Below are 141,443 nucleotides of genomic sequence, written 5' to 3'. Positions count from 1 at the left end.
ACACTTCCAAACTCATTCTATGAGGCCACCATCACCCTGATACCAAAACCAGACAAAGATACTACAAAAAAAAAGAAAATTACAGACCAATATCACTGATGAATATAGATGCAAAAATCCTCAACGAAATACTAGCAAACAGAATCCAACAACACATTAAAAGGATCAAACACCATGATCAAGTGGGATTTATCCCAGGGATGCGAGGATTCTTCAATATACACAAATCAATCAATGCGATACACCATATTAACAAATTGAAGAATAAAAACCATTTGATCATCTCAATGGATGTAGAAAAAGCTTTTGACAAAATTCAACATCCCTTTGTGATAAAAACTCTCCAGAAAGCAGGCATAGAGGGAACCTACCTCAACATAATAAAGGCCATATATGACAAACCCACAGCAAACATCATCCTCAATGGTGAAAAACTGAAAGCATTTCATCTAAGATCAGGAACAAGAGAAGGATGTCCACTCTCACCACTATTATTCAACATAGGCTTGGAAGTCCTAGCCATGGCAATCAGAGAAGAAAAAGAAATAAAAGGAATACAATTTGGAAAAGAAGAAGTAAAATTGTCACTGTTTGCAGATGACATGATACTATACATAGAGAATCCTAAAGATGCCACCAGAAAACTGCTAGAGCTAATCAATGAATTTGGTAAAGTTGCAGGATACAAAATTAATGCACAGAAATCTCTTGCATTCCTATACACTAATGACGAAATATCTGAAAGAGAAATTAAGGAAACACTCCCATTTATCACTGCAGCAAAAAGAATAAAATACCTTGGAATAAACCTACCTAGGGAGACAAAAGGCCTGTATGCAGAAAACTGTAAGACACTGATGAAAGAAATTAAAGATGATATCAACAGATGGAGAGATATACCATGTTCTTGGATTGGAAGAATCAATATTGTGAAAATGACTATACTACCCAAAGCAGTCTACAGATTCAATGCAATCCCTATCAAATTACCAATGGCATTTTTTTATAGAACTGAACAAAAAGTCTTAAAATTTGTATGGAGACACAAAAGATCCCGAATAACCAAAGCAGTCTTGAGGGAAAAAAACAGAGCTGGAGGAATCAGACTCCCTGACTTCAGACTATACTACAAAGCTACAGTAATCAAGACAATATGGTACTGGCACTAAAACAGAAATATAGATCAATGGAACAAGATAGAAAGCACAGAGATAAACCCATGCACCTATGGTCAACTAATATATGACAAAGGAGGCAAGGGTATACAATGGAGAAAGGACAGTCTCTTCGATAAGTGGTGCTGGGAAAACTGGACAGCTACATGTAAGAAATGAAATTAGAACACTCCCTAACACCATACACAAAAATAAACTCAAAATGGATTAGAGACCTAAATGTAAGACTGGACACTATAAAACTCTTAGAGGAAGACATAGGAAGAACGCTCTTTGACATAAATCACGGCAAGATCTTTTTTGATCCACCTCCTAGAGTAACGGAAATAAAAACAAAAATAAACAAATGGGACCTAATGAAACTTAAAAGATTTTGCGCAGCAAAGGAAACCATAAGCAAGACAAAAAGACAGTCCTCAGAATGGGAAAAAATATTTGCAAACGAATCAATAGACAAAGGATTAATCTCCAAAATATATAAACAGCTCATGCAGCTCAATATTAACAAAACAACCCAATCCAAAAATGGGCAGAAAGCCTAAATAGACATTTCTCCAAAGAAGACATACAGATGGTCAAGATGCACATGAAAAGCTGCTCAACATCACTAATTATTAGAGAAATGCAAATCAAAACTACAACGAGGTTATCACCTCACACCAGTTAGAATGGGCATCATCAGAAAATCTACAAATAACAAACGCTGGAGAGGGTGTGGAGAAAAGGGAACCCTCTTGCACCATTGGTGGGAATGTAAATTGATACAGTCACTATGGAGAACAGTATGGAGGTTCCTTAAAAAACTAAAAATAGAATTACCCTATGACCCAGCAATCCCACTTCTGGGCATATACCCAGAGAAAACCATAATTCAAAAAGACACGTTGGGCTTCCCTGGTGGCACAGTGGTTGAGAGTCCGCCTGCCGATGCAGGGGACACAGGTTCGTGCCCTGGTCTGGGAAGATCCCACATGCCACGGAGCGGCTGGGCCTGTGAGCCATGGCCACTGAGCCTGTGCGTCCAGAGCCTGTGCTCTGCAACGGGAGAGGCCACAACAGTGAGAGGCCCCCGTATCGCAAAAACAAAAAAACAAAAAAACAGACACATGCACCCCAATGTTCATTGCAGCAGTATTTACAATAGCCAGGTCATGGAAGCAACCTAAATGCCCATTGACAGATGAATGGATAAAGAAGACGTGGTACATATTCACAATGGAATATTACTCAGCCATAAAAAGGAACGAAATTGGGTAGAGACGTGGATGGATCTAGAGACTGTCATACAGAGTGAAGTAAGTCAGAAAGAGAAAAACAAATATTGTATACTAACACATATATGTGGAACCTAGAAAAATGGTACAGATGAACTGGTTTGCAGGGAAGAAATTGAGACACAGATGTAGAGAACAAACATATGGACACCAAGGGGGGAAAGCGGCGGGGGGTGGGAGCGGTCGTGTGATGAATTGGGAGATTGGGATTGACATGTATACACTGATGTGTATAAAATGGATGACTAATAAGAACCTGCTATATAAAATAAAATAAAATTCAAAAATTAAAAAAGAATAGAATAGAAAAGAGTCCTACATCTGCAGAACTACCTCATGCTTGGCAGGGGTGACACTGTGGTATAGTGTAGAAATAATGCCCTTTTTAATAATTGGTGCTATTTGGTTAAAATAAAAACAAAAAAAGAAAACCACACACACACAAAATGTACATTCGTGAAAAGAAGTAGCAAACACCATGAAATGATGCGTTAGTCTTGAGCTATGTGGGTCTTTGGTTTATTTTATTATTAAATACCTGCCTTTAAAGCAGAACCATCTATACCTATTTCTGTAACTGGAGAGCACAGATGAAAACATCCAAGAAAGTGGACTCATCCTGGGAAAGACGGGAACTTCACTAAGAACAGGTACCAAATCTGAGCCCCTGGGGCATTGACATCCATGAGGTCTTACTTCAGCCACCCATTGGGGACGCACATCCTGGACCAGGTGTTGTTGCCTGAAAACACAAACCACACAACTGGGGCCACACGGAGAACCAGCAGGAGCCCGGGGCCCTCAGCCTGTGCAGGTGGCCAGGAGCCAGGGGTCCCGGCCTCTTAGGGGATCCAGACGCTGAGTGAAACTTCTGCCCACATAAGAAAACAGGAAACGGAGGCAGGTTGATGGTGGCTGGAGGGTGGGCAGCGCAGGTTAGAGGGCAGATGGGGCAAGTGGAGGAGGAAGAGGGGCAGAGGTGTAGGTCAGACCGGCGTCAAACGTAACCCGGGCCCAGTGGGGCCCCCTCACCCTCTGCCGACCCCCCTCATTGCTCACCCCTCCACCTCCCATCTCGGGCTCCTACATAAACCTCAGGACAACCCTCTTTCTCAGGAAACACAGCGCTGGTTCAATGCACTCATCTTAGACATGGTCCGTGTTCAAAACCCTCCAACTGCCCTAAGAACATCCTTTACAGTATAATTTTAAATCCAAGAGACAACAGAGGATCACATCTCGCATTTAACGTCATGTTTCTTAAGCCTCCTTTAATGAGAACCGTTTCCTTCTTCTTCCCCGTCTTCCACAGCACTGATTTTTTTTTTTCGGTACGCGGGCCTCTCACTGTTGTGGCCTCTCCCGTTGCGGAACACAGGCTCCGGACGCGCAGGCTCAGCGGCCATGGCTCACGGGCCCAGCCGCTCCGCGGCATGTGGGATCTTCCCGGACCGGGGCACGAACCCGTGTCCCCTGCATCGGCAGGCGGGCTCTCAACCACTGTGCCACCACCAGGGAAGCCCCGCACTGATATTTTTAAGCGGTCTTAGAGAATGCCGCATAATACGGACTCGTCTAATTGTCCCTCGAGATCACCCTCAGGCCTTTGGAGCAGGAACACCGTATATAGGCAACGCTGTGTCCTTGCAGTGATGTCACATCAGAGGTACACGGTGTCAATTTGTCCCATGTGTCCTGGCTGTAATTAATTAACAAGCAACCCCTATAGCGGTCCACCCCCCTCCCTCCTCCTCCCCTCCCCCTCTCCCCCCACACCAGGTGGAGGATTCATTGCTGATCTTCGGCCTGAGTTACTTACCACCATGGTGGTTGCGAAAGGTGATTTTCTAGTTTCATGTTCTTTCACATCTCTAAGTAGGCATTTTTCTGTAAAAAAAGAGCCTTCCCTTCTGCCCTGGTTCCTTTTTACAGTGAAAGCTGGATGTGGAGCTTGTTCACTTGTTAAATGTGTTGTAATCCATCCCTGTAGCCACTTAGGTTGATGATATCAGCTCAAACTGTCCCAAACTTGACCCCTTCAGGAGCCCTTCTGGACTCTTACCTGTGTTTTCTGATGTGACTAGAACTAAGTTTAAGTTATTTGAATGGATATATTATGTTTTACCCCAGAATGATAAAGGAGGAAGTTTCATTAACTTTCTTCCAAAAACCCCTAAAATAAAGTTCATAAATTTTGGCTCAGGTGTCTCTCAGCTGCTCTCCACGGACGACAGCCCTGCCACAAATGTGAGTGTGGGGACAGAGAACGGGGAGTGACAGCCACCAACCTGCTCCTGGGACTTCAGAATCTGCAACACCTTGAAGGTGTACGCGTCCTTGCTGGCCTCGTTGTACTCCTTCATGGCGAACCACAGTGCCTGCTCCACGTATACGTAGGATTCGGGGACGTCTTGGAATTTCCTCACCACCTTCGATGAACCCCAGGCCTGGACACCTCTGGACGCGAGGGCCACCATGGCCATCAGGAGCAGCAGGCCGGGGCGGAGCCTGGCCATGGTACCTCAGCCCAGGGGCGCGGCCGAGCCCCTCCTGTCCTCGCAAGGCTGGCCGGGCCCTGCTGCCTCTGCACCCGGCCCCTCCTAGCTCTGCTGCAGGCGGAGAGGGGAGAACAGCGGTTAACATCGCCTGCCTAAAAAAGAGGCTGCCTGCGAAATGTGCAATTCCGTCCATTTTCCCATCTTGGACGCTTCCTTTCTGGAAGGACACACACCTCTGTGCACTCACGTGTGGGAGGGATGCACATACGTGTACACACACACACGCCTGTCCCTGCCGGCTGGGTTGGGCCCTGTGGTAGGCACTGCACGTGCTGGGTGGTCTCTCATCATCAGAGCCCCGTGGGGCTGCGAAACCCTTTACACAGGAGGAAACGGCCACGGGGCTGCATGTCTGCTTCAGACCGGGGCTGCCCTGCCTCAGCCTCACCCCCGCGTAGGAGGGATCACGGCTTGTAAAGTGCGTTTGCTTTAGAGGAACCCCTTCTGCCGCAGAAGGTCACCAGGATTTGGCTCACGAGGCAGAGGCAGTGGTTAATGTGTCAGGTGAACACAAGGAGCAGCCCCTCGAGACAAAGCAGGGTCCGTGGGTTGCGTTCGCCACAGAGAAGTGGGGACAGAGTGTCCAAGCTGAACAGAGGACGTGACGGCCAAACCAAGAGATGCCTGGTGTCCGTCAGGCTCTAGATACAGACACCCAGCACTGAACACTCCTGGGATCCTAGCTCGGTTGCCCACTCAGGACACCGCTCTGACCCACATGCCCTCTGCCAGGAATCGCCAACCAAACCCAGGCCGCGAGAGGAGACCTTCCCGTGTGCCTCCCAGAGACGGGCCTGTGGGGAGGCTGATGCGTGAGGACACCGGGTCCCCTCCGCCCGCCGGCCTGGCCCGTGGTAACCTACCCGCTCCTGCCCGGCCTCCGCGCGATGGCAGCATTGATGTGACACATGTGGGATTGAAGCGGTTCAGACCCACTCCGTGGCCTCCAGAGCAGTTGCCCAGACACACGGCACGGTTGCCCTGGGCCGTCTCCCATCCAGCACGGCTAAACCTGGGACCCACCTGAGCACCAAGCTCCTTTCCACGATGCTGCGGCCGAGCCCTGAGCTGGCCGCCGGCCACAGGCGGTCTCTCTCCTTCCTCAGGACCCGAGCTCGGTGGCTCCTGCCTGCGGCCCGCTTGTCTCTGGCACGCTCAGTTCACAGCCATGTGCCTGCTCAGGGTGTCTGTTGGCGCCAGGGTACGTCTGCCCTCAGCTGTCCTCCCTGCCAGTGGTCACCTCTGGCCCCTTTGTGATGTAAGCCCTGCCCCACTGATGCTGCCCAGGTGACCAGCCCCTCTGTCGGGGACCCTCTGCCCTCAGACGTCCACAGGCTCACCAGGAGCCCCCAGCATCTGCCCCAAGTGCTGAGTCCCAGCTCCTGTCCCTTGGCTCCTGACTTTCTAAATTTCTGTGCTTTGGATGGGCAGCTGGAAGTGAAGTCACCTCCGGAGCTGTTTCCATCAGTGTCTTGTCATGTGGCCCCTCTTTGGTGTCTTAGAGACACCAGACAGCCAGGCTCAGGGGACCTGGGGCCAGAGGCCCTCAGGTCGGGAGGCCAGGGGTGGTGCCGAGGACACGAAGCTGAAGGCTGGCAGCAGACTCAGGCGTGATGAGCCTCTGTGGGATGAACAGAGGGCAGAACCCCCTTGGCCCGCCAGCCATTCCTCCCCATCTCCAGCCTTGTCCCGGGCAGGCTGCCCGGACGGTCGGGACTCCATCCCACTCTGCTTTTGGGGCCTGGCTCGGCCACAGAGAGGGGCTCCCAAGAACTCAGAAGTTGGGAAATCACTACTTTTCTTTCCAGGATATTAAAAATACACATCAGCCCAAGGAGGCTCCTACCTGAGATCCATAAGTGAAATCCAGACAGGGCCTATGAGACCTGAGAGTCACCGGCTGGAGGGTCAAATGTGTGAGACAGAGTCCTGGGCTGGAAATCAGGAGCCATTTCTGAGCTTGTAGAAAACACAGAAGCCAGATGGAGAAGAAGCATCAATCTGGCCACACATTTTGTACAGCACACACTCACACACGCTCTCGCCCCCCAAAGTCGACAGGTAAATGGGAACACGATATGTTATTTGGAAGATATTTGGCAAAGCGTTAAGTTCCCTTTTATGGGAAAAGCTCTTTTTTTTTAATTTTAATTTTTTTAACATCTTTATTGGAGTATAATTGCTTTACAATGGTGTGTTAGTTTCTGCTTTATAACAAAGTGAATCAGTTATACATATACATGTGTCCCCGTATCTCTTCCCTCTTGCGTCTCCCTCCCTCCCACCCTCCCTATCCCACCCCTCTATGTGGTCACAAAGCACCGAGCTGATCTCCCTGTGCTATGCGGCTGCTTTTAAAATCCGAAAGAAAAAGACAATTTCCTCACTTGTCTCGGCTCAAAGGGAGCCAAAGATATGAGCATATAATATGTCCAGAAGTGAGTCCATTTCCCCTCTTGGCCCCATGAATCGTTTGAAAACTGTGGCCTGGGCTGAGGCCTCTCTCAACAGAAGTAGAGACAGCCCACATCTCTCCCTGGGAGTAGGCTGGGGCCCACCCAGCTGGTCCGGGAAAACTTCAAGGGCGGGGCAGGGTGCTGACGCTGCGATGGCTGTGGACCCACGGGGCTGAGTCCTGGGCTGGTCCTCAGGCCTCCACTGACTGACGGAGTACGGAGGGGAGACAGCCCCTGGGCCCTCTGGGCACGACCCCACTCCCCTCCATCCCCCGCAGCCGGCTCACCCCAGCTGCTTTGGGGTCATCGGCAATGGCAGATACTGACTGTTCCAGAAGCTATTGCCCCGAATGAAGCATCTCGTTCTGCCCCTGATGGTGGGAACTGGGGTTCCAGGAGGGGCTGGCTGGTGCTTCTTACCCCGGCTGCCTTAAGGGGTGCAGCCAGAGGGCAGGTGGGACGCATGGGGCGCACTGCAGGGGCAGGGTGGTTTTTACACAACTTTACTGAAATATAATTCTCATACCATACAATTCAACCATTTAAATGTGCGATTCAATGGCTTTTAGTATCTTCACAGTTTTACATCCAAAACCACAATCAGCTTTCCCAGCAAGGCTGAACCAATACCCTCCCAATCTCCCTGCCTCCTTCCAATCCTAGGCAACCTCAAATCTGCTTTCTCTATAGATTTACCTATTCTGGACATTTCCTATAAACAGAATCATACTGTATATGTCTTGTGGTGTATGGCTTTCTCTTAGTATGTTTTCAAGGTTCACCCATGTTACAGCACGAATTGCTACTTCATTTCTTTTTATCACTGAATAACTTTCCTTCATGCATGTGTGTCCTGTGTTTCATCCATCCATTCACCAATTAGTGGACATGGGGGTTTTGACTACTTTTTGGCTATTATGACTAACGCTGCTACAAACTTTCATATTTGGGCTTTTGTGTGGACATATGCTTTTATTTCTCTTGGTACACAGGTCAGAGTGGAATTACTGGGTTGCCTGAACTCTGTATTTAACTTTTTGAGGAACTGCTAGATGGTTTCCCAAAGGGGTTGCACCGTTTTACCTTCCCATCAGCCGTGTATGAGGGTTCCATTCCTCTACATCCTTGCCAGCACTGGTTACTATCCCTCTATTTATTTATTTACATTTTGGCTGCGTTGGTCTTAGTTGCAGCATGTGGGATCTTTTGCTGCGACGGATGGATAGGATCTTCATTGCAGCACATGGACTTCTCCCTAGTTGTGGCGTGCAGGTTTTCTCTCCAGTTGCAGCACGCTGGCTCCAGAGCACGTGGACTCTGTAGTTTGCGGCAGGTGGGCTCTCTAGTTGAGGCGCTCAGGCTCAGTGCGTGGACTTAGTTGCCCTGTGGCATGTGGGATCTTAGTTCCCTGACCAGGGATTGAACCCACGTCCCCTGCCTTGGAAGGCAGATTCTTTACCACTGGACCACCAGGGAAGTCCCACACTCTCTGTTTGTGATGATTGCCAGCCTAGTGGGTATGAAGGGAGACAAGTGGTTAGACTTTGACAAATATGAGGCAGAACATTTTAATTTCCATAATATCAAAGAGCTCTTGCAAGTAATTTTTAAAAAGACAAAAATCCAATAGGAAACTTGGAGAAAAGTAATCAACACAGAAGTCACAGAAAAAGAAATATAAATGTCTTTAATACATGTGTGAAAATATGCTTAGCTTCCTTAACAACAGAAGTTCAAATGAACCCAACCATGAAGTGTCACCATTCTCCTACACTTTGGAAAAAAGTTAAAAAACAATGACAGTGTCTGGTTGATAAGGTGCCTTCATCAGCATTGGTGGAGTAAGAATCCAATGTCTGCTCAGGGTGATTTAGCAATCTCTGCTAAACATTTCAAAGTTACACGGTCCTCAACACATCCACACGCAGGAGTTTGTCCCACAGAAGTATTTGCCTACATGCACAAAAGGGCATGGGGACACAGTTTTTTCTTGGCTGGAGTAGAGTAGATATTACCTAAATTTTTCTGTCTTTGTAGACTGCCCCTATCCTGGACCTTCAGCTGGAGAGAGCAGGCTTGGGTTGGACAGAGGAAAAACGCAACTGTTTACAAAATGACATCTTCACCAACTTTGTCAGCACAGATCAGTTTCGACATCCTGGGCAGGGTTTAGGTGGAGGGGAGGGACTCCCCGTGGGTACTTGGCGTGGAAGGAGCTTCGCAACCTGTATCAGAGGCTGTGCTTGGGGAGGGAGGGGGATCACACTGACACAGGTCCCAGTCAGAAGCTTGGGGGTGCTGAGGGGTCAGCCGAGGGCCTTGGCCCCTGTTGCTCCACAGTTCTGGCCATCAGCACCTTCTCCACTTCTTCACGTGGACCATTGCGTCTTTGTCGTTCTTGTATAAACCGTGGGAAGCAAATCAAGACAAGCCTTGGACTCCTACCCGGATCGATACAGGTGAACCCTCCTCAGCAGCAATTCTGGAGCCATTCAGGCTGCAGGGCCAGATAGCGTTACTGAAATAAGTTGTTTGGTGATTTATTTCCCCTTTCTGCAGGCCTCCGTCCCTCCACTCTGAACCCCCCCCCCCCCCAGAGCTCTCCGCTGTCCACCTAAAGTCATTCCACACCTGCAGGATTGAGGGTCTGCCGGAGGCGGGGAGGCCGAGATCTCTCCCTGGGAGAGGCCCCCGTGAAAGGCTGTGCAGCTGAGGCCCCAACTCCGCCATGAGGGAGCCCTGTTACGTTCAGGCCAACACCCTCGAAAGCAAAGAGCCTGGAAGGGAAAAGGCCCCATCACCTTTCTCCACATCCACATTAGCTGGCTGCTTGCCAAGGCAGGTGCTGAGCGATGGCAGCAGAGGCTAGGACGGCGCCCAGCCCACCTGGACTCACAAGAGGCACCGCCGAGGGCCAGACACCTGGCTCCAGTCCTATGCCCGTCCTCACCCGCACTCAGCCCGGCTGCGTGACATAATTCCTGCCTGGTTCATCTCGTTCGCAGTTCTTCTTCTAGCAATGCCCTTAAGTCTTGCTCCAGGGGTGGCTGAATGGGGAAAGATCCTGCAGAAATCACCCTCATTGCATCACAAATCCCCTTTCGTCAAGAGGAAGGCCACGGTCCAGTCCCCAGCCCTTTGGAGCAATCCCCTGATCTGTGGCCTGGCTCTGGGCCGCTCTCACGGGTGAAGTTTGCTGTGACACTGAGCAAGGTGAAGCTAGGTCCACCACACAGCCGGTTCCATCTTGGCAATGGTCACAGTCCCACATTCTTGCTTTTTTCCACGGGCAAGGTGAGGGTGAGAGAGTGACGGCAGAAGGGGCCTCTCTGCGTGTGCGCAGGGGCCTGGCCTTGAGGCCTTGAGGTTCCCGGCCAGGAGGCGCAGTCAGGGTTCTGGAAGCAGAGCAAGCTGGGCACTGGGCATGTGCACACCTCGGGTTGAGCCCATCAAGTCTGACAGCTCGGGGGCCTGTCCCTGCAGTGTCCGTGGTGGGAGCCCATGTAGAGCCGGAGACCAGCTCATTGCCGTTGGCAATTCTTTTCCTGAGAAAGGCCCCCAGGTTCACGTTTCTGTCCTCACGGGGGGATGGGTAAATGCTGCCGGCACGCCTAATGTCCAGATAAGAGCTGGGGACTCGCAGACCCAAGACCTCCCCATCCTCTATTCCAAGGACCCTCTGTTCTTTGGGCAAGAGCCTTGCAGTCTCTGTTTTGGCCCTGGCCTACTTTGATGTTGCAACAATTAAACTCTGTGTCAGCCGAAGAACAAAAGTGACTGTAGAACTAATGCCTTTTAACTCTTTGGTGGGACAAGGCTGACAGTGAAAAGTGGGAGGAGGCAACAGAGACCAGGGCTCAGGTCTCTGCTGCCAACTCTCCCTAAGGCCGCTAGCCGGCCTGACCTCAGCAGAAACCTGCAAATGTGTCGGCATGCGGATAGCAGAACCGTCAGCCTCCCCCGCTGTAACGGACGTACACGCAGCTGACCCAGCACATCGCCTGGTCCTACCAAGCCAGCAGGCATTCTGTCCTCCAAGATGAAGGCTAGCAAACTGAGGGCCCAGTTACACCGTGAGGGCTTTGAACTAGAAGGTGGCATTGTTGGGACAAGAACTCCATCTTCTGTGCTGGCCTGTGGCTGTACCCCTGCCCTCGAGGTGGAGCAGCCTACGGCTCAGACATGCTGGTGTCCGGGAGGTTGTCCCACAACCGACCCTGCTCCTGGCCTCACTCCCCTGGCCAGGGGGGGCTCCGTGACTCAGCCAGGACTAGAGACTCGTTTCCTCGTGCTCAGACACGCTCATGCCCAAGAAGGGAGGCTGTTAGCTGGGACTGGTACCCAGGTAGCCAGGATCTGCCCGCAGGGACCGTAAAATGCTGTGGGGAGAGGGCCTGCCCCCTGCCAAGCCTGGCCCCGAGCTCCTCTGCAAGTGCCCTGTTGTGCTGGGCCCCTCTGTCCTCTGTTCCCCGTGGCTTCCTGGGCTCCCATCCTTCCACGGCCCAGCCTGGGTCCACACACGCAGCCAGGAGTCAGGAGGCTGCCCGTCACGGGGGGCAGCCCCACCGAGGGTGGGGACATGGTGCGTGAGTGCCCATGTGGAGTCTCTGCCGATGGGCAGGGGGCCCAGGGTGGGCCATGGGTGGGCAGAGCAGGTGGGCATAAAATGCTCGGGGCACAGTGGGCGCACAAAGGCACTGTCCGGTCCCCACCGGCATGGTCACCAGCCTGTAGAGGGGCCATCCAGGCCCTGCAAGTTGCCTCTCCTTCCAGATGATCCACACCAGTCTGCAGGAGGGGGTGGTTCCCCAGGGTGGCGGGGGGAGCTGAAGAGCCTCTGGCTGCCTAGGTGACATCCACGGCAGTGCGTTGACCTGGCCCTGCAGGCCCAGCAGTAGCCTGGTGATTGGGGCAGAGACGGGCTTCTGTGCCAGGTATGCTCAAGTGCACTTGACGGGCCGTTGACTATGGGAGGAGGGAAATGCCCTGCTCAGTTTGGCTTTGGGACGACACTTGCCGGGTGGTCCTGGCTGAGGCTGGAGACGCCAGGAGGGCAGACAGGAGGGGTTTATGGCCAGGCCGGTGCAGCGGCCTGCCTCCGTCCAGGACCTGCCAATGAATCGGGGAGCCCTCCACGGTGGACGTGAGGAGAGCTGGCAGGAGTGCCCTTCACCAAGGAAAGCAGCCTGTGGGCAAGGGACCCCCGGACCGCAGACGGCCTGTCTCACCCCCTGGGCCTCTGCTCCGTCTGCAGCCCCGCTTCTGCTTACTCTCCTCTCCCCTGGCTGAGCCCGTCGGTCTCGGGAGAGGACACAAATCTTTATCCCATGTGCCTTGGAACAGATCAGCCTTGTTATTTCATTCCCGGGGTCGGCGGGGAACAGCTACTTTGCTGGCCTGGGTCCATCCTAGAGCTCCCACGTGGCCACCCCACCATCCCCTATGCAGGGTGGACACTGGTGGCCGCTCTGAACACTTCCAGTGCCCACGTCTTGACCCTTTGTCCCTGACTCCTCTGGAGACCCTAGAAATGCACCTACTGTGTCTGCATGTACCCACCACATGGAAAGGGGAACACCACCCACTAGGTGCACGTGGGGGATGAGTCTGTGCCCCTCCCCATGGGCTCTCAGTCCAGCAGGGCCTGGGAGCCAGGCGGTCCCCACACTGGCCTGGGTCAAGGCTAGCAGACCTGGGGTGTGGTCAGTGGTGCGGCACCCAGTGGACATGGCAGAGCTGGGACAGTGCTTACATCTCTGAGACTAGGACCAGGCTGCACTCTCCCCACAGCCCACCTGGCCCTTTCCCAGGTTGGAGTCCCTGAGGTCCCTGCTGCTGCTACCCAGGTGATCCCCGGAGCACCCACCCCTGGTCCTGGCAGCTCTGGCCTCGTTTCCCACTGGCCTGCGGGGTCTCCACAGCCCGGTCCAGGATGGGGCTAAATGGATTCCTTGTTCTCGCAGAGGATGGCCATGACTGGTCACCAGCTGGAAAGGCCTTGGGTCCCCGCAAGGATGGGGGCAGGGCAGAGGGCGGGACCCCCAGACCAGTCCTGAGGTTGGGCAGCCTCCGAGGCCACGTGACCAGTCTTGTTGGGCGGCATTTCCTTGATCTCTGTGGCCTTCCAGGGCCCCTTTGCTCCTGCGTCCCAGACTGAGGCGGACAGTGTTGGGTCCAGGGTGCAGGGGGGCTTCAGCAGAATGGAGTAGAGGCTGTAGGTCTGACCTCCCACCAGGGAAGTGAGTGTGTGTGTGTGTGTGTGTGTGTGTGTGTGTGTGTGTGAGAGAGAGAGAGAGAGAGAGAGAGAGAGAGAGACCAGTAACAACATCTCAGCAGAAAGGACATGAAACCCAGTAAGGGAAAGCAAGGCCTGCCTAGCATTTTATTTCATGTGAAGAAAAAGAAAATGAAAAGAAGAGACTTGGAGAGACAGGTTAAAAAGAGGTGAAGTTAGATTAAATTTTGATATAAGTTAACACAAACTTAGAAATAGGCCTGTACGGGGTATCTCTGTCCACGTGGGAGGAACACCTGTACAGCGGGGTGGCAGTCACCCCGCCCCCAGCACGTCCGGCTAGCCCCGCACTGTGCCCTGCCCGCTTGCTGCAGACACTGGATTCCTGCGGTTCCCACTCAACTGTCCGGAAGGAAGGACCATCCCAAGAGGTTGGTCCCAAAAAGCTGTCTTTCCTAAGGCGCCTACATGTGCCTCGCGAGCCGGGGGGGATGCGCAGCTGTGGTCCGACCTGAGCACCGGGGCTGGGCAGTGGGTCTGCTGCTCTGCAGGGAGCATCCCACCAGGGTATCTGGGGGGCACTTTTGGATGGAGCCCTCCTGGCCTGAGGGGAAGAGTAGTTTTTAATCAGGATAAGTGTATTAGGTCCAAGTGATGTTAAGCCTGTTTCAGATCCGAATCCTGGGCCCTTACCTGGCAGAGGCTCCTGGGGTTGGGGGCAGAGCAGGAGTTGTGTCGGAGGAGAGCGGGGCACACATGGGTGGGCTGGGAAGAGAGACTAAGGGGGCTGACGGGGGGAAGAGACAATCAGAGGAGAGGCAAGGGCTCTGCAAGGGGAATGCCACTTGTCCCCTGTCACCCCAGGTGGCATGGTGTCTCCAACCATGAGACCTTAATTTGGAGGAACCAGAGACGAAAGAAGTGGCCTTTGAGTCTCAAGGCCTCATTCTGTCTGGGGCAGGAATGCTGAATCCCTGCCACCCACCAGGCCCTGAGGTGAAGCCCTGAACGCTGGAAACACAGTTGGTCTCCCAAATTGTACCCAACACCACGTTTAAAACAGCCTATTTAGTTTTTAAAAATCTAATTGTGGTAAATACATATAACATCTCCCATCCAAACCATTTAAGTGTATGGTTCAGTAGTGTTGAGTATATTCACAGTGCTGTGCAACTGATCTCCACAAGCTTTTCATCCTGTGAAATTAAAACTCTATCCATTAAAGAATTCCCCCTCAGACACACCTTTTTTTTTTTTTTTTGCGATACGCGGGCCTCTCACTGCTGTGGCCTCTCCCGTTGTGGAGCACAGGCTCCAGATGCGCAGGCTCAGCGGCCATGGCTCACGAGCCCAGCCGCTCTGCGGCATGTGGGATCTTCCCGGACCGGGGCACGAACCCATGTCTCCTGCATCGGCAGGCGGACTCTCAACCACTGCGCCACTAGGGAAGCCCCAGACACACCTATTTTTAATGATTGCTTTCTTTGAGGAAGTTTTATCTCCTGTTATCATCTCTGCTTGTGTACTTCCTTCTCCACATACCCCCATCTCTCCTCAGTCTCTCTCCATACACACACCTGCATACGCACACTAGTACACAACTGCACACATCTGCACACACGTGCACACACAGACACTTGTGAACACTGAAGCTTCCTTTGAAGGCCTTATTGTCCTCACCCCTCTAGATCTGTGACCACTGTTGACATTTACATAAAAAGAAACACAAATTCTCCCAATTCACAGAGCCCCCAAGGGGAAGACTGCTGCTTCTGCCAGGAGGTCTCCCAGCTGCGTCCCCCTCATCTCCCACCGGTGACCCATCCACTCGGGACCCAGGGAGAAAGGGGCCTCAGGCCAAAGGAGGCTTCCAGAAGGAACCTGTGAGTACCCACTGCGTTCAGCCCTCTGTGGGGCGGGAGTGGGGTGATTACCAGATCAAAATGAGATTCCTTCCCAGGGGTGTGGTGGGAAATGGAATCAGACCGCACCCCACCCTCTGTGCTCAGTGACAAATGTTCCTTATTCCTGGGGGCGGGCCATCATGCCTGCTAAAGGCAAGTGGCCTCCCGTGAGGCCAGGAAGGAGGACTTGGTCCTGCCCATCTTTCGTTACCACCTAACCTGAATCTAGAAAGCAGAACAGCAAGCAGGGGGACATGTATGAGGAAAGCGTGCTGGTAACAGCTCACAGGCCATTGCTGTTTCACAGACAAAGGAAAGGATGGTGGTAGGAGCTCCAGAGCCCCTGGGCATCCACACACTTCTTCTTCATCATGGTGAAATCGCTGTGCCACGGGAGTGCGCCCACCAGAAAGGTGCACATTTGGCTCTGAAAAAGACCACCACCACAGCAAAGTCAGCAGTGTGCCAAGAAGAAGAGAAAAAAAATGGCTCTGTTGCTAGGTGTCAGCTTAGGATACTGTCAGCTTAGGAATATGTGGGAAGACGGGTCGTCACCCATCAAGGAACGCCCCCAGGAATCTGCCGGCTGGAGGCTGCAGACCTTTGTAGCCACCAGCAGGTACCTGGAGGGGTATCTGTCCCCGCCCCTCCCATGGATAGACAGCAAATATTAATCATCATCATATTTTGGTGGGAGATCAGATGTAACCTTGATTTTATTTTGAATTCTCTTTAATGTTTTCTACAGTGTAGATTGTATGCAATTCTATGCCAGGTATAAACTAACGTAGGTCAGCTTAATAATCAAACAATGCCTTTTGTTCTAACAACAATGTCAGGATAAGAGCAATTTAGAGAGTTCTAGGACCTAACATATCTTTTATTCCAAAGACCCCTTCTCTCCCTTTCAAAATGTCATTGAGGGCTTCCCTGGTGGCCCAGTAGTTAAGAATCCACCTGCCAATGCAGGGGACACGGGTTTGAGACCTGGTCCGGGAAGATCCCACATGACACAGAGCAACTAAGCCCGTGCACCACAACTACTGTACCTGCGTGCCACAGCTACTGAAGCCCGTGCGCCTAGAGCCTGAGCTCCACAACAAGAGAAGCCATGCAATGAGAAGCCTGCGCACCGCAACGGAAGAGTAACCCCTGCTCGCTGCAACTAGAGAGAGCCCGTGCACAGCAATGAAGATCCAACGCAGCCAAAAATAAATAAATAAATTTTTAGAAAACCACTGAAATGACAAATGAAATATTCTATGTGTGGGTGATAGATGGATGAGTGAGGGGAGAGATGGAGAGACAGATGAACAGGTCGGTAGCAATCCTGGAAAAACAGCAAGAGGCATCTTCAATAATTGCCCAGAAACACTGGGGCATTTCAGGAGCTAAGAGGCAAACGGTGTCAGAGAGAATGGCGTTAGGTCTCCACTGAGCTCTGGACACATGCAAAGGAGTATTATGGGGGCCTCATTGCCCACAAGCCAACAAAATACCAAGTCAAAATGTTTTTATAGGCAAATTACATCAAGCCTTGAGGACCCAAAGCTCTTTTGGTCTTTAAACTGATCTAGATCACAGGAAAAAAGGAAAGCCCCCATTCTCATTACACCAGACCACAGAAATCCTGAAACCAAAATATAGCTGAGAAATAAATTATAATCTAAACTTACCTACAAAATAGCCTTAAAAAAATACCAGCAAATTAAAAGCAGCTGCACAGTAAACAGTTACTGTCCCTAGTGCAGTGCTTTTCAGCATTCCTGTGACATGAAGTGTGTGGATGTCAGTACCCGGACATTCTGATTCAGTAGGTTTGGGGTCAGGCCATGGAACGTGTGTGTGCCCGTGTGTGCGTGTGTGCACCACACGCTCCAAGCCATTCTCTAGGGAAGTTTGACTGTTTAATATATAAAAGCAAAATTCCTAAATGAAAAGTGGAACATCGATCCCTCTGTATTCTAAGAGACAAGTGCGGACACCACCCATGCCGCTGCTCCCTTCCAGCCTGGGCCCCACGGAGTGTCTCCACAAAGGGAGGAGGCAAGAAGAAGGGGCTGTCCTGCCATCAACGAGGTGGTGACTGGAGAACACCCCCCCCACATGCACAAGCACGTCCACAATTGGCCTTCAGGAATCACACCCCGCACTCAGAGAGACCCAGAAATATGCCATAAAAGAGACGGGGATGCCAGGTGTGCATGTCCACAGCAGGTTCAACAAAGCTAATCGTGCCAGAAGAATAAGGATAGTCCCCTGCCGTGTCCTTGTGCAGAAATCGTCCAGAAACCTTGCTGAAGATGCAGATTCACCCAACAAGCCTGCACACTGGTGACCTGTGTATCTGTCACCACCTTCAGTCAGTGTGGATGAGAACTAACCACGCCATTCAAAGAAAGTTATATTTATAGAAAACCAAAAAGACACGTGCTCCATATTCCAGACACGTAAGGATGACTCAATATTATTTGAATTTATTATAGTCATGGATCAAAGAAGAAAAAATTATTCAATACACTTGGTAGATACTGAAAGAATAATTGATAGAAGAAAACATTCTTAATTTAAAAACTAACTCTTGGGGCTTCCCTGATGGTTCAGTGGTTGAGAGTCCGCCTGCCGATGCGGGGGACACGGGTTCGTGCCCCGGTCTGGGAGGATCCCACATGCCGCGGAGCGGCTGGGCCCGTGAGCCATGGCTGCTGAGCCTGCGCGTCTGGAGCCTGTGCTCCGCAACGGGAGAGGCCGCAACAGTGAGAGAGGCCTGTGTACCGCAAAAACAAAAAACAAAAAGCAAAACACACACACACACACACAAAAAAAAAACTAACTCTTGGTAAAGAGAGAGTTGGAGGAGCTTCAGAAATCAATACTTGATACAATATTTAGTAATAAGGTATAAATACTGAAGAGAATCCCATTAATTCCCCCAGGAATAAGAGAGAATGCCCAGCATTACTCCTCTTCAGCATTATTCCAAACACTTGGAAAGAAAGGAACAAAGTTTTCATTATCGATAAATGTGGGCTTTAAAACGTGTGCTTTAAAACAGAGATGGGCCATGGAAACCTTACAGAGCATAAAAGAGCTTCCTGAATTAAGGAAGACAAGTTTCCTTAATTCTCTTTAATATTTTCTACAAACAGGTAAAAAGCAACAACTTTCCCTTATCCACAATGCTCCCAGTAGAAAATATAAACTTCAACCAACCATACTTGTACTACCAGGAAAAGATAAATAAAACTAACATAAAAGATAAGATGGCATCAGACACGCTCCCTGCTTGACTGTTTGTCCTTGAAGGGCCTGTATTGTGCTGGAAATGATGGAAATTGTTCATGGTGAGCTCACAGAGGCCGTTTTAGGCTCCTGTCGATGGGCCCTTGCAGTGCCTGTGCAGTGGCTGCCTGAAGCAGCGGTTCTGAGCATGGTCCCAAGGCCAGAGCAGCAGCCCCGGACCCCAGCCTGGGGAGCTCGTGAGGATTGCCAGTTCTTGGATTCCTCTCCAGACCTACTGAATCAGACTCTTCAGGGGGAAACCGCGCCATCCAGGTGTGTCAAGGCCGCCAGGTGATTCTGACATGGCTCACGTGAAGGACCACGGGGGTGAAGGAAGGAGCCCACCTTCAGGGAGCCCGGGGCCTTCACCAACCTCAGAGGAAGCCCTTGGATGAGGCCCTGGCACTCCCACCCTGAGTCAGAAATACAGGCTTGAGGCCAAAAGCCCCCAAAAGGCTCTGTCAGCCCTCTGCTGAGAGCCTGGGGCTCTTCCCTGATATTTGTGGAAATGATGGCTGAGCCTGGGAGGGTGGGGACACCACTTGGCCCGGTCACTGCTTGATCTCCCGCACCCAGAATAGCGCCAAGTGCCAAGTAAGCTTTGATGAGCGGCTGAGTGAACGGACTCCCTTTTGTGCCTTCACAAGGATGAACGACTGTGGGGCTGGCAACAGCCGGGTGGTGCATCAGGGTCCAAGAGGGCAGACTCCCAGTGAATGTGTGTTAGCGAGTTTTCCTGCACCAGGAGCCTGGAGGGATGGAGTCCTTGCAATAAGAGTGACCTTGACAGCATCCTGTCCCTAGGACAAGGGGTCCTCCACATCCTGCTGCCCTGCACCCTCTGCTCTGAAGGCCACAGGGCTGACCACTCCTGGGGCGAAACACTGGGACTGATGCCGACCTCAAGGAGAGGGTCTGTGTACCCCAAGTTCTGCCTGGGGCTCAGAGCAGCCAAGACCATCGCAGGTAGTTGGTTTGTCACCTACCTTTTCCAGTTTGAAGTTTTCCTTAACCATGCAGTTTTCATTACCGTCTGGAAGCTTTCTGCAGCTGGGCTATTTCAGCATCAATAAGGTATTCCAGACGATCTGTGACCTACGGATTAGCAATCATGCAATTTTGTTCCAAAAAGCTTTTTCTACTTTTTAAGTTTCAGCTAACCCTTAACAAATTGCTCTCACTCTCATTCTCTCTCCCTATCTCCTCCTCCCCTCTCCCCCTCTCCAAACATATCTTTAGGGGATGGCCTATAACGCCCACCACACGCTGATACCACCACCTGGAGCTGGATGCCCTAGGGAAGGCGCCGTCCAGCCTGGGGCCTTCTTGAAGGCAACACCTTCTACTTCCAGAACCTGGGCTCTCCTGGGCCCGGGATATTACCAGTTCACGTGTGCCCCATGGGAACAGGCCCCTCGACCACATAGGACCCCCTCCCTGAGTCCCTTCCCACACATAACCCCCTCAGATTCTGTCATCTGAAATCACCTGCCCTTTGGGACTTCCCCACCCAAGGCCCCTCCCACCACCCCAGGGGCCCATGTGGCCGGGGGTTTGTCTTCCTGTTCTCTAAGTGTTTAGGAAGCAGAACAGCTGTGATGGACAGGATTTGCTAACAGTTGAGTGAGGTAAAGGCTGCCCATATGTCCGTGGAAATCTGCTCCCATCTGGTTTTAAAAGATTACAGCAGGATTTAGAGATGGCCAAGCCTGCCATCCGGAAAATCCTTCTCCTACCAGCTCTGGGAGTCACAGAAGGAATAAGGGCCGTCCTTCCGCAGTGGCGTTCCAGGCTTCGCAGGTGGGGCCCCTAGACTGGCAGCATCAGCATCACCAGGGAACTTGATGGAAATGCAGGACCTCGACCTACTGAATCAGAAACTCCAGGGGTGGGCCCCGCAGTCTGTGTTGGAACAAACCTCCAGGTGATTCTGATGAACAGTGAGGTCAAAAAAAGATGACAGGGCTTCCCTGGTGGCGCAGTGGTTGAGAGTCCGCCTGTCGATGCAGGGGACGCGGGTTCGTGCCCCGGTCTGGGAAGATCCCACATGCCGTGGAGCGGCTGGGCCCGTGAACCATGGCCGCTGAGCCTGCGCGTCCGGAGCCTGTGCTCCGCAACGGGAGAGGCCACAGCACTGAGAGGCCCGTGTACTGCAAAAAAAAAAAAAAAAAAAAAGATGACAGCAGGAGATGAAAGGTGTGTCTGCAGCTTGGGTCCAGGTTCACCTGGACTCATGCTTTTCTGCCAGGCCTTCCCTCACTGCCAACTCCAGCCTTTAACGAGGTCGTATGACCTCTTAGTTTCTTTCCAAAGAACTAACAAGGGTGACCGGACTGTAGTGGGAGAAGCTGGTTAGCCAGCTAGCGGCCGACCCAGGGCTGAGACGGGGGCGTCGGGCACTAGAACGCGCACCCCTAACAGCCGTCCCCAATCCTCCTACCTCCCAGAGGTCCCGGACTCTCTGCTCATCCGGCCACAGGAAGGAAGAGGATGGCTGTGTGCTGATTCCAGGGAAACGGGAACCTGAGAACTCACATCCCTTTCTGGAGGTGGGTTAACCAGAGTGACAGATTCAAAGCCCGTATCTGATTGCACGGATCCCAAGAACTGCATGACCTAATGTTTCTCTGGCCTTTCATCCTCCTAAGGAGGCCTGAAAGTCTTGCCCACAGCCTACGAGGCCTGGCTTGGCCTGGTCACTGCCCTCCTGTGTGGCTGCTCACACTGGCTCCTTAGGGTTGCTGAAATGGGCCATGCTCCTTCTTCCCCTCCCCCACACCCCTAAACCCTCCCCACTCCCCTCCTGCAGCAGATGTTATGGGTGGGGCCCCAGGCACCGACCCACACTGTCACTTCCCAGGGCTCTCTGTTGCCAGCAGAAGCCAAGGGCTCCTGGAGCAGCTCTTAGCCTGAGAGTTTGTGGATGAGGAACCCAGCTCCTCTCCTGCAGGTGGCCCAGCTCTGCAGTGCTGCCCCCTCTCCCCAAGGCCCCAGGGACCCTGAGCCCAGATGCCCTTGGTGATCACCTGCTTAGTGGCTCCCCTGCACTGGTCCCTTCCCTGCCCCCTCTCAATCCTCTCCAGGCTGCCTGCTGCTTCCTGGATGGCCTCTCAAATAAACCACTTCACTGGAACACTAACACTAGGGTCTGCTTCTGGGGACCCCCCCAAAAACCACTGCCCACCAGCCTCCTTCCCCTGTAGCCCATCTGCCCTCGGGCTGCACTTTCATCTGTCCCTGGGGAGGTGGTGCTCAACCATGATTGTGTAGGGGACCCAGGTCCCACACAGGGATCCTCACTTAATTGGTGAGGGTGCGGCCAGTGCAGGAGGGGATGCACCAGCTGTCTAAGGAAGCCCACTGACGCCTGGCCCCGAGCACCACGCCACAGACAGCATCCCAGCTCTCAGGTCTGGCTTAGCGGTTTGTCTTCTAATTGATCCCCTGGCTCCCTAAAGGCTGTGATCACCTGTGTCCATCTCAGCCCCATCTAGAGCAGCTGGCACGGAAGGGCTGCATGCCCGTGACGCATGGGTACCAAAGGGGAGAACTGTGAAGGGGGTGTGGAAGTTACAGGACCCGGGAGCCTTAACTTCAAAGGGCGGCAGGGCTGCCCCTGACGGAGCGTGCAGCCATCAGCCTCGTGCGCTGGGAACACCGTGTCGATGGCTCACTTGTGCCGGGAGGTGGAGTCACGTGTAGACTGGCCGCTCTCCTGCCAACGGAGGCAGTGTGGAGTCCAACACCTGGGGTAAGTCTTTCTCAATAGCCTGCCTGCCGACTCTCTTTACAACTCATCCCTGTAAGCCTCCTGTGCAATTATGCCCCAACCACCCGACTGAGGCTGGAAGTCAGCGGAATTTCAATGCCGAGGGCTTCTTCTTGGACTCGGCAGGCGGGGCCGTGTGGGGCATCACCCACATGGGGATCAAGCGAGCAAGGTCTCCCAGCCTTGGGCCACCTGAGGCCCTGCGAGGAGGGGTTCTGTGGACAGAATGTCTCCACTGACACTAAAGAAATGTAGGACTGACAAAATGAAGGAGTCTGGGAGGAGGCACTATATAAGCCTATCTATTCGATATCAATTCACATTCCACGGGATGTGGATAGATTGAATGTTGCCTGGGGCCGTATTATTACAAAATATTCATGGCGCTCAACTTGTCTCCCAGCCTTAGCAAACACGGATCACAGACGTGTGATTTGCAGTTTGGGAATTAACTGAGTTCACAGGTTGGGGCCCCTCGGACAGAGGTCGCAGCACGTGGAGAAAAGACGCTGGGCGTGGCGTCCGGCGCTCGAGTGTCCAGAACCGCTGGGTCCCAGTGATGTTTACACACCCTCTCTGTCAGCCTGGCTTCAGTCTGTGCTGCTGGGAACAAATATGCAAATTGGGAGGAAGCACCCTTACCTGCAGCTGGATCTGCAGCACCTTGACCACCTGGAAGAGGATTTCTCCTTGCTCTCCTTATTGTATTCCTGCACAGCGAACCACAGACACTGCTCCACGTTGCCACTTGAGGTGCTGATGGTCAATTCCCTCAACACCTTGCCTGTGTTCTTTGATAGGAATGTGCTATCCACCAGGACCCCCAGAGTCTGGTCATGGTCCCTTCTTCCGGGGGCACAAGTGAACGTCCTCGTCCTCCCAGGGCTGGAGCTGTGGGTAGGGTGGGGTGACCGCGGATGCCACTACAGGTCCAGAGATCTTACCCTGAGAACATCAGCCCAGCTGGATGAAGACAGAACTGTCAGCGTCACCTGGTGGGGCTCCCCCTGTCTTCCAAGGAACCCTGCCCACGAGAAGCCAGTTCAGGAGTGCCCCCCCCACCCCAGTATCCTACTCTTCTGTGGCTAGCTCTGTGGCTCCAGGCAGAGCGCTTAGAGCTGGTGGGCCCGCACCTACCCTGTGAGCCTCTCCTCCCACTCCGGTCTCTGTGTCTCAGGCCTGTAAGATGTGGCTGTGAAGGGTGTGGCTGCCCTGAGGTCTCCTGCCCTGGCCCTGTTTCCAGTCTCCTCCTGTGGAGTTGGGTGCCCCAGCCCGGGGTTCTCCCACAAACCCAGCACTTTCAGCTGCATCTAAGCCCTGGTCTGGGGCCTCCTCGTTCCTGAGCCCTGGTGTGTGGTCACCTTCTGAGTCCATGCCCTGCAAGGAGGTCCCACGTTGTGATGTAATCCCACACCAGTGACCGTATCTCGGTGAGGGTACCTCTCCCCTGCTGGCCACTGGCCCGTGGTCCTGGCAGCTCACACAGCAGGCACGACCCTCCTGCTTCTGCCCTCGGGGCAGAGGGCCCACCCACACCGTGATCCTGGCTTCCTAAGTGCCTGGCCTCTGACTCCCTCCTCTGGAGCCCCAGCACTGCCCTCTGCTGACCCGTCCTCCGGGGAGCAGCGGCCACAGCCCACCCTGCGGCTCAGGCGTGCACCTTAGTGGGAGGGGGCGTGGGCACCCCTGGGCTCTTGGACGTTCCTGGAGGGACAGAGAGGTGGGCATTGGTCCCAGGATGTTAAGGTTCATGGGCTCCTGACACTGGGCTATGTATGGGAAACCGCTGCATACATCTGGCTGCTGGAACCATTGCTGGGTGGGAGCCCTTCCTCCACGTTGTACTTAAACTGTCGGGGGTTTGGCTGTCTCTCATTTTCAGCTGCTACAAACAGTGCTGGACAAGTGCTGTGGTGGACAGCACTTTTCTGACATCTTTGAAAAATTATGCAAGTAGTTCTGGATAATAAAAGACAGAGAGAGAACTGATGCAAAAACTTCACATGAATTTATATTTAGTATAAACGGCCGATTGCCGGTCACTTACTAGTACAGTTGACTCTTGAACAACGCAGGGGTGAGGGGCGCCGAGCCCCAGTGCAGTCGACAATCCACGTGTAACATTTGACTCCCCCGAAACTTAAATGCTAATAGCCTACGTTTGACCAGAAGCCTTACCAATAATCTAAACAGGTGATTGACACATGTTTTTCATATTCGATGTATCATATAATGTATTCTTGCAGTAAAGTAAGCCAGAGAAAAGAAAATGTTATTAAGAAAATCATGAAAAAGAGGAAATTCATTCACAGTCCATATATGTATTTATTGAAAACAATCCATTTATATATAAGTGGACCCGCCCAGTTCAAGTCCGTGTTGTTCTGAGGTCAACTCTAATGTATTCATGATTTTTTAATTTTGCTGCATATTAAAAGCACCAGGGAAGTTTAAGAGGTTCCCACCTTTAGTAAATATACAAATGCACTATGATATGAATAAAAGAAGCCTATGACGTTGACTTAAAAACTAAAGAATTCTCAGCAATGTTGGAAAATGCTTATTAAAAGAAGTGATGCGCAGGATGCAAAACACTAAATACTGGTGAATATCTTTATTGCCTGTCTTTCCCCACGAGAAATAAAACGGACTTTCTAAGGGTAGGGAATCCTTCCTGTCACGCATCATGACGCCCCCAGAGCCTGCAGCCAGGCTAAACACAGAGAGAACATGTCAGTATTTGTGGACTGAGTGAGAAATGCTTTTGCTTTGATGAAAAAAACATTCATTTCTGACTTTTCTTTATATTGTTTCAAGCATTACTTCAATCATTAGAAAAAAAGGAAAATAACCTTAGCAAAGGTATGATGGTGTGTAAACAAAAACAGGGTTAGAGCGAAGGGCAGTTCCTGTGCTCATGGCAGAAGATCGAAGAGGAACCGGGCCTGAGGGCTGACAATTTGTCACCTCTAGGGATTTAGCCACACATGCCCCTCTGCCCCTGGGATCAGGAGGCCTCAGGCACCATAGCACAAGGTCTGACCCAGGGGAGACCCCGCTTTGGGGGCAGATTAAGCTCCAGAGCCCACAGTGGCCTCTTCCTTGGGCCTCCACGTGCCTCCTGGGATCGGGGCACCTGGTCCCAGTGCTGTCATAGCCGAGAATGTAAAGCAGACAGGCCTTCTCCTACGCTCAGTGGTTCCCACAACCTAGTGACATAGGGGTGAGGGAGGGCCCTCGGGAGGGGAGCCCGTGCAGGCTGGCAGGCACCCGAGGCCCTACTGGGCCCCTCAGGCCGGGGTGTCATGGAGGGCAAACCCCAAGACCCAACCTGGCAGATGCAGAGCCCGCTTCGAGGGTCATCAGTGCATGGAGTCCCCTACCCCCCTGTCCTCCAAGGCTGGGCTGATGGAGTAACCCCACCAGCTGCCCCTCAGCCCTTTCCCCATGAACTACCAAGTTCAAAGCACCTGCTGGACTTTTGTCTGACTCTAGGGTGCATTTGAGGTTTTTGTGTGCTCGTCTTTTTTTTTTTCTTATGAAGCCTAGTTGCCCAAAGTCAGCTTAAACATCATCTGTCTTGGTTTGTGGCACTCCTGGCATGGGTCCACGCATAGCTGTATGATGCAGTGGACACCCGTGAATCCTTCACCCAAGCCGAGAGCTGGAATGTTCTCAGTCTCTGACGTGTACTCCTCAGCCGCCCTGTGACCCCACTCTGGATGCTGTACTTCTCATCCCTGCCTTTACTCAGAGCTTCATCATCAGTGTCCGCAACCCCGACATGTCCAGTCCTGCTGGGTTTTGTACTTTGGGAAAAGGTGAGTATCCATCATGGCACATGAAGCCCTGGGACCTGGGCTGTCCGCTCAAGGTCATGGTACCAACTGTTGCACACGGAAGCATCCCTGTGGTCCTCAAGCCCTCCCTGGTTAAGACCAGCCCATCTGCACACTTTGCCCTGATTTCCCAGCCTCCCACCGCGTTGGGCCTGGCACATGGCTGGTTTCCACCTGTGCCGTGGAGGCGGAGTTGACAGCGTCAGGATGAGGTGTGAAGATTCCTCCTACTCTCGGGTGGTCACTCAAGGTGAGGGGTGTCCTGGGGGCACCTAGCCTGAGAACACGTGGTGTGGCAGCTCCTAGCATCCGGCAACCTGGCCTAGGAACTATTAAAGGTCTAGCTATTTGGAAACACCTAGTCAGGGCCCCAGAACAGGTGGAAGAGACCTGTCCCCACTCCAGGGTGAGCCCAGCTGTGCTGATCTGAAGGGAAGCCACGCAGCCACGCCTCTGGGTCAGCCTCAGACCCATGACTTGATAATGGACTCTTGCTGTGACGCACTGTTGAGGTCAAGGGGGGTTTGTAGTGCAGCATTTCTGTGCCAAGAGCTGATCGGTGCACCAAAATTCACCACACTGAAGCGATACTTCTAGGGTTTGGATATTTTGTAGAAATATGTGGTTACTGTTGTTGATTTTGTAAAAGAACCAAATATTATGCCCCTAACACTCTCATAAGCCTTTGAACTTCACAAGCATGTGCAAACACACACACACACCATCAGCACGTTGATATTACCTAGAGAAGTTTAATTCTGGGCAGCTCTGAACATAATACTCCCCCTACCCTGCGTGCCCGTCAGGAAGGAGTAACGCTCACTGCTATGTGTCGCCGATATTCTGAGGCTGCTTCTTATGGAGCAAGAGCTAATGGACACAAAATCTTTGCATTGTGTCTTCCTTTAATTTTGGAAAATGTATCTCCATTATTTCTTCAAATATTTCTATCTTTTTCCTTTTCTCTTCCTTGGTGTTCCTAGGTTCGCAGTTCTACAGATGTTTGTACTTCAACTTCTATCCTTAAATCACCCGACATTTCTCTCCCTTACCTTCTCATCCTTTCCTGCTGCCTCTGCACGCATTCCCCAGTGCTGAGACTTGGATTAAGGAGGGGTCTCGGCATGTGTGTCCCAAAGGGCCCTGCTTCTCCAAACCAGGTAATCCCAGAAAACATTCTGGGTTTTGTGGAAATCAAGAATTTCTAAACTAGTGTCCATTTTTCTATTGTGTGCTTCTACTGTGTATATCTTCACTCCCTACTGATTTGGGATGACTAGTGACTAGGCTAAATATGGAGGGGTTCCTCCAGGACACGGTGACACAGGACAGGCCACCCCTGGTTGTGACTGACCTTAGGGAGTGGGGCGTCATCCCCAACCTGCTAACATGGGTTCGCCAATGACAACAGTGGCAGGCATGAAATTCACCAGCCCCACCAAGACCCTCACACGGCCCAGGACCCTGAGCCTCAGCTCAGTGAATGGGCCATGGTTTTAACCACATATTCCCAGACAGCGGGAGCCAGAGGCAAGATATGGGCCACAAACAAACTATCCTCACTGCGGTTCACACACCTCGAAATACTGGGCTTCCTTAGAAAGCATTTCCCAATCTTGGGCACAAGTGCCAACCACCTGGGGACTTTGTGTGTTTCTGACATCAGGTAGCAGAGATGGGGGGAGTGGGTCTCTACGAGATGAGTGAAATGAAGCCACTGGGGTTTCCAAAGTAGAAAACGACTGACTTATAATGAAACAGAGCAGATGGCAGGCCTTCCCCAGGGGAATGGGGGTTGGGCTGAAGATGCTGACCTGTGAGCAGAGCCCTCTGGCCCTCAGGGCAGGGATGTTGTTCCTGGGTCAGCGTGTGTGGCCCAGAGCAACGACCCTCAGAACTAACAGCTCTAAGGCAAGGGTGGGCAACAGGCTGGCTTTGCTGACCCTAAGACTCACCCCGTCAGTGTGTACACGCCCCTAGCAGGGCGTGACGATGTTACAGACTCTACGCACAGGCTGGACAAGGAGCCAAAGCTGACCCAGGCCGCTGTCTTTGTGACCTGCCCAGTGGAGCTGTCCTCAGTGGTCCTGGGAAATGCTGTCCCATCAGCACTGATGACCACGCCAAGGGAACCAACTGGCCAGGAAAGGATAGACTATCTACCCTGGACACACAAATCAGATCCCTGAACTGAAAAGGCATAGGGAAGACCCCTCAGCCCCTCCCTCTGAAGTTCTCCTCCAGACAGCGTCCCATGGCCTCTCTGTCCCACTTAGAGCCCCAGGTCCCCATCCCTCGGCCCCTCCAGGGCTGCCCCCCCCCCAGGACCCGGGAAGAGAGAGGTGCTCATGGGGGGATCTGTCAACTCAAGGCCTGTCCCAGGGCTAGTGATCAGTGTTGACGGCCATGGAGGCCAGGCTGGGTGCCGATGGGGGGTGCAGGGGTCAGGGAGCATGAGAGGAGGTGTGACTGGAGCTGCCATCTTCTGAGCTGACCCCAGACGCCCTGAGAAGATTTCTCGTCGGTCAGGCAGCTCCAGGGCAGACGCCCCAATGGCGATCCACAGAGGACAGAGCCTTCTGTCATCCTTGTCACCCACCTCCCACCCGTGTGCCTGGGCATCAACCCAACACCACCACCGCAGAAGGGCCACTCACTGTGAATCTGGCCTCAGAGATGGACACAGAAGGGACACAGGTGGCTGTCATCTGGCAAAACTGTCTGGATTCCTTTTGAGTGGAATGGATGGGGGCCTGGAGAGATTGGAGGATGGTGAACAAAGGAATGGAAGAACAGATGCATGGATGGATGGATGGATGGATGCATGCATGTTTGGATGGATGGATGAAAGGAGGGATAAATGGATTGATGTATGGTTGTATGCATGATGGAAAGATGGATGGATGCCTAGATACATGGATGGATGCATGGATGGACAGATGATGGACAAATGGAGAATATATGAAAGAATGAACGACTGTGTACACACACCAACCATGAGGACCCTGCAAGAACCAGGAAGGGCACCCTCCCATGAGCTGAGGAATTGGATTGACTCAGCACCCTGCACCCACAGCCAAGGTGAGAACAATGGTAAATTCTCCATCGCTTGTCACTGGCAGCAACGTCCATGGAAATAAACCAACAGGGAGAATGCAAAACTGACAGGGACCCAGGAGGTGCTCTGAGATGCCTTTAATTGCTCTGGTGCCACGCAGACCTAGGACTGCAGACTCTCATTCTTCAGGAGGAAAGGAGCTGCTGTGGAAGCCGGGAGCTCCTCCCCCCATTTCTGCTGGCAGGTGCTGTTCAGGAGGGTGAACTGGGTAAACCATGGGCGTGAGTCCACAATGAAAGTGCAGCTCACCTGAAAAAAGTAATTTTATGTAAGACATAAAATCAGAACAATGTAACAATGAGAGCGCTTAGCAGGAAGGACTTAGCAGGACCTCAAGGTGCATTAAGAACTAAAGGGGAAAGAAAAGCAGAATCAAACAGTGGCCTGGGGCTGGGCTCCAGAGCTCTAGTCTCCACCATCAAGGCAGGCGCTCCTGAGAGGGTGCCTGGTGGGGCCATCACCTGCCCTTCAGGGTCCCCCCCACCCAGGGCACGTGACGCTGCCTGAAGGGTCTCTGCCCCTTGAGCTCTTGGGGGAGCCAGCAGACTGCCCAGGAGATGGCCCAGATGGTGCCCACCCCGCCATCAGCTGCAGCTGCAAACCCACCCCAAGGAGAGGCTACCCCAAGGCTGGGGTCCGGGGAGACCCCAGCCCCACTGAGGGCATCACCCTGACTGAGGCCCATCCCCAAGGTTTCAGTTCAACGGACCAGATGTCAGTTCATAGGGTGATGACAAACGGTCTGACTGACCGGGGCTCCTCCTTGCCGCCCAGGAGACCAGAGGGAGGGGTGGGGCGACCAGCAAACTAAACTGTCCTCCTGTCCAGAGGAATCAGAGCAAAGGAAAGAGGCCCACAGGGAGAACAGCATCCTCCTGGACCCGAGTTCTCAGGAAGCTGGAGGCTGGGGCCCGGCGAGGCTCCATCCAAGAGGCAAGGGCCCATGGGGGTCTGTGGGGTTATCTGGGGGGCCAGCCGGGCTGTGAGCACAGGACCCAGCTTGGTGCTGTGCTGGGAGCATCTCTGTACAGGGGGAGCCCTGGGACCTGGCGGGGAGGGGCCAGGGCCTGTCATTCTGCCCCAGGGTCATCCCTGAGGCCTTCCAAGTCTCCTCTCATAGGCCCTTCTTGACATTATTTTTCATTCTCTGAAGATTTGTGATGCTTTTGGTTGATTTTATCCTCAAACCTTTTTCTGTTCTGGGCCTTCTTGCAAGGGGCAGTTGTCAATGTCTTCGTCGTGTTTTTTACAAATTGTGCGGCCCAGCTCCAGGTCCATTAAATATATCCAACTATACATCTGTCAAGGAGAGATTGTAGAAACTTCTGTGAAATACTTACTTTGCAGTAATGAGAAAAACACAGACAACCAAGTAGAAAATGGGCAAATAGGTATGAATGTGCACATGTGTATAAATTGGGACAAACCTAGGTGCATTTTTCTTATTTTTAATTTATGTATTATTTTACTTTTTCATTTTAATTCTCTACTCTTCCTACAAAAAGATGTCCCTCAGTGCAGCTCCAGCCCTGGATTCTTCCCTGCCACCCTCCTGATAGCTGGTACCCAGGAGCCGTGTCATGAGTACATGGCGGTGGTCACGGGAGGTAGGGCCCCAGCGCTGAGAGCACACGCACAGCACACCTGACATGAAACCCAGCTCTCAATCCTCCAGACACACGGAGGGCATCACACGGCTCCTTCTCGGGAGGCGGATGGGGGTGCTTGTCCACCGAGCCACCCTCAGAGCTGCCCTGTCCCTCAGGGTTAACACAGATAGGATTTCATCCCCTACAGAGAGGTCGTGAAAACTCAGAAGAACTCCAACACGGAGAGGAATGTAGCCAGAAACTTCCATAGGGAGGAGCACGGCCCTGACCTGGAATTGTCTAGAAAGCACTGCCGCTGGACCCTGGGCGAGGTTAGGCTTAGGGCAGTGGGGGGTGGGGGGTGGCAGCTCAGTCCACAGTGATGCTCGAGGGGCCCTCAGCGTCCACAGGTCCAGGGCTGGGCGCAGCCCAGCGAAGGGCCAGCCGGTCAGCAAATGAGGGCCCTTGAGGGAAGCCAGGGCCGTCTGCGCAGGGAGGGGGCCAGCCTCCAGTCCCATCAGGAGTGTGTGCAGCGGGGGACCTTCACATCAGAGCCCCGCTGACCCGGGCCACCTTGGGGCTAACCATCTGGGGCCAGTAATGGGTCTGGGCTCAAGACTGCTGGACAACAACTAATCCAGACAAAGTATCTGGGGCGGGGGAGGTATGGGCATCGGTGGGAAAGCGCTGCACAGCCAGGTGCTAAGGGCACCCACACTCCCATCAGGTGCCCCCTCTTCCCCACCCTGATGCTCTGTAACCCATGACCTTCTATCCCAGAACTGCCTCGGGAACACTGACTGTGACGGACTCGGCCCGGCCATCTTCCTGTCTCCCCCGCCCCTCACTCTGCTCTCTGCCCACCTGCTCAGGACAAAGACCTGGGGCCTGTGCCTGATCCCCGCCCCACTACCTGCCACGTCAACCTCCAAGCCGACTCAGAAGCCGGTTTTCCTCTGCCTCCTGTCGTCCAGGGCCCAGCTCCTGCACCCTGGTCTCAACTTGCCCCCAAGCTGTGGAGCCCACTACCCCCACGGGGTCCAGAGAGATGCTGGACAAAGCTGAGCGACCTCCTTCCATGAGTCCCTGCTCCTCTGAGGATAACATCCTGACCCAGCCCTGGCACACACCCACCCTGCACGCCCACCTCTCTGAACCTCCTTCCCTGAGACACTGGCCCACAGCCCTCAGGCTGGCCCCGCCGGGCACTGGCAGCTCACCCTGGTCCAGGACCCTCTCCAGGGCTGCCCGCCCTTCTTGTCCCCAAACCTGCACTTGGCCGGGTCCTTCCAGGAGTGCCCGTCATGAAGAGCGCTTCCCCACCCCCTCACCCCCCCTCCCCTCAGCCCTGCGGTCCTACACTGACCTCTCTTGTCCAGGTCTTCCACTATCTCACCTGAAAACTTAGGGCCTGTGTGCTTCTCACCGCCAGTGTAACAGCCCCGCGAGGTCACTCCCTGTCTGCCTCTGCTGCCTCCAGCCAGGCCTGACCCACGGCGGCCACGTGGTCAAGGCCGGCTCACTTCACGAGGGGCCTCAGCCCAGCATCCAGGCAGTGATCCTGGCAGCTGAGGCCTGCGATCGGCTCCGCTCTGCGCTGCCGGCCCTTCCTGGGCTTTGATGTCGGGGCGCTGCCTCCGCTCCGTCTGTCTCCCTCCTCACCTGCCCTCTGCCTCCCTCTCCTTCTCTCCCTGTTCCAAGCGCTAAGCTAACACATCAGAAACTTGGAGCCCTTCTATTTTGGTACCTTGTGTTTTTAAATATCCTTGACTAAATGAAACATCCCTTACCTTTTCCTGCAGACAGCGGACGGACCCTTCCCCTGACCCCGGGCCCAGCTTCAGGAAGAAGGTGGAGCCGCAGACAGGGAGCCTCCCTCACCCTCTGGCCCCCACTCCCCACCCCCACCCCCCACTCCCACACCCATCCACCATTCCCCCACTCCCAGGCGCATCCCCCATCTCCCACCCCATCCCCCACTCCCACCCCACTCCCATCCCCCATCTCCCACCCCCATCCCCCACTCCCACCCCACCCCATCCCCCATCTCCCACCCCCATCCCCCACTCCCATCCGCCTCACCTTGCGCTGGCTCCGCCCCACCCAAAGCAGCTTGTAAGCGTACTCATCTGGCTCGTGTTCATTGAAGTGAAACACAGCAAACTCCACACACAAGCGGAAGTTTTGCGTACTCTTACTGATGTCCTCAAACTTCCAGCTGCAGACATGAGGCCCCAGAACAAGAAGCCCCAGGAGCAGAGACAGCTTCAGGAACATGCTGCCCGGCACTGGCCTGGAGGCCAGCAGTACTGTGGGCCGCCCTCCCCAGCTCCCCAGCCAGCGCCGCCCTGCCCTGCACAGCCCTGTGCTGCTGGCCAGGCCCTCTGCCCAGCTCCTCCTCTCTGTCCCTCCCGTCATCACCCGACGGGAGGCAGTGGCGGGGGAGCGTCCCAATTTCCACCCCTCATCACGTAAACCTTGAGCCCAAGGACATGCAGGCTCTGTTCCCCCTCATCTCCAGGGCGTCCCCAGCCCAGCTTCGGTAGGGCCTTGGTGAGGGTCTCAAGCCCACTAGGCTTTGCCCTCATGGCAGTGCCTCCCTGGGCTGGCAGAGTCACGGGCACTTAGGAATGCTGGTGGGTCCTGAGTCCCCGGAGCCGAGGAGAAAACCAGATCTACCTCTGACCTTCGCTGCAGCCGATGACCTCAGGGCACAACGGGAAGGTCCAGTGAGGGACAGCATGGGGCCGGGCACCATCCTCTCCACCACCACTGGCACCTGCTGACCTACATGACAGGAGGCCTGGCCATGCTTGGCAGTGGGCAGGGGACAAGGGGTAAGCCAGCCAAGGCAGGGGCTCTGCTGGAATGGATGTGAGCGGCAGCCACGGGCAGGAGGGGTTCCAGGGCTGGGGAAGGTGAGGCCCTGCCTTGCCCCAGCCAATGTGCATTCTCACGCAGAGCTGCCATCTGTGGCGCTGTGGCCTCTGCCGTGTGGCCGTGTCAGGCTCTTCTCACGGGAACCGTGTTACTGATGTGCCCTGCCTGGGGTGCACACCAGGCCGTGGGAGCGAGCGGGCCGGGAAAGTGGGATGTGCTGCCTGTGGACGTGAGGATGCTCCACACTGGACATGGGGGAGACGGACTCCTGTATGTTAATGATGATCCCAGAAAGGAGGCGGGGCCTGGGCCATCACCATGGGGACAGGTTGTAGGACAGGACTGGGGCTGCACTCAGCCTCTGGCACCTGCATTCGTACCCTGGTGCCCCACGGGAGGCTCGTAGTGGGTTTAAAATCACCCCATGACTGGGTCTGAATGCTGAGGGACATGTGCAAAGCCCCCCCCCCCGGTGTAGTTAAAATGCATCTGAGGTCAGACCACAGAAGAATTGAAAAGAGCAGGACACAGACCTTCCGACGGGAAACAGGAGCTGAGGTGAAGGTGGCCACTGTTGCTCAGGGGGTTCTGTCTGGCCTTGGCCGGCATGGGGCCCAGGAATAATGGCTCCACCCTTCTGAACCCAAGTGCCCTCAAAGGAAGCTTGGCTGACCACACAGCCACCTTGTCAGTTTGTACTTGCACCTATCAGATTGTGGGGAGATGTTAGAAATCCCAGACACAGGTACTAAAAGACCAAAGCTGGCTCAGGCCAGCTGTGCTCATGGAGCTGCCCGGAGCTGGGGGGCAGGGAGGGGGACGCCTGTTTCACCAGTGCTTATGGCCACATCACGGCAATAGGTCAGTCAGGAAAGGGACAGCCTGCCAACCACAGGACACACAAATCAGATCCCCGAACTCAAAAGGTGGAGGGAAGACCCCTCAGCCCCTCCCTCTGAAGTCCTCCTCCAGACAGCGTCCCATGGCCTCTCTGTCCCACTTAGAGCCCCAGGCCCCCATCGCTCGGCCCCTCCAGGGCTGCCCCCACCAGGACCCGGGAAGAGAGAGGTGCTCATGGGGGGCTCTGTCACCTTAGGGCCTGTCGCAGGGCTGGTGATCAGTGTTGACGGCCATGGAGGCCAGGCTGGGTGCCGATGGGGGGCGCAGGGGTCAGGGAGCATGAGGGGAGGTGTGACTGGAGCTGCCATCTTCTGAGCTGACCCCAGACGCCCTGAGAAGATTTCTCGTCGGTCAGGCAGCTCCAGGGCAGACGCCCCAATGACGATCCACGGAGGACAGAGCCTTCTGTCACCCTTGTCACCCACCTCCCACCCCTGTACCTGGGCATCAACCCAACACCACCACCACCCAACACCACCACAGTGAGGGCCACTCACTGTGAATCTGGCCTCAGAGATGGACACAGAAGGGACACAGGTGACTGTCATCTGGCAAAACTGTCTGGATTCCTTTTGAGTGGAATGGATGGGGGCCTGGAGAGATTGGAGGATGATAAACAAAGGAATGGAAGAATAGATGCATGGATGGACGGATGGACGGACGGATGATGGAAGGATGGATGCCTAGATACATGGATGGATGCATGGATGGACAGATGATGGACAAATGGAGAATATATGAAAGAATGAACGACTGAGTACACACATCAACCATGAGGACCCTGCAAGAACCAGGAAGGGCACCCTCCCATGAGCTGAGGAATTGGATTGACTCAGCACCCTGCACCCACAGCCAAGGTGAGAACAATGGTAAATTCTCCATCGCTTGTCACTGGCAGCAACGTCCATGGAAATAAACCAACAGGGAGAATGCAAAACTGACAGGGACCCAGAATGTGCTCTGAGATGCCTTTAATTGCTCTGGTGCCACGCAGACCTAGGACTCCAAGCCCTCATTCTTCAGGAGGAAAGGAGCTGCTGTGGGAGCCGGGAGCTCCTCCCCCCATTTCTGCTGGCAGGTGCTGTTCAGGAGGGTGAACTGGGTAAACCATGGGCGTGAGTCCACAATGAAAGTGCAGCTCACCTGAAAAAAGTAATTTTATGTAAGACATAAAATCAGAACAATGTAACAATGAGAGCGCTTAGCAGGAAGGACTTAGCAGGACCTCAAGGTGCATTAAGAACTAAAGGGGAAAGAAAAGCAGAATCAAACAGTGGCCTGGGGCTGGGCTCCAGAGCTCTAGTCTCCACCATCAAGGCAGGCGCTCCTGAGAGGGTGCCTGGTGGGGCCATCACCTGCCCTTCAGGGTCCCCCCCACCCAGGGCACGTGACGCTGCCTGAAGGGTCTCTGCCCCTTGAGCTCTTGGGGGAGCCAGCAGACTGCCCAGGAGATGGCCCAGATGGTGACCACCCCGCCATCAGCTGCAGCTGCAAACCCACCCCAAGGAGAGGCTACCCCAAGGCTGGGGTCCGGGGAGACCCCAGCCCCACTGAGGGCATCACCCTGACTGAGGCCCATCCCCAAGGTTTCAGTTCAACAGACCAGATGTCAGTTCATAGGGTGATGACAAACGGTCTGACTGACCGGGGCTCCTCCTTGCCGCCCAGGAGACCAGAGGGAGGGGTGGGGCGACCAGCAAACTAAACTGTCCTCCTGTCCAGAGGAATCAGAGCAAAGGAAAGAGGCCCACAGGGAGAACAGCGTCCTCCTGGACCCGAGTTCTCAGGAAGCTGGAGGCTGGGGCCCGGCGAGGCTCCATCCAAGAGGGAAGGGCCCATGGGGGTCTGTGGGGTTCTCTGGGGGGCCAGCCGGGCTGTGAGCACAGGACCCAGCTTGGTGCTGTGCTGGGAGCATCTCTGTACAGGGGGAGCCCTGGGACCTGGCGGGGAGGGGCCAGGGCCTGTCATTCTGCCCCAGGGTCATCCCTGAGGCCTTCCCTAAGCACCCTCCCCTTGGCATGCTGTGAGATAAAGAAAATATGTATATTGGTCTCTGCCTGTATTCCTGGCACAGAGCACCTGGATCCCTTGTAAATTTCTAAGCGATAAGAACAGCAGGAGCATGTTTTGTTCTATTGCGGTGACTCTGGGTGGGCCCCTGGCTGGGGGCTGGTCAGCAGAAAGTCCAATGATGACCAATGATGGGGCTCGGGATAGTCTTGCCTACGTGCGGAAGCCTCCCTAGAATCCTGACGGTGTGGGGTTCAGAGCATCCGTGTGGGTGAGCACATCCACATATTGGGGGGAGGGGTGATACACCTCGATCCTCAGAAGCGCCTGTGCTCAGAACCCTCCTCCACCTCACCTTGTGTATCTCCGCATCTGGCTGTTCATCTGTATCCTTTACCATATCTTTTAATAAGATGGGAAACGTAAGTATTGCCCTGAGTTCTGTGAGCCACTCTAGCAAATTCATCAAACCTGAAGAGGGGGAGATGGGAACCTCCGATCTGTGGTCAATTGGACAGAAGTTGTGGGCAGCCTGGGGACCTACTCCCTGCGACTGGCATTTGAATGGGTCCGGGTGTCTCGTGGGCCTGAGCCCTTAACCTGTGAGACGTGATGCCCCCTCCAGGTAGGCAACTGGTGTCCCCGAGAATTGTTTGGTGGGGGAGAAACCCCACACATTTGGTGACCAGAAGGGTCAGTAGCGAGGTGTTCAGCGTAGGGAATGAAGGAGATGCGCGGGAGCTATGTGTTTTCTTCATACACCCCCTTGATACGATTTTTCCTTCTCAGATTTGTGATGCTTTGGGTTGATTTTACTCTCAAACCTTTTTCTCTTCTGGGCCTTCTTGCAAGGGTCAGTGGTCAATGTCTTCGTCGTGTTTTTTACAAATTGTGCGGCCCAGCTCCAGGTCCATTAAATATATCATTGTCCGGTTCTGTCAAGGAGAAATTAGAAAACAGAAAGGCAAAGAATCCAGTAGAAAAGATGTCCCTGAGTGCAGCTCCGGCAGCCCTGGACTCTTCCCTGCCGCCCTCCTGATGGCGCTACCCGGGAGCCACATCACCAGTACATGGCGGTGGGGGAGGGGGGTGGTCACGGGAGGTAGGGTCCCGGCGCTGAGAGCACACGCACAGCACACCTGACATGAAACCCAGCTCTCGGTCGCACCCGCCAGACTCACGGAGGGCATCGCACGGCTCCTTCTAGGGAGGCGGATGGGGGTGCTTGTCCACCGAGCCGCCCTCAGAGCTGCCCTGTCCCTCGGGGGCAGCATCCAGACCAGGACAGGGGGCTGGGGGCTGGATGCTCTCTCTCTCCTGGGGCAGCTGCGGCACCAAAGGGCTCACCTTGTAAACCTTCATCCAGGTGGATGTTTGTGAACCGGGTGCTGCTCTGTGTGTTCATCAGCTTCTCTAAGAGGTTAACACAAGACAGGGTTTCATCCCCTACAGAGAGGTCGTGAAAACTCGGAAGAACTCCAACACGGAGAGGAATGTAACCGGAAACTTCCATAGTGAGGAGCACGGCCCTGACCTGGAATTGTCTAGAAAGCTGGCTTCCTTAGGGGCTCAGGAATGCCTGCAGCTGATGCCACCAGCCACACACACACACACACACACACACACACACACACACACACACACACACATGCCCAGCCCCTTGCACTGCCGCTGGACCCTGGGCGAAGACGGGCTTAGGACCTGGCGAGGGTTGGGGGCAGTTGAGTCTGCAGTGATGCTCGAGGGGCCCTCAGCCTCCCCAGGTCCAGGGCTGTGAAGCAGCCCAGAAGAGGGCCAGCCGGTCAGGAAATGAGGGCCCTTGAGGGAAGCCAGGGCCGTCTGTGCAGGGAGGGGACCAGCCTCCAGTCCCTTCAGGAGTGTGTGCAGCGGGGGACCCTCACATCAGAGCCCTGCTGACCTGGGCCGGCTCGGGGCTGGCCATCCGGCAGCCTGGGCCCACGACTGCCACTCGCCTTTTGCTGGCCTGCCTGACCTCCAGCAGCCTGTCGGCATGCTCTTCCTCATGGTCACTGTTGAACCAAGCCACGGCGAACTCCACAGACACCGCAAAATAATTGTTGTCCTTACTAATGTCTACAAGTTCCTTTTGAATGATCCAGACGTGAATGCCCACAACAGTGAGCCCCAGAAGCAGAGCTGCCTTTGGGAACATGCTGTCCAGAGTCAGCACGAAAGACAGGTGATTGGGGGCAGGGTGGGCGGGCGGCCCTCCGCAGCCCACAGCCCATGCAGCCCTGCGCTCTGGCCTCCCGCTTTGAATATGCCTGTGCCCACCTCCTCCTCTGCATCCCCTGCCTGTCCCTCCTGCCGGCACTAAAGAGGCAGAGCAGGGGGTTACATCCCTGTCTCATCACAGAAAGCCTGGATGCAGGGACACGCACGGAGCAGGCTCTGTCCCCCTTGCTTTCAGAGCTTCGTCCTGACAGGGTCCCACTCCGCAGGGCCCTGCATCCCCGCTGCTTGCCCTGGGGACTGTGCAGGCAGGGACTGCCAGAGTCCTGTGATTTCCTGGGAGCTCCAGGAAGCCAAGCCTGCCTATGACCTTGGCTGGAGCCAACACCACCAGCTGGGCACAGGGGAGTACGGGGTGTGCAGCCAGCTGTGGAGGTGTCTAGGAGGAGTTGTCCTCATCACTGCCCTGATAGGAATTACTAACCATAGCTGATTTCCTAATTGTCTTTTCTTTTATCGACTTCCAGCTCAAGTCCACTACAGTCAGAGTGTAGTGGAATAACTGAGGACATGGAAAGGAGACGTGACCCATGAGCCACTCCCCGCCCCCCCAGCAAACTAGGGGCTGGCGAATAAGCCAGAACTGCAAACAGTCCTGATTGCTTTGAGCCCCCCCGGCAAACCGGGGGTGTGCGAATAAGCATTGAGTGCTTTGGGCACTGATCCATGAGATGTCCTCAGTATAATCAGAATGGTGGGAACACAAGGAAATGTCCTTGTGCTACTTCAGTATAATCAGAATAATGGAAACACAAGGCAATGTCCTTGTGCTGCCTTTGCGCTCAAGGACGAAGCACGGCATGTCTTCAAGAAAGCCCACTGTTGCGTGTATAATCAATAAAAGCATATGTTGCTGCTTTGGCATTTCTGGAATGTTAAGAAAACAAGTCTTAAAATGTAAACATAGATAATGCTTCAATAAAAGCTACCACAGCAGGACAGGCGGCGCTGTATTGCCTGAGCGAGCGGCAGCCCTCTACTGCTGTGCTTCGGCACAATTCATCTCCTGTGATGCGCTTGCTTTCGGCCCTGTCATAAGAAAAACTACAACATCAGAGAATGTACTTTCTATTATGTCTCTCCTCTGAAATTTGTTGAGATTTGTTTTATGGCCAATATTCCACAGTTTCTTTCTTTCTTCTTTTTTTTTGATGTAGACCATTTTTAAAGTCTTCAGTGTGTTTATTACAATACCGCTTCTGTTTTAGGTTTTGTTTTTTTGGCGGCAAGGCACATGGGATCTTAGCTCCCTGACCAGGGATTGAACCCACACTCCCCGCATTGGAAGGCGAAGTCTTAGCCACTGGACCACCAGGGAAGTCCCCACAGGTTCTTGAAAAGACTGTATGTTCTGCATTTTTCAGGTGCAGAATTAGGTATTGACACAACTCAGGTCGCCCATGTGACCAAACTTTCCACATATTGACTTCTTTACTTTGCTTTGTTTTATTGAGTTTTCTTTGGTTTGGGTTTGGGTTTTGGTCTGTTGTTCTGTCCGTTTCTGAGAGATGCATTAAAATCTCTCACTGTGATTATGATTGTAGATTTGTCTGGTCTTCTTTTCTCATAATTCTTGCTGTATATATTTGAGACTCTGTCATTAAGTGATTGTACAAACAGAGCTGTTAGGCCATTTTATCCTCATCAGTCACACCTTTGCATCCCAGTGATGCTGTTGCTCTAGAATCAGCTTTGTCTGACATCAGAGTAGCCACATCAGCAATGTTCTCATTAACGTTTCCATTATGTATCTTTATCCATCTTTTTACTCGAAGATGGTACCTTAATAATTAAGATGTGTCTTTGTGGGGCTTTCCTGGTGGCGCAGTGGTTGAGAGTCCGCCTGCCGATGCAGGGGACACGGGTTCGTGCCCCGGTCTGGGAAGATTCCACATGCCGCGGAGCGACTGGGCCCGTGAGCCATGGCCGCTGAGCCTGCGCATCCGGAGCCTGTGCTCCACAACGGGAGAGGCCACAGCAGTGAGAGGCCCGTGTACCGCAAAAAAAAAAAAAAAAAAAAAAAAAGTTGTGTCTTTGTAAACAGCATGTAGGTTTTTAAATCAGTCTAACATTCTTTTATTTGGGTGATTTAATCCCATTTGCAATAACTCCTATTACTGATCATTATCAGTATATTCAGGTTCAAATCTACCATATTACTGTGTGTTTTCTCTTCATATTGGTTGTCTCTGTTCCTTCTTTTCTACTTTCTTGTGTTCTCTTGCATTATTCATGGTCTTTTCATTGTTCCATTTCTTCCTCCCAATGGCTTTATTTGCCCTTATTTCTCTTCTCTCAGTGGTAACTCAAGCAATTGTAATGAGCACCACTGACTTAGTTGAATCTACTGTAAATTAGTACCTTTATCATTTCAAGGATGGCGGGAACACTATTGCTCTTAACCCCACTTCTGCCTTGTGTGTTATTGTCATATTTGAAAGTCCACAGAACAATATGATTGTTGCCTTACACATTTGCTATTCACTTGGACTTAGCAACATACCTACCCTTCTGCTGGGCATCATTCCCTCAACATAACTTTTCTTCCAGAGGGTTCATTTCCCCTCCCCCTAAATAACTCTCTTAAGGATTTTGGGGGGTTTGAGATTCTTTTAAAAATGAAACCTACTTTTGAAAACACAGCAGGACTGAGACACAGCGATCCCCCCAGTATGTGGTTATGGGTCAGAAGGGGAGGTGAGCCCAGCAGGATGGGGCTGTCCCCGCACTGGGGGACACCAACTGCAACGGAGGGTGTACCTGGGCAGTCCTGGGACCACCACCCCTGATCTAGCAACGGGAATACACCTTGCTGCTTCTGACACGGAATCCCACGTTGTTGCAGCTGGAGGTGACTTAAACACAGACCAGCGCCACCTCCACGGGGAGGGGAGCAGAGCTCCGTGGGAGCGTTTCTGGCTGAAGTCCCCAGGCCATCAGAGGGGGCCCTAAACAGAGCTTCAGGCCCGCCTTCCTCAGGCAGGTGGAGGCCCCATGGTGCTGGTGGCGCTCAGGGCGCACAGTGAGAGCGGTGGAGGGAAGCCAGTGCGGGGCTACTGGCGAGCAGGTGACACTGGCTCTGTTCCTCTAGGGCTCCTGGGAGACAATACAGAGTGTGTGCCTCGAAGGGGCCCACCTGAGGGGGGTATCGAGTCTCCAGCTCCTGTCTGTCTTGTATAGAGGCTGCTCCCACCGCCTGCCGCTTTGGCCTGTGCCCACCCGTGGGCACACGTGCCCGCAGCCAGAAAAGCCTCAGGCAAAGCACAGGGAACATGGTAGGAGGCCCGGTTCTGCTGGGAGGCACGTCGGGGCCCTCTGCTGCTCTGTCCCCTGGGGGAGGCCCTGTCCCGCTCCTGGCAATGCCCTGGGCCAGGAGGGCTGCTCTGGTCCAGACTCAGGTCCTTGCTCCAGCCCCTGTGAGGGGAGAATGGGGAGAATGGGGGCTCTCTGGAAGTGCTCTGGGGAGGGCTGGCACATACCTCCTGATGCCCCATTATTACCGGGGGTGGAGCAGGCGTGCCCATCCCCGTGTGTGTAGCTGGGGCTGAGCCGACAGACAGCTCTGGGAGAAGCCCTCTAGGAGCAGGATGGGGAGCTCGCAAGCACAGGGACAGTGGGAGAAGTCCTGTCTTTTCTCTCCTTAGTCCTCTCCTGCCCCAGCCCCTGCGCGATCCATGGCAGTAGCCCTGACAGCAGAACAGGGACAGCAGATACTGCAGCCACATAAACATTGGTGGGGGGGGGAGCCTCCCTCTTTGATCAGAGCAGCTGTGGTTCTAAGAGGGTGGGGTAAACCTCCACTGCTTTTTCCCATCTCTGTCCTCCTGCGCTGTGGCCCCAGAATTGGGTTTAGATGTGGGCCTGCAAAGCTGAGCGACGTGAGGAAGATCCGGGGAACCAGAAAGGACCAGAGGGATCATAGGAGCTCAGGAAAGTGAACCCTGAACAGCACAAGTGTGGGTATAACCCTAATGGCACACGAAAGATGTGAACTGAAGGAAGGGACAGACCACCACCCAGCCAGCCTAGCCTCTGGAAGACACACGTGCACAGACCCAAAGAGCCCTGCAGAGGGTTGACACAGAGCTGACCTGACGGTGAAATCACAGCCCCCAGAAGGCTGAGCAGAATTTGCACCCTGAATGCAGCTGGTTGAATCACTTGCGGAAACAAAAATACCAACATTCCCCAAAGAACATAAATAAGACACAGAGTCTCATAACACAGTTTTCAAAACACCCAGGATACAACCCAAGATTACTTAGCATATGAAGAATCAGGAAAATCTCAGCTCTCCCGGAAAAAGACAATCAACAGATGCTGATGCTGAGATAACTCAGATGTTGCAAATATCTGACAAAGACTTTAAAGCAGCTGTTATCAAAAGGTTCCTAGTAAGGATAAACACTCTTCAAAGATTGGAAAGGTAGGAACTATTCGTAAGAAATAGAAGATATCTGTACAAACCTGATGGATATTTTACTGATATCCTGCAAAAATACAAAAACCAAAATAAAAATCTCATTGGATGAACTCAAGAGCAGACTGAAGATGTCAGAGAAAAGGGCCTGTGAACTTGAAGATAGATCAATAGAAATTATCCGCTATGAACACTAAGGAGGAAGAAAACATTAAAAAGCATGAATAGAGCTTCAGAAGCCTATGGGACAATATCAGAAAGTCTTTCATGTCATTGGACTCCCAGAGGGAGAGGAGAAAGTGTTGTGCCAGAAGAAGAAGAAGGAGGAAGAGGAAGAGAAGGGGGGAGAGGGAGGGGAGAAGGACGAAGGAGAAGACGGAGAAGAAGGGGAAGAGATAATGGCTGAGACTTTCCCAAATTTGTCGAAAACACAGATTTAAGAAGCTCGGAGAACCCCAAACAAGTAAATTCCAAGAAATCCACATCAGAGCACATCATACTCAAACTACTGAAAACTAAAGACAAAGGAAAAAAACCTGAGAGCCATTAGAGAAAAGACATAATTTACAGAAGAACAAAGATTTGAAGGACTGCAGATTTCTCACCAGGAACACAGAGGCTAGAAGGAAGTAGAATATGATTTTGAATTCTGAAAGACAAGAACGGCCAAACCTGAATTCTATATTTAGGGAAAATATAATGGTGGTATAAAGATGTTACCAGATGAGGAAAGGTTAAAGTATTTCATTGCCAGCAGACCTGCTATAAAAGAAGGGCTAAGGGAATTCTTTTTTTTTTTTTTTTTTTTTTTTTTGCGGTACGCGGGCCTCTCACTGTTGTGGCCTCTCCCGCTGTGGAGCACAGGCTCCAGACGCGCAGGCTCAGCGGCCATGGCTCACGGGCCCAGCCGCTCCGTGGCATATGGGATCCTCCTGGACCGGGGCACGAACCCGTGTACCCTGCATCGGCAGGCGGACTCTCAACCACTGCGCCACCAGGGAAGCCCAGGAATTCTTTAACAGAGAGAAATTTTCTTGGTTCTTCATATGCTGAATAATCTTGGATTGTATCCGGGACATTTGAAAATTGTGTTATGAGACTGTATCTTACTTACATCCTATAGGGAATGTTCATATTTTTGTTTGGGAGGATGGAGGAAGGGGGCCCAGGCTGAGCAATGCCTCTGGAAGCTGGAAGAGGCAAAGAAAATGTTCTTCCCTAACACCTCTGGAAGCAGTGCAGCCCTGTGCACACCCTAATTTTAGGACCTGCAATCTCCAGAACTGTGAGATAATAAGTGTGTGTCGTCTTAAGCCACTGTTGGTGGTCACTTGTCACCACAGCCACAGGACACTAGCCAGGTGCCAGGAGAGCAGAGGTCGCTGCTATGGAGGCTGGGGAGAACAGGGAAGGGACCTGCTTGGCAGTCAGCTCCAGAATCCCGCCGGGGCGGGAGCCCCGCAGCTGGAGCTTCCCAGTCCCTCCCCTTCCTTGCCTCATCCAGACCAAGAAGGTCCAGGACCCGTGGGTGGTGAGACGGGAGGCAGGGCAGACAGACGGCAGAGGAGAATGACAGAAACCGTCTCTCCCTCTCCAGGCAGGCCTCCAGAATGGAGAAGGGCAGCTCCAAGTGCCTTCTAAGCTCTGGGCATCTGAAGACCCTGGCCCCTTGGTGCTGGACCAAGGGTGCGTGTGTTGTACGAGTGCCACAGAGGGTCGCAGGGACGGATAGCATGGCTGATGCATCCACAGGGACAGCAGGACATGAACACAGAGCCGCGTTGTGGCCACACCCGCAAGCTTCCCATACGGGGCACACCCTCCGTTTTCTGGGGAGTATCAGCTTCTCCAGGGAGGCCCAGTTACCTCCCAGGGTTAAGAAATATTAGCAGGAGGAAGATGCCAAGGTTTGGGCTTGTGGGCGAGCTTGCATCCCAGCCAGCCCGGGGAGTGGGGAGGGGACGACCAGAGGAAAGTCTGAGGAAGATCACAGGGACAGGAGGACGAGGTGTTCAGGGCTCCGTCTCGCTCCACCGCCCTGGGATCCAGCGCCCCCAAGTGCTTATCGCTTCCTGCCTGCCGCTCAGGCCTCCCACGGCCTGGCTGGGCCAAGCTCAGCAGACAGAAACCCCCGGCCTGGCTCCCACCCAGAGATGCTGGGGCAGCAGGAGGGTCTGTGCTGCTGAGACAGCAGCCCCCCATAGAGAGAGGGGAGTTCAGTGTGTGTGTGCCTGTGAGATGCGGAGGCCTGTGAGGAGAACACGAGTCTGCCCTGATCTCCCCGCAGCCTCGGCTACGGATAACGAGGGAGGACACGCATGGGCGTCCCCCGACTGCCTTAAATCCGTCTGTGCAGAGCAGCCTTGGCAGGGTGAGCCACGATGGCCAGAACCCAGCAGGGCCCCAGGCTGCTGCTGGCCATCATGGGGGCCCTGGTGGCCCTCACCTACCAAACAAGGAGGAAAACCTTCTTAAGTGTCAGCGAGGTGCCCGCGTCAGATCCTGTCGTGGTGGCCACCCTGGACTTCGTGACCAAGGACTTCAACAAGAAGAGCGAGGACCCGTACAACTTCCGGATTGTGCGTGTCCTCAAGGTCCTGAAGAGGGTTAGTGTCCCCCTCCCATCGCACCAGGCCACCGCAGGCTCGGGGTGGCCACGCAAGTGAACTCAGCCTCGTTTCGTCCAAAGTGGAGGTTTTAAGAGAAGCAGAAATCCCCTGGAGTGGATGAAGTGGAGCTGCTTAACTGATACCCAGGACCAGGGCTACACACCCCGGCCTGAGGGCCCGAGCCGCCTGTGGCCCCGCGTGAGGGGTCTCCAGGGTGCCAGGCGCACCACATGTGTGCACGTCGGGGGCTGTTTCCGCGTGGGGCGGCAGCGCCAGGACCCACAGCTGAGCCGGGCTGGCCCTCAGAGTCTAAGCTGCTGCTCTCTGCCCTTTACTAACCGTGAGCACCACGCGGGTCACCCAAGGGCGACTTTGCCCATGGAGTGGCTTCTGGGGAATTCTGCTCAAATGGCAGAAAGGGGCACGGGAGGCAGACAGGGGGTGGGGGGCGCCCACGGGTCTGTCCAGTGCAGGCCCTCGACCTGGGGCACCACACTAGGAGTCCCCAGCCCCAGAAGCTACAGACAAAGGAGAGGAGGTCCTTTATCCCCCTGTCCTTACCTCCGACAGGTGACTGACCACATGGAGTATCGCATAAACCTGGAGATGCAGCGGACCATCTGCCTCAAGATGGAGGAGAACAAGTGCTCCTTCCAGGAAGGCGAGCTCTACAAGGTACTGGTCACGCCACCCAGAAAGAGCTTATTTCTCAGTGCTCTGCTCCTTTGTCGTTGGAAGAATGATGAAGCAGTTGGGGGGTCCAGAGGGAGAAGCCAAGGTGGCTGAGCTGCGGGGGAGTGGGGGGACACTCTGGGCCCGAGAGAAGTAGCTGATTATGATAATATTTTAGCAGCCGGGGGACCTTGTTGGTGCACCCACTGAATATCTGAACCTCAGGCTGACGTAAGACACGGTCGCTGGGCTGCAGCCTCTGTTTCTTTCATCCAGCAGTGTTTAGGCAAAGAGGAGGAGAAAGAGGTGGGAAAATGCGTTCAGAAATAGTTCAACTGGTTGTGGGGTGGGTCAGAGAGGGGACAGGCCTGCAGGCAAGTGGCCCGATGCAGGCCCACCTCCCAACAGTGGCTTTGTCCCCACCCAGTGTTGTCACATCGGGGAAGCCGGCTGGGCCGTCATCACTGCAAGTGGTGGACCATCACACGCACACGCGTCAGGTGGGCCCCCGTGCTCAGGGGCCTTGAAGGTCCCAAGTCCTACAGGCCCTGCAAATCTCTGCTCTTTACCCAAAGGAACTAACATGACGGTGATCACATGACCCACCTTGCCTACAACAGTCCTGATTGTGCCCAGCTTCTTAGTGTCACTGTTAACAGCATCCCCAGTTGTCTACAACATGTCCCGGTTTGGTTCATAGATTCCATGGTCACCCTAGTTCTAATGGCCTAGGTTTCTCAAGACAAACACATGTCCATCCACGGGCCCCCCCCTCCATGGAGAAGTCTTCAAAATCTAGCAAGTTAGACGTTTTTCTTCTTCCCTGGAGAAGATCATGAAATCTATGAAAAGACTAGTTGACGATAACAGTAAGGTAAACTTAGAGAGTCTCATCACTGTGAGAGATTAAGTTGTGGGGTTAATATTCTGAATTCTACTTTAGGAGAAATGTCAACTTCTATGCCTCCCACATCACCTCATCCCCACCCTGGCTTCCCAGCGGAGAGCAGGAAAGCAAAATCGCACTACGAAATGAAAATAATATGCAAAATACATTGATTGATCTTTCCTTGTGGGAGAAGAGGGAGGTGGAGAAGAAAGGGGATCTTGAGATAGAACAGGGAAGGGAGAGGAGAGGATGTGATGATGGGCGGACGGATGGATGAAGGAAGGAAGGAAGGACAGCAGGAGGGAAGGAGAGGGGATGGGTTGGGTGGAAGGAGGGCGAAAGGAAGCAGGAGGGATGAGGTGGGAGAGTGGGTGGAGGGAAAGAGAAAGGGAGCCAAGTGAGGGTAAGTGTGTTCACTGTATGAACAGCACATGAGCAGAAAAGAAGAGGAAACATCAGTCGTTACCATGGTGATGTGGGCGGGTGGACACTTGATTTCCAGTCTCCAATTCTAACCACAAGCAGAAGGACATTTTGTGGGGTGGTTTCAGCAGTAACACTCTCAAGTCATTGAAATCAAAATAAAGATGGGCCCGCCTGTGGACTGGAGGCAGGTGAGGCAGGGTCATTTTCCCCATCTGCTTGTCTTACACCTTCCTCTTTCCATGTTGATCTTTTTTATATTTTGTTTTCTTGTCTTTTTCAGAAAATCGATTGCTTCTTCTCAGTATTTGTTATTCCCTGGTTTGAAAAGTATAAAGTTCTGGCCCGAAACTGCACGGATGGCTAGGTGTCCCAGAGTGCAGCCCACACGGAGTCACTGTGTGAAAAAGAACCCTGCATTAAACAGGAGTTCTCAATATAGAAAATAAATGTTGGTCAGCCTATGCTCTTAATGCTTTGAATGTTTATGTTTCCACTCCTTTTTTCCCCAAAATTCTTCAACTCATAATAATATGATCTGAAGGTCTTCTGGGCTAGGGCAGTTTGGGGGTCTAGATGAGGTGACATGTATAATTTTTGGTCTTATAGCCTCTACCTGCAGGATAGCAGACCTTCAGACTCATCCTTATATCAGGTAGGATTCTTTAGATTTTAAAATAAGGAGATGAGAAAAGGGAGAAGGAGAACGAGGGAGGATGCTCTAATTACTTAAATGAACAGCTAAGAGATATTGGCAAGAATGCCTGTGATGACATCTCTGAGGGACCCAGTGAATCTTCCTTGCCTAAAGTGTGAAGCAAGGGGAAACAAGGAGAAATAATGCAAGTAATTGAAAATAGGAGGGCCTTTGTTGCTGGTAAGAACTAGGTTGGGAGATGTGCCTTATTTTTGCAGGCACGTGCACTTTCTGATACCAGACTCCAGAATTAGACTCACACCTCCAGCATCAGCAACATTGGACCAGAGCTGGTCTCTTCCCAGAGAGATTCCTCTCCCAGAATGGGCACGGAAAACGTGGGCGCCTGTGAGAGGAGGAGGACGTGGGTATAACGCCCCGTTTATTCTTCCCAAACAGACCCATCTGATGAATTCCTGCAGGAGGGGAATGATCGAGGGCAGAGTGAAACCAGGAATGCTGCATTAAAGTGGTGTCCTTTTCATGGATGTCACATTAGCAGTGAGGAATAAGCATCCTTCACCCACCAGCTTGATTCAGTGTTTCAAATAATGTCATCAGGCTCAGCTCTCCCCTCGACTTCCTCCATGTGGTCTCAAGACGGTGCTAGCAGTTCACTGGGTCACATCTGCCCTCGTTCACATCAAGTAGGGAAAGGACGAGCCCATCCACAAGAGTTCGGGCAAAAGCCTTGGGGTTTAATATCGCAGGGGAATCCCAGGGACTCTGTGGAAAGCACACCGGCACACACAGCATCCATCGACCGGCAGAGAGAGGGAGCTGGGGCATTTATCCCCAGTCACTGGCTGCAGGACAGCTCCTGTGGGGCATTAATTCCCTGGAACCTCTGGCCTGGGCTGGCTCGAGGGCAGAGCAAACAGCCAGAGGTGACAGGGCACAGGTGCTGGAATCTGGAGCTGGTGTGCACAGAAGGATGAGATGTGAGAGGACACGGGCAGAACACCAAAGGGACAGGTGACTCGTGAGCTGACAGCGGCCACCCACGTCCCCACCAGCTGGAGAAGGCTGGAGCTTTGAAAGAACAATGTTTTTCAACTTCTACTCTCCCTATGAAAGTTCCGGAGTCCTCAGGACCCCATTTCAGGTGGGACCCAGGTGAGAGTTCCCTCCGCCAACTGTCTGGGAAAATGCTAACCTACAACTTCTTCATCTTTAAACGAGAATGACAGTACCTATTTCTTGGAAGAGTTGCAAAGATTAATGATGATAATGCTTGTAAGTTGCTTAACACAATGCCTAACACAAAGCAGGTATTCAAACAGACAGGGATTCGTAAGAATACGGGCACCAGCAGTATAATTTAATATTAACCAGCCATGCAGCTCTCTTCCGGCACTTTGGTTGCTATGTCTGGAGGTGAGGGTGGGAGGGGAGAATAAAGGAAAGGTAGGACATTTGTGCTCATTGATTTTGGATTTCTCAGCCCAGTGGGTTTTTGAAACTTTTTTTTTATTTTGAAATGCCGATTCACAGGAAGTTACAAAGTGTACAGAGCGGGCTCTCGTACCCTTCATCTAGCTTCCCGCCATGGTTACATCTTTTGTAATTACAGAAAAATATCACAAGCAGGAAACTGATGCCGTACAGTGTGTATGTGTGTCATTTTGTCATATGTGTTGATTTGTGTGTCCACCACCACGAAGACATTCTGCACTAACCCCTCTGTAGTCACACCTTTCCTTCACCATCTCAAACTCCCAGCAACCACTCACTTCTCCATCTTTATTACTGTGGCAATTCAAACATGTTGTATAAATAGAATCATACGGTGTGTGCCCTTTGGAGACTGGTCACAATGCCCTTGGGATCTATCCAAGTTGTTTCATGCATGAGTAGTGTGTGCCTTTTAATTGCTTAGTGGCATTCCATGGCATCCTTAGTACCACAGTTAACTATTTACCCATTGTAGGTGTGTTAATTGTTTTCAAGTTTGGGGCTATTACAAATGAAGCTTCTATGTACAAGCCTGGAAGGTTCACGTGTGGACCTAAGTTTTCGTTTCTCTAGGTTAAATGCCCAGGAATGCAATTGCTGACTTGTACGCTAAAGTATATTTTAGGATTTTTTTTTTAAAGAAACTGTCAAACTTTTCCAGAGTAGATGTATCGTAATGTTCGCCTCTATCCCTGGTGATAGTCTTTGCCCTGAGGTCAACTTCATCTGATATTAATATAGGCTCTCCTGCTTTCAATTAATGTTCGCATAATATAACCTTCACTTTTTTACTTCCAACCTACCTGTATTGTTATATCTAAAGTAAGTTTCTTGTAGACAGCACACAGTTGGGTCACTTTTTTAATCTGCTATATCATTATCTGTCTTTTAATTGGCTTGTTTAGACAATTTACATGTGGTTTGTACATACCATGCATGACATTATTAACATGTCAGGGCTTACGTCTATTTTACTATTTGTTCTCCGTTCTCTCTGCCTTTTTTTTTTTTTTTTTTTTTTTGCGGTACGCGGGCCTCTCACCGTTGTGGCCTCTCCCGTTGCGGAGCACAGGCTCCGGACGCGCAGGCTCAGCGGCCACGGCTCACAGGCGCGGCCGCTCAGTGGCATGTGGGATCTTCCCGGACTGGGGCATGAACCCGTGTCCCCTGCATCGGCAGGTGGACTCTCAACCACTACACCACCAGGGAAGCCCTCTGCTTTTTATTTGTGTTTTCTTTATTCTTCCTGTGAGTTTCTTGAACACTTTTTTAAGAATTCCCCTTGCACAGATCTATACTGTTTTTGAGTGTACCTCTGCATAGCCTTTTTAGTGGTTGCCTAGATATTACGTTGTATATATATAATTTGGTCTACTGGTGTCAGTATTCTACCAGTTTGAGAGAAAGTTTACCTTCCTTTACATTCCATTTCTAGAAGTTCAGCCAATGGGCCAGCCTCGGCTGGGATGTTAGGATCTGGACAGAGTTTCCTCTGGAGGCTCCTGGCCTGTGCTGTGGAGATAAGCTGCCACTTTGTAGGGCTGTCAAGTGAGGTAGTGAGGGCAGCAGGCAGCACCAGGCCCCCGGGCAGCCCCCAGTGACGTCAGATTTGCAAAACCAGATGCTTCCAGCTTCCCTCGTTTTTGGACCAGAATTTTACTACCTTTAACCCTTCACCTCCATCCTCCGCTCTGCCTCAGGCCCCTCTGGCAAATGTGAGTTTCCGGTTTGTGTGTTTACTCTTCCCCCTCAGGAAACACTCTCTCCAGTTGCCAGTGTGACTGATGGTGGGACTGCTCCCTGGGGAGGAGGCCAGCTGGTCTGGGGGCGCATCTCAGCCCACAGCCACTCCCTGGGTGTGGTCCAGGGCACACCTTCTCTGCTAGACTGTGAGTCACGTGACGGAAGACACCGTGGGCCTCACTCCACCAGCAGTGAGCCCGTGAGCGGCTCGAGAACTCTGTCAGGAAGACCATCCCACGGCCAGCCCAAGACACAGGGTCCTTGGAAAGGCCTGCTTGCAAAGTCGGCCTTGGCTGGAGTCTGGGAACTAGGACGGTAAACCATTCCCGATATAAAACTTGCCCTAAGTGATAAGAGGGCCTCCCTAGGTCTACAGTGTTTATACAAACAATGGGATTTATGCTGAGCACCTGCTTTCTTTCCAGAAATCTGAAATTTCGGTACATGCTGGGCAGAGGTTGCCTGTGTGAGCAGCTCCAGTGACATCCTGGGGCACTGAGTCCCTGGGGAGTTTCCCTGGTACACACTTTATCTAATTCCTGGAGGAATGAGGCATGTCCTGTGTGGCTGCCCCCGGAGGGGACCCTGGTTTCAGGGACTTCTCCCCACAAGCCTCTTCCCTTGGCTAATTTGGTCCTGTATCCTTCACTGTAAAATTCACAGCCCTGAGTACGACTGTACACCTGCCAGGTCCTGGGAATCCTCCTAGTGAATTCCTGAGCCAGAGGGTGGGCGTGGGGACCCCTGACACACTCACAAAGACAGGTGTCAGTCACAGAGTTGTACGTGCGTGGGACAGAACCTGGGCTCTCCAAGCTCAGGCCAGAGTCAAGATGTACCTGACTCGTGAAAAGCCTCAGAGATGTGGGCTGGAGGTAGAAACTAAGTGATGAGCTTCCCCCAAAGGATGAACAACCTTCTGCTCCAACCACATCAGCCGCCTAAAGACCATTGACTGTGGGCATGAGTGTGTGAGTGCACACGTGTGAGGTTTGGGTGGCTGTGAGTGTGCATGCACGTGTGGGCGTGTACCGAGATCCTGATGAGGGATTCAAGGGCCTTTCAGATTCTACAGCGCAAAGCACACAGCACGACCGTCCAACGTTTCTTCAAGGACCTTTGCACATATGCACCTAGGCATCCAGACAGGAGTTGTTCCACAGATGGTAATGGTTCATCCAGGGCACAGTATATACCAGAAAATCACAAATGAAACTCTGTGGAAGGAGAAAGAAAACGGACAATCAGCTTTCAGGGAAATATTTTTTTTGAAGGCAACAAAAATTCCTGCCTCCACCACCAGCCCCTGCCTGGGGAGCCTGGACCCGGGCTGACACGTGGACAAGGCCAGATCTACTCACTGGCACATGCTGGGGGTGAGAGTGTCAGCCAAGCCGGCACAGGAATGTCACCCTGGGCTCCCCCGCCCAGTCCTCCTGCACCTGCCAGCTTGCAGGAGGTGCTGCCAGGAGGGACCAGAAGGAGGACATAGGTTGGAAGGCAAGGAGGTGACTGGACAACCCACAGGAGGTGACTGGGCGGTGCAGCCCAGACAGAGCAAGGTCCCCGAGGAAGGTAAAGCCGCTTCCACCTAAGGGCCGGGGAGTGTGCCAGGTGGGTGAGGTGTCCAGCGGCCAGGAGGCCTGGTGCCAGGGCTGTGCCAGTGCAGGGTGGGGAGACACCCAGTCAGAGGGCTTCCCTTCCCCCTCTCCCGGCCCCAGGCACCACCAGTGGCATCAGGCAGCCCTGGGGCTGCGTCCTCGCTCTGTCCCAGCCACACGGCTGCCAGAGCTTCCGACATCCTGTCCATGTTTCCTTGTAAAACATTTATTCCCCCCTTGACCGCAGCGCCTTCTCAGACAGCTTCCGGCACACACCTTCTGCAGCTTCTTCTTGTTCTGAATGGGGCACCAGGAGTTGTTCGTGCTGTTCCTCTTGCACTTGGTCCGGCTAATTTTCACGGTGACTAGGTACTCCACGCCTGTCGTCAGCTACCAAGAAGCAAAGGCTATTAGATTTGTTTGTTTGTTTTTGAAATATTTATTTTGGCTGTGCCAGGTCTTAGTTGTGGCACATGGGATCTTTAGTTGTGTCATGTGGACTCAGTTGCGGCATGCACCCGGGATCTAGTTCCCTGACCAGGGATCGAACCTGGGACCCCTGCATTGGGAGCGCAGAGTCTTACCTACCGACCACCAGGGAAGTCCCAAAGGGCTGTTAGTTTTGACTCCAAGCATTGCTGATGCTCCCCAGGAGGAGCTGGGTTGGAGAGTGAAGTCCCAGGAGCCTCTCCTCCCCTCCTGGCTGGAGGATGCCCAGTGGTCCCCGGTCAGCACCCAACATGTGTGCAGCCCGGTCCCTGCTCTGCACCGGCTCCACTGCTGCAGCCACAGGTGGCTTCTCACCTGTCTCCCTCGCATCCTTGGGACCAGGGAGGCAGCTTGGCTCTAGCCCCATCGTACCCCCTAGTCTGCAGAAGGGTCCTCAAAATGCATGGCTGGAGCCTCATCAGTTCCCTGGGCTCTGCCTCTGTCCTCTTCCTCCCTCCCCGCTGCCTTGTCCCAAAGTCAGTGGTCAAACCAGTGAGAACACTGGGCACTCTCTGGGGTGGCCCCCGGGAAGACAGCCCCCCAGAAAACCTCAGGGCAGAGCAGCAGGGGAAGGGGCCTGGGGCAGGACCACCGCCCTGGTCCCAGCAGCCACTGGAAGGACCTCAGGATTCAGGGCTTCTGGCTCTCCATCGAAGGACGGCTGGATCCAGCTTGCAGGGCTGGTGCCCAGAGGTTTCACACTGACCCTCAGCACACCCCGCATGCGTGAAGAAATTAAAACACTGGTGGCAAAGTTAACTAACATTTCAGAGTGCACAGTGTTTTCTTATTCAGTCTTAGGCTCGTTAGTTAAATAATAATAGGAATAATCGTGATGATACAAATGTTCTCACAGGTGCCGCTTCACTCTTATTCTGCCGACTTTGCAGGTCAGGAAACTGAGGCCTGGAGAGTATGGATGGTGCTTGACCAAGACTCCACGATCAGGAGGAGCTGCGTGTCAACCCCAGAAGGGGGACCAGGAGCCCAGCAGAGACGGCCACCGCATCCCTCCCTGCCCTCTGTGAGGTACAGATGGACACAATCACGTGGCAGCAGGCGATCGTCACCCAGCTACCCAGGGGTGCACTCGCTCTGTCCACTGATCCAGCTGTATGACATCAAAAGTTTGCTTATAAACAATGATTTCTGGTAACTGTTAGTGACAACGGACCAACTCCACATGACTGGCCTCCTTGGGTTCTAGCTTCACCCCAAAGACTGATGGGGGAGAAAATGCCAACTTGGGCAGAATTTGGTGGATGGCCGCCACCTTGTGGCCATGTCACCTCAATGTCCTTGGCGCCGCGAGCCGCCGTCTTGCAGCAAGAGTGTGTGACTCAGGCAGACAGGCTGCTGTCCACGCCCTGTGAGGCCCCTTAGTGTCACACTAGCACTGCCCACCTGCCCTGCCCCACCCTGGCTGGTATCTGTGCTCCTGCCATCCCTCTCTCTGGCCAGAACCCTTTCCTCCTAGTCAGTTTTTTTCCCAAATCCAGTTAATTGAACAAAGATGCATTATTGCCTCTTTCCTAACTCATATAGTTTACTATCTAACCTTGAGGGCAGGTTGGACCAACAAAAGTGGTTTTTAACAACTTTTCTTTCCTCTATTATCCTTCAATTGATGTATTTCAGAGAAACTTTATATGTAAAACAAAATGAGAGATGACGTGTACCTCCAGGTTCCTATAGGACCCTGCTAGAGGTCCTCTGTGTCATTCCAGCTTCCTGAAGGACACGGCTAGAACATCGAGACTCAGAGTTTACAACCCTGGACATGGAAAAACTACCGCTGAGGGGAGCCTACAGAGAACACTTACGTTTTGCCAAATGAGAGGAATAATAAAGGAGACGAGACCATCCTCCTTTGCTGTCCTTCTGGCAAATTTCTCAATGAAAGCGATTCTTCCCTCGGAAGAGCAGCTGAGGAGCTTGGGGACATTTCCGTTCAAATGAGAGTAACCTCGGTGCTCAGGCGGCTCTGGGTCTGAACGACCCTGCTCCAGGAAGGCGCCCCCTGGTCCTCTCTGGGAGGCACACCTGTGCCCACGAGGCCCTGCTCACCCGCTCTCACCTGCACCTGGCTTCGGAGCAGCTGGTCCACGCGGAACAGGTAGGAGTCATCGCTGTTGTTGTTGTACGTCTCCATGAAGAAGGCGACGGTGGAGTTCACGTTCTTTGGGCTTGTGGACTCCTGGAAGCCGCTCCACTGTTGCAATTGACCCAGCCTGGCCACCAGGGCCAGGGCCACCAGCAGCAGCAGAGGGTTCCCCCAGGGTCCAGCTCCCATCTCTGTGGCCTGAGAAGCCTCCTCTCCACCGGGCCTTCCAGGTAGAAAGGTGCCAGCCTCATCCACTCACCCTCTCTCCCCGCAGCCGTCGCCACGCAGGCTTCCCCAGGAGATGCCCGCCTGCCATAAAACAGAGACTGAGGCCCCAACCCCTTCCTTCAGGTCCTGCCCATGACTTGACCAGAGGACCCGCCGGGGAAGTCTTCCCGCGCAGCTGCCCAACCTGCCGTCAGCTCGTTCACCTTTCTTGCCCCTTGGGTTCTTCAGTGATTGAGGCAAGTGTGATTTCTAAACACCCACCAAGGCTGGCAAGACCCTCTCGTTACCTTCACACCCAGTGAAGACAAAAGCCCCCAGAACAGACCCCACAGGCAAGAAGAGCTGGTGTATCAGACAGAGAAGGCCCATTTGTGGGACTCGGGCAAGGCCATGGAGAAGGTAATGTTTGAACTGGGATGCAAGGAATCAGGGACACTGAACAGGATACATTCCACATTCCCTACAGTGGGTTCCAGCCGTCCAGCCCGGCCATCCACTATTCCGTACTTCCTCTAGACACTGGATCTCTGCCACCCACTCGCCACAGAGTTCAGCCTGCTGGATCCCACCGTGCCTGCACCCCAGCACTAGCTCTTACCATCTTGGTGTGACCCCAGTGGAGCTTTGTGAGGTAACCCCAGCCTGCTGTGAGGGAAGAATGAGCTGTGGGCCTCATTCAGAGATTAATCCTGCAGACCCCTGAAGGTTTGGTGTTGCCCATATAGGGAAGGGAAATGTCCTCTCCTCTCTTTGGGTCTTTGGCTGAGCCTAAGACTTAAACTGACAGAAGGCAGACGAACAGGAGACAAGTATACAAACTTTACTGGCTTTGACATGTACGTGGGAGACTTCACAAGAGAATGAAGACCCAGAGAAGTGACCAGAACTGGGAGCTTTCATACTTTGTAGCTAGGGGCACAATAAATCTGTGGAGTTGCCAAGACAAAGGGGTTGGGCTCGGGGTGCCCAGTGGTGAAGGGGTAACAAGTTAGTTTAAGCAGCCTCCTTGGCCCTGCCTTCCCGTCTCTGGTTACCAGGACATCCTCCATCTTCATGTGCAGAGAGGGGACCTTTCACTTGGGACACTTATCTCCTGCTTCAGGGAGGAGGGGCCAGTGGGAGGTCAGAGTGACCTTCCTGCTTCTGCCACTTTTTCAGACTCCTCCAGCTTAAGACAGTCCATAAGCCAAGGTGCCATATTTGGGGGTAGCATGTCCTGAACCCCATCACCTGCACCCAGAAGCCTGTAAGAGCTCCCTGTTTTTAAGACACTCATTAAGGTGGGATCCTGAATGGGGTTCTGCTCCAGAAAAAGAACATTAGTGGGACAATTGATGAAATGTGGATAAAGTCTGTAGATTAATAGCATAATAATAGAAAATGGGACTCTGGTGATTTCCATGGAATGAGAGGAAAATATAGACCCTGGCTATGTCTGTAGAATAAAACTAAAAGAAGCCTTGTCGTGTCACTCCCGGAGTTCTTGGGCTCGTGGCAGTGTCACTCCAATCCGTGCCTCCCTCTTCACATGGCTTCCCCTGCCTCCCTTGGTCTCAAATCTGTCTCATCTTTTTCCTATAAGAACAACAGCCTTGGGACTTCCCTGGTGGTGCAGTGGTTAAGAATCCGCCTGCCAATGCAGGGGACACAGGTTCGAGCCCTGGTCCCGGAAGATCCCACCTGCCACGGAGCAACCAAGCCTGCGTGCCACAACTACGGAGCCCGCGCTCTAGAGCCCGTGAGCCACAACGACTGAGCCTGCCTGCCACAACTACTGAAGCCCACGCGCCTGGAGCCTGTGCTTCGCAATGAGAGAAGCCACTGCAATGAGAAGCTCATGCACCGCAACGAAGAGTAGCCCCCGCTCGCCACAACTAGAGAAAGCCTGCGCAGCAACGAAGACCCAACACAGCCATAAATAAATAAATAAATTATATATATATATAAAAAAGAACATCAGTCTTATATAATCTCATCTTAACATCCTTCACTTCATTAGATCTGTAAAGACTCTGTATCCAAGTCAGTTCCCGTTCACAGGTACTAGGGGTCAGGACATGGCCATATATTTGGGGGGTAACACACTTCTACCCACTGAAGCGCCCATGGTATAAGAAGAAAATTGAGAGCACAGGGTCATGTGTATTCGTTTCTGTGCCTACTATAACACAGCGCCACCAACTTGATGCCTTAAAATTTTTGGGCTTCCCTGGTGGCGCAGTGGTTGGGGGTCCGCCTGCCGATGCAGGGGATGCAGGTTCATGCCCCGGTCCAGGAGGATCCCACGTGCCGCAGAGCGGCTGGGCCCGTGAGCCATGGCCGCTGGGCCTGTGCGTCCGGAGCCTGTGCTCCGCAACAGGAGAGGCCGCGGCGGTTAGAGGTCCACGTACCGCAAAAAAAATAAAAAATAGAAACAACAACAACAACAAAAAAACTATAGAAGTGTATTCTCTTGCAGTTCTGGAGGCCAGAAGTCTGAAGTCATTTTCACTGGACCAGAATCAAGGTGCCGGCGGGGCCTGTCCTCTCCCAGAGGCTCCAGGGGAGAATCTGTTCCCTGGCTCCTCCAGCTTCTGGGGGCTGCCAGCGTCCTTGGCTCGTGGCCTCATCACGCCAATCTCTGCCCCTGTGGTCACGTGGCCTCCCTGCTCCTGTCTGCCTCCCTCTTAATGAGGATAGAGGGGAGACACTCAGAGACTGACTGGAGAATCCAGGATGTCTGCCCACCTCAAGATCTGGAACTTCATCACTTCTGCAAAGTCCTTCTTTACCATTTAAGATTATGTTCACAGGTTCCTGGGGTTAGGATGTGAATATCTTGTGGAGGGACGTTATTTAGCCTATCACACTATGACTAGGGGAAAATTGGAGGCTGATTATATCCATGGAACAAGGGGAGGACAGGGGCCCTGGTCACATCCCAGGAAAGGGAGAAGGGGAATGAACACATCCGAGGAAACAGGAGGAAATGGGAGGAAATAGGACGCCCCATCAGTTCTATACCTAAGGGAAAAGTAGGAGTCCCGGTCATGCCTGTGGAATGAGGAAAAAGCAGGGCTACGGTTCTCCCCAGGAGTAAGGAGGCAGCAGTGCATGATCACGGACTAAGGGGGAAATGGCATCCTGGTCCCGTCCGTGGAAAGGGAAGAATAGCGGCTGGATGACATCCATGGGGCAAAGATGAATCCGGCAGCAGTGCTGCGTCCATGAATCAGAGGGAAAATACAGAGGACGGATTGTTTCCATAGTTGAGGGGGAGACTGGGGCCTTGGTCATGTCCACGGTAGAAGGGGAAACAGGGGCTTGGTTAAGATCATGGAATAAGGGGAAATAGCTGGAACACGCTGCTGGGGAAGGCAGCAACTTAATGTCCATAAAATAAAGGGAAACCGTGGGCCTGTCATGTCCATGAAACATGGTGGGAATAGGGGCCTCTGTCCACAAATTAAGAGAAAAATATTGAGACTGATAAAATCCATAGAAAGGGACAGTATGAGGCCTGATTGCTTCGTGGAGTCATGGGACAGTGGAGCCCTTGGTGTCCAGCAGTGAGAAGAAAAGAGAAGACACGGCTATGTCCGGGGAATACGGGGGAAGCCACGGCCTGGGCAAGTCCATGAAGTCAGAGGAAGTGGCCTGATCACATCCATCAACAGGGCAAACAGGGAACCTGGGCATACCCATGGGATTAGGAAAAGGAGGGTCTCTGGACGTTTCTACGGGAAAGGGGAAAAACGGTATAAAGGAAAAACTCAGCTTTCCACCTGTGTAGGAAAAACCCATTTTTCCCCAACTATGTCTTTGTTTCCCATGAACCTCCTTTATTACTCCCACTAAACACACCTTCTGACACTTCTGGTTCCCACATAGGTGGGTGTTTTCCCCACAATAAGCAACTCCCTGTGACACTGGCTGGATGTCCTACAATTCAACTCCATTCCGACACCATCTACCTGGAGATGGCATCAGACCCCACAGGGTAAGGGTTCAGGCCTGCAAGATGCCTCCCGCCCCACACTTCTAGGACAACCGCAAGTCCAGGTCGTCACCTGTGCTTCTGACCGACCGGCTGGAGATCGGAGGTCACCATGACCCCCTCCTTAGGTTCGATTAATTTGCTAGTGAGGCTTACAGAGCTCAGGGAACCATTTACGTAGGTTTACCAGTTTATTATAAAAGCATATGTTAAAGGATACAGACACCATCCAGATGCAAGAGACACGTAGGGCGGGTGTGTGCGGAGGGGCACGGAGCTTCCATGCCCCGCCCAGGCGCCACTCTCCCAGCACCTCCCTGTGTGCACCAAGCCCGATAGTCTCTGTATCCCATACTTTCGGGATTTCATGGCAGCTTCATCATGTAGGCATGATCGAACTCCATTTTCAGCCCTTCTCCCTTCTCAAAAGAAAGCAGAGGTAGGGCTAAAAATCCCAAGCTTCCAATCATGGCCTGATCTTTCTGGTGACCAGCTTCCATCCAGAAGCCACCCAGAGTCACATCATTAGAACAGAAGACACCCCCGTCACCCAGGAAGTTACGGGGTTCAAGGAGCCCTGTGCCAGGAACCAGGGGCAGACACCAGTATGTATATTTTCTATTATCCCACAATAGGGAACTTGGTTATGTCCATGAAATAACTAACAGGGAGCTAGAGGCCCTGGCTCCGTATCTGGCCCAATCATGTCCACAGAACAAGGGGAAAATAGAGGATGTATTTATTTCCATGGAATAATAGGAAAATAGGCTGCTTGGTTACAGCCAAGGGGTAAGAGGAAAATAGGGAGCCTGACTATTTCCATGGAATAAGGGTACCCTTGTTGGTTATGTTCATGAAAAGTGAAAAATGGGAACCTTGTTCTTGTCAATAGAAGAAGGGGAAAATATGGCCTGGTTATAGCATGGAACCATAGCAAATATGGGGCCTGTGTATGTCCATGGAACGAGGGGTGGGAAGGAGGGGATGCAAAGGGGCATGAGGAATCTTTGGGGGGTAGATGTGTTCATTTTTATGGATTGTACAGACGATCTCATGGGAGATTCGTATGTCAAAGCTCATCAAAGTGTGAGTTTAAATATGTGAGTTCATTGTATGTCAATTATACCTCAAAAGAGCAGTTTGGATGGATGGATGAGTGGGTGGGTGGAGAGGTGGATGGAAGGACAGATGGATGGATGAACAGATGGATGGACGGATGCATGGACAAATGCATGAATGAGTAAGTGGACAGGTGGATGGAAGGACAGGAGGATGAATGGACAGATGGATGGATAGTAGGATGGATGGACAGTTGGGTGGATGGAGGGATGGATGGATGAATGGATGGATGGATGAGTGAGTGGGTGGACAGGTGGATGGATAGATGGATGAAGGGTGTGCAGGAATAAGCACAGAGCTCCCTGTGGAACAGACACTCAGACTGGAGTCCCCCTCCTGACACCACCCCTTTTCCTGACTGGTACCCGGGCCACTGAGTGGAAAAGGGCTGCCCCTGCAGAGCTTTGCGGGGGCAAGGATGAGAAGAGTGAGGTCTGCACCTTGGCCCCTTCCACCTGCCTGGACCCAGGCTACCTTCTCGTCTGCTGCCACGCCACCCAGAGGAAGACAATAGTTGGTTCTTAAGAAAGAGGAAGCATCTTTCCCCAGAGTCCAAAAGACCTGACCTCCTGACTCACCGGCTGAACCTGGTAGCAGAGCCATGGCTGCACCAGTCACGGTGGCAAGAAGATGGGATTCATCTCAGATGAGCCTTTGGCTGGTTGTGTGTGGGTCAGGTAGCAGGGATCCAAGGGGGGCCCCTCTGTGAGCTGCACAACTTCCTGGTTTTGATGTTGTCAACCAGGCTTGGGATTTCTTTATCAGCTGCTCCCAGGGGAAAATAAGCAGGAAATGAAACTGCCTTAGCACTCAGCAGAAAGGCTCTGCTTGTGAGGCTGGGGTCTGGATACAGGAGTTTCCTGGCTGTGGCTTTTAACCCACTCCCTGGTCCTACCTTGGTCATTGCTGTGTCCCCCACCCCTGCTGCCCTCGTCCCATGCAGTTCTCAGGGCCTGCACAGATCACCCTGGTCAAAACCTCTGCTCGTCATGTTACGCTCTGACTAGACATCTGAAGTGGGGTGGCATTGCTCCCCAAAGTGTGGGGGGACCTGGAGGTCATGTAGCAGGTGGGAACCCATGCCCTAGGGTGCCCGGCATGCTCCAGGACAGGTAGCCAGGTAGAGCATCCCCTGCCCAGCCAGGCTGGGTCCAGACATCCGGGCTGGTCAGTGGTCAGTCTGGTCTCACTGTGTGTCCTGGGCTGCTGTGCAGGGGGCCGCTGCCCAGCAGGGGCAGAGGTGGGGCAGCCTCGCCGCTGGGGCTCGGCCATTGCTTTACCTCCTGAGTCTCTTTCCGGGCCTGTAAAATCGGTGTCGTAGGAAGCTGACTGTGGAAGTTAAATAATAAAAGGTACAGAAGTGCCTGGGGCAGGGCTTCAGCTGTTTTAATAAGAAGAAGGAGGTGAGGCAGGTGGACTGGCCCTGGGCTTCTGGCCATTCCCTCCCTCCATCTCTCTGCCACTGCCAGCCTGGGCCTGGGACACGGGTCACAGTGTCACGCTCTCTTAGGGACCTGCGTCTGCCCCCAAGCCTCTTCTCCTCTATCTGCGGGAACAACTGAGCCCTTGCAAACAGCAGGCTGGCTTCCTCTGGGCTCTTCTCTCCACTGTCTTTCCGTTTTGTTTTGTTTGTGTTTGTGTTTGATAAGCTCCTCCTTTTCCCCTAAATAGTCCTGATCCGGCCTGGCTGCTGACCTGGATGTAACCCAGGCAGGATGCCAGTCTATTTGAGGCTCACCCTGCCACCAGAAACCCTTCAAAGAGAGCCCAGCAAGGAGCAGCCCCGGGATGGAGGGGTGGCTGCCCCGCACGCTCCCGGCGGAGGCTGCAGGGGACACTGCCAGCCGCCAGCGGCAGCCTCGATCCCTGCGCTGTAGCAGAAGGACGTGGCTGACCCTGGCTGGGGAGTCCTGCTGTTCCCGGGGAGCAGGCCAGCAGCAGAAAGCCAGCCGTGACGAGGCGGAGCTCCAGATGGCTTGGAGCTCACACCACCTCCAAAGGCTCAGCGGACGTTCGCTTTTTCCAGACTAGGACGCCTGAGAAACCATGGGACTCAGAAGGTCACAGGGGCTGGCATTCTGTCTCCATGGGACTTCTACGTGGGGACCGAGGGTGGCGGGTTTGTCACACGCCGTTGTCCTTTGTCACATTGCTTTTCTGCAGACGGTGTCCATAATCCTGCAATGTTGGTTTACCAGTTCCTAAGCAGGCTACTCCACTTAAACAGCCATCAGGCCCCGTCCCGAAAGCAAACAAAAGGCACCCAGGCCCCGCAGGCCTCTGGCTACTTCCCTGCTGTCTTTCTGGTTTTCTATGAACAAACCACTGCCCTCCTCAGGCAATGAGCAGCAAAAGCTGAAGAGGACCCAGACTTTGCTGCAACCTTCAGTCCTTCAAGTCCTTTGCCCATGTTTTCTATCTGGTTGTTGGTCTTCCATTGATTTGTAGAATTTCTTTACCCTTAATAATAATTATCTGAGGGCAAATGTGCTGCAAATATCTTTTTCTGGGTTGTGGTTTTGTCTTTTCGTTGGAGTCAAAGTTGGTGAAAATAAATCTTTAATCTTAAGGGGGTGAATGTATCGATTTTTTCTCTTACGGTTTGCGGTTTTGATGTCTATCTAGGAAATCAAGGTCATAAAGCTTCTTTCCTGTATTTTCACTTAAAACTTCTTAAAGTTTTAAAGTTTAGCATTTCACATTTATGTCCATAACCATCAAGATTTTTTTTGCATGGTGTGTTTGCTAATGTTTGTTTAAAACTTTTGTGTTCATGTTCCTAAGTGAGACTGGCCTAAAATTGTCCTTTCTCACACTGACCTTTTCTGGTCTGGGTTTCAAGGTTTCACCGTCTTCAGACAATGAGCTGGGGAGTGTGTCTGTCAGGGTCCCAGTAGTAAATAGGATACACTAGCAATAGGAGGGCTTATTTATGGGGTTATCTACAATGCTGCAGGGGCAAGGGAGCCCAGGGCATAGGGCCATCATTTGCTACGGGATGAGGGGAGCCTCAGCTGGCCACCTGGTCAGGGGATGTCCCTTAGCTTCTGCCCTCTACCACAGGCTGAGCACCTTTTTGGCCAGACACAACAGGAAGTCAGAGATCAGGGCCCCATTGATGGAGTCCGTACAGGTCAGCACCACAGGACAGACATCTCATAGATGGGTGGTGAGTGGAGCTGGGGGCAATGTGATCTGACACAGGGAGATTTCTCTGTCTTAATTCTCAGGAAGAGTTGCTAGATTTTTACTTTATCCATTTCTTTTAAGGAGTGGGAAAGAGAGATTCCCTGATCTGACTTCATTTCATTGTCTTTACCAGATACCCTCCTAATGTAGTCGATTCTCATCATTCGAGGTAGTTCCGTTCTGTAAAGTCAGCACAAATCCCTAAATTAACAAAGACCGAACCATCGCCATCCCAGGGTAACATAGGTTTGCTTCCCGTGAGTGTCTGGTCACCCATCAGTATGTCACCATCTTGTATATGAAATATATCATTTTATTTGACATGTCGCTGACTCATTAACAGGGACTCACAGCCAACAGCCCTGTAACTCGCGCCTCAACAAAGCTTATCCAACAGACGTGTTTCCTCTGGAGGGCATGGCCCGCCTTCTCCCCTGAGGACGCTAGATAGCACTTCAGCGCCATGCTCGGGGGCCGGTTTAAATAGCAAAATCGCCAACAGAAAGTACACAATGTGAAAAACGTGGCACTAAATAGACTACGAGAAGGACAGTCATTTACAACATGAGACCAGCGTGTGGACTCATCCTCGTGTGCATCGAGCACGCCAATATCTCCTGCTCTGCACACGTCTGCAAATGACTGCAAAAGGGCCCTGGGTGTTGATTTTGGTTACAAATAAATGTTAGGGAATAGGCACAGTTGCAGGCACAGAATCCGTGGACAACAAACATCACCAGTGTTTCCCGATGTCACCAGTACAGAGGGGCGGAGTGTGAAGAGCGGTCAGCACTACACCCTAGAGAAGCTGAGTCCATGTGACCGCTGCTGGGAAAAGCCTTCTTGCGTTTTGGGATGGCCCTGAGCGTTTTGGTAATAGCCAAATGTGACAAAACCCAAATAGGCCACAATGGGGAACGGATATGTTAAATTCAGTGCAGTGAACTATTACCCATGAGCAATCAATTACAAAGACCTGTAGCAACGTAGAAAATGCTTCTTTCCTCAACAAAATACAAATATACACTAATAATTCCTGCATATTTGTAGGTTTAAAAGGTAAAGATTTTAAATATTTATTTAATTTTAACTTTTATATTAGAGTATAGTTGAGTAATAATGTCGTGATAGTTTCAGGGGTACAGCAAAGTGACTTAGTTATATATTTTCCCATTTAGGTTGTTACATAATATCGAACAGAGGTCCCTGTGCTATACGGTAGGTCCTTGTTGGTCACCCATTTTAAATACAGCCGTGTAAAAGATAAAGATTTGATAGGAAAACATATTTGTGAAAAAGGAAGTCTCGGGTAGGTAGAAATATGGGTGAACATTTTTTTCCTAAAATTTCCTTTATTGTAGCATTAAAGGATAATGTGAAAGGAGGGACTTCCCTGGTGGTCCAGTGGTTAAGACTGCACTCCCAACGCAGGGGTCACGGGTTCAATCCCGGGTCAGGGAACTAAGACTCAGTGCAGCCAAATAAATAAATAAATAAATATTAAAATAAACAAATTCCATTTAAAAAATAATGTGAAAGGATATCAGAACAGTCCAGGAAATAAACTATTTTTTCCCTGTAGCTCAGAACCATAACTTGGAAAAGAATTATAGTAAGCTGAGAGAAAAGAGAGGTCTTTGAACATATCATATGAATAAAAATTGTGTCATCTTTGTTTTTATGCCCATTTGCCATATTTAAATGCATCAAGTTAATTTCGAAACACGTTTTAGAGTTTCATATAGATTAATTAGAAGAATAACATTAACAACAATACTATTTTTTCATGAGTATTTATTTTACCTTAAGATTTTCTATGTTTCCTATAACAGATATTGTGTATTAAATTAATTTTACCTTTTCTAATTCTTTGTTCTAAATTTTATAAAATAATTTCTTAAGGAAATGTTAAATAATATTAACAAAGCTGCCTTTGGGAATATTTCTAGAAAGTTTGACATGGTGTGAAATGTCTCAAACATACACATACCCAAATGTTGTTTCGAAAAGTAAAAACAATTGTAATAAAAAACACAGATCCAATGATTCCTCTGAAGCTCCCCATTCAATTGCTCTTGCGTTTTGCAAGTCCTTGAGGAAAATGAAAAGAACCACTGGAAATAAAGTAATTAAATTCTATCCTTAATGCTGCAAAAAGTACGGAAGCCCAACCTCATCAACAAGAATGGAGAACATTCCTTGTCCTGAATTCGTTACTTTGATGCTTTTGGATGAAGGGCCTTCTGGAATGGCTTCCTTTTTCCCTCTTTCTAAAGGGGAGCAGTGGATGGGGCCTGGCTTTGACTGGCTGCCTCTGAGCCACTCATGCTACAGATGGAAGCGAGGCCGAGATGTCCTTGGAGGAGGCAGCTGAAGACGGGGCAGAGCCTCTCAGGGCTCCAGGGCTCTTGGAGGAAAAGGTGGCTCCCAGTTTGGGGGCTCCTGGTTCCCAGCTTTGTCAGCACAACCAGAGTGGACCAGGGTGGGGACTGGCTCCCTGGAACCTAACTGTGGAGGTTTTAACATGTCTGCAAAGCCTTTGAGACCCTCCCCTTGAACACAGGTGAGTGATTTCCTTCCGGGAAACGTAAGTGATGCCTGGAAACTTTGGAGACTAGGTTAAAGGTGACAGGGCTGCTGCCTGGGTGCCGGCCCCCAGCACCTTTGGTTCTTTGGCCGCCACGTGAGTCCAGAGAGAGCCTGCGAAGGGCCACATGAGTCTTCCCACCCCCGGCACCAGGAGAGTGGGAAGAGTCAACCCCAGCTCCAGCTACACCCTCACTGAGAGACCCTGAGTGAGACACCAGGCATCCCAGGCAGCGCCTCGACCACGGGGGATGCCAGTGACAAATGGCTGTTGTGGTTTTATACCACGTTGGAAGTGGGAACCAGAGCCCTGCGTCTGCAGTGACCCACAGTGAGAAGCTCGGCTGATGAACTTGCAATGAGCATGGGGGCCGGAACACACCTACTGGTCCTCAGCGCACACTCTCCCTGTCCAGGCTGGTGTCCTCCCAGAAGCAGACCTCGAGACAAGGATTCTAGTGAGAGCAGTTTGTGGGGAGGTGACACCACTAGGCAGCGCCAGTAGGGGTGTGGGGACAGGGCGGGGAAGGAAGACAATGCAGGGCACCGAACAAGCTACCTTCTCCTTTTGGCAACGGGGGCTCATTCCCACTGAGCACCTCGGGGGAGAGTGTAGAACATTCCTCAGCTGTCCGACCAGAGGGGTATTTATCCTCCAACTTCTAACAGTCATTGATTGAGGGCTGCTCCCAGGAGGCAAAGGGGCATGAATTCCCCTGCTCATGAGGTTAATTACCTCCCCCTTGCCTCCCGCAGCATCCAATCAGAGCAGGCTGGAAGGCCAGAGAGAACCGTCAGGAGAATTGCAGGTGCTGGCAGTCGGGAGCAGCAGGGACAGGAAGATTAAGTGCTAGTCACCGTCAGAAGTTTCCTACTGACTTTGGAACCAGAGGGTGACACTAGGTGAGCTGTACCTGGCAGCTGCCGCCTGGCCACTGAGCAGTCAGAGGCACCCTGAGGCAGGCCGCCCGCTGCCCCCGCAGGTGCCGGCTCCACACGGGACCCCCATGCTGCAGCCCCTCTGCGAGCACATGCAGACACCACACCTAGATTCCCACGTGGGTCGCGTCCTGACCCGCCTTTCCTAGAGCTGCAGCTGTCACAGGGCCTGTGTCTGCCTTTGCAGACCACCTCTCAGGTGGGTGGGTGGACACAACCTTCCATCTACTCCTGTGTGTCCGTCACCTGACCTGCTCACAGGCATAGGCCTGCAGCTTCTGCCTGGTTCCGTCTCGTTCGGGGTGAAGCTCCTCTTTCCCAGCTCCATCTTCTCAGAAGCTCTGAAGCCGTCTTCCTCTTTTCTTCAAAGTGTCCGGAGCTGTCAAAACGCAAGGTATGCACAGGCCAGTGCTGTCCACTAGAACTCTGTACAGTGATAAAACGGCAGCCACTAGCTACATGTGGCTGCCCAGTGGTTGAAATGCGGCGTGACTGAGGGGTGAAATTCACATTTCATTTCATATTATCTGATCTAAATTTAAGTGGCCACCATCCTGGCTGGCACAGGTGTGGGCCACGGCTCCTTCAGATCTACCCCAGGGCCTCGCCCCCTCCCTGGTCCACTACAGCTCCTCCCTCCTGCTTTGAGGATCCCTCCTCCATCCCTCTGGTCAGTGCTTATTCTGAGAGGTCTGTCCCTCTGCCCTGCCACCTCCCCTCACCCAGCCACCAGGAGAAGAAAACACGCACTTGACACAACAATGAAGGTTTGACGTTTTTTCCCACAGGGGTGTGGTCCGGCAGGGAAGGCTGGGAGTGCCCGTGAGAGAGAAGAGACTGAGCGAAATACCCAGAAACATCAAAACTGTCCAGATGTCCCCCTGCCACCCATCACTGCAAGTTCTGGTTTAGAGAAGGCAGTCCATCCTGCCTCCTTCTCCGCTGACTACAGATTTGAGAATCTAGAATTGCATGCTTCAGAATAGTGGTGTTCTTCCTTAAACGCACACTTCCTAGACTCCAGCTCCACGAGATGCCAAAACAAAGAGCGAGGAGCTCAGGGATCAGTATTTCTTGAACATCCTTTGGGAACTGCTTTAATCAACACACTCACGCTGCACTTGGAGTTTTCGCGTTGGACCCTCCACCAAATCCCCACAGACTGCTCTGCTCCTCGACTGCTCGTGTCCACTTTTCGCAGTTTTTCTCTTTACTCCTGCATTTACTTCCTCTAGTTTCCTGCTTCCTTCTTCACCAATACTCCTCCAGATTAGCTTTTTGAAATTAGAATAATGCATGTAGTAAAAGTTAATAAACTCTGCCTGAGGATCTGAGGCTTCCTTCCGTCTCTAGAGTGGCTGCACTGTAGGGACTCTGTGACATACGCTTTAGTGACCTTTCTTTTTAGGAGTTTCGCCCTTCTTACCTTGCTCTCTCAGTTCAGGCTTCATTTGCTTAGATGTATTTTGTGTGCCAGTGCCCACAGTGTATTTATTAATAGTTTGAAACTGTCACAAGTTCTCATTTCGCAGCGATTTTCATATTTGCTTCACCACCTCTGCTTTAGCATTACCAAATGTAAATGGCCTAGACTCTGCATTAAAAAATAACTCCCCCTGTCCTTCCAGGACAGGCCTGGAAATCGTTGGCACAGGGTAGCGTCTATCTACGGATACTTCTCCTAGGAGATTATAAGTTCCTGGCAGGCAGAACTGTGTCCCAGGAAACCCACTCCACACTGTGGCCAGCATTATGTAAAGAATAAGAGAGCTCAATGGCTCACATCCATTGAAAAGAATTCAGTCAGTAAAAACAGAGGATTATGCACATATCCCATATATGCAAGTCTTCTTTAACCAAGGAGGAGGACCGACAGAAAGTTACAATACGCAGAGACTGAAAAACAACTCTGAATTTTTAAAAAAATAAATTTATTTATTTATTTTTGGCTGCGTTGGGTCTTTGCGGCGCGCGGGCTTTCTCTAGTTGCGGCTAGTGGGGGCTACTCTTCCTTGTGGTGCACGGGCTTCTCATTGCGGTGGCTTCTCTTGTTGCGGAGCATGGGCTCTAGGCGCGGGGACTCCAGTAGTTGTGGCTCGCGGGCTCGAGAGCACAGGCTCAGTAGTTGTGGTCCACCGGTTTAGATGCTCCACAGCATGTGGGATCTTCCCAGACCAGGGCTTGAACCCGTGTCCCCTGCATTGGCTGGCAGATTCTTAACCACTGCGCCACCAGGGAAGCCCCAACTCTGAATTTATATTGGGGCAACAGTTTCCCTCTTAAATGCCTTGCTCTGAAGATAAACGTGGTTCCTCCTCCTGCTGGAGCTGGAGGCTGGGTGGGCGGGGCATCGCAAGGTTATTGCAGCTGCGTCCCTGGCCGCCTTACACGCTCGCGGAATTCGCGTGCAGTGAAGCTTTCCAGCCTGCCACCCGCCGTGTCCTCATCCACCCCGTTGTCCCCGCGTCCCCGTCCATCCCCCGGCCACGGTCGTGCTGGGCAGAGACTCCTGATCCAACGTGATGCTTGAGTTTGAGGCGGTCTTCTCTGGAAGACACGGGCTCCTTTCCGTTCCCCACATCCTTAAAAGATTAACGTTCCCCTTCGCAGAGGGCCCTACAGAGGGTCAGGACCCCCGCCTCGAGGCCCCCGACGCCTGCGGACTCTGCGGCCTTCTGGGTATGGTAGTGGACGCCTCGCTCGCTCCCGCCGCAGAGTGCGGCCTGGACTACAACTCCCGACAGGTTGCACGCTGCGCCTCCGCGCCCCGCAGCTGCGAGAGGACGGCCCGGGCGCGGCCTGGACTGCAACTCCCGACAGGCTGCGCGGCCCGCTGCTGCGAGAGGCGCGGGAGGCGCGGGAGGCGCGGGAGGCGCGTCCGACTCGTAGAGGAGGTTGTGGCGGCGGTCTCGGCTGGCGACATGGACAACGCGGGGAAGGAGCGAGAGGCGGTGCAACTGATGGCGGAGGCCGAGAAGCGAGTCAAGGCGTCCCACTCTTTCCTCCGAGGGCTCTTTGGGTGAGCGCCGGACCGCGCGTACCCTGATCGGGGGTCTCCGTCCCTGGCCGGCGGCCCCCCCACTTTCCTTGGGGGCCCCCAGAACGCCCCAGGGGCCCTCAACCCTCACACGCCCTCCAGAGATTCCCCTAGGGCCCCTCGGCGCCCCCTGAAATCCCCAGAACGCCCCTGGCCCCCCCACGCTCCAGGGACCTCCTAGGACCCCCGGAGTCCCCCACCTGCCCTCCAGGGATCCTCTGGAACCCATGTAGCCCTCCCAACGCACCCCCTGGAACCCCACGGCGCTCCAGGGGCCCCCATGCGCCCTCCAGGGATCCCCTATGACCCCCGGAGGGGGCCCCCCCCCCGGCGCGGGTGCGGTGTCCCACCGGCCGCGCGGGTGTGCGTGACCGTCGCCGCGGCGGCCACACCGGTTTGTTATTTCGCCACGAGTGAACCCACGCAGCTCGGGAGACCCGTGTGGGCGTGAGGCGCCGGGTCCCGGACCCCCAGCCCCAGCGCCTGGCCCGCGGTCTTTTGGGGGCGTCAGGCTGGCGGTGGGGCCGCGGCAGCCGCATTCCACCACCCGGTGCCCGTGCGCCTTGCGCCAAGTACGGGTTTAATAAATATCCGTGGGAGGAATGAGTACGTTTTCTCAAACTGGTGTCTTTCCTTCACTGGAGATTGATGTGATATCCAGGGCCTCCTGTTGGATTAGGGATAACGCAACTCCTCTAAGTCTGCGTCATTTGGGAATCCCGTTCATTTCCTATAATTCTTCTGTGCTCTCCTAGGGAAGGTCTTAAATTCGGATTTCCCAAGAAGCAAAGCCTGCATTGACAGTCCTTGGAAGGATTCTGGGCGGTTGAATATGTGAATGATTCAGCTGTTTAGGATGAGAGAGGCAGAAAGTTCGTGGTGGTTTACTCTTTTTCCTTTTGGAAGTGAAAGGTCCTCGGCCAACACCCAGAGCATGTTTTTATTCTGAGAAGGACCGGGGGTCCGTATTTAACTGTTGCATTATTAGACGCAGTTTTATTTCTGTACAGAATCGGTTTGGAATCTGCTAGTCTTGCCACCTTCGTTCTTTTGGTAATACTTTACCGTTGTTGATAATCTCCAGGAAATGCTCATATGCAGGTTTCATGCAGTGCACGTAGTGCAGGGTGCAAAGATGCAAAAAGGTAAGGGTTCCTGTCCTCAAAAATCTCTCGGGGCATTTATCTCAGCTGGTTTCTAAATTTCTCATGTGATGTGTGGTCTGCATTGTAGCAGTGAATTATAAATTTGTTCCCCTTTGAAAGTTATGGCAAGACATAAGGAGCACTGCCTAATACTCGATGCTAACACCAAACAATAGCTCCTTTCTCTGGTTGTTCACAAAACAATTACAGTTTATTTATATAAAATTTAATGTCATAGCACCTCACACTGGGAGGTGATCGTAAAGGCACAGCATTTCAAGTCCAGATGTGCTTCCCTGGAAGGGAATCTGTAATCAGCAGAGGAAAAAAGCCGGAGAGCACGTGATGCTTCTCAGGGGCGTGCTCCTTTCTGTGAAGAGGTGTTGCGTTATTGTTTTCGTGAAAAGTATGCCAGATCTTGAATCAGTAATCCTTAAGGGATTTTAAAAAGGCCTTTTGTCTTTTTTTCTCCTTGGCCTTTGATCACCTGTTTCATTGGCAGGCTGTGTAGGCAGACTTCATCCTCACCATTCACACTCAGTTTGCTTGAAAGTCATCGCATCCTAGGTCTGACCTGGATCCAGCAGGTCAGTTTATTATCCTCGCTTTGGGACCTCGGGCAAGTTCCTTAGCCCCTCTGTGCCTCAGTTTCCTCGGCTATGAAATGAGGGTAAGAGAAGTATATCTCATAGTGAGTGAGGGTTTTGTGAGTATATGCTTGTAAAACATTTAGTCACTGAAGATGGGGATTATGAAATATTAATTAGTATCTTCATCAAAATTTTCAGGCCCAGTTATTTATCAAGGAAGCAGCCAGACAGATCAAGTGACTTTGCCAGAATTTTGGAGCCAGAGACCTTTTGGACTGTATCATTGGTCTTTTAATGAAATAAAGTATTTGAAAGAGCTTTGCACCATGTAAGGGTTATTTATACTATGGAAGACTGTGTTTTTAGTAATACTTGGCTCCAGAAAAACTTGGGGAAGAGGGTACTCAGAGTTCTGTGAGGTTTAATAGCATTACATAATTCTTTGAAGCCAAAAACCAGGCCTAGTTTCTCTCTCAGTGACAGTGGGAAGACAGATTCTGTATCAGTTTCAGTTGTTCAGAATCTGATGTTACATCTAGCATCACTTGCCCCTGTCATCACCCTTATAAGCTGGGATATATGTTAACTCCACCCTACCCCCACTCCCTTAGCCTGAGAATTTTCCCATCTACTTGTTTTCCTTTATTTAAACCACAGTGTAATCTATCTTCATGTCAGGCTCCTTAATTAACAAAACATACCTGCATGAGTTTCACCAGTATCACCGAGCCCATCTGTTTAAGAGCTAACAGTGCTTTAAAGGGGGCACGTGATGCTGTTTGGGGCTGTGGCAGCCATCACAAGGTGCTCAGTGTACTTTACTGCAGATGTTTCACACCACGGACTCATTAACCCAGCTGCAGGTTAAAACCTGTTAGAAGTTGGTCCCCTTCACTCAGTGCTGATCCACCACCCACGCTAGTTTTGTGGCAATACTGTATTCTCACTACTGTTCTGTAGCTCTTCCTTTTTTGTTGCTTTCAGTAAAATTAGATGAAAATATGCATTGTGTATTCCCGAGAAAAAGTCAGTCATGCGTTCTTCTGTGTGTAAGGCACAAGTCTAGGCTTGTCTGCAAGATGTCAGTGTTCCTTCCCCACGTCCCCCTGCAGGAAAGGAGCTGCTGAGGGATGCAGCCATTACAAGAAGCCACTGTCGTGGTGGTCTGTCTTTCTGTTTGGCTGCCAGTTAAACAGTGATGTGTTTTTGTAGTTGTGGAATGAAATTAAAACTTATTCTTTTGCTGACCGAGCTTCGTATAGCAAAATTACCACCGAAAGAGTAGTGTTTCGGTTTCATTTGCTTCCAGAGATGAGCTATTGAACTTTGTAGTTAATTTCAAATTTTAATTTAGCATCTTAACTACTGGTATGATGGTTAGCTGACCTGGGTCTGACAGCAAGATAGCTTTGCATTTCTCTTGTTATAGGAGACCACACTGGGTACACTGCCCAGCGCACATGGAGAAAGTGGCTTAAGACAGACCGTGGGAAGATGTTCTGGATGGTTAATGCTTCCTTCTCGCGCTCTTGAATGTTCTCCAGTCTCAAAGCTTATAAGGAGCTGTAAATCTGGCAGTGTTGAAGTAAATTTATTGAAAGGCCCTGTAGGGTTATCTTGAAATAACTATAAGTTTATAATTTCTTAGCTAGTTGTAAAAATTGGGAATATTTCTTAAGCATTATAGGCCATTATCAGTATTCTTCACTTAGCTTTATTTTGTCAAAGATTGTGTTTAGATTTTGCCAAAATATGGTGGGGGCATGTGAAAGCATTTATAAAGTATTTAGGTCTGCCTCAGTTACAGTAGATATTCAAATGCAGATTAAACTTTTAAAAAAGCATTAAGCTCAGAGTTACTCAGAGACAGGTAGTATAGTATAAGAAATATATATGTATATTTACTCTTTATTTCCTATGTAATAAGAAATAGAGGACTTCCCTGGTGGCACAGTGGTGAAGAATCCGCCTGCCAATGCAGGGGACACGGGTTCGAGCCCTGGTCCGGGAAGATCCCACATGCTGCTGAGCAACTAAGCCCATGTGCCACAACTACTGAGCCTGTGCTGTGCTCTAGGGCCCTCAAGCCACAACTACTGAGCCCGCACGCCACAGCTACTGAAGCCCACGCACCTAGAGCCCATGCTCTGCAACAAGAGAAACCACCACAATGAGAAGCCCACACATGCAACGAAGAGTAGCCCCCGCTCGCCGCAATTAGAGAAAGCCTGCGCGCAGCAACAAAGACCCAACACAGCCCCCAAAAAAGAAAAAATAGAATAACCTATATATTGAATAATTATATATTATATAAGGTATATTATGTATGAAGCATAATAATATATACTATTATATGTAAGAAGACCAAATATAGACTCTAGTTTACTAGCTTGTTGACCCTGGCCAAGTAAATAATATTCGCAGCTTCTGTTTTTTCGGCTTTTGAATGAATGGGCAGAGGGAAAGAATTTACTTGTCAGAGTTGTAAGGATTGAATGAGGTGTCAGAATGCTTATTAAGCTGCACAGAGCTATATTACTGCTACTTATAATGATTTGGTTTCCTGAGTGTCAATGTCAAGTTACAGTTTGTATATCAAGTGATAAACTCTCACAAGATTGGCCTTTTTCTGTCTGCATTTTTGCAGTGTTCACCATATATTTTCTCATTCTTGTGAGCCCTGCGAGGTGCAGAGTCCTTTACAAGAAGTAGGGAGGACTGTGGTGGCCTGTGGCTCTAGGATGTAAGGTCCTGGGGCGTCTGCCTTAGTTGGTGGCTTTGGCCCAGCACCTCCCGCAGCACGTGGCTATGGCAGGCGCGCGTGGACTATGGTGAATGCAGATACAGATGTTGATTTGTTTTCTTGTACACTTTTGTCTAGTTTCAAGAGCAAAGGTAACAAAGAGCAGGGGAGTTCATGTCACTTTCTTCTGTTTTCTTAAATATGTGTTTGTAATAAATCCATATATGGTAGGAAAATGCAAGGAGTACAGAAGGGTTTCAGTTGAAAAGTAAAACTTTCCCTGAGTCCTCACTCTCCTAAATCTTACTCAGCAGAAGTAACCATTTAACTTTCTTTTTGATTCTTTTGATGGTTATTGCCATAAGTCTAAGTAATTTTAGAATACTTCTACTACCAGATTGATTAATTTTAGATAATACTTGTCGACCCTGCCACATAGCTTATGTGGCAGTGCATTTTCTCCTTCACCTCTTCATTTTAGTTAATTCTCAATCTCCAAATATTATCTTTTATATGTAAGTAACATTTAAATTTATAATCCTACTTTAAAATTTTTTCAGATATTTCCCTATTACTGTGAGTTATAGAGTGGCCGTGAGTATCATGTCCAAACTGGGATATTTTTGAGGTATAACCTAGGAGTGTCCCCGCAACCAGGACGGAGGATCATCCTAGTTAAAGGCGACTCTATAATCTGTTTTTATGCTTTCACTTTACATTCATTTGATTAGATGATAAAGTGGGTAAAATTTCCGTACCTTAAGAATTTTCAGTTAGTGATGCTTGTGAGTGCACAGTAAGGAGACTTTGAAAATAGAATCTCAGAGTGTTAACCACATCTGTATTTGAATAGAGCTTATCGAGAGTAATGGTAATTTAATTAAAATCTAACAAAGTAATAGATCAGTTCTTTCTTGGGTTAAAATATGTTTTCCACCGTAAGGAAGTATCTTCCAATTCGTTTTTTTTTCTTTTTTCATTAGCACAGGACCGAAAGGGCAGCGTTTATTGTGAGGCGCCATACAAGGAGTCCAGGACAGCCAACGCTCAGAAAGCCCGAACTCCTCCATACAGTTCAGCACGGCCTTTTTATTTATTTATTTTTTATTTTTTTGCTGTGTTGGGTCTCCGTTTCTGTGCGAGGGCTTTCTCTAGTTGTGGCAAGCGGGGGCCACTCTTCATCGCAGTGCGCGGGCCTCTCACTATCGCGGCCTCTCTTATTGCGAGGCACAGGCTCCAGACGCGCAGGCTCAGTAGTTGTGGCTCACAGGCCCAGCTGCTCCGCGGCATGTGGGATCCTCCCAGACCAGGGCTCGAACCCGTGTCCCCTGCATTAGCAGGCAGATTCTCAACCTCTGTGCCACCAGGGAAGACCCCCAATTTGGTTTTAATGGGTGTTTTCATTAGGGATTGAATGAGGGCCTTTTCAATAGCTGTCAGGTAAGCGTGACTTTTTTTCTTAGTTATTAGTATATTAACTAATGGATAGCCTCATATTGAACTCTGCTTGCATCCCTTGAATAACCCCTCTGGATTGCAATGTATTATTTTTACTATGGGATTCTGTTTTTAAATATTTTACTTCAAATTCTTTTATTTACAATTCTTTTGTGTATAGTCTTTCTCAGATTGAAGTATTGATGTCACAGGCACGCATGTCACAGGTACTCTCATAAAAAGAATTTGTAAGTTTTTCTTTTTTCCCATGCTCTGGTCTTTGGATTTTTAAATAGAATCCTCTTACAGTGAAATCATCTTGGACTTTTTGGTGGGTATTTCTTTGATAACTTTCTCTTTTTTCCCTCTGGAATTTATAATGTTTAAACTTTCTATCTCTGCTGAGGTCAGTTTTGGTAAATTGTATTTTACAAGGAAATTATTCATTTCATCCAAGTTTTAAAATTTATTTGCAGAGTTGTGCAAAGTAGTCTTTTATGACTTTTAAAATGTTATTGCAGCAGTTATTTCCCTCTTTTTACTTCTTATTTATGTGTTAGGGCTTGTCCCCGTTTTGTCTTGATTCTTTTTCTTTAAACAACTGATACTTTGACTTATGAGTTTTACTAGTTTCCTGTTTTCTACCTTATTAATTTCTCTTTTGCCTTTATTACTTTCTTTTGTTTTTTTCCCTTGGCTTTTTTGGGGGGTGAGGGGTGGTATTTAATTCATTATTTCTATTTTATTTATATGGATCCAAATACTCATGGATGAATTTTCCTTTATAACTGTATTACTGTTTTAATTGCATCCCATAGATGCTGATATATAGTGTTTTTATTTTAATTTGTTTCATCTTTGACCCAGGAGTTCTTTGAGGGTTTTGTACCAGGTAGAAGGGCCTTTTTTGTATCTTACTAATATCTAGCTTTATTTCATTATGATCAGAGAACGTACTGAGGTTTTCTTTGCCACCTAATATGTGATTGGTGTTCATTAGTGGTCCATGTGCCCTTAAGAAGAAGTGGGTTTTCTCTTTTCAGAGTGTGTGACTTGCTAGAGATCCCTGAGATCTGGTTACTGATTATGTTGTCTAGGTCTTTCATGTCTATATTTTTTGTCCACTTGACCTGTTTTGGACTAAAAGGTTATATTAATAGCTCCTTTTATGAGTGTATTTCTGTCTTCTTGGATCTATTGTAATTTTTTTAATTCTTTTTTTTATTGTAAACTACACATAACATTTGCCATCTTAAGCATTTCTGAGTGTAGAGTTCGGTAGCATTAAAGTACATTCATATTGCTGTGCAGCCACCACCACCATCCCATAACTCTTGTCATCTTGTAAAACTGGAACTCTGTACCCATTAATAACTACCCATTCTCTGCTCCCCCAGCCCCTGGAAACCACCGTATACTTTCTTCATGATTTCAGCTATGCTGAGTACTTCATATAAGTGGAATCATACAGTATTTGTGTTTTTGTGATTGGCTTATTTCACCTAGCATAATGTCCTCAAGATTCATCCATATTGTAGCATATTTCAGAATTTCTTTCCTTTATAAGGCTAAATAATCTATCGTATGTATATACCACATTTTGCTAATCCATTCATTCATTAACGGACACTAGGGTTGCCTCCACATTTTAGCTATTGTGAATAATGCTGCTATGAACATGATTGTACAAATATCTCTTCAAGACCCTGCCTTTCATTCTCTTGGGTATATACCCCAAAATGAAATTGCTGGATTATATGGTAATTCTACTTTTAATTTTTTGAGGAACTGCTATACTGTTTTTCCACAGTAGCTGTACCATTTTACATTCCCACCAACAGTGCACACAGGTTCTAATTTCTGAACATGCTTGCCAGCATTTGTTATTTTCTGTTTGTTTTTTTTTTTTTAATAATGGCCATTCTAACAGGTGTGAGATGATATCTCATTGTGGCTTTGATTTGCATTTCCCTAATGATTAGTGATGTTGAGCATCTTTTCATATGCCTATTGGCCATTCATATATCTTCTTTGGAGAAATGTCTATTCAAGTCCTTTGCACATTTTTGAATTGGTTTGTTTTTTCTGTTATTGTTGAGTTTTAGGAGTTCTCTTTATATTCTGGATATTAATCCCTTATCAGGTATGTGATTTGCAGGTATTTTCTCCCATTCTGTATGGTGCCTTTTTACTCTGTGAATAGTGTCTGTGATGCATAAATTTTTTTTAATTTTCATGAAATGCAATTTGTCTATTTTTCTTTTCTAACCTGTGCCTTTAGTGTCATATCCAAGATATCATTGACAAACCCAGTGTCATGAAGCTTTTGCTGTTTTCTTCTAAGATTTTGTTTTTAAAGTATCACATTTAGGTCCTTGATCCATTTTGAGTTAATTTTTGTATAAGGTTATAGGTAAGGGTCCAACTTTATTCTTTTGCAAGTCAGTATCCGGTTTTCCCAGCACCGTTTGTTGTAAAGACTGTCTTTTCCCTGTTGAATATTTTGGCACCCTTGTCAAAAATCATTTGCCCATATATGCAAAGATTTATTCATGCGTTCTCTATTCTAGTTCGTTGGTCTGTATGTCTTTTTGTATGCCTGTATCACATTGTTTTGATTACTGTAGCTTTGTAGTAAGTTTTGAAATCAGGAAGTATGAGCCCTCCAGTTTTGTTCTTCCTTCTCAAGATTATTTTGGCATTTAGGATTCCTGTAATTTCTGCTGTAGAAAGGTGGCTGCCAGGTTTTGGTACATAGATATTCACAATTAATATAATTTCATTTGAATTGTATCTTTAGCATTATGAAGTGAATTTCTTTATTTCATTTGATACTTTTGAGCCCAAATTCTACCTTGTCTGATGCCAGCAATCCCTGCTTTCTTGTTACTTGCATTTGCCTGTTTTAGAGCTGTGTTAGGTAAGAGGATTATACCTGGTGCCTGTTGCCATGTGGCCTGTGCTGCCTCGCCCCAGGGAGAGGGCACCTCCCCTCCCTGTTGAGTCCAGGCGCAGTGCCAGGCAAGGTGGCCGGGGCTGACTTTGAGGTAGGAAGTGAGAGCAGAAGCTGCAGGGGTCATCTGTGCTTCCGTCATGAGAGGAGTACACCCGATGGGAGCCACATTCCAGATCAGAGAGAAGACCCACGGAGAAAGAGCCAGCAGAGTCACAACCAGCACAAGGTAGAGTGAGAGAGAGAGAGAGAAGCTTTGGGAAGACTTGGGGATATTTCTTGTTGCAACAAATCTAACAAACGCAGGTTGACATATTTGGCAAACTCCCGACCAGCTCTTTATCTTGAGGCTTTCAGAATAGCTTTATTTTAGTTGTGTCTGTCATATTGAGCACAGAGTTGGGCTTTGTTTGTTTAGATTTGTGAGCAAATCTAAAAATCTTCAGCACATTTACATTATCGGTATGACTAGCATATGGTTGATTTTTAATGCTGTCATTTTGTTATATTTGTTATGTACAGCTGACCCTTGAACAACATGGGTTGGAACTGCGTGGGTCCACTTACACGCAGGTTTTTTTCAGTAGTAGGTACTGCGGTGCTGCCCGATCTGTGGAACGCGAGGGTGCGGGCGGGGGACTGCGTGTTTGGAGGGCTGGATGCACCAGGGTCAGCGCACCAACACCCCGCACTGTTCAAGGGTCAACCGTATTGTGTTTTATTTGCAGTTTTTCTTCATGTGATCTCTTTTCTTTGCTTTTTATTTAGGAAATTTCATAATTTTATTTTACTGGCTACCTTTATGCCATGAATCTTTTTTAATACCCTTCGCTTGGTTTTCTTACTTAGGCATCTAGGATTTTGTCTGCCCTGGGAAAAATCCATTACCTACCTATGTGCCACTCAGAGAGGGTGTTCTGCTTACCCCTTTATCCAGGGTGTGTGTGTATCGGAGAGGTTCAGTTATTCTTGCTCCGCTTACAGTGGGGTTATGTCCTGATAAACCCCTCGTAAGTTGAAAATGTATTTCATACCCCTAACCTACCGAACATGATAGCTTAGCCTGGCCTTCCTTAAACATGCTCAGAACACTTCCATTAGCCTACAGTTGGGCAAAACAAGCTAGCACAAAGCCTATTTTATAATAGTGTTGAGTGTCTCTTGCTATTCATTGAATAGGTACTGCAAGTGAAAAGCAGAGCGGGCATCTGGGTCCAGAATGGTTGTGAGTGTGTCGGTGATCACATGGCTGACTGCGAGCGCAGCTGGTGTCCCTGCCACACCCATCACAAGAGAGGGTCTGCTGCGTATCCCTAACTTGGGGAAGGATCAAAATGGGAAGCCTGGTTCCTCCTGAGCGCTCCGCCTTCTATGAGTAGTTAGTGCGGCTTCTTTGATGACTAGGGTCATGGGGGTGGGCTGGGGCTTGCTGCCACTCCAGTTCTGCCTTCTCCCGTTTCCTAAGACCCTGAGTTTATTTCCACCTCCGCTTCCTTTCCCTTCGCTGCCAAACCTCCTCTCCCCCTCCCTCCCGCAGAAGCACGTCTTCTGGAGTCTGCCGCCTCTAGCCAGGCCACCCTTCCAGCCCCCCAGGTGCTCCAGGTCTCATACCTGCCTCCTTGACCCCACTCTGTGGCCCCTCCTTGCTGGGGTCTTGTCTGTGAGCTGCTGTTGCTGGGACCCTGCCGCACCCCGTCTTGTGTCCAGGCGTCCCCTCCTGATTTCTAGCAGGGGCTGTGTCCCTGTCTCTGCTAGTTCAGGGTCTTTATTTAAATGAAGTCTTGTTGAATTCTGTCCGCTAGTTCTGCCGTGAGTGTATTATGGGTGGTTGTATCTGCTCCTTGTCGATCTGTGTGGTTCTCGAGGATGTGAGGACGCGCTTGTATTTAGGCAGCCATCGTTGTCCTACGGGAATCGCAAGTCTGAAAGATTAAGTTCAGTTTAAAACTTGAATTTTTATAAAGATTGAAATTAAATATAAAAACTTCTTTTGGCAAGTCATGTTGTGTTTGTCATTTCTGAGTTTATCCAGTAATTCCTATTTTTGGCTTCCTTGTAATATTTAAGAATCTTGGTTTGTTTTACTAAAAGGTCCAATCTATACATATCTCTCCTCTTCAAGAGAGGTGACTCCCCATGTCAAGTCAAGGCATTGGGACTATTTCAAATAAAGTCCAAGTAGCTTTCTTTGCTGCACCTGTTCTTGTAACTTTATTTCAGCAAGTTATGCTTAAATGCAGATACTTTTGTCAGACAGTCTTTAAATGTCTCAGATTGTTTCCTGTGTCTGAGAATCTGTGATTATTTTTTCTTACATAAATGGAAATAAAGTGAGATGTTCTCAGAAGATGGAATCCCAGGGTCCAGAGCAAAGCACTGAGGCCACCTGTCAAGTATGAGGCCCCTGCTTGTCTCCTGCCAGCTGCTCTGGGGGCGGTGCTCTGGGGCTTGGAGCTGTGTCTGCTCTTGGGGGGCGGGGAGGGAGGGGAGCAGATAGATGCCTATGTTTGTTGGTAGGCAGTCCGACTCCAAAGCCTGCGTGCTTGCACTACTCCTCCTGTTACTGGTTTGTGAAAAAGCAGAGGACTTCAGTCAAGCAGTTACAGGCATTTGGTATAAGAATTCAGATGAGCACTAAGAAAAGCATCTCCCTGGGGCCTCTGCATTCCACCTGCTGCAGGCGCTCTGCTTCGTCATCAGGTGGAGGAAGCTGGACTGTTTACAGACATATTAAACCCAGAACTAAAATAACCCTGAAAGGGTTAAGTTTATCTAGGAAAACTCCCAAGTTTTAGAATCTGTGGAGATTACAGATATAAAGTATCAGATGAAAGTAAATTGCTTGTTGGAGGGTAAAAAGTAGAATAAATAGTTGTATATGGCTGTGAGGTTGTGATATATGAAATATATATATTTGTTCTCCACCCTGGGTTCCTGGCACGGAGCTGGTAAAGGCTTGTAAGACCCTGAGTGGTGAGGGTGAGAGGGGCGTCTTGTTATTCATAATAAGCCCCTTTCAACCCTACCTGGGTTATGCTAATGAGGTGACTCAAGGTGGGTCCTGATGGCTTCAGGATAGGGGCTGGTTGTCAGAGGAAGCGGCCAGTGATTAGAGGGCTGGAACTTTCAGTCCCACCCCCGAGGGGATTGAGTCAGTCACCAGGGCAGTCAGTCCCTCTGCCGTGAGCCTTGTGAAAACCCTACACGATGGGGCTCAGAGAGCTTCCGGGTTGGAGACACATGGAGGTGCTGCTCCCAGGGAGAGGATGCTCCCGGGGGGAGGGTGCTCCCAGGGAGAGGGGGTTGCTCCTGGGAAGGGGGCTCCCGGGAGAGGGGGGCTCCCGGGAGAGGGGGGCTCCCGGGAAGAGGGGGGCTCCCGGGGAGAGGGGGGCTCCTGGGGGGAGTGGGACTCCCCGGGAGAGGGGGGCTCCGGGTGCCCTCCTGACACGCCTGCCCTGTGCCTCTCTCCCGTTTTCCTGTTTCTCAGCTGTGTCCTTGATAAGAAACCAGTGATAGGAATGTGTTTCTCTGAGTTCTGTGAATCCTTCCAGCAAATTATCGAATTTGAGGAGGAGGTTGTGGGAACTACTGATTTGTAGCCGGTCAGTCAGCAGAACGGGGGACCCAGCACTTGCAACGGGCACCTGAAGTGCGGGTGCTCAACCCGCACTTCAGGACATCCCGCTGGTGGCCGCAGGGAATTGGAGAGTTGCTTAGCATAGAAAACCCACGTTTGGTGTCAGAAGTGTTGTGAATAGAGAAACTGTTTCCTTTAATGATAGAGGTATTTTAAACAGACTTTGAATTTTTCACTTCTTTTCGGGAAGCTTTCTGTATTTGCTTGTTTTGAGGGACACGTGGGAGAACTTGCAAATCTGTGATGTGGGCTGTTTCTTCCATGCAGACGCTGGGTCTTCAGCCTCGTGATTGAGGCCTGTGAGCCAGGCCCTGTGCTGGACCCTGTCCCGGCATCGGCCTGGTGGCTGGAGTGGTGTCACTGGTGAACGAGGAGGAGGAGCCCCTCCCAGCCCTGGGAAACTCAAAGTGATCCCTGTGTTCAGTCTCCCACACGGTTTGACAGCCCTTCGGGGTGTTCTGATGACGAAGCTGAATTCTGTCTCTAGTCCTGCTTTGGCATCATCACAGCTCAGTGATTGTCACGCGGTAGGACGCTTCTGCGCCAGCTCTCGAGGGCTAAGAGCAGCGTTCTTTCCGCCTCAGCTGTTGCCCCGCTTCTCTGGGGCATATCTCTTGGTGTGTGTCGTTGGTCCCCACGGCTCTTGATTTGGTGTCTCTGGCCCCCACCTGCGCACGTGCTCAGTTGCAGTTTCCCGCTGCTCCCAGATAGCTCTCACTCACCATGAGGGAAATGCAAGGCTTCGGATGAGTGGAGGATTAATAGGCTGGTCTGCGTGTAGATGTCATCGGAGCTCTTTGGAATAATGGGCTGTGATTTTTCCCAGGCTGATTTCTTTTCCTCCTAAACATTAAAATGAGAACAGGTGGGGGCCGGGGACGGTAGTTAAGAGAGGCAGGGGCTTGCAGGCGGGCTCGGGCCCAGCTCTGCTGCTCCTGGGGGCTGGGGAGGCGTGTGACTCACCCCATCTCCTTGGAACCTGGGGTGGGGATGTTAGACACTCTCAGACTTCTCCAGCCCTGAAGTTAAATACTCTTCTTGGCCTTCTGACCTCCTCCTGGGTAAGGACTTTGTTTTCTTAGTGATTTCTGGCAGGTCGGTGCCATGTACTATATCACTTTATAATGTAGACTCCCTCAATGAAACTTGTTTCTGTTTTTGAGGATCTACCTCACTTATAGGGGCTCTGGGTAATGATCAGTTGAATTATTTGAATGTGAATTCTGAATATTTGTCCTTAAAACTTATAAAAATCAGCGTTCACGGGTGTAGAACACAGTAGGCATTTGGAGTGACTTAAAAGTATATTTTTTTCATGAATTCTTTAAGTTATGTCTGTTTATGACACATGAGTTCTCTGGTGCTTTTAACATGAGAAATTTTCTGGTGATTCTGTTTTAGGAGAGGTGAGGCAGGGTTCATTCATTATTTTTATAAACATCACTGAACCTGTTATCAGGTGTCAGCTCCACCACTGACCTTGGCTGGATGACCTTGGGCAAGCCATTGACCTCCAGGTACAGTTTTCTCTTCTGTAACATGGAGATCTTTTGTGGTTGTTGTAATAATGAAGATGACGTAAGGCATGTGGAAATATGCAGCATAAAACCTAGCATAATGTAGGTGGTCTATTATTCCTAGCTGAACCTGCTTCTGAAAATAATAGGATAAAGTATATTTTAATTAAGCTAGTTTTATTTGGAAACCTTTAATAAGAACAATTGCACTGGACTTCCCTGGTGGCATCGTGGTTAAGAATCCGCCTGCCAGTGCAGGGGACGCGGGTTCGAGCCCTGTTCCGGGAAGATCCCACGTGCTGCGGAGCAGCTAAGCCCATGAGCCACAACTACTGAGCCTGCGCCCTAGAGCCCGTGAGCCACAACTACTGATCCCATGTGCCACAACGACTGCAGCCCACGTGCCTAGAGCCCGTGCTCTGCAACAAGAGAAGCCACCGCAATGAGAAGCCCGCGCACCACAACGAAGAGTAGCCCCTGCTCGCCACAACTAGAGAAAGCCTGCGAGTAGCAATGAAGACCCAACGCAGCCAAAAATAAATTAAAAAAAAAAAAAGAATGATTGCACTATAATTACAGTTCAAGATTCCTGGTACATGTTAGAAAATAAGACACAGAAAGTGGCAAGCCTTTGTTAGCTCCAAGGAGCTGTGGCTAAGTTGAAAGCTTTCTCAAGTTGGGAATTTTCCATTGGGATAATTAGCTTTTTTTTTTTCTTTTTTTTTTTAAAATGTAGCTCTGAAGTAGAGAAAAAGAAACATGAAGGTGTGAGTGAGAGAAGGCTTTGCCTATTCTGACGCTTCATTTTTGGTGTGGTTTGTTGCCATCCTATCATTGGCTGTGTGACATAGCTTCCAAAGGGGTTTTTTTTAGAGGAGAGAGGAGCAGCTTTATTGAGATATAATTCACATACCATACAATTCACCTGTTTAAAGTGTCCAGTTGAGTAGTTTTAAGCATATTCACCAAGTTTTGCAACTATCACATCAAGCAGTTTTAGAACATTTTCATCATCAACTCTGTACCCTCCCCCCTCATTTTTCTCTAGCACTTCCAGCTCCAGGCAACCACCAATCTGCTTTCTGTCTTTGTAGACTGGCCTGTTGTAGACCTTTCATGTGAATGGTGTGCTCCTCTGGGACTGGCTCTTCACTGCACATTATGTTTTTTGAAGGCTCGTCTATGTTGTAGTATGATCAGTACTTCATTCCTTTTTATTGTCTGATCTCCTCCATTGTGTGTGTACCTCCTTTATCATTTGATGGACGTTTGGGTTGTTTCCATTTTTGTCTGTCATGAATAACGCTGCTGTGAACATTTGTGTACAGGTTTTTGTGTGGACTGATGTTTTCATTTCTCTTGGGTATGTACCTAGGAGTAGGATTTCTAGGTCACATAGTAACTGTGTTTAACCTTTTGAGCAGCTGCGAAACTGTTATCCAAAGTGGCTTTTTATACAATTTGCCGCCTGCACCGGCAGTATGTGAGGGTTCCAGTTTCCGTACATCCTCCCTGACATTTGTTAGATCTGTCTTTTGATTCTAGCCAGCCTAGTGGGAGTGAAGCGATAGCTCGTTTGTGGTTTGATTTGCATTTCTCTGATGGCTAATGATGTTGAGTATCATTCATTCATTCATTCATATTTTTGGCTGCGTTGAGTCTTCGTTGCCATGTGCTGGCTTTCTCTAGTTGCGGCGAGCGGGGGCTACTCTTTGTTGTGGTGCACAGGCTTCTCATTGCGGTGGCTTCTCTTGTTGTGGAGCATGGGCTCTAGAGTGCAGGCTCAGTAGTTGTGGCGCACGGGCTTAGTTGTTCTGCGACATGTGGGATCTTCCCGGACCAGGACTCGAGCCTGTGTCCCCTGCATCGGCAGGCGGATTCTTAACCACTGGGCCACCAGGGAAGCCCTGGGTTTTGTTTTTACTTTTAAGTCTGAATAAACAGTGCTGAACTCTTGGATGTTAAAAGTGTCAAGATGTCTTTATCCTAATTTCCTTTGAAAAATATACTTCTCATTTCTCAGAATGAGTAAAACTTCAGTTTTCAAGCATGGAAAAGACTCTGGTTGAGGGTGTAAGCCCTGGGTCCTGCCACATCTGTATTTGAGTCTCAGTTCTGTGGCATCCTTGCTGTGTGGCTACTTTCTTATGCTTCAGTTTCCTCATCTGGACAACAGGGATAATTAGAGTAACTCCTTTGAACACTGTTAAGGTTCTCTAATGCTGGTCTGGCATATAGTAAGTGCTCATTAGATGTTTATTGTTTGAAGGAGGAGGGGAGGATTAGGGATGTGGATGGTTGTTATAGTAAAACTTAACCTCATTTTTAAATTTTTCTCAGAGGAAACACAAGAATAGAAGAAGCTTGTGAAATGTATACCAGAGCTGCAAATATGTTCAAGATGGCTAAGAATTGGAGTGGTATGTATAAAGTTTTTGTTTGTTTGCTTTTTAGGCAAATAACTTTAAAATCACTTTGAAGGAGGAAGTGACTGTCTGCCTTCCCCTTAGAAAAACTGCTGGCTGTGGACCGGGAGAGGGGGGGACCTTGATCCAAGGGACCAAAGCTTGAAATCCTGGCTGAAGTTTAAGCATAGAGACCGTGTCTGTTTTAGTGTCTGTAAACCATTTCATACAGTGGGCATATGGTGATTAAAAAGACTTAAAGTTACTTGGATTTAAGAATAGTAATCTTTGCTTCTTATTAATGTGCTTAAATAAATTCAGTACCGCAAGGAATGAAAGTTGTAGTAAAACTTATTGAAAACAAGTAGGATAAACAGGAGAGTCTGCTTTTGTTTACCTAAACCTTGGTGGAGAATTTCTAACCATGCCTTACTCTGATAACTGGTTGTAACCCCCTGAGAAATGCAGCAGTGGGAGGTGTTATTTCTATAAACCCTGACAGACTCGTCAGTTTCTAACATAATGCTTTCTACTGGGGGAAATTACACAAAATAAAATCAATTCTTTTCGTTGTTCTGAGAGGGGATGGCTTTTTCTAACACTGATTTGAGAAACAGATTTATCCTCTACCCCTGGAGAAAGAAGTTCTGTGCTGGGCCTTTTCTGTACTGCAGGTGGAGACAGCCTTTGACAGGGCAGGACGTGGGTCTCCAGGCCCCTCGCACCTGCGGATGACCTGAGGCAGGGTCTTGCCCTCTCTAAGTGTGTCTCCCCGTGTGCTTTCCCAGCTTGATCGAGATGTCAGTGACACATCGCATCATGGAAGCGTGAGGTGTGCGGTGTGGCGATTTCCCCCCTTGCTTCTAAGGCTGACACTTCAAAATCATTTCAGTGAAGAAAATGCTGTTGAACTGGATGACCCTAAAAGGTCTTTTCTGGCTGTAAAATTATTTTTATAGGTTTAGTTGTAGGTTAAAAAGGTATGTTCTATTTCCGAAGTGCATTTATACCTGAATTATAATGTATTTTAAAATGGAGGAGAAAAGAGTATTAGCATTCACGTCTTTTGTTTGGTTCAGGTCCTGTAATCATACGTAAAAAGTGATCTTATCTAAAAAGACCCTTTATTTATTTGGTGACCAGATGTTCTAAACTTTGGAAATGCCTTTCAGCAGGACATAACCGGTTATGTAACCGAGGGGCACGTGTGTGCACTCCCCACCCTGACCCCAGTGATCTCTTGCCTGGACTGTTACCTCCCTGCTTCTTTACTTTCCTAGTGTGTTTTAATGAAGAAAACAAAGTAATCCCGTTAAATCTTAAGTCAGGTCATGTTATTTCAAATCAGAACTACAGTCCTTCACGGTGCCCTTCAGGATCTACTCAATCTCCCATCCCCTCCCGACTCTGGACACTTCTCCTGCCCACCCACTCCTTCCCCGGCTCTTTCCTCTGAGCCTCTGCCTGTGCTGTGCCATCCCTCTGGCACTCTCTTCCCTACAGTAGGGCATGGCCAGTCCCTGTTTTTTCCAGGTCCTTCTACAAATGTCATTGTCATCTTAGTGAGGTCTTTCCTGGCCGTCGCTTTTAAAGATAACAGTCCTCTCTTCTGGGAAGCCCCGTTCCCTTTTCTCCGATGCCCTTGCAACCATCTAGCAAAAATAAATGAAGTACATTTGTGCATTTGTACTGTCTGTGCTTTTATTATGTGCTGTCCCTCACTAGAACATAAACCTTAGAAAGCCAAGGTGTTTCTGGGCTTTATCTCTGCTCTACCTACAGGCCCTGGACCAGTATGTGCAACACGATAGATACTCAGCATATTTGTGTAGTGAATTAATAAGTATTAGGTTCTTTGAATTTGGGATTAACAGATACACACCACTAGACATAAAATAGATAAACAACAAAGACCTATTGTATAGCACAGGAAACTATACTCAATCTTTTGTAATAACCTATAATGGAAAAGAATCTGAAAATGAATATATATATATATAACTGAAACACTTTGGTGTACACCTGAAACTAACACAGCATTGTAAATCAACTCTACTTCAATTTAAAAAATGGTTAAAAAATGAAATAAGAAACTGAAAAAAAATCAGGTTCTTTGAAATTACTTCCATGTCCTAGTGGTTGGTGATCATGGCACCACTGCATTTGTTTATAGTTTTAGAAGTTCTTTTATAAAGTAATTCATCTGCTACTCCAATTTTGAGAGGTCATCCTGGCAGGTATTAGATGTTTACAGTTGAGGAAATTGGGCCTGAGAAAGTGTGTAACTTTGTCTTTGAAGGAGCGTGTATTAAACCACTTCCAAGTTTGGAGAGATGGAGCTGGCATTTTTAGCGGTGTTTGGAGTGAGTGCTCAGACTGAAAAAGAGAGCCAGCACCTAGTTTTGGAAGGTGAGAGTGTGAAATTGTAAAATCAAAGCTCTTAATGTTGTCTGGGGAGGACTTCCCTGGTGGCGCAGTGGTTAAGAATGCTCCTGCCAGTGCAGGGGACACGGATTCGAGCCCTGGTCTAGGAAGATCCCACATGCCACGGAGCAACTAAGCCCGTGCGCCACAACTCCTGAGCCTGCGTGCCACAGCTACGGAAGCTTACATGCCTAGAGCCCGTGCTCCACAACAAAGAGAGGCCACCACAATTAGAAGCCCGCGCACCGCAACGAAGAGTAGCCCCTGCTCACCGCAACTAGAGAAAAGCCCGCGCACAGCAACAAAGACCCAATGCAGCCAAAAAAATCAATCAATCAATCAATTTATTAAAAGAAAATAGATCATCCGGGGAAGTGGAGCCAACACGGCAGAGCCTGGATGCCGTGCTGTTACCCTCAGCCAGGGGAGGATGGACCACGATTGGTTCTGGGACAGCCAGCACAAATAAACTGTCAAAAACTAAATTATTGGTGGGAGGGGGAGGATTCGGTTGTAAAAGAAACGATGACACTTAAACACAGCAAAGCACAGGTGTTCTCTAAGGACATTTACGTGTGATAATGACAATGGCCAACATGCATGCAAGTGCCTGGGGCCAGGCTGTTCTGAGCGTTTTGCCTGGAAGGTCCAAGTGATGGCTACACGCTTCTGAGGCCGAGCCCATCAGAGCCACTCTTTGGCCGCTACGTTCCTGAACTGCCACCGGGAAGTTCACAGCTGCCCGTAGGACCTGGGTGCCTGCCCACCACCCCGGCAGTGGCTTGGCCCCTCCTCTGGGCCTCTGGGTTCACGGTCCACCAAGGCAGGGGTCAAGGCCTGGCGGGCAGGCTTCTGCAGTCCCAGCTGCAGCCGCAGGCCAGTGTCTGCTTGGACTGGCGGGGCCCAGGCCACGCTGGTGGGTAAATATTTTCAGAAGTGCCTGGGCGCTCTTTTGTCTTGCACAGAGCAAGACTTGAATCTGGGCAGGCTGGCTCAGGGGTTTGTGCTGCCTCTTCTCCCTTGGGTGGAGGTCCAGAAACCACAGTGGGAATTATGTAGTTTCCTCTGGGAGTGTGGTTGGGACACGGAGAGCCACTGAAGCTTCAGTGGAATTGACTGTTCTGTTTCTGAAAAGAAATTTAAAGTAAATGTTTAATACCATCAGGGTTCTTAGGCGTCTGTCACTATTTTTTATACTTTTCTGAATGTCTTTGAAACGTTTATGACTGAAAATTTTTTTTAAGTACCAGGAGGTTTTGTGATACTCTTGGTCGTGCCTTTCCTAATGGGGCGAGCTCTTCCTCCATCCCTGCTGGTCCTGACTTCCGACTCCAGACCCGCATCAGCCGCCCCCAGTCCTGGTTCTCCCCTGCGCTTGAGGACCTAGTGGTGAAGTGGGTTCATCCTCGTCCAGGTCCCATGCTGACCTTCACAGCCTCCTGGGCGGGCCTGACCTCTTCCGCCCCAGCCCGGTCCTTCCTCCTTCGTTCCTCCATGTCAGCCCCACCAGAAGCCACATTTCCTGATCCAGAACCTTTTCTGGAAAAGCTGAGTGCATGAACCTCTCACGCTGTGCCCCCGGACAGCACCCATGTGACTGCAGGGAAGTGTGCCAGTTCCACACCAAGTGGGACATGCACAGTTCAACCCATGGGTCTCTGTCAGACTTTGTCATAAACTTAGGAAAGAGCTTTGACTTTAGAAATTGTGGGCCTCATCTTCATTCCTTGAGAGCCTGCTGTGGGAGCCTTTGTCGCTGTTTCTCCGGTGATGCCAGCTGAGCCAGTGGACGCAGAGAGATGGGCGGTGCTCATCCTCGCCTGCGGGCCCTCCTGGCCTCACGCCTCCGCGGAGACACCCTGTTGGTGCGGGGCCTGTGCCGGGGACAGAGCTGAACACCCGCCGCCGGGCGGTCAGTGTGGAAGGAGGCCTGGGGCTGAGAGGAGCCCTTGTTGCTGTCCCCCTGGGTCCTGGGCGTCTTCGTGGCCACCCAAGGTGCACTGGGTCACAGGCACGTGTGCTGCTGTCAGGGAGGGCGCCTTCCCCAGGTGGGCGTGGGCCGGGCTCCTGGAGCAGGGCCGCTCTGCAGGGTCCTTGCTCCTCTGTGCTAACTGAGTCATTTGTCTTCTTCAGCCGCAGGAAATGCGTTTTGTCAGGCAGCCAAGCTCCATATGCAGCTGCAGAGCAAACACGACTCCGCCACCAGCTTTGTGGATGCTGGGAACGCCTACAAGAAGGCAGACCCCCAAGGTGAGCCGTGCTCTGTCCCGTGCCCCCCGGACCTCATGCAGGTTGTGCTGCTAGAGCGAGATGCTCGTGCTTCAGGACGGTGGAGATTTGGGGATTTTTAACTGCAATCAGCTGAAGCTTTTATGAGGCGAAAATCTATTAAATTTATCCAGCTTAGTGCCCAACACCATTTTCTTGAACTCCATTGTGGAGTTGCGTTATGGACAGTTTTTTGGAAATTAGCGTTAATTTTATCTAAGTCTTACCTTAATTGTGTGGTGTGTACATCGCTCACTAAAGGAAACGAGTGTTCCCTTGCTCCCGAATAGTGTGTGTGGAGATCCAGTTAATGGGAGGTCGTAAAATCCTATAGTTGAAAACAGCTTATTCACACAGCATTCATGTGACTTCTTTAAAAAGTGTTTTTCAAACACTTTAGGTTTTGAGGAAAGAATGATCTTGGGTATTTGAAGAGGTGAAGTTTTGCAGACGTTCTTTATTTTTGAGTTAGAGGAGTGCACGCTTAGCGATTGAAGGCCTCATCTCCTCCCTCCACACGTGCACTGGTGGCTGTGGAACCTCCCTCCTTGTTTCAGCAGCCCGTTTGAACACAGAAATCCCAGCTCTTGTGAATATATCACACTGAAACAAGCTATTTCAAGGGCCGTGATATAAGGATTAGCCACAGTTTATTTTCCAAAGGGGAAAAACTGGGCACAGCCTAAGTGCACAGTAGAATCACCTCACATCAGTATTTCAGAGTGTGTTGCAGGCACTGAACCCCTGGTTCAGGGTGTCTCACTGACCTGGGAAATGTTCTCACGGCAGCTGAGGAACCATGGAGAGCCGAAATCTGAAATTCACAATACGTCAGTGCTCATAGAAATGCATCCAGAAAACACAGGGAGGAAAAGTGCATCAAATTCCTAGCCGGGGGTTTGAGCGGGTTTTGTGGGTAGCTTTTCTATTTTTCTGTATTTTTAACGGCATAACAATCCACATTTCTTATGCAGCTTAGGGGGAAATTGCTTTTATTTTCACTAATCTACTTATCTTTCTGATCCTTCAGTCAGGCCTTTTTGCTCTGCTGCCTCTTTAGAGCAAAAGCAGTAAACTTGGAGCCGCCAACCGCTTGCCAGCGTTGTAAACGCCACCGTGTGGTGGGAAGCTGTCGGCTCACTGTTTCAGAAAATGAGTGTCATTAGCACTCTCGTTTATTAGATTTTTTCTTCCTATTGGTATTTGTTAGTACACCGAAAGTTAGCGTCTTTTAACACTGTACAAAAAGTACTGTCTTTCAAAATTAATACATACACGTGATACCAGTGAGGAGTGCACTGCACTTAAGGTTTTAGTGGATAGATTGACAGGTGTTGATGACACTTCCGTGGACAGGTTCCGCAAGGGGCTGGACGTGTGTTTGCTTTTTGCCAACCACCCTGCCCCCTCCCCGCCCCAGCGGGGCCCCTTAGCCGTGTAGAAGCAGCCAGGAAGACAGGCTCAGCGAACCCTCTGACTGAATGGATTTTTCATTGTCTTTCTTGAATGCCTTCGCTTCAGAGGCTATCAACTGCTTAAATGCAGCCATCGACATTTACACAGACATGGTAAGACATGCCTTGCTTGAGCGGCCGTGGGGTGGAACCCTCGAGATAGCTCACAGTTAACCGGGATGTGACTGCTTTGTTTCCTCCCCAGGGAAGGTTCACGATCGCGGCCAAGCACCACATCACCATCGCGGAGATCTACGAGACGGAGCTGGTGGACATAGAGAAGGTGTGTGGACGGGGGAGGCGGCGGGCAGGGACCCCAGGCGCCCCTGCAGTGGGCTCATGAGGGCAGAGGGATGCGCGCGCAGACAGGGTCATGTGGAGACCTCGGGCTGGGGCGGGAGAGAGAGCCCTGCCAGCTCCCCCAGGCTGCCTCCCTGCAACTGGGGACGGCGTTGATGTAAAACCGAGCGCCGTGGGAAGCAGGCGCGAGTCAGGGAGGGACGGCTTGCACTGTCTGGGGTGGACGCTGAGCTCTCAGAGGTCACCCTTCACCCCGTGCCTGCTGCTCGCGCTGGACCGTTGTCACTCTTGTCTCTCTTCCTCTCCTGTTTCACCTCTTCCCTCGGCCTCTGGAGCACGGCCCCCGCTTGGTTCTCTGCCCCCCACCCTTGGCAGGTTCCTCCTCTCCCCTTGGGGCTGGGCCCTCGTCCGCTCTCACTGTGCTCGCTCCCGTGCTCCTGTCTGTGCTCACGCAGCGTCGCAGCTTGAAGTGTCCCGTGTATGCTGGCAACTCGCCATCCTCATTCTCAGGAGATCAGGTTGTTTCTCCACTGCTTCCAACCTTGCAGGTGGCCTCCTGCGCCCCACGGATTGGCCCTCACCCAGCACCTTTCAGGCTCCCCTCTTCCTCGTCCCCCCTTGCTCTCCTGCTCCCCCTGCAGCAGCCACCCTGACCTCTGCTGACCCTCGCACAGGTATTCTCTGCTTCAGGGTCTTTGCGCTGCTTGTCCCTTTGCCCTGAGCTTTTCTCCCACACGTCAGTTGTCCTTCAGAGCTTTGCTCGTTTGTAACTGTGATGAGAAGTATCACAGCCACCTAGTTAAAACTGGGACCTCAGCCCTCGCGGGGACACACCCAGACGCCCTCCCACCTCAGTGGCCCCCTTACAGGCACTCTGATGGCCTGCTCACCGTCCCTGTGTTGCCGGCTCCCTCCACTGGAGTGGGTGCCCCACGTCAGCCCGAACCTTCCTGTGGTTTACTGGTGTGTCCGAGAGCCCAGGCTCTGATGAGTGAGCAGAGGATGCCCTCACTGTCACACTTGCACCCGCCAGAGCAGACAGAGTCTCGGGCGGGGAGGCCCTCTCGGTACTGCAGTCAGACAGGCCTTGTTAACGTCGCCCTTTGTCTTCATGCTGACGCCCCTTGTGGTCACACAGCTCAGAACTCTCTGGCTCGTTTCACGGACTTGGCTTTGAGCCGTTTTTGTCATACTGTGCCATGCTTTTCAGAGGCTGCCCTTAGACCTTGACTACATCAGGGCCGTACGCCCCATCTCTGTGGGGAGCTTTTCTGCAGACCCAGGAGGTGGTGATGAGCCCCAGACCTGAGCCCTCCTTTGCTCCCAGGCGCAGAGTCGGTGGCAGAGCAGGAGGAGCCGAGTCCGGGTGGCTGGGGTGGCTCCACATCTGTACTGAGCTGAACCACCTTGCGGGGATGAGCGCCGCTGGGCAGAGCGTTTCTCCAGCCGAGGCCGCTGCGTCCGCTCCTGTCCTCGGTGGTCAGTCCTCTGTCTTCCGGGGTGGTCTTGGGCAGCCTCTTTACGACATGTGTCTCCAGAAGGTTCAGGGCGGATAAACGGCCTGTGGCGAACTCTTGTTTTCCTTCTTCTTGAACAAAGTTGACAGTTTGTCACGCACAGGAGCTTCTGCAGCCTGTCGCCCGCGGTGTTCCTGCCATTCTGCAGGGTGCCCGTGGGCTGCACCTCCTGGCGCTTACGTGGGGCGTGTCACGGTGCGTCGTAAGAACCACATCACTCAGCACACGCGTGGGGCTCAGCTCGTCCTGCTGCCTCACGTTGGGCTCCTGTGTCTAGAAGCGTCCTCACCCTCGCCTCCCTGGCGGGACTCTCCAGGTTGTGTTGGTGGCGCGTGATGTTTCTTGGAAAAATCAGTTACACTGAGGCATCTTATGTCTGATTCATTATGTTTCTTCCCTGTTAATGTGGCCGCGATGTGTTCCCTGGTTCACTCAGATTTTAGCTGGTGAGCAAGGAAACATGAAGTTCCATAAACTCACGATACTCCTTTGACTTCCAAGTAAAACATTAATATAATAATAATCAGTAATATTCAGTGACCCAGAGGAGCTCTGGCTCGTGTCCGTCTCAGCCCCTGGAGAACGTGATTTCGTGTTGTCTGTTACAGTGTAGGGTAAGTGTCTATGGTAGGTTCTCAGGGCGTAGGTTCTGAAAGAATGATCCCATCTGAAGGCTGTTTAAGGCTGTTTCACCTACAAAGTGGACTCTTGAGCTTGACCCTCAGCTGTTGCGTTTGCCTTAAGACTCCGCTGGTGAGCGCAGTCCTAGAGTCCAGTCTCTGCCTTCAGGGCCCAGTGTTCTCCAGCACCGTGACGCCCACCAGACTCCCCAAGGAGGAGTATTGTGATTCCTAATCACAGGATAATAACTGCTTTTTGTGTCTGGATTTATTGTTACATGTGCTGTTGTTATTGGCGGCTGTGTTCTACTTTTTTTTTTTTTTTTTTTTTTGTGGTACACGGGCCTCTCACTGTTGTGGCCTCTCCCGTTGTGGAGCACAGGCTCCGGACGCGCAGGCTCAGCGGCCACGGCTCATGGGCCCAGCCGCTTCGCGGCATGTGGGATCTTCCCGGACCAGGGCACGAACCCGTGTCCCCTGCATTGGCAGGTGGACTCTCAACCACTGCACCACCAGGGAAGCCCTCTACTTTTGATATTTATTATCATCCTTGAAATTGTAAGATACTCTGGGCTGAATTCTAACGTGTAAGGGTTGACTTGTGCCTGATTAATGTCACTTTGTGTTAAAATTCCACACTAGTGTGAACATCCAAAGATAACCCGTGCCCAACCTCTTTTCTCTGAAACTTCTCTGTTAAGCGCTAGGTAAGTTTTTTTTCAACTATTTTCTGTCAAAACTTGGGAATACCATGAAATTTGATGAGTGGTTTAATTAGCATTATTAATTATTAAAAACCAAACAGATTTTTTCTTTTACTATGATAACTCTAGCTGTAGTTTAGAGCTATAATGTCTTGATGAACCAATGTCATTATTTACTACGTGTCAGGTTACACCATATCATCCGCATTTGGCCTTTTTTTTTACCCTCCAAAACAGCAGTTCCACATGGTTCAGCCCAGCACTGTTCCCTGAGTTCTGGGCGGTAAGAGCCAGGAAGGTGAGTAGTATGTACGCTCCCTCCCTGGGAAGAGGTTGTACAGCCTGGTACTCTTTACACAGTGATTTGGTATTGTTTCCCATACTTAACCCCATTATTAGGATGGGAAAGGGTGCAAAGTACTTCAGAGAATGAGGACAGTTCAGAGATAATGTTTGACTAATCAGAAATTCATGGGAAACCTTTCTTTGATAGGCATTCCCATGAGTCATGATGGTGCTGGTAGTGTAATCCGGACCACCTGTGAAATGCAGCTGCCCACGTCCCCTCAGCACCTGTTTGCTGAGCACCTGCTGTGTGACAGGCGTCGCGCTGGGCTTGGGAGCAAAGCCACGTGGGCCTGCCTGCCCTCAGAGCTAATGGTGTAGTGGGAGAGTAAAACATGTGCGCGCGCGCGCGCGTGTGTGTGTGTGAGGGCTCTGACGGTGCTCCAAAAGGGTGGATTCCAGGTGTTTCCTCCACGTGTTTGTGTGTTTGTATATACTCTTTCCTGGCTGTTTTTATTTACTGCTTCATGAAGAACTTCCGTACTGATACTTTGTATCATTATTCTTCGTCTTAGCCCGGTAGCCCATTATGTTTAACCATGGGGTCACTGCTCCAGCAGGCACGGTTCTGCTTTCTGAGCTGTCAGGTGCTTGATTTCACTGTCTTAAGCCGCAGCATGACGAGGGCTTCTAGCTTTCGAGGCTGCAGCCTGTTTCCTCTCCACTTGATTGTTCACAGCTCCCCCCATCTTAGGTGGAAGGCAACACCTTTACTCTGGATGACCCTTAGGTATCCGTGAGGAACGTCTGCTGCTGCAGCAGGCCATAGATCTGAATGGAATAGGGCCTCACACGTCTCTGAAATAACAGTCCACTGTCACTGCTTGGGGTTTGGCGGTCGTGGGGACATCACTTGGGAACCAGGCTGACAGAAGGGCTGCCATCTTCAGTTTGCGGCTTCCAGCATCACTAGACGTGGCCCTTACCTTCCAGCTCACGGGAAGGGGACAGGCCTGGAGAAGGCTGCAGAGTCAGATGTGTGGGTCACATCTGGAGGTGGCCCACAGCGTGTCTGCTTACATCCCATTGGGAAGGACAGGTCACCTGGCTGCCCCTAACTGCAGCAGGCCTGGGGAGACGGGGTGGCAGGGCGTTTGTTGGGTGGGAGGTAGGGAAGAAGAGATTTTGATGGACAGCAAGCCATCTGCTGGAAGCGCGTGCTTTTCTTCTGTTCCCAAAATAAAGCAGGCCGGGTTGTGAAAGATTTGCTGCTGGAAAAGGTTTATTTATAGGAAAAATATCTGTGCAAATGTCGTTTTTGAATGCAACTCTTCAAACAAATAGTTTGAATAAAATGTGTGTGTGTTTGCAGGCTATCGCCCATTACGAACAGTCAGCTGATTATTACAAAGGGGAAGAATCCAACAGGCAAGTATTTTTCTTGATGTGATTCAGTGGGTTTTGTTACATGTAATAAAAGACAGACCTTCACTCTGCTCTGGGAGCCCCTTGCATCATACCACGTGAAGGTGCACTGAGATGTCTTGTCATTTCTCTTTGGGAGTGTTTTCTCTCTGCTCTGGTTCTCGGTTTCAGCTCGGCTAACAAATGTCTGCTGAAAGTGGCCGCGTACGCCGCCCAGCTGGAGCAGTACCAGAAGGCCATCGAGATCTTCGAGCAGGTGAGGCTGCTGTCTGCGCAGCTTCCGGCAGAAGGCATTCTGAATTTTCTTTTTAAATTCAACTTTTGATTTAGTAATGATTTTTATTGAGATCTAATTCACGTATCATGTAACTCAGCCTCTTAAAGAGTGCGCATCAGCGAGTTTGCGTATATGCACAACGTTGTGTGATCAGCACCACTGCCTAGTTCTAGAATATTTCCATCATCGCACAAAGAAATCCCATCCTCCCCTCCTCCCAGTCCCGTGGTGTGTAAGTCCGTGGACGTGGAACCTCGGATATGGGGGCCGACTGTGGGAGTTGAGCATCCATGGACACTGGTATCTCAGTGGTCCTGGAACCAGTTCCCCTTGTATATCGTGGGGTGACTGTAATACTCCACAGTTTGTTTAACCGTTTATCAATTAATGGACATCTGGGCTGTTTGCATTTGGGGGTGTTATGAATAATGCAGCTAAGAATATTTGTGTTTGGGTTTGGGGGGCGTGTTTGCGGTTCTCTAGTTTATATACCTAGAATTGGGATTGTTGGGTCACGCGTCAAGTCCCTTTCTAACTATCTGGGAAACTGCCAAACTGCCCCATCTTACATTCCCTCTGTCAGCGCACGTGGTCCAGCTCTCCATGCTTCACTTGTTTTCTAACAATAGCTACCCTAATGTGTGAAGTGATATCCCATTGTGTTTTCGATATCCATTTCCCTAGTGATTAGTGATGTTGGGAATCTTTTCATGTGCTTATTGGTCATTTGTATACCTTCGTTGTAGAAATATTTATTGAGTTTCTTTGTCCTTTTTTTTATATATAATTTTTTTTATTTATTTATTTTTGGCTGCATTGGGTCTTCATTGCTGCACTCAGGCTTTCTCTAGTTGCAGCGAGCAGGGGCTGCTCTTCGTTGTGGTGCGCGGGCTTCTCATTGCGGTGGCTTCTCTTGTAGCAGAGCACGGGCTCTAGGCACGCAGGCTTCAGTAGTTGTGGCGCACGGGCTCAGCTGCTCCGCGGCATGTGGGATCTTCTGGACCAGGGCTCGAACCCGTGTCCCCTGCATCGGCAGACGGATTCTTAACTACTGTGCCACCAGGGAAGTCCCTCTTTGTCCCTTTTTGAATTGGGTTGTTTTTTTCTGTTGAGTTTTAGAAGTTCTTCATATATTCTGGATATTAATTTCTTATTAGATATGTGATTTGCAAATACTTTCTCCCATTCTGTGGGTTGTCTTTTTACTCTGTTATTAGTGTCACTTGATGCATAAAGTTTTAAGTCCTGATGAAGTCCAATTTGTCTTTTTCTTTTGTTGCCTGTGTTTTTCATGTCAGATCCAAGAAATCATTACCAAACCCAATGTCCTGAAGCGTTTCCCCATGTTTCTTTTTAAGAGTTTTATAGTTTAAGTTCTTAGGTTTATGTTTTTCATCCATTTTGAGTTAATTTTTGTATGTGGTGAAGGTAAAAGGTCCAACTTCATTCTTTTGCGTGTGCATGTCCAGTTTTCACAGGACTGTTTGTTGAATACACTGTCCTTTTGCCATTGAAGGGTCTTGGCACCCTTGTTGAAAGTCATGTGGCCATATAAGTGAGGGTTTATTTCTGTGCTTTCTATTCTATTCTACTGGTTTTCTGTCTTTATGCCAGTACCATACTGTTTTGATTACTGTGGCTTTGTGTGGTAAGTTTTAAAATCAGGAGTTTTAAAAGTTTTAAAATCTTTTTCAAGATTGTTTTGGCTATTTGGGGTCCCTTGCAGTTCCGCATGAATTTTAGGATCAGCTTGTCAACCTCTGCTAAAAAGTCAGCTGAGATTTTGATGAAAGTATTGTCATTTTGACATTAAGTCTTATAATCTGTGAACTCAGGGTGCTTTTGCATTTATTTAGATCATCTTTAATTTTGTTCAGCAATGTTTTAGAGTTTTGTAGTGTGCAAGACTGGCATTTCTTTGGTTAAATGTACTCTAAGTATTTTATTCTTTTTGATGCTATGTAAATGAAATTGTTTTCTCAATTTTCTTCTCTAATTTTATATACTGCAACTTTGCTGAACTTGTTTACTAGCTCTAATGAGTTTTTATGGATTCCTTAAGATTTTCTTTATACAAAATCATGTCCTCTGCAAGTAGCGATAGTTTTACTTCTCTGATCTGTGTGCCTTTTACTTCATTTTCCTGTCATTTGCTCTGGCTTGATCCTCCAGAACAATGATCAGTAGAAGTAGTAAGAGCAGACATCCTTGTTTTGTTTCTGTCTTAGAAGGAACACATTCAGTCTTCCACCATTGAGTGTATGTCAGCTGTGGGTTTTTGCAGATGCCTTTTATCAGTTTGAGGAAGTTCCCTTCTCCTCCCAGTTTGTTGTTTTTATCATCAAAGCGTATTTGTTTTTGTCAGGTGCTTTTTCTGCATCTTTTGAGATGATCATGTGGTTTTTGTCCTTTGTTCTGTTAACATGGTGTCTTTCATTGGTTGATTTTTATCTGTTGGCCCAACCTTCCATCCTTGGGATAGAACCTGCTTGGTTGTTGAAAAGTTTCAGGGTCTCCAAGAGCACCTTCAGGTTTGATAATTCTCTGGAAGGACTCACAAAACTCAATGAAAGCTGCTGTATCACAGTTATGGTTTATTATAGCAGAAGGATGCTGACCCACATCAGCCAAAGGAAGAGGCACAGAGAGGAGGTCAGGAGATCCCTGAGTGTGAGCTTCCTGTTGTCCTGCCCAGACTGGGACTGTGCAACTGTGCAGACAGCACTGACTTCTCCCAACAGTGATGTGTGAAAGCATGTGTAGGGTATTGCCACCGGGGAAGAAACTCACCTGAACATGGTTGGCCTAATTCTGCAGTCCCTCCATAGGTTGAGCTAAACTACATGGTCTAAGACCCCTGGGTAAACAAAAACACTCTTTCAGGCAGGACATTCCAGGGGCTTAGAGATTATCTACCAGGAATCATGGCAAAGGCACTTTGGACAAAATTAATCCTTTACTCTACATAGTTATGGTGTGTAATCCTTTTTGTAAGTTGCTAGAATTAGTTTGCTAGTGTTTTGTTCAGGATTTTGCATCTGTGTTCATAAGGGATATTGACCTTTAATTTTTTCTTGTAATGTCTCTGTCTGGCTTTGGTAGCCAGGTAATACTGGCCTCAGAATGAGTCAGAAAGTGTTCCCTCCTCTTCCTTTTCTGGAAGAGTTTGTAAAGGATTGGTGTTAATTCTTTAGACATTTGGTAGAATTCAGTGATTTTGCTCTGCGTTCTGTTTTCAGTTTCATTGATTCCTATTGTTATCCTGATTTCAATCCTATTTTCTTCAGATTTATTTTGCTCTTCTTTTTTAGGGTACTGAGGGTAGAAGCTTAGCTAATTGATTTTCCTCTTTGTTGTGTGGGCATTTTTAGTGCTCTCAATTTCCCTCTAAGTGCTGCTTTGACTGTGTCTCACAGTTCTGTTACATTGTTTTATTTATTTTATTTATTGATTTTCGTGGATTATTTATCAGTGTTTTGTTTAATTCCCAAGTGTTTGGAGGTGTTCCTGTTATCTTTCTGTTGTTGATTTCTAGTTTGATTCTGTTGTGGCTGGAAAATACACTCTGTGTGATTTCAATTCTTAGAAGTTTGTTTTATGGCCCAGAACATGGTCTTGGCATATATTCTGTGGTTCTGCTGTTGCTGGGTGGTATGTTCCATAAATGTTGATTAGCTCCTCTTGGTTAATGGCGTTGTTGAGTTCTTCTGTATACTTGCTGATTTTCTGTCTACTTCTGTTGTTGAGAGTGGAGTGTTACAGTCTCTAACTATCACTGTGCATTTGTTTATCTCTCATTTCTGTCAGTCTTTGCTTCACAATATTTTGCAGCTCTGTTTGGTGCATACATATTTAGGATTGCTGTGTCTTCTTGTTGGGCTGACCCTTTTATCATTATATAGTGTCCCCCTCTGTCTCTGGTAATTTGCTTTGCTCTGAAGTCTATCTGATACTAATATAGCCTCTCCTGCTTTCTTTTGATTAATGTTTACATGATATATCTTTATGCATCCTTTTTCTTTCAGCCTGCCTATATTGTTATAATTGAAGTGTGTTTGTTGTGAACAGCACAGAGTTAGGTCATATTTTTAATCTACTCTGCCAGTTTCTGTCTTTTAATTGGTATGTTTAGACCATTCACATTTAATGTAATTATTGATGTATTAGAACTGAAGTCTGCCATTTTATTTGTTTTCTGTTTATCCTCTGTTTTTTTTTTTTTTCTGTTTCCTTTTTCCTACCTTCCAGGGGGTTTTTGATTACCTGTAGTGTTTTTGGGTGTATCTCTTTAAATAGCTTTTGTAGTGATTGCTATAGGTATTATATTTACATAAAGTATCACAGGCTAATGATGTCATCATTTTTTCAGTTCCAGTGAAATGCAGAAATCTTACCTTACTTTCTGTTCCTTTATCCTCCCCCATTCAATACATAATTGTCTTTAATATTTCCTCTACACACTTTTAGAAACACATCAGTCACTGTTACAATTTTTACTTCAATCATCCAACTTAATTTAGAAAACTCAGGAGGAGGAGAAAAGCCCATTGTATTTTCCCATATTTTGCTTAATGTGTTCTTTCTTCCTGATGTTCCAGGATTCCTTCCTGTATTTTGTTCTACTTAGAGAACAACCTTTTGCTATTCCTTTAGGGTAGGTCTGCTGGCTAAACATTCTCTTGGTGTTCTTCATCTGGGAATGTTTTGATTTCCCCTTCATTCCTAAAGCATATCTTCCCTGGGTATACAATTCTGGGTTGACAGCTCTTTTCTTTTCAGTGCTTGAAAAATGTGCCCTTACAACCAGCGAGGTTTCTAATGAGAAGTTTGCTCTCATTCAAGCTGTTTTCCCTGTAGGTGAGGTGGTGTTTCCTTCTGTTACTTTCAAAACGTTTTTCCTTTGTCTTCAGTTTTCAGAAGTTTATGTGGCTTAGCATGGGTATCTTTGCTTTTATGCTGTTTGGATTTCAGTAAACTTCTGGAATCTGTAGGTTTATGTTTGTTTCTTGCCAAATTTAGGAAGTTTTCAGCCGTTATTTCTTCAAGTGCTTTTTTAGCCACTCCCTCTTTCTCTCGCCTTCTGTGGCTCAGACAGCCCAGATGTTATGCCTTGTTTTATCATCCTATATGTCCCGATGCTCTGCTCCTCTTTTCTGGGTCTGTCTGCTCTCTGTTGTTCAGACTGAGTAATTTCTAATGTTCTACCATCAGTTCACTGAGTCCTTCCTGTGTTCCATGGGATCTGCTGTTGAACCCATCCACTTTTTATGTCAGTTATTGTGTATTTCAGTTCTGAAGTTTCCACTCATTTCTTCTTTGTATCTTCTGTGGTTTCTTACTGAGAATTTTTCTTCATTGATGCTTTGGTTTTCCTCTGGTCTCAAGCAATTTTCTAATGGCTTGTGGAAGCATTTTAGAAAGGCCCCTTTAAAATCTGTTAGATAAGTCTCACATCTCTGCTGTGTGAGAGCTGTTGTTTATTAGTTGTCTTTTTTTTTAATTTAATTTTATTTATTTTTTTATACAGCAGTTTCTTATTAGTCATCCATTTTATCCACGTCAGTGTATACATGTCAATCCCAATCTCCCAATTCATCACACCACCACCACCACCCCGCTGCATTATCCCCTTGGTGTCCATATGTTTTTTTCTCTACATCTGTGTCTCAATTTCTGCCCTGCAAACCGGTTCATCTGTACCATTTTTCTAGGTTCCACATATATGCGTTAATATACGATATTTGTTTTTCTCTTTCTAACTTACTTCACTCTGATTAGTTGTCTTTTTTTCATTCAACTTGAGATGTTCCCTTTTCTTGGTATTGCAAGTGAGTTTTAATTAAAAACTGGATATTTGTACATTGTGTTATAAGACAGGGTCTTGTTTAAACCTCCACTCTCAGCTGGTTTTCTTTGGCACTGAAGGGGTGTGGCCTCGCTCCTGCCAGGTGGAGGTACCGTTCAAGCTCCCCACCTGACCGCCTGGTTACCATCAGGTAAAGGTGAATCCATGCCCGCTGGGAGATGACGGGGCCTCTTTCTCACTGGGGGGAGGTGACGCAGTCCCCACGTGGTCTCCAGTGCCTCTGTGATGGGGGCGCAGGCTGGCTCCTGCTCTGGCCTCCTTGGCAGGAGAGTGGGGCTCTCCCAGGAGGATGGGCGTCTTGTCTTCCTCTTTGGCTTTTGCTGCTGTGAGTGGCGTGGATCAAAGCAGGTGTCATCTAAACATTTTCTGTCTTGCTAGCTGCCCCTTTCCTGGTCCTCTGGCTGGAGAAAGCAGGCTTTCATCTATTCTCTCTCTTTCTTTCGCTGCACCCACCGGCATTTATGGGTGGCTGGCTTTTTCTGTTCTAAGTCAGGGATTTATGCAAGAAAAAGAAAAACCAGGGAACTCCCTGCCGTGTTTGCCCTGTGTCCCTGGCTTGTCTGTGCTTCTCTCCACCTTTCAGTCTCCCTATGTTAGTTTCATATAAAAGATCCAGGGCTTTTAGTTGTACTTAGCAGGAGGGACAGAGGACAGCATGTCTGTTCCATCCTCCTGGATGTGGAATTCTGCTGAGTTGTTTTTAACAGGTCAGCACTTTATGTCTTAAATATTGTTTTTTTATCTAGTAACATTTCTGGTACATGGCTTTGGGTTAAAAGAATGGATTTCATAGCTTAACTAACGTAAGATGCAGAGTACTTGCTAAAGAGTAGATGAGGGTTAGCATGCCTAGTGTAGGAGGGCAAACCTTTTCACTCTGACCCCACTTTCTCTGCCTAGATTGGGGCCAACACCATGGATAACCCTTTGTTGAAGTACAGTGCAAAGGATTACTTCTTTAAAGCTGCCCTCTGTCACTTCATAGTGGATGAGCTGAATGCCAAGGTGAGGGGCCCTGCGGTGTGGGTTCTGATGCGCTTCACCCCTAAGCACAGGTGCTCAGCCGTTGTCCGTGATACCAGCTCGGAGGAAGACTGTGCTGCGTACATGAAAAGCAACATGGAGGGTGATACTCTGACCCTGTCCTGGCTGTACTACCGCAGCTGGAGTGACAGCTGCTGAGGCTCTTCTCTTAAGTGAACGCCCCCTGGGGGCCACACTTCCTTCAGTAGTTTTGGTTTAAAGAAATTAGGGGCTGAGGGGAGACAGTAAAGCAGAATCGTGTCTTTTTTTTAAACTCAGAAATGGAGTTGGGGTGAGGGTTGGGAGAAAAGCAAAGAGAGAGCTGGAGGTGGAGGCAGGGACAGGGCCGCCTTGGTGTCCTCGGGGTCGGGGTTAGGGCCCCGGGCTCCGGGCAGAGCCTCCTCCAGCGCGTGAAAATAGACGCCTGCTCTGGGAGGTCCGAACATTGGATCTGGCTCACGTGGTCTTCTCCACAGCAACCTCATTCGGAAAAACTGGTTTAGAAGTTTATTCTTAACTGAAATTGAAATTCACAATCAACAGGTTTGATCAACACAGGTTGATTTTGATGTTGAGTCTGATAATTAAGTAGGATGTAAATAAATCGTACTGAAGTTAGTAGAATGTCAAAGCTTCGTTTCCTGGTTCAGTGACTCAGGTGTTAACGAGTGGTTTTCTTTCCCAGCTTGCTCTGGAGAAATACGAGGAAATGTTTCCGGCGTTCACTGATTCGAGAGAATGCAAGTTATTGAAAGTAAGTAGGTGGGGCTGGGATACAGTGACGTTTTCATCCTGTGAATCCGCTCACTGAGCAGCCCCGTGCCTTCCTGCTCTCGCACACTAGGCCTCAGGTGCCGTTAGGGTCAGGCGCGCACTGCTCTTAACCTGGCGGGTCAGGCACGTTAGCACAAGGCTGGATCCCTGACTCGGGGTAACTCTTGACTTGTATTTGGAATTTTCCCCAGTTTTGTAAGTCATTTGGCAACATCAGTTAGTGTGATATGGAGGCTATTTTGTATTTAAAGTATCCATTCATAGATGGAACTTTTTAGCCTACCAAACTAATTTTTCTGTATTTATGTTCCCAGAAACTTCTAGAAGCTCATGAAGAGCAGAACAGTGAAGCTTACACGGAAGCAGTACGTTCGCTTTTGGGATTTAGCATGTTCTCTGAAAGTTTACGTTACAGAAACAACTCCTTTTCATCGTATAAATGCTGAACATTTATTTGGACATTATTGCACTATACCTACGTTGTGTTTTCCAAAAGGCATGTTTTTAGATCCCACCAGCCTTCACAATCAGACAGTTCTATGAGCTGTGCTGAATTTAGCTGTGAGGCAAATACATCACATAATGTTATGACTTGTTTGGATGTTTTCTATGGAAAATAATCTGCTCCATAAATAAGTGTCAAGTGAAATGAGTGAAATGTAATCACTTAAATTTAAAACAAAAACAAAGCAATGAGAGTTTGTTACATTCTTGGCCTAAAGTCAATGGGAAAATTGTTTTGACATTCATCAGTCTCTTGTTTTCCCATCTTTTTCCATCTTATGTTCATAATCAAGTGAATTTCTTAGTGTCCTTCATTAAGTCATGCATCCTGGCTTTGAAGCAATAGTGGGAAGGCGAGGTTTCCCCTTTAACTTTTGCTGCCAAACCCTTTTCATCCTATGAAAGTCCATTCTTCGATAACTTGTGGAAATGAGTTAAAGGAATTCTGCTTCCACATGTTCCCTTGCTGCAAATACGTTTGTTTGTGTTCAGTGGATACTGGAGCCACATTACTTTTCCATGTCCCCTTGTTCTTATGCAGGGTCTCATGTCCTTTGTCACGCTAAATGTGCTCTTTGTCCAGTAGGCTGTTATGGAGTTTTACCATCGCACGTTAGCATAAGAGCAATATAAAAAAAGTTTTTAATGAAGAAAGTTGCAAGCTTGAACGAATGATTTTAAATGAAGAAAGTTAATGTTTAAGCAGTGTGGGGCAGTGTAGTTCTGTGTTTGATTGTATTTCCATGGAATGATTCCTGTTCCTCTTCCCTTAAACCAGGTGAAGGAATTTGACTCGATATCCCGCCTAGACCAGTGGCTCACCACCATGCTGCTGCGCATCAAGAAGTCCATCCAGGGGGACGGGGAAGGAGATGGAGACCTCAAGTGAAGCGCTGTGTCTCTGTGGCATGCCGCCGAGTCCTCTTTAGTTTCGTGTTAGGGCCAGTGATCCTTATGGGATGCCCATTCAGTGGCTTCATTTTGTTGCACATGAGCCTGATGATGTATGTGTGTTTAAGCTGCCATGTGTGTCACCGTGCAGTGGATGGGTGGGCGGCTTCTGTGTGTATTGCGAGTGTGACAGGCTGTTTCCCGCTTGTCAGTCCCCAGAGTTTTCCGAGAACTGCTTCCGAATCTTACTCCTGTTATTTTGATACATGCAGAGCTCCTGTTTAATTTTGCCACATATTTTTATGTCCTTTTTCCTGGACTTGAGTACCCAGCCCAGTTCTAATAGATGCTTTGCATGTTCTCCGTGAACTTGCACCTGGATGGATTCTCTAAACGTGTGTGTTTAGTGTAGGATCGTTGTTAGGAGCGCGTTTATGACTTTCCTCGTGAGAAATTGTTTATCCTTTTTGTTGTCTTGTGATTCTTTTGATGGTGCTAGTGACCAGTTTCTTTGCTTTTTATATCGTTCCGTAGGTAATGTGCGTGTGAGAATTCAGATCAGCCGGGCCTGCCAGCTGCTTACAGTGGGAAAAGAGGGAGCTTCCTGGCACTGCCTGGTTATGTGTGTGGACGCGTGTGGAGGTGGGCCTGATCTTACATACAGGTGCACACACATATAAGATCTAGAAGACTTGGGCGTTTTCCTTTCCTGCAGATGGTGTCCACTGTTAGTTGGGGCGGGACCCTTGCTTCATCTTCACAGGAAGGTGTTTGAACGGGCACATCCCTTTACTTCTGTGTTCACACACTTTCCCACGCTGAGAGGGCACCTCGTGTGCCCTCTCACATATGTGCTCACCAGGGCTGGGAGGTTATCTCAGTCGGAGCTTGTGTGTCATTAATTTTAATTTTTAATTGTGTGTCATGTTCATTTTATCCATTAATTGGATGTGATGGGCTTGGTAGGTTGAGTACGGTACAGAGGTTTGCTGTGCTGGGTCAGGAAAAGATCCCCAGCTGGCTTCTGAGGGGCCTGCGCTTAGCCGATGGAGTTGTTCTCGCTTGTGTGTTTGGATTCTGTCCTATTATTTTGGCTTATATATGTGCTCTGTTGACCTGTGAGCTTGATCCCTGCGCATTATGTTATGTGCTGACATCGTACTTTAGACGTGGTCTTGTTTCCTGAATCTCCTGTGTCCATATTTTTAGGCATAAATGATTGATGTTTGATGTGTGTTAATTGCCAGGTAATGACAGTGTTGACAGATAAGTGGAATTTCCTGTGCCCTGTCAACGTTAGCTGGTATTTGAATGGTGTTTGCATTTTTGGACGGTCCTCGACTGGGATTGGTAGCTGCTTTTGGGCAGAAATAGAGGGTGTGCCCAGGCTGAGGGCTGAGCGGGGAGGAAGGCTTGGGGATGGGGAACAGGTCCGTCTGGGATGAAGCAGAAAGTGGCAGGAAAGGAGGCTAAGAAGGGCCAGCTGGGACCCGGTCATGGAGCAAGCCCTGTGGGCAGCCGTGAGGATTCGGCGGCCGTAGTTGCGGGGTCACTTGTGCTGGCTGGGCTGGTGGAGAGGCCGGGCAGTGATGTCACAGTGTTGGCTGAGGGCAGCAGGAACAGACCAGGAGACGCAGGCGCTCGGACCTTGGGCCCTGGCATCCGATGAGGATTCCTTCCTTCCTTCAGAGGTCTGGGACTCTTAAAAGAAAGCTGGCTGTCAGTTACGGTACATTTGGGGACAGAGCCGCTTGGTACTTCTCCACTTCCTGTTGGAACTATGGGAAAACGCTTGGAGAGGAAAGTGGGGTTTTGTTGCTCTACCTAATCCAGTGCCAACCGGCCAGAAGCACTTGGGTGAGAAGAGTGTGGGGCCTGTGTCCTCCGGCTGCAGATCTGTCCCACCTGAGGGGCTGTAACCCTCGCCGCCAGCGTGTGCGCTCTGTCGTTAGTCTGGAAGCTTTGTTCCCACTTGTTAAAGGAACCTGGTCTGACCATGTAAAGTAAAAAGCAAATGATGTCTTTTAAGGCAATTTATTAGCTTTTCATCCTGCACCCCTGACAGAAGACCTGTGGTTTTGAGAAATAGTATTGGCAGCGTTTTGTCACATCAGTTAGAGTTGCTTGTGTTGAAATGAACACTGGGATCAGTGCCTGGGCTAAGATGTTTTTGTTTTTAATATTTCACGTGAAAAAGAGTAAAATATAATTGGAATGGCTAGAGCAGACCTGCCAGAACATAACAGGAAAATGGGCAGAAAAAAGTCCCATTAACAGTATCCAGACTTTCTCCCTTGAAGTGTTCCGTCAAAGTGGGCAGTGCTGTGACTCAGAGCCCGGGTCAGGTTTCCAGGACTTATAGATCGTTATTTATGAACAAAGTATAATGACTATTTATGTTACAGTCCTTGTGTTTTAGCAGATCGTGTTTAGTTCATTGTCAGAATGAGTTAAAATTTCTTACAGGAAAGCTTTGCTTTTTGTGGCAACGTTTTTATAGCTTATGTGAATTCCTTTTTTATTTAATGATTTGAAAACAGTATTCTTGCAGTCGTGACCATGTGTGATGATGTCCCTGTAAACCTTTATTGTTTCCTCTGATACTGTGCATTTAAGATGCCCAGAGGCAACCCCTGTGGCTTTCTCAGGGCCTGTGGCACGCAGCCTGCCTCCCGGGGCCCCAGCCTGGCGCGGCCTCTCCTCCCCCACGCTGTTGGGGAGGCTGTATTATGAGAACTCATCCTGTGATGATAAATCCACCTTCGCAAAGAGCCTGTGTGTTTCATGTGAACCTGTACAGTAAATAAAGTCGAAGTTGTGAACGGTATGGTGAGTTTCCTGGTTGGTTTGCACAGGTCGGGAGTGGCTTCCTGTCCTGGAAGTTGTCCCCCGGGGTTCAGGGCAGTGGGCAGCAGCCGTCCGGGCTCTGCAGGCTCCCCGTTCCCATCCCTCCTGCTGCCTGGTCAGGGATCTCACTGGAAGGCTTGAAGGAGGAGTGGCCCCTAGGAGACCTCAGAGCGGGAGGCCGGGGGCCCGAAGCCCCATCTCCCTTGGTGGAGCTGCGTTGACTTGGTGCTGTCAGCGGGCCTTGTTCGGGTCCCTCAAAGATCATTTGAGGCAAATTCAAAATGAATGGTCGAACAGGCCGTCCCATCTAGGGACTCTGCCAGGTTGTTGATATTCAAGGTTACTTTCTCATTCAAATGTCTCTTCTGTTTCCTAACAGAAGCTCCGGTGGTGGGTTTTGCCAGCCTCGGTGAGGGTCCCAGAGGCCCATGCAAACTGGTGGAGGGAAGTGGGCAGTTCCCGGGGCTCATCTGGGGGTGACGGATGTGCCAGGCGGCCCTGTGCCCGCATCCATCTGCCCGTCTTGGTGCCTGTGGACAAATGGACTTTCGCCTGAAATAATGTTACTTAGAGTGACAGGAACACCATCAAGTTCAGTTAAGGGGACAGGCACTTGCTTGGTCTCAAAAAATGTCCCTGCTCTGGCAAGATATACAACAGGTTAGAATTAAATGATAACTTACACTCAAATTGGTCAGTTTAGATGATCAGCTTTGGCAAAACCACATTTCTGTGAAGATCACCTTTAATAAAGGTTTTAAAACCCCACCACTTGGCCAATTTTGTTTTCAAACTGTACAACAAATTTTGGTTAAAAGCAGAGGCAGGGGAGCTTTGGAGTCTGGGCTGAGAGCGTCTCCCACACGATGGTTGGAAGGCATGAAATCGCCGCCTTGGTGTGGCCTGACCTGATCGTCTGGGGCTGACAGTCACGTGGCAACAGAGCACCTGGATGGGGAGAAACGGAGACGCCCCACAAATCCCCGAGGTGAGATGCATCTTCGGCAGGGTTTGGGGCGGCAGCCCTCTTGTCCCCTCCCGGGAAGCAGAGAAGTGACCGTAGATGGAGGAGCCTCTGAGGCACAGAGTCACCGTGGCTGCAATGAGGCTGGGCCCCTCCCCGCCGCCTGGCACCAGCTACGGAGGCCGAGCGCGTGCGGGGCCAGGCCTGTCCCGTGCAGGAACACACGTGCAGTGCGCGGAGGTGGAGAGACTCCAAGGACCAGGGAATTAAGCTACCTGTATGAATCAGGAATCTTATTTCTGTAGAACCTAAATTCTAATAATGGAAATAAACTTACACTTGTGAAACTATTTTTACAAAACATTTATTAACACATTAAAGTTTTCTGTAGAATTTCTAAAGAAACAAATTCAAGACAAAAATTATTCCGATAGGTAACAAAATAATCTATTATTTAAATTTCTTCTCATTAAGATGACTTTACCCCAAGAAACAGTTCACTAGCCGGGCAGGTTCGTTCTCCTTTCGAGAGTAAATTGTGTGTGAGAGTCACTGTTTTGTTCTGTGAACACAAGTGGGTCACACTGTCACAGCTGGAGGTGGAATCGGTACTGCCACCTGCAGCCCGTGTCAGCACCTGGGACACCTTAGGTGTTGACGTCACCGTCTCATGGGGAAGAAAGTGTCCTCGGTCTTTTTCTGGCATCTCGTGCAGCTGTGTCTTCTTCCCGGACTTGCATAAAGTACCCTTCCTCTTAGAAAACGAGGAAACAGCAAGTGTAATAAATTAAATGTAAGAAAAAGAGCAACTAGTGACAATTCCCCTTCTCTTTTTACCTGGGTCACGTGTGAGTCAAAGCACTGTGCGCATGGCGACCCGCCCTCACCACTGGATCAAGAACCAGGCTGGGTAAGGCCAGCGGAATTACCAAAGGCCAGCATGAGACAGAGGTGCATTTAAAACAAGGTTGGCGGTTCCATGGTCCACTCTTAAGGCTAATCAAAGAGGAGTATACGGAGGCTTTTGGTCCCTTTTGCCAAATTCACTCATGCTCCCGGGGGAACATGTGCACCAGTGACTTGCCTGTGTCAGCGTCTTGACGTGTTAATGAGAAATGCTGGGTTTCTGAAAATCACAGAAATTGTCAAAAGAACCTAGCAAAACTACTAGTATTCTGCGTTCTTAGATTGGCTACCACCACCTCAGTGCTACTCGTGGATAAAATAACTACACTATGTTTCAAGTGTTCTCAAGCCCCTGGCTTAATTTTTCACACCTCTTTGCAAAAACTACTATGCTGTTTTCTGCTAGTCTTTGGTAGGACAGCTTTTTTAAATTGGATTTTTAGAAATGAAACCTGTAGCCACATCTCAGGTCATTTTATGACAAACTTCCTAGTTGCATGTGTGCCGTGAGCAGCTACTTTACAAGTGTTTAGTGCCTACAAACAGGGGGGCAGAGGGGGACAAGTGCAGTCATCTGTCTCTTTAGCCCCATTCCAGTGTCCCAGAGCACCTGACTGGCTTCAACAGGAAAGAAACAGCTGAAAATAAATATATGGTCCCAGTTTTACTTCAGGTTGGTAGAAAAATAGCTTTAAGGTATCAGAAATAAACTTCCACAAAGAAGCTGAGCAGTAACCCCAGCCTCAGGAATGTCAAGGTCATCAAGCATTAGGATAATTCCACCAGAATTAGGTGAGGTTATGTTAACTGCCTTGTTTGCTGATGAAGTGTGGCTGAGACCATGCAGATCAGGATTTCTAAGGGAAAGCATGAGAAACGGTTTGATAGAGACGTGCAAGTTAGCAGAAATTCAAGAAACTGCGGAAGCCATCCTTGCCCACTTCTTTGCCCACAGTTCTTCTTGACCCCTGACGAACGCTCGCGTCCAGCCCTTATGTGTGCAGGTGCAAGGCTGGGACCGTGGGGCAGGTGACCCCGTGCTCTAGTCCGTGTGAGTCAGAGAGTGGAGCTGTGTGGGCCAGCGTCCGTTTGCGGCGTCAGCTCGCTAAGCTCGTTGATGGTGGTGGCCAGCAGCGTGTCCTGGGACCCCACAGGGCCGTCCGACTTACAGGCTGGGTCCGCAGGACTGTCATCGTGCATGGCAGGCATGCTGCCCTGCACAGTGGCCAGGTTGTGAAAATGGCCATTTTCTGCGAAAGACAGCAATTTATCAGAGAGTTTGGATGGCGTGTACTCTTCATCGGGCTGCTCAGTCTTGTGCCCATCGCCATCCTTGGGAGAGCTGTCCACGATGACGAGGAAAGACTTCCATGGAGTTGTCTTATCATGGATCTGCGGACCAAATGCAGAACAGAGAGGTCACCCACTGTGTCCCTAACCAGGATCTGCAGAGCCCCCAATTCACAGCCACTCGTTACCAAGTACAACAGCCTTCTCCGACCGTCAGACACGTGTCTGCCACCGTGGTCCCTGCCAGAAAGAACTCAGGATGCCCCGGGCCCTGCTTCACCCCCGCCTTGGCCGCCCTCGCTGCAGGGGAGGGAGAGCCCCGCCTTCCCTTGGGACCCCCTTACAGACTGAGGGCCTCAGGGAAGGGGGGCGGGTGGCTCTGCTGTCCAGCGGCCGTCCGTGGGGGCCAGCCTGGCCGCTCACCGAGGTGTGCCGCCGGAGCGTGGACTTGTCGGTGAATGTCCGCCCGCACGCATTGCACATGAATGGCTTCTCCCCCGTGTGGATCCGATGGTGGCGCTGGAGCGCGTTGAGCTGCGTGAACTGCTTGCCACACTGGTCACAACAGTAGGGCCGCTCCCCTGGGAGGGAAGGGACGGAGGACACGAGAGCTACCGGCTGCTCTGGGCCGCCCGGCGTCCCGAGCTGCCATGGGGAGGGCGACACGGGCACGAGCAGCCGACCGTGCAGGAGCCCCAGGGGTCCGTGGCCTCACCCACAGCTTTCCAGTCGTAAGTGACCCTGCGCGGGTGTGAGTGTTCACCAGCATGCGCAGATCATCACCCCTAATTCTAATCTCAAGGTGTTCAAAGGTTCACACGTCCACATCCATGTTCACACATTCACACCTTTCCAGTTTGTCAGAGCCAGAAACTAGACACTCAAAAATGTTTAAATGCTATTAGGATGCACGACTTAAAGCTAAATTCCAAATAATTTTCCAGAAAATCTAAAACCTTCGGGAGATTTTCTTGCCACACTGACCTCCCTTCTCTGGCAACATTCCGGCCATACCTGTGTGGACTTTGATATGCTGGTAAAGCGAATTCCGCTGAGCAAAAGTCCTGAAACAAACTTCACATTTAAAGGGTTTGGACCCAGTGTGGATCCTGTTGTGATGTTTTAAGTACTCCTTGGAAGCGAAACTCTTGCCACACGTTTCACACATGAAAGGCCTCTCACCTACATGAAGACATGAGACATGAAGTTAGAAGAGACACGGGCGCTAGAACACGCGGAGTATGGGGTCCACCCTCCCAAGTGCCCTGGCAGGCAGTGCGTTCTTTCCTAGTTAAAACTGTCATAAAATATCTCTTTGTGTCCAGTGCTTGCTACCTGCTGAAAGCTGGTGTAAAATGTCCCTGGAAATCTCAGGAAAGATCCCAGTAGATGAGAATTAAAGAGCGCATTCAGCCAGCTCACGTTTTGGAAATTCAGTCATCCCAAACAAGAAAAACAGTTCGACAACTGGTCTGGTGGAACAGCTGGACTTTTTCACAGGGCTTCTGTGGGTCTCTATCAGAACAGAAGCCCCTCTTGAAGGGAGAGGAGTGTGCGGTGGACACGCGGGGCTGTCCTGGAGCGGCTCCCAGCTGCCCGGGGTGGGGTCAGGGCAAGGAGGGCGTCCACCCTTCACGCTGTGCAGTTGGGGCCCTGAGGGCCCACAAACCAGACTCCTCTGTCAGGCGTGCCCCAATTTCTCAAACATCAAAACTACTGGCTTTAATAAAATCCAAATATGTTAGCATGTTCATCAAATGACCGATTCTAACTTAATCCTTCGGTGTGGCCTGACCTCCCCCGACCCCAGTCTTCCATCAGACACCAATTCTGCTCATTTTAGTCTATTAATTCACATCATTAAGTGGCTCATCTATCTCACCATTTGAACCTGAGGCTCATAGGACAGTCAAAGAAGTAAAAATTTTTAAATGGGAGCAGAACTGGGTTAGCGTGATAAGCCCAGTACCCGACAGCTAGACTCCACACGCCCCAGGGCTCTGAACCCCAGGAGCACTGCACAAAATCAGAATAAAGAGCTTAAATGTTCTCCCTCACCTGATGAAATCGTACCACAGAAATTCTGAAAACCTCATAATTCCCCCACCTTAACGCATCATGTAACTACTTTATGTTTCTGCAGGTTTTCAATAAAGCTGGGATTCACTGTATGCTCAATTGTGCATTTTTCAAGTCAACAGCTAAACACAGGTGTGTTTCGTAATATTCAGAAACCTTAGTCAGAAGGGCCTGGGATGGGACAGGGTGGATTTACCCATTTACTGAACCACTTCCCTGGGGTTGGACAGTCAGGTTTCTTCTAATGCTCTGTTCCTAGAGATGGCAAGAAGCGGGATAACAGCATACAGCTTTCCCCATACTCGGAGCAATCTTTCAGGTCATGGCCACAAGCACACAGCCCTGGAGGCAGCGGGCGAATTTTACTCGTTTACTTAAACGCTCACTTACGAGACTGAAGAGCGTGCCAGGGCTTTAACCTAAACCACTTGGCAGATGCCAACTTCTAAATGAAGAAAACTGCAGTTTTCCTCGTACAGCCAGGAAGGACATTCAATCACGATGGAGTATTTACCTGTGTGACACCTTTTATGATAAATCAGCATGTGGTTCTGAGTGAATCTTGCACCACATTCATCACAGACAAAAGGTTTTTCCCCTGTGTGAATTCTGAAAGCACAACATTCAGAGGGTAACTCAGGATGTGTCAAAGCTCACTCTGCATTACCATCTCCTCCCTCACCTGGGGAGACGCTTTGCTCCAGGAGCCCGAATGCGAAGGACTGAAAGGCGGGAGGCCCAGGACTCTCACCCCCAAATCAGTCTCTGCCCGAGTCAAGACCGCCACATCCCCGCCAGACGCCGGGTCCCCCCGCGTGCTGCCCCCAGGTGCAGGCACAGGCTGTGCCTCTGCAGGCTGTTTACACCACCAAACAGCACCGTGTGGTATTTATAAAGCTCCCTCATTGAGAAGAGTCACCCAGGCACCTTAGGAACCATGGCTGACAAAAGTACCACGTGATCAAAATGTTTACCATCCTTTCCTAGTTTGACATAACAGTCTAGAAAGAACTGTTATCAACACATGAAGCCAGCCGATCCCTGGGGTGCATGCGTAAGCACTGCACTTCAGGGCGAGGATGGAGTGGCTGTCACCAAGTTTACTGAGCCTTTCCTGAGTCGGGCTATAAATGACAATAAAAGGACAAGAAACACCCAGCTCCCACCCCTGGACTGGCCCAGGATGATGGCAGATCTAGGGGAGAGTAGAAAACTGCTTTGTTTGGATTTCAAGCATAAGTACTGAGCACTGCAAGGGAATTTATTTAAAAACTGAATGTCACCCACCTACACTTCAAAAATCAGTAACTGGAGTCCCTGTCCGTCCTAATCCTGGAGCTTAGATTGGCGACAGGCACTCTCCAAGCCCAAAGAAGTGTCGCCCTGCTGAGGTCTTCAGTGGGACTCGCCACCCAGCCGGTCACAGGACTGAGTCCCAAATGAAGGGTCAGGAAGGGGGACGGGGTCGTTGGCCCCACTCGGCAAGGGTGGCAGGAGGCCTCAGCACCAGGAGCGGGAGAGGCCCTTGCGCCTGAGCAGGAGGCGCGGGTCCCCATCAGCCGGGCCCACGCCCAGGGAGCGCCATGCCCGCATCTCTGCCTCGAGAGAGAACCCAGAGGCTCAACACAGCCCCCGACTTTGAGAGGGAGCGAACTGAAAAGTGACCCATCCCGCGAGGCAGCCACACCGGCTGCCTCCTGCACGCCCCCCACGTCTCCACGTGCGTTCTGGGGTTCGAGGCGGCCCGTGCCTACCTCAGGTGGGTCTTGAGGGCCGAGGGCTGCGAGAAGGTGGCCGGGCACTCGGTGCAGCCGTAGGGCTTGTGGCCTGTGTGCGTGCGCTCGTGCAGCCGCAGCGCCGTTTTGGAGCTCAGGCCCTTGCCGCACTGCTGGCACTGGTGCCGCTCGCCGCCGCCCTCGTGCACCTGCACCACGTGCCGCTTCACGTCCTTCTTCCTCTTGAACTTCTTGCCGCACAACTCGCACGGGAAGTGGCGCTCGCTGCTGTGCACGTGGCGCTGGTGGCCCTTCAGGTTGCAGCGGTTGGCAAAGGTCTGGCCGCAGGTGTCGCAGCGGTGGACCACCTCGGTGGCCACGCCGTGGTGGTGCCGCACGTGCTTCAGGAAGCTCTTCTCGTACAGAAAGGCCTTCTCGCAGCGCGTGCACCGGAAGCTGCTCCTCCGCCTCCCCGCGCCCTCCTCCCCCTCCTCGTCCTCATCCTCGTCCTCGTCCTCCTCCCCCTGCCCCTGCCCCGCCTTCGGCAGCACTGCTTCCGCCTCGGCCCCAGCCCCGCCGTCCTCCTCGTCTTTCGTGACTGTGACCAGCTCCTTCACCGTTCCCCCGGCGTCTGGGCTGGGCTCACGGGGGCCCCCGCGGTCCCCGGCGTCCTGCTCGGCACTCTTCTGCTGCTCTCGGAGTCGTCGAGTGTACTTCTTTTTAGGGATTTCCACGAACACCTTCCTCCCAGCCAGCCTCCCGCTAGCCCTTCTGAGCTTGGGGTAGGGGGACTTAGCGATCTCTTTTCTCTTGTCTGGCTTCTCCCTGGACTTTCTCGAGGGAAGATCTGGCAACAGGCTGTTGCCGATTCTTGCTGCTGGGGGATCCAAGGAACCCGCGACGCCGTTGGCCAGAGGGCTGTCCGCAGCCACACCTGCCCGAGCATCAGGGGAGACAGCAGCAGAGACCTGGGAGCCGCTGCTCCCTTCTGCCTCCTGAGACTCCGAGAAATTCTGCAACTCCAAAAGTACCGACTCTAACATCTGTTTCTTCAACTGAAAACAAGTTTCAGATAAGTCCAAACATTTCAGCTTTTCTGCCATTTCCAGCATTCGCTGCACCCGATCTTCCTCCACCTGGACCTTTGCAGTGTAGACGAACTCAAGAAAAGAAGCAAAGTCAGCCACCTGCACTTCGTCTAAGTAGACGTTAGTCCTCGAGCCGTCCGCAGTCTTCTCGTTAAGAAACACTTCCTTAAAAAACTTGCTGGTGGCTGCCAGCACCGCCTTGTGGGCCATGAATTCCTCCCGGACGCCCTGGTACTCCACGCTGACAGTCACGTCGCACAGGTGGCCCAGCAGCCGGAGCTGGTGCATTTCATGCAGAAGGTTAAGCGGGGAGGACTTGGATTCCAGCAGAACTGCACCACTCTCCATGTTTCTTCTTCCCAGGAACAGCTCTGAAAACAAACCAAGAATTATTCATGCATGAGCAACCTCTGAAGTAGAAGGATTAAAAATTATGAGGATTATATCAGTTCTTTAGAGGATATAAGCTGATTAACGACCTAAACCTAACTTTTCTCATGTACAGATTCAAGTCACGCGTCACTTCTTAGCATTTTCCTGAAGCCCTGATGCACCTTCATGAGATATTTGCATGAAAACAGACTAAGACTGCCCTAAAGATAAAGTGATGATTAATGAAATACATTAAAGCAGTAACTGGCTTCTCTAGATCATTCTGTAATTTACATACAGACCCAGACCCCCAAACTAACAGAATTTATAGCAACAATAAATAACGTCTACTACTTTGATCAGGAAACCAAATAAAACAAAATATGATACATGGCGGCCACGGATGAGAGCAAACCTTGTCTACCTTTGAAAACAACCAACTAAACTACTTTATATGAAGAAAATTTCATGGAAAGTAGCCCACAATTCACAGTCATTCTCCAACCTCGTTAAGTCCCTCCTACTGGAGTCACCGTCACTGCAGCGAAGCGATGCGGGGCACTGCGCCGGGGGCACAGCTGCGCTACGCCGAGCAGGGCCCTCAACACCTCCGAGCCGCAGTGGCTCCCGTGCTGGAGGCTGACAGGCCGTCATGAGGGCGGCAGCCGCGCCGGCCGTCCCGGCGACCCTCGAGCAGGCGTCACGGGGGAGGCCCTGACAAGGTCACAGGGGGGCCGGGCCGGACTCGGGCCTCCCCGCGCACCACCTTCCTGCCGCCAAGCCCGGACCGCCCGGGGATCCGTCCTCCCGGACCCGGCGCGGACGCTCCCCCCGGCGCACCCGCCTTTAGCTCCCGCATCTGCCGCCCGCCTCCAGGCTCGGCCGGGTCCCTGAGGCCGGCCTCACCTGCCCGGTCCAGCTCCTCAGCGCCCGCCGGTCGGCGGGGCAATGGCCGCAGGTGGCCGCTTCTGCCCTCGTCCGCCGACAGCTAGGCCAGCCCCGGCTCCCCGGCGGCCTCCCGGCCCGCGCGTGGCCCCTGAGCCCGACTCGGAACCCAGGCCTAGCGCCCTCTTCCTCGCGGGCCGCGCACACGCCGCCCGGCCGCCGCCGCCGCCGAGCTTCCGAGGACTAGGCCCCGGAACGGACAGCCTGCCCGACGGATGGGGAGGCGGGGCGCGGCGCCGGCGAAGGCGACGCCGATTGGCCGCGGTGGGCCTGGCCCCGTCCCTCGTGGGTAGGGGAGGACCTGCGCATGCACGTCCCACTGCGGAGGCCATTCGGGGAAGTTACGTGATCCGACACACGCTGCCGTCGTACGCCTGGCCGGCTGCGCAGGATTGCGTCACCCACCGCGAACCACGGTCTGCGCCTGCGCAGAGCACTGTGCCGGCGGCTCTGCGCTTCTCGTTACGCGGAGGGGACAGGGCCGGCCCACCCCCGAAAGTCACGTGATCTGCGGGGCACGCACACCGTCTCACGTGGGTCCCGCCCCGGCTCCAGCCCATGGGCAGTACAGCAGGTGGGCGGGTCGCCGGATTGGGTGGAGCCCCTGGAGGAGCAGGGCGGAGAGAGAGGGCAGGGAGGTGGAGGGGCGGGGCGGCGGAGGAGGTTGCGGGAGGAGGTTGCAGGAGAGGGCGCGGCTCGGGGACAGGGCTAGGCGCCTCCACGTGCCGCAAGAAGCGGTTGTTGGATACCCAGCGGCGCCTTGCAGAGTCGGCGGCTGTGTTCGTTCTGGGCACGCGGCAGGCGGGCAGGCAGTCAGGAGCTGAACCGGAGGCCGTCTGTGCTCCGAGAGCCTCCGAGCCTCGGGCTCCGGCCGCCGCTCCCGGGTGTGTGCAAGCCGTCGGCCGTTCGCCGGCGACCCCAGGGTACGGGCCCTCGCGTCCCAGAGGCTTCACGTCGCTACTCCGAGCCTCCGTTTGTCCTCATTTCTCCCAAACGCCCAGCGGACCCTGGGCCGATCTCTCAAACGGTGTCTTCTGGTTCAGGTTATGCAGTGTAGACAACGTCCAGAAATGAGACAGATCCTCTGCGCAGTCATCTGGAACGGCGGTCCCCAACCCTTTTGGCACCAGGGACCGGTTTCGTGGAAGACAGGTTTTTTTGGTGGTGGTGGGGTGACGGTTCAGGCAGTAACGTGAGCGATGGGGAGCTGCATATGAAGCTTTGCCCGCCGCTCACCTCTTGCTGTGCGGCCAGGTTCCTAACAGGCCGTGGACCGGTAGTGGTCCACGGCCCAGGGGTTAGGGACCCCTGATCTAGAACAACCCCTCTCTTACTATCTCAGTCATAGCCTGTAAAGCATCTGCCTGAAGCTGCTGGAATGCAGTGTGGACACGGGGAGCAGGGCCGGGGTGAGAGGGTCCAGGCAAGAAGGTCTCGGACAGCAGCCTCTTTTCAATGCTGTCAGGGGGGAAGGAAAGGGAGCATTTGAAAATAACTGTACTTACCATCCTTCAGCGTCTGTGTTTAGGGCTATAAGCGCTTCCACAGAGTGGGAGGCCTTGCCCTGATGGACCCAGTGTCACTGGTAGAAGGATCCCGGGGCCAGGAAGCCTGGAGGCCGCGTGGCAGAAGATGGTGCTCAGCTTGCCTGGGCCTGGGCCTCCTCGATGCAGGGCACATGCCACCCGCCCTCCCTGCCACCTATGGTGATACCTGGCACTGTGCCCACCTGACCACCCGCCCTCCCTGCCACCTATGGTGATACCTGGCACTGTGCCCACCTGACCTCCCTGGGTGTAGTCAGCACACAAGCCAGACCTTGGGGAAGTGGGTCGGCCGCTCTTCACAGTGGAGCCCAAACAGGACAAAGCAGTACTACCATCTTTCCCGCCCTACTTTCTAGCTTCTGATTTGTACAAACGCATACAATCTCTACTTTCTGCTGCAGCTAAAAAACACGGCAGGACTCTGCTGGTTCCAGAACAGCCCTGCCCTCCTCACACACCTATGGGCTCTTCCTACCTCCAGGTGCACCCAGAAGTGGATCCTGCTGTCACTCCCCATCTCAGGAGGATTTCCAGAAGCCATCTCAGTTCCTGGAGGCTGGGCTCAGCCCCAGGTACACACGCTGAATTTAGTCTTTCTCCAGCCTAGGACTCTCCTGCCCTCCCGCACTTGGGGCCCCGACTTCCTCCTGCAAAAGGATCTCCTCCCTGCAACTTCCCCCAAACTGGTCCCAAGTCTCAGGATAATAAGAACAGAATGTGCTTGATGGTTACAGAAGGTGGGTCACTACTACCCACCCCCAGTTACTAGTATTAGTCACTTCTCACAAAACTCTGTGTGTGTGGGGGGGGTAGTATTACTACCCCCATTATACAGATGAGGAGACTGAGGCACAGGGAGGTTAGCCAACTTACCCAAGATCACACAGAGAGCAAGACAGAGCCAGGGTACAACCTCCACAGCTCAGCTCTGCGCAGACCACATGCCTCCCCAGCTACAGCAAAATAGAGCTGTCTCCTGTCAGATCAGGTAAACGTCAAAAGGGAACTAGAGAGGGTGTGATTAAATAGCATCCTAGAAATTCCATGTCTGGTTTGCATGAGTGCAAAAGTGAACACCGAGAAGTTGTGGTTTCTAAGATGCTGGGGGGACATGGGAGGACTTCTCACAAAAGCCCAGGGATCTATGGGCTTCCCTGGTGGCACAGTGGTTGAGAGTCCGCCTGCTGATGCAGGGGACACGGGTTCATGCCCCAGTCTGGGAAGATCCCACATGCCGCGGAGCGGCTGGGCCCATGAGCCATGGCCACTGAGCCTGCGCATCCAGAGCCTGTGCTCCGCAACGGGAGAGGCCACAACAGTGAGAGGCCCGTGTACCGCAAAAACAAAACAAAAAAAACATATATCCTCTTATCATGAGCATCACATTTGGATAAACTTAATCTGGCCACAAATGCTTTGAAATCAACTTTGCTTCAACACAGAATGTCAAAATAGGTGATGCACCGCTTTTTATAGGACAATTTCATATAAAACGTAACACCACTGCAGTCTTACTTTGTCACTAACAAGATCCTAAGTGTTTAAAAGAGCACACGAAGTATTTAGAATGTGCTAGAAGTCCAAGTAGACGTAGAAGCAGCATATGTGGAAAAGAGCAGCCAGGATTCTGTGTTCTGCCCAAGTTAGTTAGCGTTCAGTGCTGAAAGGACTTCTTTATTTAGGGTCATAATAGCTTTAGTGATTGACCAAGTGAAGAAACTGGATATGATTATTTTAAGTTTTATCTTCAGTTCCCTTTAGAAATGCTACCTGATCAGGTTCCAAGGTAGGAAGTACATCAGGCTATTCAAAGCAGCTTTGGAAAACAAGGAAAAAAACACCAACAGCCCAATGCAAAACTAACAAAGAACAAAGACAACTCACATACGTGTACACATGGCAGAGACAAGAGAATACTATAAAAAGCAATGATAAACCAATGAATACAACAAATAGACCCGAAGTTAAACATAACCTGTGATGTTGCAGAAGTTTGCATGGGAAATGCAGTCTCAGGAGCAGCTGGAATAGATGTTTATCTCCAAGTAACGCCCTGTAGCCATCCTGAGGAAGTGGAGTGAACAACTTTCAGGTAATTATGTTAGTGAAAATTTGAAAACTCGCCCAAAAGGAGACAACTGAATAATTTATAATATATCCATGCACATTTTAAAAAATGTTTAATGGAACTTGTGGTAATCATTCCACAATGTATATGTTTATCAAATCATCATGTACACTTTAAAGATGGACAATTTGTCAATTATACTTAAAGCTGGAAAAATGTTGAATTGTTTGATGCAATGCTCACTATATTAATGAATAAAGAAGGTACGCTATTTTACCCAGGAAATGATCTGATTTAAAAGCAAATCTATAGAACCAGACCGGAAGGAACTCGCCACATCAAATTCTAAACTGCCCAGGGAGGGGCGGAGAAGCTGTGCCCCGCCCACCCGACGCTGAGGAGGGGCGGGGCTGGGGCCTCAGATTCCGAGGCACTCACCGCCCACTGGCTGTCATAATCTCAGATTGTCACAGTCAATCTTCCGATTGGTCCTGGGCCGTCGCCTGATGATGATGTCAGCCGCCTTGCGTGCGCGCGGAAGCGCGCCTTAGTGGCCGGCGGATGCACGGAGGCAGCTCTTACGTGCAGGCCTCGGGCTGGTGGTCGCACGATTTGGGTGGGTCAGTCCGGCCTTCCCTCCAACCCTCTGGGCGGCGTCGCGGCGGCAGGTCGGGCGAGGTTTTCTTGCGCGGTCTCGGCTGTGCGGTGCACTGCGAGGTCAGGTTCCGGTGGATCAGGCCAAGCGTATTAGGGCAGCTGGGGCTCCATCAAGAGTCTGAGTTCGGGCATGTCTTCACCTGCCTTCAATTTGGGCAAAATATCCGGACTTTACACTAACTTCTCACAAGCCTAGGTGGTGATTTTTAAATGTTTAAAAACATCCATTTTTGCGAGAACTCAGGATGTTTCAAAGCAGCATCTACTTGGAGACTTCACTGGTCAGGTCAGGCACAGGTTGGCCACTCTGGGGGGGAAAAGGCCACTCCTCGAGGTGCCCACAACTTGAATACTCCTTACTTCTGGCAGCGAAAACAGAGTCCTGATTCTTAAGTGAGCTTTTAATTTAAAAAACAAGATGGGTGCACTGTATAAAAAATGAAGTCCAAGGACATGCGGCAGCAAATGCCTTGTCTCCACGTTAAAACCTAGAACCCAATCCCTAAGGGCAGCTGTCCTTACGTTTTTGCCAATCCTTCCAGAAGGTCCGTGCAAACAGAGCAAGCCTATATGGAATCTTTAAAAAAACAAAACAAAACAAAACAAACACAAAGCAGTTTCCTCATCTGTAAAATGAGGTTGAAAATGGTGCGAAGTACCTTGAGCAGTTCTTGGGATGTTGTTCTCGCTGCCTGTGACAACTGTTGTCAGCATTCCACGAAGTGTTTGAACTTCGTTTTCTGACTACCAAAGAAACTCAGAGGTGGTTTCATATTCGTATCACGGACAGGTCTGCCTCTTCTTTTCAAGCCCCCTTCTGAGGGGCTGCGAGCCCCTGCTGTGCTGAAGTGCAGGCCTGAATGCTAGCTTTTAACGATCTTTCTTTGCGCTATAGAACGCCCTGGTTCTGAAATTCTGAATCAAACCACAACAGGCTTGTGTGTTTGGAGTTGGCTGGGGGAGTGTTGGAGGGAGGGGACACCTGGTGGGAGGGGAGGGCCCAGTTGCCGTGGCTGGGTCTGCAGGAGAGGAGCGCAAGAAGAGCTGCAGCAGGCGTGCACACACACATACGTGCACACCATTCCTTAGAGAGACCGTGAAATAGCTCATCTTCAGGCTAAAGCAGGAGATTCAGGTTAAAGCCTTGTCCTTTCCCCTCCCACCTGGCCTTAGTTAGAAGGCAGTTTTCACACTTCATACAAGTCACGGTAAATAAGCCGACTGACCCATCCCCTGTCACACGTACCTCTCCGAACCGGGAGGCCACAACTCAACAGTAACTGCAAGGCCGCAAGCAGGACGGTGGCAGAGGACAGGCAGGGAGTGTCTTCATGTCTGGATCCAAGTTGCATCTATATTTACTTTAGGGTGGTTTTCCCGGAGAAGTTTCAAGCCCATCTTGTGCCTCATTTCAAGGAGGAAGCAGGTGAGATCCTGATGTAAGCAGCTTTTGGCAGGAAAGAGCTCTCCGAAGGGGCACCCTTTTGTCTTGTCACTTTAGCAAAGCTATATTGTCACTAACCTTAAACTAGGCTCCCCCATGTTCTACTCATCTCCTGCCCTAGCACACCTATCGAATTCTGATCACACAGTACCTTGCCTAACCTGTTGGTTCTTTCCGTAGATCAAAGAAATAAAAATGAATAATAATTAACAGGTGTACAGATCTATTCCCTAACTTCCTCTCAGTAATGGCATAAATAAACTGTGAACAAGACAGCATCTAAAGAAAAGATCACGCTGGGAATCTCCTGGTGGTCCAGTGGTTAGGACTTGGCACTTTCACTGCCGGGGCCTGGGTTACATCCCTGGTCGAGGAGCTAAGATCCTGCCAGCTGCATGGTGCGGCCAAAAAATTTTTTAAAATAAAAAATAAAGATCATGAGGAGTTGACAAGTCTGCACACTGTGGGAGATGGCTACGAGTCTGATACCCTAGCTCCATGATTAACTGACATTACGTCCCCTTTTCTCTTTAAAACTTTCATGGCAGGGACTTCGCTGGTGGTGCAGTGGTTAAGAATCCGCCTGCCAATGCAGGGGACACGGGTTTGATCCCTGGTCCAGGAAGATCCCACATGCCGCAGAGCAACTAAGCCCATGTGCCACAACTACTGAGCCTGTCTAGAGCTGGCGTGATACAGCTACTGAACCCACGTGCCACAACTACTGAAGCCCATGCACCTAGAGCCCGTGCTCCACAAAAAGAGAAGCCACTGTGATGAGAAGCCTGTGCACCGCATCGAAGAGTAGCCCCCGCTCGCTGCAACTAGAGAAAGCCCACGCACAGCAACGAAGACCCAACACAGCCAAAAAAATAAGTAAATAGAAAATAAATTAATTTAAAAAGAAGAATCAAAAAAAGAAAACCTTTCATGGCAGAGCAGCATCTTTAGAGGTGGATTTCCAGGACACGAGTCTGCCTTCTCTCCAGATTACCATCTTTCTGATCAAAACAACATTTTCCGGGGCTTCCCTGGTGGTGCAGTGGTTGAGAGTCCGCCTGCCGATGCAGGGGACACGGGTTTGTGCCCCGGTCCGGGAGGATCCCACATGCCACGGAGCGGCTGGGCCCGTGAGCCATGGCCGCTGAGCCTGCGCGTCCGGAGCCTGTGCTCCACAACGGGAGAGGCCACAACAGTGAGAGGCCCGCGTACCGCAAAAAAAAAAAAAAAATTTCCATTTCTACCAACACTTCCCTCTCGAGTATTGATTTTCAAGCATTGAGCGTCTGGAGCTGAGTTCAGTAACACTGATGTGCTTGGGAAATCGAGGAACAAGGTCTTTCTGGCCTCGCCTCCTGATGGGCAGGACAAAATTCTCTCCTTAGGAGATGGCAGCGGGGATCTGTGCTTCATGTCAACCTGGTCAGTTCTGAGGCCCATTCCGGCTAAGAAGGGGCATGTGTCCCCTCTGTCGCCTGGGCCTGCGCCTAGGCCCCGGCCACACTCATTTCCGGGTTCCCAGCCACCTGTCTCCAGACCAGCATTCCTCTTATATCTGCACCAGTACAGTAGGGACCAAGCACCATGGCTATTCAAGTTGAAATTAACTAGAATAAAGTATAAACCCAGTGCCCCAGTCACACAAGCCACACTTCAAGTGGCTGGGGGACATGTCCGCTCACCAGGCCCAGTGGGACAGCCTGATGCCCTCCTGCTCCCACTCCGCTCCTCGCCTATTTCTAGAAGCCACCATACTGTTTAGAGTTTACTAGTCTGTGGCAGAAATTGGGCTGAGGGTAGGGTAGCCAGCTAGTTCCGGTTTTCCTGGGACTTTCTTGATCATAGCATTGATGGCCTCATCTGGGAAGCCCCAGTCCTGGGCAAACCAGGGTGCTCGGTCCACCCACAGAGTAAGTGACGTCTGACCGAGCTCTCAGTGGGATGGGGTCAGAGGGCAGTTCATGCCCTTCGGTGGGGACACCCTGATGACACGTGCTCACTTGTAGATAAGACAGTCCTGCATTAACCTAAATACCCCCGAAGCCTCAAGTGTTAGAAGGCTCTGTGCCTGGACCCCCTCAGCCGGCTGGAGCCCCTCTGGCCCCCTGTGCCCACCTCCATCACCCCTGAGTTTCTCAGTCATTAGCCTTTGGAAGGGAGCATTCTGTAAGAGGAGTTGGCTGTCACTGAACCTGGGATCTTTTCTCTCCTGGGGCACTTGAGTGGGTTTTCTGAGGCCCCCAACACTGCTGAGATCTGGCCTTGGAGGATGGACCTCCTGCTCTGGGGGGGTTCTCGCTCCCCTAGCAACTCTATGAACCCTAAGGACCATGTCCGCCTTCCTCTTAGCCTCTCCCAGGGGCCCAATCACCCAGCGCCTGAGACAATCCCCAGGCAGGGCTCCGGGCTCAGGCCTGCATCTCAGCCAGGGAAACTGACCAGGGCTTGCCCTTAAGTACAAGCTGCCCCCCGTACAGCAGCCTCTGTCCTGCCTCCTGCCCTGTTCCTGTCCCACCAGCTCTCCGTCCAATCCCCAGGGTCAGGGCCCTTTGCTCTATCAGAGGGGAGTGAGATCCTTCTCAACACAGCAGCAATGTCCACCTTGCCCAGCCATCCCCAGCGGACGCCACAGCCCCAGGGTAGAGGTCCCTGCTATCTGTGCAAATTCCCCCATTCCTAATCCTAACCCACACCCCTAGCCCAACCTTTTGTCACAGATTTACCTGGGGAAGCCATGTGTCCACAAGATCTCATCTATTAATCAAAGGATGATGGAAACTTCTAGTTTTCTTCTCTTTCTTTACTTTGGAGAAATGCAGTTAGGGTTGGTCCTCAGGGTCAATAAAACCAGAATCCAATTCTGATGCCCCCCAGTCCCACCTCAGTACTTCTTCCTCTTGAAAGCAGTTCTCCTCCTTCTCTTTGTAAGGGAGTAGTCAATGTAGCTGCTTCACTTACAAGCAATTATTAGCTAACTCCAGGTATCTCACCTGTTCTCATCCATGTGACTCCCAGCGCAGGTGCTAAGGGAGGGCCCAGCACCTCTTTAGGGGATTCTAATGTGCTCTAAAGTGTCTTAATGGACAGCTAGGTTGTTTTTGTAAAATGCCAACGCCAGCCCCACCCTCAGATATTCACAAGTATTTGGTCCGGGATGTGCAGCCTGGTGATTTTTCAAAGTGTCCCAACGGATTCCTGTGTGCGCAGGCTGTGAGCCCGGCTCCCGTACACCTGTGTGCACACCTGTGCCTGGGGCAGGTGCTCGGCCCTGGACCTCAGCCTCTGCAGTGCCTTCCGCTGTGCCTTCTGCTGAGCTTGTTGCCTTTAACCCTCCTTCTCTTGCTCCCCCTCCCCAAAACCTACCAAACACATCAGGCGAGGGGAAAAGAAGCAACGTTCCTATTATCATTTTATTCGTCAGAATTTCCAGAGACAGGGTCTCTACTGGGCAAGTAGAAAAATAAAGAATTTTACTACTTTGAAAAGGCAGCTATGACAAACAAGTGTACGCCGAGAAAAGCGCCCCTGGGACTCGAGGGAGCGCAGGGTTCAGTCTGGGGGTGTCTCCCCACGCCACTAGCAGGCCCAGTCCTGGAACCGGAAGCAGTCACTGGCAATCTTCCACACCGTGTTGCTGGGCGAGGCCTGGGCTGTCAGGATGAAGTTCTGGTTGAAGTCCCGCTGTTTGTTGCCCTCAAACTTCACTGTCCCACAGATCACCACGAGGACCGTGGTCTGGCTCGGGGTGGCTTCATCGTGAACGGGCTGGCAGTCTACCACGTTGATTTGGAACTCACTGGAAGGCAGCATCTCAAAAAACTCACTCAAGGACTCTTGTCCCGAAACGGCGTTGCCGTTCCACACCAAGGTGGCCGTGCCCATGTACAGGCGGGACAGCAGCCGCCGCCTCTTGTCCATGGTGGTGTAGTACACGTTCACGAACTCCTCAGCGGCACGGCAGGCCTGGTCCACATAGGTCTTGAAGTCCACGGACGCCATCTCTGGCCCCGCTGAGGAAGGCCTCCACCCAGGTGCTTCCTGTACCTGGGGGAGCCGGGCTGTGGGGCAGGAAGGTGAAAGAGACCCTGTGTGAATGCCACTGCCCATCCTGCCGGACAAATGAATATCCTCCTCCTCTGGTGGCGGCAGAACAGCTACACATGGTGGAGAGATGATTCTAGGCACACACTGGTGCTGACACCTGGTCTGACTAGGCCTCAGTTCACTCACTTTAAACGGGACCATCCCCAGCTGTGCACAACTGCAGTGTTGGATGAAAAGAAGCCGTGTACACCACGTGCTTAGTTAAAAAGCCTGAGACCCACATGGTCTGCAGTGGTAGCTATTACTATGAATTTTAACGGTTTCGTTTTATAAGCTGTAGTACAACTGACAGTGGAAGGCCGCTTTTTTCTGGAAGCATGGAACAGCTGTGACTGCCCTAGAGAAGCGGGTAAAGGGACTTTCCTGGCGGTCCATTGGTAAGGGCTCCAAGCTTCCAATGCAGGGGGCACGGGTTCAATCCCTGGTCGGGGAACTAAAATCCCACATGCCGCGCGGTGCAGCCAAAAAAAAATTAGAGAAGCGGGTAAAGACGCTGCACCCTGGGGAAGGGAACAGTGGCCCTCAGCTCACCCACAGGGTCTGCGAAGGAGGAGGCAGGTTTCCTAAGAGGGTAAGAGAGCAAATGCCACGAGGACAGGACGGGACCAACATGGTGGCCACAGTCCTCATGACGGGCTCTGAGAAGCTAAGCTGGTGCTGACTGGAATGAGAAGCTAAGCTGGTGCCAAGCTCCTGGGAGCACAGGGGAGCCCCGTGAGCCGAGGAAAGACAGGCCAGATAGAAGAAATTCTATGGGGTGCAGGGTGGTGGCAGCAAGTTAGAATTTCAACTGTAGGCGAAATGTCACATTTCCTTAAAGAAAGGTCCAAAAGCACAAAGCAAAATTATTATTACTTTTTTTCAGGGTATGGTACAACTATTATAGCTGTATTCTTTTTTGCACGATTAAAATATTTCACTAAACAAAAATCCAACAGAGGACAACATTACTAAAATAGTGGATGGGTTTAGATTTACAAACTTAAATACTGAATATTTTTTTAAATTTCAACAACCTTAAAAAATAAAATCATCTTATGAAAGAGATAAAAGATCCCAGGCAGGGTTGGGAAGGAGTCAGGCACTCTTAAGGGCGGAGGAAGGTGTAGGCCTGAGCCTCCAGGAGAGAACTAGCCAGGCTGGGCGGGAGCTCCCACCTAGAAAGCAGCGCTGGGTGCCGAGCGCTGATGCGGGGTCCTGTCACCCCCTCGGGGACCTCAAGTCCAGCCTCCCAAACACTCACTCCAAGTTCCTATTTCCTAGTGTTTTACATTCGTACACCACGTCCTTTAATGGTCGCTGAGAACGGATGAGGGTGTTACTATAACAACTTCGCTAATGAGAAAAGAAAACTTACGTGTGGATGGAGGTCACACCCCTGATTTGTCACTACAAGAACTTGTTGCCGGTACGACGCGGTCCTCTCACTGGCTCCTGCCCTTCTGGGGTCCAGTCTGGGGCTCAAGGTTCCGGGATAGCCAGTTTGTCATTTCCCGCTGTGGGCCCGTCTCCCTCGCTGGACTCCCCATCAACCGGCGTCCACGCGATTCCCCAGCACCTCGGGCCTCCGCCTCCCGAACGCAGCTCAACCAGCTGCCCGCCCGGGCGTCCGCAGGGAGGGAGGTCGTTCCTGCGGGGTTGCGACCGGCCCAAGACCCGCTGCGGGACCAGCCGGCATCCCCACCACGCGGGGGCCACCTACCTGCGCTGGGGGGTACCGACCTACGCGGGGGTCACCTACTTAAGCAGGGGGCACTTACCTGCACGGGGTCACCTACCTGAGCAGAGATCACCTACCTGCGCTGGGAGGGGATCACTTAACTGAGTCGGGGGCACCTACCTGCGGGGGTCACCTACCTAAGCGGGGGTCAGCCATCTGCGCGGGGGTCACCTACTTGAGCAGGGGGCACTCACCTGCACGGGGTTACCTACCTGCCCGAAGGGCACCTACCTGCGCTGGGTGGAGGTCACCTACCTGAGTGGAGGGCACCGACCTGCGTGGGGCACCTACCTGCGCGGGAGTGACAGCGGGGCGGCGGCCCTAGTCAGCACCGGACAGCGTGGGCCTCAGTCAGCCGGGTAGGCGTGGGCGAAACGACCCGGGTCGGCGCAGGTCGGCGTGGGCGGCTCCGGTCACGCGGGCCGCGGCACAACGGACTTTTGGGCCGGGCCCGCCGAGGCTCCGCGCTCCTCCGCTGCTCGCCCGAAGCGGCCCAGGAGGAGCCGCCTCCAACGAACCCCTTCCTCCCAGCAACCGCCTGGTCCGGTCGGCGCCTCCGCAGGTTCCCGCGCGCGGCCCCCCAGTCCGCGCAGACGCGAATGCCCGGCCTCCGCCCCCGCCCCGTGACGGGCAGCTGTGCCAGCCAGTGGGACGGCGGACCGCAGGCTAGCCCCGCCCATGTGTGGCAGAGACGAGGCGGCTTCCGGGAGAGACGCTTTCCCAGAAGACCACGGAAAATCCACGCTCGAGTCTTCATTGGTCAATCTGGGTCACAGACTCCGGCCCGACGTTAGGTAGGGCCTCTGATTGGACGAAGCTTCGCAAGTCCCGTCCCCGACTCTCGGGGCGGGGCTGTCTCGAGGCTGCGCGAAAGCCGCCGGGCATGAGAAGCTTATTGATGCCGTCGCGTTTTCAGGGTGTGTGCGTTCACCCCAACTTGGCTACGCTAGGGCGCACCTTTGTCTGCTTTCCTAAGGGAAAGCTTGCTCTCAGTGTTCAGGACAAGTTTAGAAACTGGGTGGGCTCTTCCATATAGGCGACCCCTCCGCCCCCAATGAAAAGTGTGGATTATAAACAAATAAGTTGCAGGCTAAGTAGAAAGGTGAATTGAACTCGCATCTTTGGAGACGTATTCACACTTACAAAGCCCGAGCCAGTGAAATTGGAGTTTAATGTACAAAACTCCGAATCTCTAGAATGAAAATGAGAGTTGACCTGCATGTCCACTGGGTTGGATGTCGCACTGCTTTTAAGTTTCCTTATGTTTCCCATGTAAGCCCTTGTCATTTCATTCTCATAGCTTCGGGGGAGGTATCATTATTCCTGATTTTATAGACGAGAAGGCCGAGAGACAGAAATTAGATGACAGCCTGGAGTCACAGAGCCACTTCAGTCCTAGAAAAGCTGGTTAGGAGGACATTAATCCAGCGCTAAGTTCTGGTGAAAACACAAGGCTTTAAGCCTGAGAGGCAGCAGAGCCAGCAGCGGGAGGATGGGAGGGCAGGAAGCTTTCAGATTTGTGTCTCCAGCATCTAAATTGTGCCTGACCCACAGCAAGGGCGCGATAAGTACTGTTTGAATGAACAGACAGGGCTGGGTTCAATTCATTGCTCCACAACATTCTAGTTGTGATGACTCCTCTCTAACATTTAATCCATTGCTCTTGGAAGCAAGCCTGTTTTTTACTCCCCCTGTGGTTCTTGAGTTTGGGAGGTTAGAGACACCGCTGGCTCCAAGGGCACAATTCTGGAGTGGTGGGATGCCTGGTTAGGGCCACTGAGCCTAGAGGAGTTTGCCAGGGGATTTTGGAAAAGATGATGTTTGTCTTTCTCCTGGACATGTGATGTGTGCTGCTGCAGCCATCTTGCCACGCTGAGGGGGGCGCCCTTGTACCATGAGGCAGACCAGAGAGATGGGGAGAAATCAAGAGTTTGATAACTGTTGGGAACCAAATCAACTCTGAAGTTTAGACTTTCTAATTTCAAGAGCCAGTAAATTCCCTTTATTTTTTAATACTATTAAAAATTGGGCATAAACAAACGTATTTGTAAGTTAATTAGTGTACTAGCAGAGTGATTGTGCAAGTGAGTTAACCTACCTGAGGCTCAGTGCCTCACCTGTAGAAGAGGGATAGTAATGCCATCATTTCCTCGGGTTGATGTGAGGAGCTAATGGAGGAGGCTGTGGTCAGCCCTTAGCCCAGGGCCGAGCGCAAAGCAAGCATCCAGGAAACGTTGGTGTATTTTGACATTTTGCATCGACAGCAGCTTTCTTATTTGCCAACAATCCTTCCAACACCTGGCTTTTAAACTTGGGACAAATGTCCTGACAAATTGGTAGGATTTGTCACCAAACCACATGGGCGCCTTCTGGAAGATGAGCCTGGTTTGAGCAGCTGTGGAACCAATGGCCCATTTGCCTCGTGGAGTCTCTCCAGGGAGGAAGGACACCGCTGGTCAGACACGCTGAGCTGCTGGCAGCTCTGAAGACAGGCTGGGATCTTTGGGTCTGTAAACACAGGGCCGAGCTTTCCGAGTTGTCAGCGTAGTTCTCTGGTGCAGCATCTGATGACGTTTGTTTGCTGCGAGAGGCTGTGTGACTTGGAGCTGATCTCCGGGGGTCTACGGTGATGGCTGGGCAGTTGTCCCTCCAACACATTGCCTCCAAAACGATCATGTGTTGTTTTTTCCCCTGCCCTAGAGGAATCATCTGAGCTGCTGCTGGACCAGGGTGAGCTGGGGCTGCATGTCTGGAAGGTCACTTGGGACGAGACTTTTAGGGAGATTCTGGGAAGGCAGGGAGAATGGAGGCTCGTTAGCTTAGAAGCTGAGCTGTGGCCGGAGCCCAGAGGGGAGATGTGAGCAAGAGAGAGGGAGGGACGGAGAAGGGCAGCTGGAGTGAGGTACGTGTGCACACACCTACACACTCACACACACACACACACTCACACACGCACGTACACACACCCCAGAGAGGAAGCAGCTGAGCTTCCCCGGTAGCCAGCAGTGGGGCAGGGGGCTGCCTTGGAAATAGACCCTCCAGTCCTGGTCGGGCTGCCAGTGCTGGTGTGGCTCAGGGCAGAAATGGGCCTCCCTGCCAAGCCCTGCCCCGATGGATCTCAGATTCCCGAGCAAACAAATGGGCGTTGCCTGGTTATGCACCGAGGCTCCTATGGTCTGTTGTGCAGCACCCTCGGAGCCCCGCTGAGGCCCTGTCCTGAGGCCCCAGGAGAGCCTCCAGCCCAGGATCTCCCTTTTTAACTTACACCTGTATGACCTGTGTGGGCCACTTGCTGTTAAAGGGACCCTGAAGACCCCACCAGGTCTTCCACTGGGACACGGCCTCGAGGAACTGCTCGCACGGCCCCCTCCTCATCTCTAAAATCAAGCCCTGAGAGGGAGGTTTGTTCATCTGCAGCCAGAGCCGGGGTCCCGGGGGCTGGAACACCCCTCCCCGCTTTGAGACTAGCATGTTCTCGTGTGAGCAGGGGAGGTGGGAGCCACAGCAATGCGGACGGTGTGGGTGGGGTGCGCCGGCTCTGGAGCAGTGACCAGAACAAGGAGAGGCAGTGGACGATATGATCCCAAGGGTCTGCGTTCCCAGCAGGGAAAGTGTCACCAGGGGGACCAGACAGAGTCCCATGAGCACAGCTCCTTCCAGCAGCACCACCCACATTTGCCCTGTGAGCTTTCCCACCCTGCTTCAGTGTTTCCCACTTGTCTGATAGATCATAGCCGGGCTGGCCCGAGCCTCGTTTCTCTTAAGGGTGACGTGGCCCCTGTCTGCTCCAGTCGGTGCCTCGCTGACTGAACTCTTAGGGCCATCTGATTTCTCTGCTTCTCGGCAGCATGCCTGAATGTTGCGTATGAATTGCTGGTGTGGCGCAGATCCAGAGCAGGGATTCAGTGCGGATTGTAGATTTGGGAGGTGTGGGAGCACCGCTGGGGAAGAGGGCGGTTGAGACAGGGCGGGTATGATACTGTGATTTACAATAAAAGGTACAGATTTGGTCTTCATCCCCTTCCTGGCATAGAACTCCGAAAACCCTTGGAATTTCCTCAGTGATAAGAGCAATAAAGTTGTCTTTTGTTGTGTTAATGAGGTGACTTTGGGGACCACACCTAAGGGTGGGGCTGGTTTGCAGAAGAACCCACCTGGTGATGAGAGGATTAAAGGGTAGAACTTTCAGACCCATGCCTGGATCTCTGAGGAGGTGAGGGGCTTGGAGGTTGAGTTCAATCACCAATGACCAAAGATTAACCAATTGTACCTGTGTAATGAAGCCTCCGTAAAAACCCAAAAGGTAACGCATGTACGTGGAACCTAGAAAAATGGTACAGATGAACCGGTTTGCAAGGCGGAAATAGAGACACAGATGTAGAGAACAAACATATGGACACCAAGGGGGGAAAGGCGGGGTGGTGGTGGTGGGATGAATTGGGAGATTGGGATTGACATATATACACTAATATGTATAAAATAGATAACTAACAAGAACCTACTGTGTAAAAATAAATTAATTAAATTAATTTTTAAAAAGAAAAACAACCCAAAAGGACGGGGTTCTGAGAGCTTCTGGGTTGAAGAACACCCAGAAGGAGGAGGCTGGGAGGGTGATGAGCCTGGAGGGGGCATAGAAGCTCCACGCCCTTTCTCCACACCCTGCCCTGTGCATCTCTTCCATCTCACTGTTCCTGAGTTACAACCTTTTATAACAAACCCGTGATCTAGTAGGTAAAGTGCTTCCCTGAGTTCTGTGAGCTGCTCCAGTGAATCTAACCTGAGGAGGGGGTCGTGGGAACCTCTGATCTCCAGCCAGTTGGCTAGAAGCCCAGGTGACGACCTGGACTTGTGACCTGGACCTGGCATCTGAAGTGGGGGGATCTTGTGGGACTGAGCCCTCAGCCTGGGGGATCCGACACCATCTCCAGGTAGAACTGTGTTGAACTGTCAGACGCCAGTTGTGAAGACCCCCACTTCAGTGAACCTCAGGGATGATAATGTTGACCTTTTCTGACCCTTGTGACTTCAATCAACTAAAGCTTGGAGTCTTTCCACCTTTGCCCTAATTCTATGCTGAGGTCTCCTGCCCAAGCCCCTTCATGAACATGCATATACCCTTAGCTTAACACTTCCCCAGTCTTGCTGCTGGGGAGACACTCCTTTGGGAAAGATCTTCCGTGTTCTCTTTACTTCCTGCAAGTAATACATCCCCCTATCTCCCGCTCTTTGGCTTGGTTGTGTCTTTTGGCCTGATACCCACCAAGAGGTGGACCCAGTTTTTCAGGTAAAATCCCACCTGGAGGCCAGAGAGGGGGATAGAGCTGAGGTGTCTGCACCCAACTCCTGAGGGTCAAGGGCTGAGGGGAAGGTGTCATTTCCTGGTACCATGGCCTAAGGCAGGTGTTGTAAGGGGTGGGGACCCCCATGCCCAGTGTCCTTCACAGGACACTTGCGGGCACGGGGTGGACCTGTGAGGTGACTGGTGCCAGTGTTACCGCCCCCAGACACCCAGCCGAGTGTGCTGTGTCCCTCCTTAAGCCATGGCTGCTCCGAGCTGACCACCCTGGGAAGAGCAGAGCGTTTCCTGGTCCCTGCATTCAGTGAGCTGACCGTCAGCGTGAGGTCCTCAGGAAGAGGTGGCCTCGTAAAATTGCCTGTCCCCTGGGGCCCCACTTCACACCCACACCCACAGCATGGCCCAGAGTCCGTGGAGATGTGTGTCTAGAGAGGCAGTGCTCCACCTGGAGAGGCCGAGGTGTCCAGGGAAGACGGGACCAATGCTGAGGAAATGAATAAGGAACCAGAGTCTTAGAACTTTCCTCCCCCCGGCAGCCTGGGGAAGATGCGTAGGGCTGACAGTAGGGGTCTCCATGCTCTCCTTCCTGGATGAGGGTCCTCTGGCCACAGACTCCGGCCTCACCCAGGGCGGAGCAGGACACCCCGGGGGTCAACACCCCAGAGCTGCCCTCAACAGTGACAGATGGAGGCTGGAGGATAGATAGCCCAGCTCCTGAGCCCCGGCAGGGACATCTCTGAGGATGCCCACACCGTCCCCCGTTGCCCTTGGAGCCGGGCTGTCCTCAGCCTTCCCACGCCCAGCACGTGCGTCCTGTGGCCACCTCCCCATTGCCCCACTCGCATGGGAATGATTGTTGGGGTCACTGCTGGGGGAACCCAGCCTCAGCAGTGAGAGAGAAGACAAGACTGTCTCAACATAAGATGTCCTGGGGAGTCTCCAGGGGGTCCTCCGGGCACCTTGCCGGGTCAGTACCTTGGCTACCAGGTATGTTGCAGCAACGGCAATAAACAGAAATAAACCCAAACATACCTAACAGACCACAAGCATCAGGACCCTCTGGAGGGCTTGTTAACTCACAGAGGCTGGAGCCTTTGCCTCGGTTTCTGCCTCAGGAGGACGGAGTGAGGCCTGGGGTTGCATTTCTAACTAAATCCCAGGGCTCGCTGGAGCCGCCAATGCTGGTCCAGGACCACAGGGAGAACCAGAGGACAGTGCCCAGGGATGGAGCTCTGAGGAGCTGCAGGGTGAAGGCTGGGAGAAAAGCCCCTTGAAGCAGAGGCTTCCTAGATTCTGCTGATGGAAGCAACCCCGCAGCCCAGCCCTGGGGTCCTCGTGATTTTAGCATCTTAAATCGGGCATTACTTTCCATTCCTCTGGCAGTTAGCTCAGACCTGACTACGTGCATGGCTTCCCCACCTTTGACGCTGTCTGAACTTTCCTACCCTTGGATTCTGAGCTGCTATTCAAGCAATGGCCACGAGAGTGTGGTCCAGACTTTGGAAAGAGCTTCTGCACGCACGTCTGCTCAGCTCAGCTGCTCCAGGGCTGCGAGGACAAAGCAGCTCTGTTTTTCCCAGATCAAACCCGGGAAAATGTGGCAAAGCCCAAGACTATCTCTTGTGGCTTGGCAGTGGGTGTGCCGAGGGGCTTTGGGTTTTTCTTTACGGGGAAGAAGTGTTGGGAGCCTTTGGGAAAGCGGATGCCCTGTGCGCTCCTGGAGCTGCAGAGCCGGTCCCATGAGGTGAGATCAAGCAAATGGTCCACCAGGGCTGGGGTCCGCTGCCTCCGGGAGAAGGAGGAAAAGGTGTCCCCAGGGGAGAGGGCCTGATGGTAGACAGTGGCCGGCACACTGGGCCACAGCTTATTGTCACCGGCACAAGCCCTGCGCCAGAGATCTTCCCACAGCCCGGGATTCTCTCTGTTCTCGTCAGTTTTTCTTGAAACCTGTGCTCGTTGCTTAGGAACGAACCTTGCAATTTGGAAGTCAGATCAGATGATGCTTTACTTTAAAGAGCTGTGCAGAAGGATTGCAAACTTATCATCACTCACTGTCAGGGTCATGACTGGCAGCAGCTCCCAAATTGCAGAGATTTTGTGCGGGGGAGGTGGGAGGGGTAGAGGGGGGAGGCAAACGGATGCTCCTTACCGAAAACTGTTTTTCAAGGTTCTGAGTGAGAAGCTGTTTTTACTGTCCCAAAGAATAACTACTTCCATCTGTGTATGGCTTTATCCAGAAAGCTCCACAACAATTCTGTGAGGGAGGTTTCATGATTATTTCCATGTCATAGAGGAGGAAACGCAGGCTGGGAGGGTGAGGTACCAGTCAGCTTGGCCGCTGTAACAAAGTACCATGGACTGGATGGACTTAAACAACAGAAATCTATTTCTCCCACTTGTGGAGGGATGGCTGACACCACTTAAGAGCTACTCTCTTAGCAACTTTCAAGTGCACAGCACAGTATTAACTACAGTCGCCACGCTGTACATTAGATCCCCAGAACTTATCCAACTTATAACTGGAAACTGGTGCCCTAGACCAGCATCTCCCCATCCCTGCCCCACCTCCAACCTCTGGTTCATCATCATTCACTCTGTTTCAGTGAGTTTGGCTTTTTATTTATTTATCTATTTTTCTTTAAAAAGTCTTTGAATTCTTTTATTTTCTTTATTTCTTAATTAATGTTTATTGGAGTAGAGTTGCTTTACAATGTTGTGTTAGTTTCTGCTGTACAGCAAAGTGAATCAGTTTTGCATACCCATATATCCACTCTTTTTTAGATTCTATTCCCACAGAGGTGAGTTTGGCTTTTTGAAATCCCATATATAAGTGGCATTATACGGTATTGGTCTTTGCCCGACAGCGTAATGCTCTCAGGGTTCAGCCATGTTGTGGAAAACGGCAGGATATCCTTCTTTTTTTATGGTTGAATAATATATGAATATTATTTACATTTAAATAAATTTATAATTTATATAAAATATAAAGCATCTCCTTTGGTTCCATCCTCCCCCTCTTTGTTAGCTTATGAGACGTGCGTTTAGAGGAATGGGGCAGTCGAAGGAGAGGAGAGGATGGGAGTGGAGTGAGTTCAGATACAAGCAGTTTGCAGAACAAGCCCACTGTGAGTGGCCCCTGCCAGGCGCCCGTGCGATGGGCTTTCGCGGCTTCCCAGGGAGGCTCGGGCAGGTGATGTGAGCGGGTTTTCACGCTGGGCTCGGAACACAAGCAGAAACACTGTAGGGACGTCATGGGCCGTCCAGAGACACCGTTCAGGTGGGGTGCAGGGACAGACATGCAGGTTTGCTTTAGGTCCTCATTTGCAGGCAGGGCCTGGCCCCCGACAGCCTGCTCTGCTCCAGACCTGCCCCAGGCCTGTCCGGCATCCAGGCAGCACAGCGAGGTCTGCGAACCCGAGGACACTCGCAAAGTATTTTGGGAAGGTCTGTCGAGAGGGTTGGGCCCGAGCTCCTGGTAAGGCTAGGAGAGGAGCGTGCCTCCAGCCTCGTTATATGATAAGCATGGAACATTTTCCTTGGGGAAAACAACGCCCGCAATGCGGCTTTGCATTGGGAAGAGTGGAAATGCAGAAGGAGCCGGAGAAGCCCAGCCCCAGTTCTGATTCTTTGTCTGTTGACTCCTCCCTCCTTCAACTGTCAAGTCTACTTGCTGAGCACTTTTGAGGGGTGAGTGGAAGAAAGCAGGCAGGTGCACAGACAGGTAGGGCCTTGGTTTCCCCATCTGGGTGGCACCCGACGCTGCCTGTGTGGCCTCTTCGCCGCCAGTGGACGCCCATCCAGGTGCTGGGGCTACGGTCAGCTTCCTGGTGTGTGACCTGGGCCGTCACATAGGGCCCTGTGCTCAGAAGGGCCCCGAGCTTGGTCCCATGCTTTGCGGTTGTGTCTTGGAATCTTAACAACTTCTGAGCAGGGGACCCCGGGTTTTCAGCCTGCACTGGACCCAGCAGATCACGTAACCATTCTGCCTGGGGCTTTGGTTTTTCTACCAGTGGAGGAAGAGGGGATTGGATTGGGCCTGGGGCCCTGAGAGAGAAGGGCATGGCATCTGAACTCAGCGCCGTGGACGGGCTTGAGCAAAGCCAGAGGCCAGGGATGCTCCTCAAGGGAGGAACCTGTACGGACCGTGGGCAAAGGCCCAGCTGCTTCGGGGGCCAAGTGACCACATGTGGGATAGGGTTGGAGAGAGGGGCCCCTCACAGC

At 50.9% G+C, this 141,443-nt stretch overlaps 6 protein-coding genes across 9 annotated transcripts in view; 2 read left to right on the top strand and 4 right to left on the bottom strand.

The window, feature by feature from the left end:
- Positions 1-4,965, bottom strand: part of CST8 (cystatin 8) — a gene marked incomplete at both ends in the record, with an annotated part of 11,791 nt that extends 6,826 nt beyond the window's left edge. The window contains one exon of the mRNA XM_082857621.1: positions 4,738-4,965. Coding sequence (XP_082713747.1) covers positions 4,738-4,965 — 228 coding nt within the window. The remainder of the gene's footprint in view (positions 1-4,737) is intronic.
- Positions 4,966-46,043: 41,078 nt separating this feature from the next.
- CST11 (cystatin 11) lies at positions 46,044-52,353 on the top strand (the record flags this gene model as incomplete). The annotated part of the gene is made up of 3 exons (XM_082857798.1): positions 46,044-46,268; positions 46,842-46,946; positions 52,294-52,353. The coding sequence occupies 3 exons, from the start codon at positions 46,044-46,046 to the stop codon at positions 52,351-52,353; spliced, it is 390 nt and encodes a 129-aa protein (XP_082713924.1).
- A 930-nt stretch (positions 52,354-53,283) lies between these two features.
- On the bottom strand, positions 53,284-56,533 carry CSTL1 (cystatin like 1; the record flags this gene model as incomplete). Its single annotated transcript, XM_082856432.1, has 3 exons — positions 53,284-53,367; positions 54,028-54,141; positions 56,318-56,533. The coding sequence occupies 3 exons, from the start codon at positions 56,531-56,533 to the stop codon at positions 53,284-53,286; spliced, it is 414 nt and encodes a 137-aa protein (XP_082712558.1).
- Positions 56,534-71,302: 14,769 nt separating this feature from the next.
- On the top strand, positions 71,303-108,175 carry NAPB (NSF attachment protein beta; the record flags this gene model as incomplete). 3 transcript variants are annotated; one of them, XM_082857982.1, is made up of 11 exons in its annotated part: positions 71,303-71,400; positions 87,781-87,860; positions 92,403-92,519; positions 94,059-94,105; positions 94,197-94,274; positions 98,790-98,845; positions 99,014-99,098; positions 105,886-105,990; positions 106,694-106,762; positions 107,097-107,147; positions 108,065-108,175. In XM_082857982.1, the coding sequence occupies 11 exons, from the start codon at positions 71,303-71,305 to the stop codon at positions 108,173-108,175; spliced, it is 897 nt and encodes a 298-aa protein (XP_082714108.1). The 3 variants fall into 3 exon arrangements, with proteins under 3 accessions (XP_082714108.1, XP_082714107.1, XP_082714109.1); XM_082857981.1 differs by having other exon boundaries at positions 87,781-87,864; positions 92,386-92,519; XM_082857983.1 differs by lacking the exon at positions 92,403-92,519.
- Positions 108,176-112,355: 4,180 nt separating this feature from the next.
- Positions 112,356-120,522, bottom strand: GZF1 (GDNF inducible zinc finger protein 1). Its single transcript, XM_082856801.1, has 6 exons — positions 120,345-120,522; positions 118,018-119,437; positions 116,778-116,872; positions 115,199-115,366; positions 114,608-114,765; positions 112,356-114,286 (listed from the first exon to the last, which is right to left on the bottom strand). Exons 2-6 carry the CDS (start codon positions 119,412-119,414, stop codon positions 113,951-113,953), a joined length of 2,154 nt encoding a protein of 717 aa, XP_082712927.1. The 5' UTR covers positions 119,415-119,437; positions 120,345-120,522; the 3' UTR covers positions 112,356-113,950.
- An 8,969-nt stretch (positions 120,523-129,491) lies between these two features.
- NXT1 (nuclear transport factor 2 like export factor 1) lies at positions 129,492-132,493 on the bottom strand. 2 transcript variants are annotated; one of them, XM_082858289.1, is made up of 3 exons: positions 132,215-132,493; positions 131,561-131,833; positions 129,492-130,157 (listed from the first exon to the last, which is right to left on the bottom strand). In XM_082858289.1, the coding sequence occupies exon 3, from the start codon at positions 130,096-130,098 to the stop codon at positions 129,676-129,678; it is 423 nt and encodes a 140-aa protein (XP_082714415.1). In that variant the 5' UTR covers positions 130,099-130,157; positions 131,561-131,833; positions 132,215-132,493; the 3' UTR covers positions 129,492-129,675. The 2 variants fall into 2 exon arrangements, with proteins under 2 accessions (XP_082714415.1, XP_082714416.1); XM_082858290.1 differs by lacking the exon at positions 131,561-131,833.
- Between the last annotated feature and the right edge of the window lie 8,950 nt (positions 132,494-141,443).

The sequence above is a fragment of the Leucopleurus acutus genome (assembly GCF_964270905.1).
Source record: "Leucopleurus acutus genome assembly, chromosome: 16".
Taxonomy (NCBI): Eukaryota; Metazoa; Chordata; class Mammalia; order Artiodactyla; family Delphinidae; genus Leucopleurus; species Leucopleurus acutus.
The sequence above is the reverse complement of the archived record's forward strand: the minus strand, read 5'-3'. Positions and strand labels throughout refer to the sequence as shown.

Bases quoted from the DNA above. Each gene is read 5' to 3' on its own strand.
- GZF1 (XM_082856801.1), bottom strand. From the start codon at position 119,414: ATGGAGAGTGGTGCAGTTCTGCTGGAATCCAAGTCCTCCCCGCTTAAC. The intron at 116,873-118,017 runs GTAGGCACGGGC...TTGTGCTTTCAG, and splicing joins GCCCTCAAGACCCACCTGAG to AATTCACACAGGGGAAAAAC. The intron at 115,367-116,777 runs GTAAATACTCCA...GTCTTCATGTAG, and splicing joins TCATAAAAGGTGTCACACAG to GTGAGAGGCCTTTCATGTGT.
- NXT1 (XM_082858289.1), bottom strand. From the start codon at position 130,098: ATGGCGTCCGTGGACTTCAAGACCTATGTGGACCAGGCCTGCCGTGCC.